The sequence below is a fragment of the Xenopus tropicalis genome, chromosome 6 (genome assembly GCF_000004195.4).
Source record: "Xenopus tropicalis strain Nigerian chromosome 6, UCB_Xtro_10.0, whole genome shotgun sequence".
Classification (NCBI taxonomy): domain Eukaryota; kingdom Metazoa; phylum Chordata; class Amphibia; order Anura; family Pipidae; genus Xenopus; species Xenopus tropicalis.
In genome coordinates, this window is record NC_030682.2 from 102,015,831 (window position 1) to 102,160,009 (window position 144,179).

Below are 144,179 nucleotides of genomic sequence, written 5' to 3' on the forward strand. Positions count from 1 at the left end.
TTTATAATCCATCTTCATTTTTCGCAATGAATAAAACGCAATAATAAAGAGGTTGTGTAAATATCAGAGCTTGTTTAGGTAAAGGGAAGTGAGTTCATCTTTATTAGCATTCTGCACCATCATTTTACTAATTTGGCTAAAGGTAATTTTTTATTGGAATCTGACCGATTGCCCAAGGCAGTTTAACATGCTCTAAATTTGTTTCCTATTATGTTTAATGAACGTTGCACGGAGCTATATCATCAACATAAATCATCAATGCATAGTGTGTATTTAGATCATTTATCATCACAGAAAGGAATAAAATCCTTATTGGACTGAGGCAAACTGACAGCAAGTGCTCTGTGGGCAGAGTCTTAACATTGAGTTCTATGAATGAAAAAAAAATAACTTATTTTTGTTTTAGAATTTTGGATTTTTGTGCAATGTAAAAAAATACATTTTTGGCTGGCGTTTAATTTTACTTGTTTCTTGTAACCTGAATTTTTTTCTGTAAAAGCCAAAGGCCACTAAAATAATTTGTCTTTTCTATTATTTATGTTCCCAAACATGCTCTTCAATATTCTTGAATGAAAAATCCAGAAAAGCTGTTATAATTTCAGGGAACATTTGTAAATTGTGTAAATCATCTGTGTATCATGGAAATTTGGAAAAAAGTTTGAAGAAAAAGTGAAAAGCCGTGGTCACATTTCTGCAAATCCATGCACCATATTCATCTATAGAAGATATGGGGCCTCATTTACACATAAAAGTGCACGTCCAATGTGGGTATTTTGCTAAAGCTTAAATTCCATTTACAAAGAACTTGTCCCTCACATTGATTAAATAGGTGCAATTGCACACAAGGTGCAAAATGACCACAGAAGCAAGGAAGCCCTGTATTGAAGAGGTGTTACTTCCAGGTTTCCCTTAATATATTGCACTACCTACACAACTAACCTGCACCTGGTGACTCTACATTGCTGTTGATATGAATTGATTGCAGAAATGTAGTTTTTATGTAAAAACTAATAAAAACTGGCACTGCAATTTGGGTGAGAGCTACCAAAGTGAAAGCTTATTTGGACTGATAAATAGATATATAGTTATGGGTAGAAAACATGGGCATTTGCCCCATTATTTAGTTCTTTGAACTCAACTCTTTAGTGATAAATGAGCTTAATAGTGTTATTTCTGTTGTGTGCATTCCTGCTGCTATTTTCTGAATTTCCTGAATAAATCTGAAGTTTAAAGTCAGTCTGACCTATTAGTGCCTATACCGATTGACCCCAAATGTCTTTGTGAATGCATAGTGCTGGTTCTCACTTTATAACTGATATTTCTTCATTTGATAAAAGTTTATTACACAGAGGTACAGGTATGGGATCGTTTTCCGGAAATCAGTTATCCAGTAAAGCTCCGAATTATGGCAAGGCCATCTTCCATAGACTCCACTTTAATCAAACAATTCACATTTTTAAAAATGATCTCCTTTTTCTCTGTAATAAAACAGTACCTTATACTTGATCCCAACTAAGATATAATTAATCCTTATTGGATACAAAATAATCCCACTGGGTTTAATTAATGTTTAAATGATTTTTAGTAGACATAAGATATGGAGAACCAGATTATGGAAGGATCCCTTATCCTTAGGTCCCAAGCATTCTGGATAATGAGTCCCATACCTGTACCTCTGTTACATATTATTACATTGTTATTACATTATATTTTAATGTATTTAACATGGTGCAACCTTGCTCTACAGGGAAGCACCACACAGACACCTGAGTATTTCCAAAGTCAGGCAAACTGTATAAGTCAACTCAGACTTTGCAACTTGTTTCAACTAGTGCCAGGCATGAATTCGCGGCAGATTTCCACGTTTCGCCATTGGTGGATTTTTTCACAAAACAGGTGCAACAAAAAAAACAACACATTTTTTTTCACCATTTTACGTCAAAGCGAAATGGGACAGATTCACTCATCACTAGTTTCAACACAAAAATGACCTCACCAAATACTGTAAGTGCCAATAAGCCTACAGAAAAGATAAATAAGGTACTGTACGTGAACTGTACTGCTAAGGAGAGGCTATTATTAGCAATGTCTTACTGAAACAGACTGCCTGAACTTTCAGATGCTTCCAAGTGTCATAGACCCATATGAACTAGACTTACATAAAATAAGCATGTAATAAATAAAATGTGCACATTATTTTTAGAGACTTTTATAGAGTGTTTGTTCTTGTATCTTGTTGTCCTTGTTAGGTATTTGGACCTTGAAATTCTGAATAATAAATGTTCTTCTTCTGTACTATTGATATAGAGGCAACTTTAATTACAGCAGTTGTTGCTTTAATAAATTTGGGGGTCTGCATTAATAAATACTATTGCATTAGTATAACAAAAATAGGGATGCACCAAATCCTGGATTCAGTTCGGGATTCAGCTCGAATCCAGCCTTTTTTTGAAGGATTCGGTTTCAGCCAAGTCCACAGGATCCGAGCTGAATCCAAATCCTAATTAGCATACATTAGCATATGCTAATTAGCATCCGGAAGGGTTAAATGGTAGTAGGAAATTTTTTTAACCCTTTCCGGATCCTGTTTGGGATTCGGCAGAATCCGTCAGCGTAGATTCAGCCGAACCCAAAAAAGTGAGTTTGGTGCATCCCTAAACAAAAAGCACTAGCATTTTGTTTGGAAAAGTAAATTGAATTAATTGGAAAGGTACTTTTTTCCTTTAAGAAAAGTAAATTGAATAGACCTTGGAGGGGTTGTCTTCTCTTTCCTCTTAAGTTGTTATAGTTCAACTACACCCTCACAAGGTAATCTTGTTCTTGGAATTTAAATAGATAATTCTGAGTAGGTAAAAACTTTTTCCCAAATCAACAAAACACATCCTCCAAGTTGGATGTGGTTGCATGGGTTAAAATATAATAGAACTGATACAAGAACCTGATGTGTAAACTACATGAAAGGATTGCCATCCGACACGATGCAACTGTCAGAAGGGAAAGCAGCATGCTGCGTCTTCAGCCGACGAAATAAAATCAAATGGTGTCTGACAGACTTCTTTTTCTCCTTGAAATACATTGACTTCAGGATGTAGATGCAGGAACAAAACACACCATCCAGCCTTATCAAATCCACTTCACATTACAGCCTATGGAGATCATTTTGTAGATCCTACAAAGTCTCATGCTGTTGCACGACAAGATCAGATAAAATCTGACCCACAAAATCTGATCAAAATCTCCCATAGAGTTTAGCCCTAACAATATGACAGCTTCTGTGTACAATTCATACTTTTTACCCTGTGCCACAGTATCCATACATGAACCACACACTATACTTGTTTTAGTTAAAACTATGCCATAGCTGCTAGAAATAAAATTGAAAAGTAAAAAAAAAACTTTAATTTGAAAATAATCTATCAACTCATTCTGGAGTCATGAAGATTGAGAGTCATAATCAACAGTGTATGTTACATTATTATCCTCTATGGTGGAGGAAGAGACTGCTCACTGCAAACCTCGGGTTACTAATGCTGTGCAGAAAAAAGATGAATAATTTGAATTCTCAAATCAAATTAACTTTGATCAGTAATATATCTTCCATAACATATTCAAAATTGAAGAGGCCTTATGCAAAGGCAATGCCCTGAAATGAACCTTTTATTAAAAACTATATTACAAATGAAATGTAACTTTTAATAACTTAATGTAGTGACTTAAACCAAGCATGTTAGTAATTGGCCATTCTTATAAGGTGTAAGCTCTGTTTTTATTTAACTTTGTTTAGCATTTAGCATAGTTTACTTTTGGGGGCAGATTTACTAATCCACGAATGGACCTAAAGCGCCCGAATGCGTTTTTTTCGTAACGATCGGTATTTTGCGTTTTTTTTGTTGCCTTTTCGACTTTGTCATCGCCGTCACAGCTTTTTCGCGAATTCTCGTGAATTCTGAGTATGAAAGTTTCGGATTCATTCAAGCTTCAGTATCGTGACTTTCCTTGGGCCAGATTGGAGCTGCAGAGTGCCATTGAGTCCTATGGGAGGCTTCCAAAATCATGCAAAGTCGGAAAGGTTTGCCCGCCGTTTACGAGCGCCCAATACGAAAAAGTCACGACAATATACAAGCAAATCGTAACGGCTATGAAAAAGTTGCGACAATTCACGCAAGTCGTAACAGCTACGAAAAAGTCGCGACAATTTACGAAAAAGTCGTAACGGCTATGAAAAAGTCGAAAAAAAATACGAAAAAGTCACAAAATGTTCGTTTCCAATCCGAATTTTTCCCATTCGAATTCGTGGATTAGTACGTTATGGCTACGAAAAAGTCGCAACGGCGACAAAAAAATGCAAAAAATACGAAAAAGTTGCGACGGCGACGAAAAAAACGCAAAAAATATGAAAAAGTCGCAAAATTTTCGTTTCCAATCCGATTTTTTCCCATTTGGGAATCGGATTCGTGGTTTATTAAATCTGCCCCTTGGAGTGTGGAAGGAAACAGAAGAATGAAAAGAAACCCATGTAATAGAGAAAATACAAACTTTGTGCTATAAATATTGCAATAATCTATCACTGAACGGTTCTCACTGGTCTCTTTATTTATTTAGTATCCTAACAGCACACAAAGTAGTTTAATTAATAATGCTTTTACTGAATAAATCAAATTAAAAAGAAAATAGCAGCAGCAAACAAGCCACATTTAACTCATGAATCCCTTCAAATTTAAATGAGATAAATGTGCTCTAAACCTAGGGAATGCTGGTTAACTGTGTACCTTAACTACATTGAATTGAGAAGTAAACAATTTCAGTTCAAAAACTATTAGAAAAAAAAAGAATCTGAAAATCAATCTGCATAACATGTTTTGGTGTAAATGAAACTGCGGAAAAACTTGCATAATTCGCAAATTACCACGCAGCTTTTTTGATGTGATTGTGTCTTTTTTGATGCAACCATGGCTTTTTTGAATTTTTCACAGTGGTAGAGTGAATTATTTGCAATGTACACAGTGTACCCACCACACCATAAAATCACAACAGAATCCCTTTAAATTGATTTTTAGCAGACTTCTGGATTTGGAGATCCAAAATACAAAATGATCCCATATGTGAAAAAAGAAAAATACCCGGAGATTTCTGAATAATATAGCTTATACCTATATAAAATATTTGGCGCATGAAACCATTTAACACGTTAATCAAATCTGTCTCACATCAATAGATTATATATGTGAATTTCCCCTTGAATTTGATTACATTAAAGGCTGTACTGAAGTAGCTCAAACAGTTATTCCAGACATAATGTGGTCAGCATAGATAAAGTAGCCTTACAAGGAATTAGTTCCAAATAAAAAAAAAAATCCAAAGAACTCATATTACAATGTGGTAGAATATAGTATTATTAGTGAAGATTAACGCACATCTACAGAGTCACAGATTGTAGTCATTATAAAAGCAAGCGCTATACATTAGGGAATACAACATTTTTTAAACTGGATTAATACTGTATGTTTGTTCTCAATGTTTGTTCTATGTGGAACTGCAGTTATACATGTTTAATCACTGAGTTAATTGATGGAAACAAAACTGTCTGGTCATCTTAGTTGCTATTGATATTTTTTTCCATCATGTGTTTAAATAGATGCTTTGTCTATAGTTATTATTTGGTGACATGTGAGGTGAGTAAAATAGGTATACCACATAGTCTAACATTGTGAAAAAGTGGAGGAGGGGCATTTTCTGAATTTTTTTTAACTTGTCAATGATTAATTTACATAAAATGTCATCTTGTTTAAGTAATTGCCAACGCTTCATTAACTTTTTTTTAATGGGATGTTTATCCTTAGGGTATTGCATAATGAAGGGCACAACTCCTGTCCTTTTGTTTGTGCTTACTTTCTATCTATTATGTTGTCCTTTTAAGAAAATGTAGAGCTTATATATACAATATAGAAATAGAAACCATCTAATAATCTGACTGCTGATCAAACACTGTGAGAAGAAATTGGCTATAAATTGTATGCATTCATGGGAAGATACAGTTACCTCCTTGAGACTGAAAAGACTGCATAATGATTGTGTGAACTTTTGTCACCATTTGCTGACCAAAAGGAAAACCTTGGGAAACCTTGCATTAAAACCTAATTCAAAAATGTAATACAAACTGTAAAAGGAAATTTTTTTTTATACATTTCGAACTGTGTAGGAGGAAGAAAGGTAAACTGAATTGGAGGTGGGTGCCAAGTTGTTAGGCAACCCAGTGATTCTAAACACTTACCTGTTACCCTTGTGCTTCTTTTCTTCCTTCAAAAGAAAAAATGCCAGCCTGGGTTACTCCTTGTGGAACTACAAGATTTCATCTTTTCTCTTCCATGTATTCACTTTGGCAATTCTGCAGGGAGCATGGGCACTCAGAAAGCTGTAACCTGAAATGGAGCAGCAGCTTCTTGGGTAACAGGTAAGAGAACACAGTGGGACCTGCTGGCCCAGGACAGCTCCCTGCCTCAAACTTGTGCCACAAGTAAATTACATGATAGGCATGTGCTCATGTGCTGAGAATGGTGCCTGCAAGTGTAACAAGTGTAAGAAATGGGGTGCATGACTGGGGCCCTTGGGATGGCAGCCATGGTGGGCCCCGGAAAGCCCAAGTTCAACCCTCATGCCTGCCACCAACCATTAATTATACGTTTAATATATCCTCTATTGTTCATAGTGGATTTGTTTAAGACTTGTTTGAAAATTGCACATTTTATGTTCCTATATGATTGTATCAGTTGAATTTTTATTCCATAAACTGCACACTGGCATAAACTATAAAAAAGCACAATCTTTTTTTGCCACTGTTAGATGACTGGCAAAATACACTTCTGGTTTTACATTTCCACTTATGTGACCCAAAAAGAATTTTGTAGGGTTAAACGTAATTCAGGAAATGCACTTTGCCCGTAGCTTAATCTTAAACCAGGAAACTTATGTGCTACATGATTGCCAGGCTGTTACTTTGCTTGCCAACAATGTACCAGATATATTGTTGACAGGCAAAGGGTAAAGTGATGAGTGGTCAGCACCCCAGTGGGCACCCAGCTAGCACAGAGCAACAGTAAAAGGTCTGGCAGGGCCCTTCAGTGTTTGCCAACTTGCGCTGAATTACGTACCAGCCATGTTGCAGTGGGTTTTCACACAATGGAAAAATGGCAACAGTTTTTTTAAAAATGATGTACTCAGGTCAGAATGTAAACAAAATGTGTCACATACATTTTTTGTGCACATCACATTTTGCTGTGAGTGGTGTCCCCAAAATTTGTGGGTGTTAGCATGAGCCTACAGTTTAGGGGAAACATTGTTCCCAATGTTTCATGTAGATATGTGTCTATTCATTAGACATATGTTTTATTCAAAGCAGGGTTTTTCCACAGCATAGGGCATAATACAGACAACACTACTATTAACATTTTACTGTTATTACTGTTGACACCAGTTCTGATTAAAACCAGCCCCTTTTACACTTTCCATTCTGCTGTGTCTCATAGAGTATTCTGGGAGAGGCACATCTTCCTTCTAGAGTTTTCCATATCACTGTGCCACACCACCAAAGAGAGACCTCTAGATTAATTAGCACTCATTATGATCTGTCTATATTAAGACAATGACTTACTTTGCATTTAAACTTTATTCTGCTGAGATTCCACTCAACCAAGGAATGAAAGAGAATACATGTAATGGATCTCTTATTGGAAAACCGTATATACAGAAAGCTCCAAATTGTGGCCAGCCATTTACCAAAGCTCATTTTAAGCAAATTATTCTGTTTTTTAATGATTTCCCTATTTCCATGCATGGCAAATTCTACACCGGTATTAACTTTGAATGAATAAAAATACAGCACTTTACAAGAAGCTTAAATACAATTAAGGGTGGCTGCCCAACACTGTATAAAATATTCACATTGATGGGGAAACATGGCCTTCTCTGCTGGTTTCATGCATAAGTGGCACTAGGAAACACTATTCTCCTTCTTCAATTCAGTGTTCCTCAGGAAGAAAAATAATATTTTTGGCTCTGTTAGGACATTCTGAAAAGCTTTGTGTAGATCAAACAATATTACAAAAGAAAAAAATGAAAGGATATCAATCACCAAAAAACTTAGCTATTCTACGCTACTGGCAAAGTCAAGAACATATAATTATAATTCTTTAAGTCCTAATTAACACAAAACCATATCAGTAAAAAAAATATTCCATTGCAAGTATAAATTAATGAGCTGAAATCTAACCCTAGTTCTAAATATTGTAGGTGTTTTATCTGCATTTTGGATTCAGACAACTTTGTTACTATGTAAGAGAAACATCTGTTTTAATAAGATTTCTGCTAAAAAACACATGAACTATATATGTTCAAATGTCAATGTGTATAATCAAGTTAAAGTAGATTAACCTTCACTTTCTTATATTATGACAGGGAAGGTTTTACATTTGGGTGGTGGAGTTTTTTGGAACAGTATAGCCAAAGCCTAGAACCAATGACCAACTTTCAAAAAAATTCCAAAAACTGAAATTGAAAGTATTTGAGATTGCATTTTTTCCCCACAATTCAAGAAAAAACACAGCAAAAAAACATGAACATTCATATACTCGAGAATAAAAACTTGAATAGTCATGATTTAGCATGATTAAGCAACTCCCACAGTTGAATAAAATAGTTGAGAATTCACTATGAGTTCCACATACTAGCTAATATACAGTAGATATCACTATGGTTCAGATTTATCATTATTGAAGAAAAATATGGGGCAGATTTATCAATATTCAAGATTTTGTTTTTTGCAACAATTTGAGAAAAATTTCAGCACAGGAAAATATACTCAAGAATGAAAGCTTGAATAGTCACAATTTATTAAAGAAACAACATGTAAATAGTGATGAGCAAATCTGTCCTGTTTCGCTTCTGTGAAAAATTTGCAAAACATCGGAAAAATTCGAGAAAAAGCAAAAATCTTTTTTTGATGCGCCCATGCCTAATCTGATGGGACCATGCCCATTTTGACTGCGCCTATTTTTACGTGACCACGCCCGATTTGAAGCCACCGTGCCTATTTTGACGTGACCACAATTTTTTTTTGATGCGTGCCAAATTTTTTCATGCCAAATTTTCACTGAAGTTTTGCAAAACAATCTGGCCAAGGTCAATATGCAGAAATTCGCTGGGAATCCATGCCTGGCGAAAAAAAAATGCTCATCACTACATGTGAAAATACATATTTAACAAAACTAAGCAAGTAAAAGCAGCCACGTTTTTATGAAACTCAATGGTAATTGTCTCTGAAAATTTTAAGGTAATTTCTCCCTCAATTAATTAAAGTACAAGTATTGGACCTATTATCCAGAATGCTCGGGGCCTGGGGCTTTCCAGATAAAGGATCTTTTAGTAATTTGGATCTCCATACCTTAAGTCTGCTAAAAAATCATTTAAAATTTAATTAAACCCAATAGGATTGTTTTGCCCCAATAAGTATTAATTATATCTTAGTTGGGATCAAGTACAAGGTACTGTTTTATTATTACAGAGAAGAAGGAAATAATTTTCAAAAATTAGAATTATTTGCCTATAATGGAATCTATGAGAGACAGTCTTTCCGTAATTTGGAACTTTCTGGATAATGGATCCCATACCTGTACTCATTATTATCATTTATCTATATAGCGCCAGCAAATTACACAGCACTTTACTATAAATGTAAACAAACAGGGATCTTCAAAAAAAAAAAAAAAAAGTCGAGATTTCCAGCCTTATATAAAATGGAACAATGTGATTTTTTGTTTGTGTGCGTCAGACTGGGTAACTATTCTGTCTGAGGTTTCTCTTAAATATGCTAGTGCTTCTAGTAAGTTTTATGGCAATTTTTTCTACACTCATGTTTATATTCTCAAATTGGAAAATGAATACATCTGCCTCTGTTTATGGTGCATCTTTATCAATATTTTAACTACATTAGCTAGTATTTAGAACTTTCCGGTTTCCCATTCTTTGTTTCCATTATTGAATACTTCATTGTACTTTGAATGAAGTAGGAAATATTTCCATCTGCCATTCTAATCTGATTTTATTGTCAGAGATAAAAATTTATTGTGAAGATGTGGTCTATTTACTCAACTCTGACTTCAGTACAAACATTGTGTTTCCGATTTAGCGTAGGGTTAAGAGGAATTTCAAACATCCATGCAAGTTGCTATTATGTAAAACATTGTTATAGAAATAATCCACTTCTCTGGTGATTGCTGTCATGTCAGAATGTAGCTTTAATCAGAATATTCTGTTCTACCTTGTTTAAAGTTTATTGTACTCAAAAATGTTATATGGAAAATATTCCTTTCAAGGTGAGTAATTTGTTCAGCTGCAAGCTTTTGTAGTTACGGCTGAATTCATTTAAAATATTTTTTTTTATTTTTGTGTTTCATTTTAATTTACAAAATCTCCAGGAAAATCAAATACTAATGTAGCCACATTTGCACCAACTTATGGGTTGGGTTAGTCAAGTAATAATAATCATCCATTTGCATAAATGCAGTGTAGGCAAACTGGTATTTTTAGTTTTCATACAGTTTTGATGCAGCTGAAATGTAAAATTAGAGATGGAAATAATACTTTATTAGCAATGTGGATATGTAGACAGTTAACAACATCATACATCTAAGACAAGGCCCCAAGTAGGAACTGAGCACACCAAGGTTTTCACCGAATGTTTAAAAAATTTAAAAAATAATTGGAGACTGTTGCTTAAAATAGAAAGAAAGGTAAAAATTACTGGGGGGTACCACATGTTAGGCACCCCCAGTGATTGTAATCGCTTACCTTTTATCACTGGCTAGTGCTCCTGTTAGGAGAAAACTGCACCAGCCCAGGGTAGCTGCAAGCGAGCAATCCAGTAAAGTGAAAGGTCGAACTTTTACAAGAAAGTCGGCATGTTCACACTACTGTGAATGCCCCAGCCCTGGGATTCAGAATAATGAAGAGAGATGGAAGAGCAGTGTCGGACTGGCCCACAGGGATACCAGGAAAATTCCCGGTGGGCCCAGGTGTCAGTGGGACCTCCTGCTTCTAGCCATTTAGCCTAATTCATGGTCATTACTTATTTTTCTATGGGAACAAAGCAAATATATAGAAGGAATAAATAAATATATAGAAGGATAGATTACAGTATGTAAAGATAAAAAACTAGGAAAATATATAGTAAGAAGGGGATGAAAAATAGTTTGGAGAGTGGGTCCATGGTCTAAGGTTCTACATGTGCCTGCACCCGAGCGTATCTCATTAATTTGGTTGCAGGCACAAGTAGCAGGCCCTACGCCACGTCTGGCATCTGCCAAACAGTGATCTAGCTAGTGAGCAGCAGGCTCCATTAATTAGGCTCACCAGATACCATTAAACCTTTGCACATGTGCATTTGCAGTAAGGTGAAGAGTTCAGATTTTTCTATTTTACTCCACTAAGTCTGAGATATTGAATAACATATTAAATACTTAAATCGACTAACAATAATCCTTTCTTTAACTTGCTGCTGTCTTAGTCCTACTTAACAATCATGATCACTTCTGTTCTGTTTCCCAATCTTGCTGCAGGCATCTTGGATGTTTGAACTGTATTGAGTTTGATGTTTCCATAGCGCTGTGATTGACTTTGAGTGGTGTTAACTAGTATCTTCTGCACCCGTTGCCCCTTAGTGTGACTGGTGATTATTAGATTCCTAACTAATTGACCTTGTTTCTGGCGAGCTGTCTTTGTGCTGTCCCATTTGACTTTTATGACAGCTGTCTTGCTCCTGGCTGTAGAGCCTGATTATTTTTCTCTCCTGATTCTGTTCAGGCTAAAGCAGAAATGTCTCAAAGTATGGAATGCTATGATTTACAAAGTTGTCTTGTCCAAGAAGCACACATACAAACCAATTAAGAAAGAAAAAAATTACATGCATGAACTAAAATATTATCAAGTTTATTATGTAACAGAGGTATGGCATTTTTATGTATGGGTTTTTTCTTCTTTTTGTTTCTCTGTTATTTTCTAAGACACAAATTTGTAGAGATGAGTATACAAAGTATACAGCTTAGAACGTGAAGCTGTCACAGTCACTAGACAAGCAAACAGTCTGAGTTCTGTGACAGTGTTATGGACTAACTGTACTGCAGCTTTTAGAACAACTTTGGCTGTTTCTTTGGCATATTACAACATAGCACAATTTATATGAGGCACTGCACAATTCAAAACTTTGAAATGTAGATCAGTATTGGCATATGCAAATAATATTCACAGAAGATGGCATGTGAGGGGCAGGCTTATTCACCAGGTGCATGAACTTTTGCAAATTCTTTTTTTGTGCTGATGTAGGTCTGCATAAACAAGCTGCAGGTTTATGCACCTTTTATCTTTTATTCCGACCTTTGGGATTAAGCAATATGAATAAAATAAATTTGAATGAAATAAATTTTTAGCCAGGTCATTATTTCTGATTTTCCTTGGTAGAAATGAACTGGAGCATAGCTAATACAAATGTTTAAAAGCATTTGCGTTTTCAGCCTGACAACTATTTGTCATCATTCTAGCTCAGATTGTGCATCATGACATCGCTACATCATAACTAGGCCTTCTCAGTGCCAAATTCTAAATAAGATCTTAGTTTATAGCAGGTCTAAGTTCCTTGGTATAAAGTGCTTATATTCAGGTTTCAGAGTTCTAGGTTGTCCATGACTATTTTGATTGCTGCCTTATTTGCCCGTGCCACATACTCAGACTCTAGTTCAGTTTTAAGTACTTCCTATTAATGTTCTGCCTGTTTTACAGTGCTAACATCCTAATTACTCCCTACTGTCTGGTCCAGTAGTGAGTAAGTAGGCCTCGCAGCCCTGGCACTATAGGCCTATAATTCTCAAGGCATGGATTCTCAGTGAAATTCTGCAGTCCGCTATTAGTAAATTTTTTTGCAAAACCGTCACAAAAATTTGGTGCGACAAAAATTCGGCGAGTGAGGAAAAAAGTTGCGGTTGTGTCAAAAAACTTGCAGTTGCATCAACAAAAAGTTTTGCACATCAAAAAGTAGCCACATTTCTTCCAAGACTGCAGAGACTTATTCCCTCCCTTCCAACCTTAATCCCCAATGTAACCACATGATACCAGAAAACACGCTGACACCGTTTTGTGGGTGGAGTTCTGCCACAGCTTTATTAGAGAATCCAAAATCAGAAATAGTCCTCGCCATGTATTTCAAACTTTACCAAACATCACAACAAACTTTTTAGCTGTTTATAATGAATGCCGGATACTGCGAATGCAGTGGGCATGTGGAAACCATCAAACAACACCAGAGATTAAATGGCCAAGGACTATCACCCTCCATTTGCTGTGACAGACCAAGTATGTACAAATATATAAATCTTTAAAATATTTTTTTTTTTTATTTGTTATGTAACAGAGCCTGGAAATAAAACATAAAACATGTTAATTAAGCGAAATTGCAGGCCTATAGTTCCATAGCTAAATGCGCTTAAACAGGGAGGGGGGGAGGGAGATGCCGCTCCATGTTGCAGGGTGAGACGTTGCTGGGAGAGAGCTGACAGGCAAAAAGGGAGGGGGTGAGTAATGAGTCTTTTCTTTCCAGCCCAAAAGCTATGCAAGTTAACGCCTCACATGCCGGAGGGAATTGAGCCCCTGTTGGCTCCACAGTCCCTCAGCGCTTTCATGATGTATTTCAGCGATCTCTATTTTCAGCAGTTTGCACAATTTTTCAGCAAAGCAAAAACGGGACAGGTTTGCACATCACTACCTATGAATTTAACATATGCAGTAGAATAGTTATTTAAAAGTTTGTAATATTCTTGAGAATGACATTATAAATAGTTAACACCATGTTGCCATGAAGGGGACACCGGCAAACATAACTGCTTTCTTATTATGATGTTAAAAGTCAGATTTCTAGTATTTAGCATTTTTCTTGGTGTTCTGTGAGCAAAAGTAACATTTTCCACTATTTGTCATTCTTTCCTAGTATTTTTCTGAGTGAAAAGATGTAAATAGATGTAAAAGTATTTTACTGAGATGTAGGACTTTCCCATAAACTTGCATTGTTATAAAAAAGAAAAACCTTTTGAGATATTTTTTGCATAAGTCGGCTTATGTGGTGCTAACTTAGCCAACAGAACAAAAGCACTGGCAATTAGAACTATTTCTTAGACAAAAATACCTTGTAGAATACACTTTGCAGTTCTGTTTACATTTTTTTTTAAAACAAGAAATAGAAAAGTAGCAAAATGGAGCCCAATGACCCGAGTAAAACAAAAGGGAAGAAGGGCATGACTAAGTAAGGAGGACAACCCCCTTCCCTCCTCCCAGGCAGATCCCAGTTGGCTACTAGACGCTCAGGGCAGAGGATAAAAGCAGGACCACCCGGATGTGAGCTCACCAGATGTTTTCGGCAGGCAGGAGGAGCAGGAAACAACAGCATCCCTCCTTTGCTAACAGGTGGGATTCGATAGTCGCAGGGGGTGGGGTTGACTTTGAACCCCAGAGGTAATAAAAAAGGTGCAGTTGGTAGGGTGAGTGGGTAACTGGTTAGGCCTGGGGTCCTCAGGGAGATGGATAATCCTAGAATGGAACTTGGATAGTAGACATGACACAGTCTGCAGGCCTGGGCTCAAGATTGGACCTCTTTGCATTAGTCATGGTACATGAAATCACACGACCCAGACATGATATAGGACTTCCAGGAGAACAGAAATCCCACATTTTAAGTATGCTGTTTTGGCAAAACCATTCTTGTTTAATTAAATTTGAGACTTACTGTATATAGCCAAACAAGTTCTCTATACGTTTTTTAGAATTTGTATGTCCAAAGCTTCTGTTTAAATGTGATTTTAGATTTCATAAGAAACCTGAGCTTTAGTATCATAAACAAATTAGTAATAGAAGAACCAAAATAATTAGTGGAATTGCATAGTATTGTTTGCACTGTTTCTATTTTACAGGCTAGGAAAAGAACTGTTCTGGTTTTTAGAATGAATTACTGTGTTCAATATTTGCTATCTTTCAGTAATGTTTCCATTTTGACTTGACATTTGCAACCCCCAGCAGACTTTGTCCTGGTAGAAAGTAATTTATCTGAGAGTGCTGAATGTATAGCTTCTGTGAAAATAAAAAACAGCAAATTAATCACTATAAGTCAGAAAAGCAATTAATTCAAGATCAAGCACCTTTCCTAACATGCATTCATCCTATACTTTTAAAGGACCAGTAACACCAAAGTAAAGGTATTTGTATGCATTTTATATATAACTATTGTATGATGGCCCGTATCATAAGCTCTATAATAGGCTATACAAAGAGTAGCCTTGGGACTGTTTAAAGTTCAGTAGGGCTTTGCTTTATAGATAACAGGTGACTTGTTGTTTAGAAAACAACAGGTTTTAAAACATGTTTACCTTTTGCAAAGTTACACAGGTGTGGTAGGACTTAGGACAAAAGAAGAACTTTACCCATTGCAATCAACATTAAAAGTTGCATTCTTTATGATATACACATCTTTTAAATTGTCACTTACTGGATCCTCAAAGATGCGGCCTCCCATGGATAGAGGGGGGTCACTGATCCCCTTATACACATAAGTATGAAGAGAACCATCATTCTGCACATACACCACACTGTCATCCACAGAGGAAAGAATATTGATCACGCATGTGCAGTTACATGTTTCTCTGCTCCCTCACTGACTGATGCACTTTCTCGCACTTTCTCTACATCAGCGTTAAACCCAAATTGGGTTGGCGATTTATTCTCATTCGTAATGTGTGAAGTTGTTTTGCAAAGTCTTACCACTCTGTTGGAACTTTGTAAATGATGAACATCACATTTAATACTGAAATCAAGATAAACAAGAGTCAAATACCACCCATGACTACAAATTTAAAACTTATATTGTATAAAGCAGGAGTACTGCTGCCCAGAAATAGTTTATTTGCATATGCTGAAACAACATATATATTTTAAGAAAAAAGGGGTGTAAAATAAAAGCAAATCTGCATTTTTTCTGTCCAATTGCCACTCTCAGGTGCAACTCTTTGTGCCTTCTATGTATGCAACTGCTTGCACTGCATACACAAGGAGAGTCACATGGGCAGGATATGTGTGTTCCCCGGCATGGCTCTTCCTTATATGGGATAAATAACTCACATATGTGATTTGACAAAAGCACTAAACCAGTTAAAAACCATGTGACGAGAGACATGAGAGTAAAACACCAAAAATATAGTAGTTGTTAGTTACTCTATGGTAACACTCAGGGGCAAATTTACAAATCCACGAATCCGAATCCCGAAAGGGAAAAAATCGCATTGGAAACGAAAATTTAGCAACTTTTTCGTCGCCGTCGTGATTTTTCGCATTTGTTGCGACTTTTTCGTCACCGTCGTGGCTTTATCGTATTTTACGAAACTATTTCGTCGCCGTCACTTTTTTTCCGTATTGAACGATAGTAAACGGCGGAAAAACCAATCCGATTTTTTCGCAACGGCAACGAAAAAGTCGGGGTAAATATACAAAAAAGTCGTGACGGCGACGAAAAAGTCGCGGGACATACGAAAAAGTCGCAACAGCGACAAAAAAGTCGCAAAAATACCGATCATTACGAAAAAACGCATTCGGACGCCTTCGGACCTTTTGTGGATTAGTAAATCTCCCCCTTAGAATAAAGACCAAGCAAGAGGAAAGAACATTAGTGAAGTAAATTTACTACAGATTGGTAAAGTGAAAGTAAAAATATTTTTTATTAGACAGTAAAGTTTAAAAATGGCAAACAATTCCCCAAAAACCAGACAGACGTACCAGTATGATCCCCCTGGTAAGAACATAGCTACTTGAATTGAGCATCATAGTTTAAAAATGATAATAGCAAGATAACACCATTCCCCAATACTCATTAGCATCTATGCAGTAAGACGGCATTCATATTCCTTACGCTACACACATGGCACTACCTTAAAACTGAAAATGTGAGGCTCTAAACCTTATAGGGGGAGACATGCAAATGACTCGTTAACATCTCTTTGACCAACTATACATCCAGAATTGCTGGTTTAACAGGACAGATTCAGTCTAATTCAGAACCATATATCCATACTTGTAGACAGAAGGGCTCACATATGTCCACAAGTGCAGATTGTTCCGCAGTACTTGGGTACTTGTGCCCAATGCACTCATTGCACTTCCCTATAGTTGTGTTTAGCGCTGTTCAGTCCTTCCTGCCTCCCATTCCAAATTGAGCACTGCTGAGCCTGTTGACACAGGGTATTCCTTAGCACCCTGTGTAATTGCTGCGGTTCATTTGCGTCCAAAGCATCATTCGTTTGGGAAAAACATGGCATTGTGGGGAAAAACATGGCAATTGTGCTCAAAATTGCAATTTGATCACTGCACCGGTGGACTTTTTTTTTGAGGCAGTGATTTGTGTGTGAATACCTCCTGTTTTAAGATGGCTCTAGCCGCATGTCTTAATTTTGAGAAGGGCTCTTTTTAGTTCTGCTCAGCCCTACCATCATGGTTCATTACCATCTAATGACAAGTGGCATTAAAGATATTTTTTTTATTCAGGAATAGAACATTTACAAAGCAACAGAATAAAAATATTGTTCATCACTCACTTATCACATTACAAATTTGAATTGTGCTTAACACATTTTTAATGCCTGCTTGAATGTGGATTTTTTTGTTGCTGTTAAATGACTTTTAAAGTATGTTTTTTTGTACAAAGAATAATGGAGCAACTATATTTTTGCTGTGTAACTGAATGCTAGTGGTGAATGTGACTGAATGCAAGTTCTTAAAACTTAATATTAATTATGCTGCAAAAATTATTCTCGCTCAGGAAAAAATGTTTGCAATGCATGTATTTGTTTTGTTACATTTCCCCATTAGAATTCTGAAACTTGCCAAATCATTCTCCCCAATCTCTGCTTACCAGTCTCAAAACAGCAGTTCCACTGTGTTGAGACAGCATTTGCCTTAGTGCTAGTAGCTAAAGTGCTGCCAAATTACTGTAGAAAAGCTGTACTTATATTCTTAGAAAAACATTGCTCACAGCAGTGAGCATTATTTGCAAATGTTAAAACACAGTTGTTGGACTTTTATACAAAACTCCTACTATTTCAATATATGATGCTGCCAGGGGTCTTGACCTTTTTGTACCTATACCACCATAAAGGTCATAAAGGTATAACAAAGAATATTTATTCATGTTCTGCAATGTGCTGCAAGACAAATCTAAGTGTGTTGGCCCTTTAACTCTTTAGTACAGTTGCTCAAACATAGACTGAATGTAGAGCAGGGATCCCCAACCTTTCTTACTCATGAGCCACAGTCAAATGTAACAATACTTAGAGAGCAACATAAGCATTATACAAGGTCATGGAGGTGCCAAATAAGGGCTAAGATTGGCTATTAGGTAGCCCTAAAGGGCAATGACACACTAGGAGATGAGTTGCTTGTGATATATATATTCTACCAAGGTGCAGGGCATTGAGCAAAGTGCAAAAAAACATGGTGGGTTGCACTTGTTTTGTGCAATTAGCACCCTGTCCTTATTAAAAGACCTCTTATAAATTCTCAAGGCAGATGTTAGTTACAGAGCTGCTTTTATAAAAATACAAAGTGTCCTAATTGAGGTGATCAAGTATTTATGTTACTTTTTTCGAAAGTCATAACAACTGTAAAGAGCTTCCAGCAGACATTACACTTAATATTAAGAAGCAACTGTACCCAGTAGACCATCTTGAAGGCCTCTGCAGAGACCTGTCTACACTGGGAGACATTGAAAGCGGGCAGTAGAAGGTAACTTCTAAAGTAATGGGTCCTGAAAAACAAATGTGACACCAAAGATGCAATAACCTGTACAATCTTAAATGCAAATTGATAATCTTATTGTATCATACCTTATTGTATCATACCCTATTAAACATACTTTACATTTATCTCTTCTGTCTGTGTATGCATTGGTGTTTTGTGCGCAAAACTGTGTTTACTTGTGTTAAATTCTTCAAAAACCATACTTTCAAAGAAGTATAATTTTGTGAGCTGGGTTATTTGCACAGTAGGGATCATTTACAGTCTAAAGCTGGCCATACACGCACCGATACTAACGTACGAAACCTCGTTTCGTACGATATTCGGTGCGTGTATGGCATGTCGGCGAGTCGACCGATATCGCAGGAAGCTGCTGATATCGATCGACTCGCCGATCAGACCGGTTAAAAGATTTTTATCGGGCGCCATAGAAGGCGCCTGACCAAAATCTGCCATCAGGACTGAATCAGCAGAAGGAGGTAGAAATCCTATTGTTTCTACCTCCTTATCTGCTGTTTCAGCCCTGACGGTGTGTGGAGGATCTGACGATGTTTCGTGCGACCGACGGTCGCACGAAACATCGTCAGATCGCCACGTGTGTGGCCACCTTAAGTGCTAGAGCACAAAAAGGCACAAGCGCGCAAGTTAGGGGATAGTTAGGGGATGGTTAGGAGATGGTTAGGGGATGGTTAGGGGATGGTTAGGGGATGGTTAGGGGATGGTTAGGGGATGGTTAGGGGGGTGGGAGGTGGGAAGCCCATGTATACAATGTAAATGAACCCCAGTGTGTTTAATTTGCAGATATAATATACTGTATATATATATATATAGGTAGTGTACAAAATATCAGTTGCTGGGCATATTTTGGAATAAACCAACGGTTTAAGAAAGTGAACCATGGTTAATATGTACCCTAGTAAACTTTAGGGAAGATGTGTTACAAACCCATGGCAAATACTTTAAACAAATCATGGTAATAAAGTCAAACAATAACATTTTTAACAGCACCAGGTATATTCATATCTGTAGAAGCAAAAAAAAATACACAGAAATAAAATGGCATAAAAGAATAACCCGATACATTTGGTGGAAAGGAACTTCCATGCTAAGAGCTTCATTCTGCAGGGAATTAATACTCAGCTACAAGAAACCTGCTGATTTGATTCCTGTCAATATAGTGTAATGAGGATTGAATTTTATGCAGATGTAACTCTCATGACACTGCTAAGAGGAATCTCTCAGTTCAGGCATTGGTGGGAATGTAATAGAGTATACATAGATTCAGTATTAAACATCTATCCAGCTTTTGTCCCATAAGCATTGAAATTTAGGGCTGGTAGCAGTGTAATGCAAAACCCCAGTGATTATTCCAATTTCCATGACTGGAAATGTGTTGTTAGCAAATGGAAATGCATTGCCCTTACAGAGTTCCCAGTGGGGAATTCAGCCCCAGACACATAATGCCAATTATTTAGCATTGTGTTTTGGGGTGTCCTTCCTGTTCTTCTGCCGAACATTTATAAAGTATTTATAATACCTTTGAAATCAGCGAGTAGAATTATTTTACCACTATTATAATGATTACTGTTTACCAGTTTGGCATAAATAGCTCATTTAAATTCATATTCAGGACAGTAGCAAGCTCCATATAGCTATGTGGTGCATAGTAAATCAATGCTTGTTTGTACAAAGACCTTTTTGTCTCCTGTAGAAGGTTTTATCTTGTTAGCCTGAGGGACCATTCCCAAGGGATGCTGTTAACTGTTAACAAGTATTTTAAATTGTATAAGACTTTGTGAACACATGTACTGCTGTGTGCATGGCCCTGTTGCTAGAGACAGAACAGTGACGCTGTGATAATTATTGAATGGGGTATTTTTGCTTGCTATTATCAAGATACTAATCGAGGCAAAACATAATGATGAAACATAACCATACCCTAATAAAATAGACTTAGGACTCTTCTTAACCAAAGAAGGCTATTACATTTATGCTTCTTAGTGCAATATAGCATGTAACTTCATTCAATGGTTATATATAACTGAAAGGATTCAAAGCTAATTTAAAAATATTATTTGGTTGGATATATATATATATATATATATACTGTATATATATTTAGCAGTTGCAAAATTTTGTTATATTTCTTGTCGGACAAGAGCATTTTCATTAAGTGTCAATACTTATAATAAATATGTGTGTGTATGTAAATATATATATATCTTGTCTGAAGCCTGTCACTGTGTTTTGTCCTCATATTCTCTATGCACCATTTAATGTTAAATTTAATTTTCAATCTTTTCCCAGGGGCTAGGAAAGCATTACAGTACCCAACAGCTGTTATACAATTTCAGCGCTTCACCGATTTTTCTTATTTGAAGAACTAAATTTAAAAGTGCAATTTCTGTAGAATTTCCCTGGGCCTTGAGAAAGCAGCAATGCAAACATCCATTACAAAAACAATGTCCTGCAAGGGTACATACCTTGTGGCTTATGAGCACAACTGTGCATACACAGTAAATATGATGGAGTCTTGTTTGGAAAACAACCCTTTTGAACAACCAATGACTTTATTCACAAAAGCAATGAAAAAAGCTTGTCAGTTATGTAATTATTAAGCTCGGAATTGGAGGTCTGTATGATTTCTTCATCATACTGTCACTTATAGAATAAGGTTTTTTGTTGAAAGATATTTTTTAAGTAAATTCATTTAGTGAGATTGCATTGTATACCCATTAAGGAAAGGATAAAGAGACAAACTGATTAAATAATGTCTAGTTCTGCCAAGGTTCGCATTTGGCTAACATAAAAAGAAGTGGATGGCCTAAACTGGTTATTTTAAATAACAGGCTTTCTGCTAAACCTATTTACACTCTGTCACGCTTTTTAGCACACACAGCAACACAGTGTGAAGGCCCTTTGTTTGGTGAGTTTGGATCAGCATATACACATAGGACAAAAAAACATATCTATTTAGCTTTCTATGGCTGTTGCATCAAAAAACTTCCAATAGTCAAAGAAGGGTGTTTTGATGTATTAAAGTACCACACGTTTGGATAACTTGCATTTGCCCCAAATCATTCCATATGCCATTGGCCTAATATGGCCATTTGGTCAAGTTGCCAACTAATCTTTGGCAAAAGCAATTTTGCATCTCCCAATATATATTTGATGTTTATTAAATCAGTAAAACCGTGGGGTTATGTAATAAAAGGCAATAAGTTTACCCAGAAACCCATAGCAACTAATTAGCAGGCAGAATTTACTGGTCATCTGCTTAAAAGCACACATCTTATTGGTTGTTATGGGTTATTGCTACTGGTAAAACTAGTGCCTTTTATTACATATAGGGGCATGTGTCCGTCTATGGGAAATAGCTGAATTATTTTTAAATCACAGGCATCTCCAAGAATTAGTGTAGTAAATTGTAATGGTAATTTCTCATAATGGGTATTTTACTTTGATTTTGTCTTGAGGGACACTGATTTTGAAAGCATATTTACACTGCCTGCTATAAAGCAAGACAGTACTGCTGTTGTTTACCAAAAAGGCAATCATTATTCCCGCATAAGTATAAGGAAATTTGTTCCCCCATGCATGTATAAAAATGACAAAGTAAAACATATACTATTAAAATATTTATTCAAACTACCTACTGCTATTTAATGTGTAAATAAAATATGTAGCCACATTATTCTCGATGTGATGTGCATTACATATTTTATTCTTCAGTTGTTGTGGACATTATTGTTGAAATACGCATGAACCTGATTTACAGCAGTATAGGTCAAGGAATAATATATGTGCATATATATGTATGCCACGTCAGTGTATCACTTCTCTTCTAATAGTTTCCTCATAATAGGGCATTATGCTGACTGATTCATCTTATTAGAAGAGTCCTTGTGGAAAACCATCCAGCCTATATTACATTTCTTTGGTGTTTTTTTCTCTTTACTGACCTTATCAAAGCTACTGCCACTTTTTGGATAGTTTGTATGTCAATTATTAATTTACCTCATGATAAAATTATGTAAATAAATTATCTAAATATAGTCGTAGCTGCCATAGACATTCAAAAATGTCCTAGACATGATAGAAAAAAGTTTCAAGTATTTTGTTTAAATGTTCCATCATCAGAAAGTCAAATTAGTATTCGGCACTAAAAAGGCTATGACCTGGACCTCCAAGAAGGTCTCCTTATGAATGTGTAGGTTTCATCTTGGAACTCAGGTTTCTGCCCATATTCAAAACACATACAGGCAAGATAATAGGCTGCTAATATAATGGACCGCAGCGTGTGTGTTTGTGTGTGATAACAACCTTGTTATAAGCTAGAGGGCACTCTGACCAAATCGTTGATATCAAAGAGTAGTTTGCTACTACACACAAAACACTCAAAAACACATATACATTAAGGGGAAATGCCTCTTTGCAAATTAGACCTGGCAATATGCTATTTAGACACTTTTATACTGTTTTCAGTAACATTCAACAAGCAGATAAAAAGATGCAGCACAGACAGAGATGAGTGAACCACTTTAGGCTTATTTTTTCCAAAAAAGAAAATAAAACAGCATAACTTTATTGCTGCATTGTATACTGCTATGCCAAGTTTAGATAAATAAAAATATTGCTAGCATCTATTAGTGCAGCTGCTTTTATGTGAGAGTTAAGGTACCCATATCACAATTTTGGAACATACGTTGCCCTTTCATGACCTAATTTGCTGCCCCTCAGCATGTGTATGAGGCCAAAATGTCTCCTGCCCCCACCCATATCTGTTTGTCTTATTTAGGTGTCTGAAGAACAATGGCTATTGTGTGCAGTCCAGCAGAATGATGCAAGACCAGCATGAGAGTCAATGGTTTGGATCATCCACGTTTGGCCCAACATGTAGGTGTCCAAATCAACATATATTTACTTATAAGATGTCGCTAATGATATAGGTTGTTTCTTCAAATATCCTTAAAAAAAATCAGACAGACCAAAGTAGGGGATGTTGCAGTATTTTTATGTTAGGTAAGGAGGAATTGGTTTCCACATCTCTGCAAGCTAATTCAATTGTACTAGATTTAGGGTTTCTTAAGGCAGAGTCATGTAGATTCAAAGACCTTCAGCAAGTTTGGAGGCTAAGACACCCTTGTTTCCTGTCAAGTTATCTGTGATAGAGGCCTTACTGAGAACAATATACTGTACATTTAATACTGTGAACTTTAGCATTCCTACAGTCAGTAATTGAGCCTCAGTTTAATGGCTATAAATACTCAAATTTTGCCAACAGTTACTCTGGTCATAAGATGTCAAATGGCTTCTGTATGCATTAAACCACCAACAAAATCATGTGTTGTAATTAAGATTTGCCTTTGGTTTTGAATGCATTAAAATATTCTTTGTTCAGACTAACTCTACCCTCTCCAAAATACTTTACTGAAAGGTCATATTTCTAACTACCATTGTTTGCACTAAGAAGATTGCATGACTAATATAGTTTAAGAACATATATATATATATATCGAACCAAGGGTGGTACACCGCTTCAATCCTTGTCCCAGGTGCACGGTAAAAGAGTTTAAATATTGAAAAAAAGACCAGCAACACCGGATCTATGCAAACAATCAATTATATATTGAAAAATACATGAACAGCCAACGTTACGTTTCGGTCCCCGTCGGGACCTTTCTCAATGCCATGATGAAAACCATGGCAATGTCTAATTGGATGGGGCAGAACATTCCAGAGGATGGGTGCAGCATGTGAGAAGTCCTGGATGTGAAAGTGAAAGGAGGTAATGAGTGAGGAGGAGAGAAGCAGGTCATGGGCAGAGCAAAGGTTACGTTTGGGGATGTACTTAGGGATTAGGGTGGTTATATAGAGGGGTGCGTCTGGTGGCACTGTTCATGATGGATTGGAGTGAGGTCAGTTTAGACAGGGGGAGCCCACATTGTTCTTCGTCTTATGAGGAAAGGTTGAAAGCAAGTGATGTTTTTGAGGTGAAACCAACAGGATTTAGAAAGTGTTTGAATGTGGGGAATGAATGAGAGAACAGAATCTAATGTGACTCCTAGACAGCGAACTTGTGCAATTGGGGTTATATTATTATTTTTCATTCAGACAGTGATGTCAGGCAGGGGAACAAAGTTGGAAGATGACCAGCTCAGTTTTGTCCATGTTGATTTTTAGGCAACAAGAAGACATGAATGAAAGAGATGAGCGAATCTGTCTCGTGTCACGCAACATTTTTTTCTGTGGGGAATTTCTTCAGACAGGGACGGATTTTGAGAATGGGGTGCCGCGAGGTCACTCCCTTTTGCTGCCCACCCACCTCACGCTGGACCCCCCTCCCATGCGCATGTGCGCAGCTTCGGTCGCATACGGAGCAGTGGGAAGAGGATGCGCTAAAGTTTCTGCACGTCCGGTCCCCATTGCTCCGTATGAGCAACATCACATTGTGGCTGGGCGGCATGCCACCCCTACATTTCTGCCGCCCTAGTCCCGGGCCTTCGTGGCCTCACCAAAAATCCAGGCCTGTCTCCAGATGTTCCGCGTGAAAATTCCACCAATGCCAAAACATGGAAATTCTCTGCGAATCTATGCCTGACAAAAAATTTTGCTCATCACTACATAATATAGATTTTTGTCACTCCTAATTCTATGTGTTTCAAGTCTTTAAACTAACTTAAAGTCTTTCCTTAAGTTAGTCTGTAGTCCCTGATTGCAAGGTAAAATATATATATTCTCTAAGGCAGGAACCGCACACACAGGACTTATAAACAATAAAGAGTATTTTATTGAACCAGAGAAACTGACGTTTCTCATTGACATTCTTACTTTGAGAAAGGCTGGTGTAATAGCCGATACAGTTTTTCTGTTTCAATAAAATAATCTTTATTGTTCCTGTGTGAGCGGTTTCTGCCATGGAGAATGTCTGTCGGATTAACTTGAGGACTGAACCCAGGCATATGTACTACATGGTGTCATAAGTGCCGGCATTCTGCTGTATATATGTATATATATATATATACACGCATACACACACATATATATATATATATATATATATATATATAAAGAACCTAACAGGAAAGTTTCCAAATATAAGTGGAAATGTGTTGTGCAACATACAAATGGAACAAGAAAATATTCTTTTCCAGCTCATCCTAATTATTTGATGATGTAATGTACTTTTTCACAACAGTGATCCCAGTGTTCTGGTTATTTGCAGTAATTTAATTGCTGCTACACAAAACAGGTCAAATAGTTTTGTGACAAGAGTTACACAGAGGGCAACTTCATTTCTCCAGAGAATGTAACTTCCACAGCATGCATATTATACCAATGAGCGCTTTCCTCTCCTTATACTTTGCTGGAGCTTGATGCATTTTAATCTAGTGGGCTGAATGAAAGGCCTCAATGAAGCCTTATTATATTATACACAAATGATCCTGTGTTCGGTGTTTACCACCCAATGTACCCAAAATAGCATGCAGCGGAATACTATGAGTTTTGTAAAACTGAATGCATTATGCTGTGTTCCTTTAAAGAAATCACAGTGTGTCAAGCATTCCCAGGGATTTTATGCTCTCTGAACTAAAGGATATGTTTTTTTCAGATATTTAAAACGTACGCATATAAGGGAACCTCAAAGACTGTAAGTACATGACAAATACTTGTGTATATTGTGTAAATTTGCTGTTGTACTTTTAAAAAATCCATAATTTTGTACAAAACTGCTGCAATTTGATTTACCGGATTTAAAGGTTTTAAGATGCATGCTGTAAGATTAACACAGCTGTACTTTAGCTTTACATAGAAAGCTTGCCAACAAACAGCAGTTTATAAAATATTGTTGATCTTCATGTGTAAATCTGTGTTTAATGATTTTTTTTTATATGGAAAATGGCTTATTTTATAGGAGTTCAAATTTAAAAATGGGATAAAGTGAAAATGTATAGATCAGTTACTGATAGAGTAGCAAATAAAAACATTCCCGTAAATTGTATAATTACTTTATACTTTTAGCATTTGTTTATACTTTATATCACAAGTAGCAGTATGGTTATTATTATTATTATCTGATCACTTGCTTTGCCATGCAACTATTACTTTTCTCATTAGAATTTATATGGATTTAATAGTAAAAGAATAATACATCATTTTGTTACATTTTGTTTTATTTTTTTTTTCCAGGATAGTTTTTTGTTTTTATTGATAGTGTGGTGATCAGGTAGCAAACGGTTTAAATGCAAAGTATTTAGAGGCTAGTATAAGAACTGAAGAACGCCTCAGTCATCCCTTCATGTGGGCCATTGAGGCTGTATGTGATCAGGTGTGTAGTGCAAGCCATACTAATGCACATAAATCTATGTTTTTACACTGATAAGAGTGGAATGTTTGAGTTTTACCAGAAGCTTTTTCAGTCGTTGTCTCTCACATGGTTGTCATTGTTGGCAAGTAGCAACTGTTTAGGCTTTTTTCTCTCACAAAGTTGCTGGTTTTACCCTGGCCCAGCAGACCCACTGAATCACTTATTACCTTTTGTGTATGTGTGTTGAAAAGGGCCATTTTTTGACTCACAGTCTCCTTCAAATATTTAATCATTTGGGAAGTAATATGGAAAATACCTTTCTAAGCAAACCAAATACAACAAGGGTAGCCAATAATTACCAAATGGATAAAAAGTATAACTAGGCCTTATATGTAGGTAATGGCCAGCACAAGGCTTGGAGCATTGCTGTTGCCCTTCATATCCAAATCTAGGCTTTTATTTTAAAGGAGAACTACACCCCCCCAGGTCAAAAAGCCCCTTTAACTGACCTGCAGAGACCCCCCTAACCTCTCCCTTCTCGTATAGTGTATAACTAATTTCTGACTGACAGAGGTCGGTGCTATTTTGAGGTAAGATAAAAAAAGATGACTTACACTTGATTGAGCCCAAAAAAGGCTTTAAAAACTGGCCCTATCGAAAAACCCAACCTAAAAAAGCAGAGCAGTGCAGCAGCGTACCTGGGTGCCATCTTCCATTCATTCAGATATGCTTTGGGTCTTACCGCCAGCATGGACCAGTAGCTTCAACTGCTTTTTTAGGTTGGGTTTTTCCCAACCCAAGCTTCTGTAACCTTCACTAGACCTAAGGGTGAACTCAGTATGTAGAAATGTGGAATATAGCACTGTGCTTGGATAGATGCACCACCTGAGTAAAGGAGATGCACTCAGTACAAAATTAGTTTACTTGCAAGATCACTGTCTCTCAAAAAATCTAATAGACTGCAAAAACACTGAATAAAGGAGATGCATAATATCAGGAACATAATTTTGTGGCATTATTATAGGGGAACAAACAGGGGAATCACACACCCATACTCATTTATTACCCCCAGATGCAAATCACAGATGAGAGGATTTGGAAAAGTATTTTCCACTCTGAAATGACTCGTTCCATTTAGGAAAATAAATGGTTAAACATGTGTCTGTTTATTATTATTGCACCTTTTCACTGCTTATAAAAAGATAAAAAAGTGACGTGTTCAATTTAGCCAGCCTTTTGAATTTACATGAGATCGATCATGTCAGTTGCTTCAAGAGTATAAATATCTGCAATTTACATCTGTGTTTAATATTAGCACAGCACAAAGAGTTTATGTATTGCAACTATTTATAATATAAATTGAAATGAAGTTACATATAATGAGAAACTTTGATATTGCATGTGAGCTTACTTATTTTGTGGTACACAAATATATATACTGATTATTAAAACTTGCATGCGATAAAATATTGATGTACATCATTTTCAAAGATTCACTAATTTTTCAGCAAAACGGGACAGATTCTCTTATCACTGGCCATTTGAAATATAAATTTGTGAAACCAATGAAAAATTTGTGAAATGCCATTTTTTCAGCATATTCAGGATGTTTTTTCTTGCATTGGAGCCAGTGTGTGTTTTTACTCCTGTTTTTTTCAGCGAAACAAAATGCTGAAATGTCTAGTGTAAAACAATTATATTTATAGGAATGAGCAAATTTTTATTTAAAGGGATGAGTAAATTTTTATTTATAGGGCTGAGCATATTTTTATTTATAGGGATGAGTAAATTATTATTTATAGGGATGAGCACATTTTTTCACCTGGCATGGATTCACTGTGACTTCACTCTTTGGCCTATGGAAGGTTGGTGTATGATAAGGGGCTAAGAGTGGGCTGAACACTACTGTGGTTTTGGTAACTGAAAAGTAATTTGAGTGCTTTTCAAAAATGTGTTCTTTTGGGGGGGGTGTGTGGCTTGTAGTATAGGACTGGGCCAAGCAACGGGCAATCTACAACCAAGTTAACAGCTTTATTTTTTTTTTTCCTTTGCCCCATAATTTCCAAACTTAAGATGCGCAATGTTTAAAAGAAGTCGCACAAAAGAGAATTTGGACTCAAACAGCCTACATAAAATTAGAAAGACCAATGTTTTAAACCACTTTAGCATCTTGCCCCTCCATTTTTTTACAACAGAGCACTGAAGAAGCAGTATCGTTATGTTTCAGGCTATTACGCCAGGATATTTTTATATGCACTCACAGTTCCCATGATGTAAACTGTGTGCTCTGTAGAACTCTTGTTCCTTAGACTTTCATTAGACCTATCTTATTACCATGGGGCCACTGCAGCACCCTATAGTGGCATGAAGTTATGATGATGGAGTCCTACTGCCCTACAGACAGTAGCTGTATTCTGTGCAGGTTCTTATCCAAACCTTTTGACTGATGGATGGGGAGGTAAAATACTAAACAGTTTAACGAAACCGGTTAAAAATAAACAAATGAAAAACACAAATTTAACCAGGGTCATATACCACTGTCAATTTCAATGCAATTATGGCATCCAAATGCAAGAATCTGAGCCATTTGTCTTGTCCTCTGAAGCAAATCTTTACTTTCCATATTAGTGCTGATCGTTGAGTGAAGGCATTTGATATTTGGAAAAAACACACATACCCACATACAAAAAGAAACCAAACTGGAGATTATTTTAGAACATCACAGGCTGCAGAATTGTAAGCTATACATACATTGCTGTACTAAAAAGAAGTTATAACAGGCACTAGGTTGGCCTAGGAGCAGTAACCCATAGCAACCAATCAGCAGGTAGCATTTACTGGCTGACCTGTTTAAAAGCAGAAATCTTATTGGTTGCGTCGGTGTACTGCTCCTGGGCAAATTTAGTGCCTTTTATCACATATGGGGGATGGTGACTTTTAGCCTATAACTAGTGTTACACAAAAAAAAAATCCACAATACAGTGACTTTTATTTTGTAGGATATATGCAACATTTTATGTATGTTTGTTAATTGTGGCCATGAAATCTGTTCTTCAGAGAAGTGTTTTGTAATTATAGTTACACCAAAACACATGTCCCTTTTTCATTCCAGCTTTATTCACAGAATCATATATGTTCTCATAAAATATTAAACACAGCTCTTATCTCCAACACAGCTTACCCAAGATGGCAAAGTTAGATAAAGTGGCCTTATGTTTAATAAGTTGCTTGTGGATTTGGACTTTTTAGAAGGTCAGAAAGGTCAGACTTTAATATATATTGTAACAGCATATTTAATGGAATATATACTGATAGAAGTGTATATATCAGACTTGCATCTATGTGTGCAAAGAGAATAAAGCAGTAAGATGATAAGAATGGCCCAAGAGGGAATAGAATTTCAGAATCCTTATTAAGTCATCATAAAGGTACACAGCTGTTTACACAGATAATGTACTCGGTAAACATTTGTGGCTGAAACAATGATATTGGGAATTAAAATAAAGTTTTTCTGGTTCTGATGTGTTTCGTGAGTATACTTTATACGCTCTGCACTATCAATATTAAAATAAAATCAGTGGCATTTAGGCTTTTTTGTTGAGGGCAATGCTAATTTTACTGATAGGAATAAGTAATGGATTGCTGGTAGTAGAATAGAATGCAGCTATTATGCAGTGCAATTTAACAATGTCCTATAAAAATGGGAAGCGGTGGATTTTTCTCTGCAGAGTATTTTAGACCAATGCAATAAAAATATATTTAGACAATTACCATATTTAACTCTTTCAACACATGTTTTTTGCTCTGCTGGCCTTGAAAATATAATTATTGTGTACAGGGGGTTGCAGTAGATGTAATCTATTTGGGTTTTGCGTTATACAGTGCCCCACTAATGATTGCTTTCTAAGAAAAGGTCTGTTGTTTGCACATGGATAGGAAATTGGCTACAGGATCCAGTACAGAGGGTGGTTGTTAATGGTACATTCTCTACTTGTAGTAAGGTTCTCTGTGGGGTCCTTCAGGGTTCTGTACTGGGGCCACTATTATTTAACTTATTTATTCATGACTAAGAGGAGGGTATTATAAGTAATGTATCAGTATTTGCAGATGACACAAAACTCTGCAGGCCAATTAATTCCATCCAGGATGTGATATCCTTGAACCAGGACAGCCAGCAGAACTGGCAATCTGGGCAGCTAAGTGGCAGATGAGATTCAATATTGATAAATGTAAGGTCATGCACCTGGGAAGTAAAAATATGCAAGCCCCGTATACCCTTAATGGGACTGCACTAGGCAAATCCATAAGGGAGAAGGACATTGGAGTCCTTGTAGATAATAAACTTGGCTGTAGCAAGCAATGTCAGTGAGCTGCTGCAGGGGTTTGAGCTGTATTAAAAGGGTCATAGATTAGTTTGAGGAGGGGGTTATTTTTCTACTTTACAGAGCACTGGTAAGGCCCCATCTAGAAGCTCAAATGGGATAGTATTGAATTAGAAAGGGTCCAAAGAAGGGCAACTAAGTTGGTAAAGGGCATGTAAAGTTGCAGTTATGAGGAAAGACTGCCCAGGTTGGGGTTGTTTATGCAGAAGAAGAGACACTTAAAGGAGAAGGCAAGACAACACTAAGTAAGGTTTATCAGAAAGGTCTATGTAAATACGACCATAAGCACTCACAGAAAAGCTGCACTGAGTCCTCTATCAAAAACACACAGGATTTCTTGTCTCCTTTTTTGTAAACATGTTGTTCAGGTATCTAACTTCCTCTCAGAAAAATCCTTCATTCCTGGGGCCAGAGCTCTCTCCCCTCTCCTGCTCCCTCCTCCCACAAGATTGCTAAGAAGCCCCTCGCCCCTCCGTTAGGAATGTGTGATCTCAGCAATAATGGCTAGAGCTGCAGCAGGAAGCTACTTAAAATGGCAGCTGTTTTTTAAGAAAATGAGAAAGTTTCTAGAGCTATTTACTCCGGTATGATAATGCTTTCTGCATAATAAATATATTGTTCTAGGTGGCATTAATGTGGCGAATCTATTGGCAGTAAAATGCCAAAATGACTTTCCTTCTCCTTTAACTATGTATAAATATATAAAGCGTATAATACTACCATATTGTATAATAATCTTTAAGGAGAACTAAACCTTACTAAAGAGATAGGGCAGAAATCTTATTCATTATGTTTTAGGCTTCTGTACCAGCCCAAATCGACCATAACCCCTTAGCAGGGAATGTCTTTGCCTCCAAAGATGCCCCTAGTAGCTCACCATCTTCTTTTCTGCTGATTAACTCCATATTCTCTACGCTGCTGTCAGTTTCCGAGCTTAGGGGCCAGTGCTGTGTGGGCCTTCCTCAACTAGCAGTTAGTCAGGTTTTATATAGACTTAAAGTTAAACTTGATGGTCATGTGTCCTTTTTCAACCAAACTTGCTGTGTTATTATGCTACTATGCACAGTATGTCATATACACATGCAATACATAAATATATGCTATGTTTGTGATTGACTTGGTTAGAATATTTTTTAGACCTGACTTTTCTAATGGTTGGAGAATTCATGGCATACTGGTATTCAAGGATATATGTGACAATCATTTCTTTGGTCAAACTCAACTGAGATCAAATTAATTGCACTTGTTGCAGATCGTATCCTGGCTAAGTCTAATCTAGGGCACCAGTGATGTCAAGCAGCATTAAACAAATGTCATGTTGCAACTAGTGTAACAGAGTATAAACTATTTGTAATTGGAAGACATTTATTCAGCTTGTTTTTTTTAGTAATATTTTTTAGCAAATAAAGTAATTTGTTATTCATGTTGTTTTTTTAATAGAGAAAGAACACACACAACAGAAAGCATTACTGAATGTGGAGATACTATCCCAGCTTGCAATATGATGAGATGGTCTACCTTAATGTTACTTATAGGAGAAATTTCCTTCATGTCGCTGCATGTGTTTTGTAAGGATGTCATAAACTGTACTTTTCAAAAGGACCAAACTTCATACCATCGGAGAGCTAAAAGAGGTTGGTTATGGAACCCATTTTATGTTTTGGAGGAACAGGAAATTACTGAGCCCTTATACATTGGTCAGGTAAAGTATACTGCTTTGAATATCAATATTTACATTAAAATAAGGTTTCCTAAAATAATAATGTTACCTAGCAACCTTCATATTTACCATGAAGTAGTAGATGACATGGAAGTAGTAGAAACATGGAAACATGGAAATTAGTTTAAAAATACTGGAAAAAGCAATACAGTTTCCCCCACACAAAAACTGCTCACCGATCAAATCCTCTTGTGCAACCTGCCCCGGACCCTGCTCTCAGGTGAAAAAACCCACAGCCAGGGAGAACACAGTTCCAAACAAGAAAGCATTATTCTTACCAAATGGTCCTGTTGCTCCAGGTTCTCCTGCCCCGAGTCCGTAGCCAGGGGACAAATTTCGTCACAAAACTTCACACATTAGCAGTGCACTTCAGTTCAGCATAAAAAGCAGCAACAGTTAGGGGCACATTTACTAAACCACGAATCCGAATCCGAATTGGAAAAATTCCGATTGGAAAACGAACATTTTGCGACTTTTTCGTATTTTTTGCGATTTTTTCGACGCCTTTACGACTTTTCGGAAATTGTCGTGACTTTTTCGTTACGAATACGATTTGAGTTTTTCGTAGCCATTACAATGCGCTCGTATCTTGTCGCGACTTTTTTGTATTGAGCGCTCGTAAGCGGCGGGCGAAACTTTCAGATTTAGCATGATTTTGGAAGCCTCCCATAGGACTCAATGGCACCGTGCAGCTCCAACCTGGCCCAAGAAAAGTCACCATACTGAAGCTTGAATGAATCCGAATCTTTCGTACTCAGTGCGAAGGCTACGAAAAAGTTGTGACTTTTCGCGCAAATAGTAACGCTACGAAAAAACGCCAAATTTTGCGCAACATTCGGAATGGCAATGAAAAAGTTGTGACAATTTTCCGAAAAATCGCCAAATACGATCATTACGAAAAAAACGCAATCGGACGCATTCGGCCCGTTCGTGGGTAAGTAAATGTGCCCCTTAGTATTAATATCGATCAACCTTTATTTGATTATCTAAAAAACACAGCTTGAGGTATTACTTGTGTCGCGACAACGCACATCCTTAGACGTCTGATATATATGTATATATAAACTAAAAAATGAAAAATAAAGAAAAAATATAATAATATAATGTAAATGCAAAATTCTTTATTAATCAGTGATTATATGTAACATTTAATTGCACATATGTTAGTATTTAAGAACTGCTATGAGGTGTTAATAGTTAACACCATCAAAGAGACATAATAAGATAATTATTTAATACAAAATTAGACTTGCCATTATTTTGGTTGTGTTGTGCTTGTGTTTACAAAAATGCTGAAAGGGGGAACTGCTATTATACTGCCCAGTTTACGAGTCTTGAATTAACTAGGGTTACATTTTATTAAGTGGAACAGTTAATGGAACCCATAGGGTATAGTTCTAACAATTAATTAACTGATGTTTTAAGATCTGTATTAAAGAGACAATGACTGTGTTGTTTCTCTTCATATACATTTAGACTGCAATTGCTTCAGGTATCAGATCTCCTTTTCAGTATATACTTGGACATTTCAGAAGTGGCTTAGTATCCCATGATTGTATTGTACACTGTATTACAGTTGAACATAATACAGGATCAGGTGTCAGTGACATAAAAATACATTGCATTACTGCAATGTGTAATGGCAGTTAACTGCTGTAATAGCAATATATATATATATACTGTATGTATATATATATATACAGTATATATATACAGTATATACAGTACTTAAAAGAATGGTGAAAAAGAAATAAAGTTTATTTGTTATTCCAATGTTTCAGCCTCCCTTTAGACCTTTGTAACAACAGAGTGAAAACCACCAAACCTTATACCCGTCCCCCAGAAAATGGTGCCAAAAAGTGTGTAATTAGTTGCTAAGAAACCATATGTGAGCAAGTGATCAGCTTGCTGTTATTAGCATATCTGGAAACTGACGGCATAATAATGTGAAAATATAGATATTTCTATAGAAAAATGTTGCATAAAATGTGATAGTCACAGTTAAAAACACAGCATAGATAAAAAAAAGCAATATGCAAGATTTGTAAGAGATACAACACAAAAGGAAAAATGAAAGGCTCAGTGTCTATTAAGATAAAAAAAAACCCTAAAGTACATTAAAGGAACCAAACTAGATGTATCAAAATACCATAGCAAGGGCATGTTTGCACTTGTTTGTTCTCCATGTAACGTATTACATAGTGATGAGCAAATTTTTTCGCCAGGCGTGGATTTGCAGCGAATTTCCGCATTTCACCATTGGCGAATTGTTTCGCAAAACTTCCAGAAAAATTTGTGCTGATTTTTTTTTGTCACTCGTCAAATTGAACGCAGTCGCATCAAAATTGAGCACGGTTGCGGCAAAAAAGAGCAGCTGACAAAAATATAGAAGTAGGTGACAAAAAAGATGCGGACGATGAAAAAATCGTGCGACAAATGCAAATTTTTCACCATTTTGTGAATTTTCTTGCTGTTTTGCAAATTTTATGGCGAAACGAAACGGGACAGATTCGCTCATCACTAGTATTACACACTTAGGTCCCACCATCCATCCAAGTTTAGTCAAACCTCAAAACCAAGCAAAACATTAAGATGTATAAGAGAAGTTTTAATTTAACGTGTACACTAGGTTTAAGCGTGTACACTAGGTTACTATAAGACTGCAAGGCTAAACCCTTCTTTGTGCCCAAGTTTGTGCAGATATATATATATATATAATAAAAAGGGTAATTTTTATTAAAAGTATCATCTAAATTAAGGCTAACTTTTTTTAATTATGCAATTTTATTGTACGACTTTTACAACTTTGTCTCGAAAAAGAAAAGAAAAACATAAAAGTAATTAGTTACATAGTTTATTTAGATTGATAAAAGAGTCCACCAAGCTCAACCCTTCCAAATGAACCCAGCACATATACTGTATAATAGAATATAGCATTCAAAAACAGTGTGGAGGATGAAAAGCACATTTTAGAATGTACTATAAGCAGTGACTACATGCTTAGTGCATACAATGCTTATGCTCCATCAACATTCTTATAAAATGTGCTTCCAATTATGGTGCCTGAATGTTGTCAAACTGAAAATTTCCCAAAACTAGGGTTTATGTCATGAGTGAAATGATTGAAATACATTGTGTATTTCACTTGGCAAACATTTTGCTATACAATTTCATACCACTAATCCAAGCCTAGCTGCCAGTTCACCTAATGAAAACTATATTTTAATTTAACATGTGTGTCAAAAAGCATCTGTGTTTGTTTTTTAATCTTCAATTGTTTTGTGCCATATGTGTCATAAGCAACTATATAGAGGGATGAAAAATAGCAAATCATTTAAAAACATTTAGGAGAGAAAAGGTAAACCAACCACGTATTATCTGCATCATGGGGGGCATCCTTAAAATATGGTATATGGTACTCTTTTACATTTGTGCCTGCTTACACTCAGGGGCCCATTTATTAAAGTAGGATTTTTGTACCTTTAAAAAGTGTGATACAAAAAAATTGCATTAAATACAAAAAATTTGTATCTTGAAATATGAAAAAATCGTATCTTATCGCATAATGTCCGAAAAGTACGATTTTTTCGTATCTGAAAGATCGTAAACTGCAGGAAAACTGACTTTGATCCTTCGGTGCATGATTTTTTTGTATTCAGACCTGTACTTTGATGAATGTACCCAAAAGAATATGTTTTTTAGCAGATTATCTGTTGCCCAGCCACTCAATTGTGCAAACTGACCACTGAGATCCTCTATAATTTCCAGTTGGCTTTTACCATGGATTCTGTTTTGTTAAGTACTGTGCTCTATGCTACTTACACAGACAAGTTAAGAGCATAAAAATATTGTATGCACATTTATACATTTCTCACCCATTGCTCTGTGTCAGTGGTGGGCCAAGCCGACCGTGCACCCTAGGCAACCCGGTCAGCCACCTCGCCCCTCCTCCCGTAATGACAACCGGCAGGGGCAATGACAAGGGAGCCTGGTTGGCTTGGCCCATCCCTGGTGGCAACACTATTTGTCAGACTGTCCCAGGCTGCTAACAGCTGAGATGTGTATCCTGGGAGATGCAGGTACAGTAATAAACATATCCGAAGGTGAAGTGGCAGAATACTAAGAAAGTACCTTCCTAGGAGTAGGCAGGAGAGGTTCCTACCTGGTGCCCCCCAATCGTTGTGCCCTAGGCAGGTGCCTCGTCTGCCTACCCCTATTTCTGGCCCTGCTCTATGTACAGTTTTAAAAAATGATTTAAAGGAAACTATAACCCCCAGATTGAATACTTAAGCAACAGAGAGCTTATATTACTTTAAGTAAGCTATTGAAGAATCTCAACAAATTGTAATATATATATTGAGCCACCATTTTGTGATGGGCTATGTGCTCCCTCAGAGATCACATGACCAAAAGTAATGCAGCTCTAACTGTAACAGTAAGTATTGTGGCAGCAAAAGACAGGGGGCCTAGCATGTATGTGTGCCTTGGCTTGTTTGTGTGCACTGTGAATCCTATGATCCCAGGAGGCGGCCCTTAATTCGTAAAATGACAATTTTCTATTTAGGATTACCCAATGGCCCATAGTACTAAAAAAGTATATTTTTATAAAAATGATTCATTTGTTTTCCTTTAAGAAAGACAGAAGACATTAGATGGAATGTTACATTTGTTTTCTACCAATACTATTAAACTTTGCATTAAACATATCATTCTCTTTGCAGAACTTTAGTGCACTTAAAACCTAGTTTCAGTCCCTAAAGGATTAAAGAATAATTCATACCCAAGGCCAAAAGCAACTGGCACAGGAATTGCTGCTTTTAATACCTGAGTTTTATTATTTTCCCAAACACTAACACACAGACATGTATCCCATAAAAGACATTTTTTGTTTGTTTGTTTTAGAGAGATTTTAGCTTCTGAAACACAACAGAGAAAAATGAAGTGGCAAATGATAAGCTACTTTTGATGCTGTGATCTTTTTATTAATGTTTTTCTTTGCTTTCTCAACAGCTTAAATCTGATTTGGACAAGCAAGATGGATCTTTTAAGTACATTTTATTAGGAGATGGAGCAAAAACTATTTTCACTATAGATGAAAGAACAGGAAAAATTTATCTTCTAAAAAAACTTGACCGAGAAGAAAAATCATCATATACTCTAAGAGCTCAGGCTATAAACACTGTGACTGGTGTTCCTGTTGAAGCAGAATCTGAGTTTATTGTCAAAGTTCAAGATATTAATGACAACGAACCAAAGTTTATCAATGAACCTTATTTTGCTACTGTTCCTGAAATGTCCCCTGAGGGTATGTAAAACCAATGTTTATGTTTTTTCCTTTGTTTGTTGTGACAGAATATTGTAATTGATTTCTAAATAGCACAAATCTGCTGCTTGGTTCTATAACAGGTAACACGATGTTCTCTGCACCTTGACCTAATAATAATTATATCAAATAAATGTTCTTGCGTTGACAAATTTCAAATACCGTAGCAACTATATTGATTCCTGAGTTCAAGCAACAGCGTCTTGCACGTGAGCAATAAAATCACAACAATGAACAGTACCCATACATTGATAAATGTTAAAATAATCTGCATGGTTTCAATTTGCAAAGGGTAAAGCTGTCATGCTGTGCAAACCAGGATAAATGAGCATCACAATTATTAGTAATATATGTCAGAATATGATGAGAGAAATAGAGAAGAAAAGAATGTTATAGTTACCTACAATCCACAGTTACATGGAAGAGGAGTCCAGAGATGAGCAGTATAAAGGTACAGGTATGGGACCTGTTTCCCAGAATGCTCGGGACCTGTCTCTATGAAATGGGGACAGATGGGCACCTTGCCTTAGTCTCCCAAGCTTTGTATTGGGGGCTTATCCAGGCTCACATCCACCACTGATACCAGGTGGAGACCAAAGAGTAAGACCATGTGGTCTCTCTTTTTATATGACCTATGGACAGGAACTAGACACAAGATGCCTGACCAGCTGGGTAAATATCTCTCCACAGCTAGGACTTCTGAGCTTTAAGGTGAATTAATACTTTGGATCCCCTACCTACTGTTAATTTTGTTATGCAGTTAAGTTTTGACCATGCCATGACTATCTAAGCTTCCATTGGCTGATTTAAGGTGCGCTTACAAGTACAAAAGCACATTGTAATTGTACCCAGAGCTTATGCTTTACAGAAAATGTTTTACATGTACAGTGTAGTTTATTTAATTGAATGGAATATTGGATTTTTTGTGTGTTTTTAGTTTAGAAAGAAATGTTAAGATTTTTGAATAGTGGGAATAAATTGTACTAATACATGGATTATTAGTTAGAAAGGGGTGGAAAACAGATCCAAGGTAAACATATGCTAAAAAAAATAGAACCTGTTCACAACCTTCAGAAGAGACTAATTCTAAAGCAGCATATAAATGTACAATAGTGGAAGTAGACAGTGTACAACAAGACTAAACGTATTTCAACTTTCTCCAGTGATTAAAAGGTTTTCTTGTGAGACCCCAAAATCCCCCAAAACCTTGTTTTTTCTCATATATATAAGATTGTATACATTTTAAAAATGTACATTTATTTGCATATAGTCTACAGTTGAAGCATCATTTGAAGTTCTTATTGCAACTTTTATAGATAATTAGGCAGATAACTCCCCAGGCAGAAGTCTAGTGAATGCAAATAAATGTAAATAAGCTTGTCAAATTAATGGTAATTGACTCTGCTTTGTGTCTTCTGAAAATACTGCTTTGATTCCAAGACTACACAAGGAAATATGCTGTTAAAAAAAATCTGAAACCCCCTCTGCCACCTCCCATTGAAGTTAAAGGAAACCACCTGTCACAGCTGAAATGAAATCAAGGCCATAATAGCACCCTAGAATATAGAGTAGGCACTATTACATAGCCTACCCAAGACCCAATACTCACCCACTCACTCATCAGCCATCTTCATAACATAAAATTGCGAATAAAAAGTTATTAATTTTAAGGTATAGTTACATTGGTTTTATGAAGATTTGACTTGGACATCTTCCTTTCTGCTATTCAGTGGTTTTTTTATGACTGAAATAATAGTTGGAGTGCTGGGCCTTATCAAAAGCTTGTGATACAATATACTAGAAATAACCATTAAAATACAGGGGCAGTCTCAAGGTACATTGTTAGTGAGGGGAGGGAATCATTGCCTCCACTGCGTAATGACAACCGGCAGGGGCAAGAGAAGGGAGTGTCTTAATGTAACTTTCATAAAAACCTCAGACAAAATTCTAAATGTATTCAAAAGGGTGCAAACAAATGCCCTGCATATACAGTGACACAACTAATACTATATCCTGCAAAATCTATAAATTTGCTTTAAAATGTAATAACTAATCTAGCGCAGCGTTTGTTGATAAGCTAAAATTTCCTTAAATGCACCAACTTTTTTTAATTAAAAAGAAGTCACCTTAATGATCGTAGATTCTAAAATAAACTTATTTACTATTAAATGTAACAACCCAATATACATATTAAACCTTTGTGCCCTTTATAGCTTCTGTGCCAGAGGAATCCCAAATATCCTATTGCTTATTACTATGGAAATTCTATGTAAAAGATTTCAGTTAGTATTATAAATGGAAATGTGTTTTAATGTTTTAGCATTCTTTCCTACTGTGTGCTATTGTTTCGGGGGCAAGACAGAAAAACTGTTCTCATCTCCAGTCCTTATATTATGTTCTCAGCTTATTAAGGTCTTTTTTCGATGTCATATTTAATGCGCTTCAAGATTTCTTTGTGGTTTTAGCAAAATAAAACTAGTAATACTGTTTTCTCAGGGAAGGTCACAAAGGCCATATTGTTTTTTAAGCCAGGGGATTTTTTTATTCAACACCCCAAATCTTCAAATATTAGTTTCCATACCATGAGTTCAAGGTCATTCATGCTTTGTGAGAAAAGGCACATAAAAATTCAGTCATCATAGTACAAGCACGTTAGTAATTTCTTTTCTGTGTACCTGTGTTCCTATATCTATCTGGTGTAAACCTAGAAGATAGCACAATCATGAAATCTTACATTTCTGTTTTGCTTTCTAGCAGAGGTCATCGTATTTTATGTAGCTAAATAGAGAGGCCAGCAGTTAGATAACCTAATCCTCCAATAAGTACCTAATTTAGCAACTAAACATTCTGCAGACCAGATAATCTTTTGGAATGATTTCAGTATTTGTAAACCTTCTTTGTCATATAAGTATTGAATCACTAAATATTCTGTAGGTTACATTTCCACTTAGTATGATTATGCTTTTGTTTTTCTACAAATAAACTCATTAAGTAGCATGGAAAAAATAATCTATAAGATATACAATTCATTCAAGCGCATTCACTAAACCTGACAGAAATTAAACAGATTTGATAATAGTATTCACTCGCTTAATGTATATACATATTAAGGAGGTTTTCATGTGATGCCCATTCACCTTCACAAGATTAATGGTAGAATTACTCATTTAGAAGAGTATTATACAGCAAAATATGTTGCAGCATGTGTTGCAGGATGAAACATCCCACTGGTGGTGTTACAGGGTATAATCTTAACCTTTTTTGTGGCTTTTTAACCTTCAAAAATGATTGGTGTCTCCTCTTTTCTCATACCGGATACTGCTAAAACTGGAAACATGTATGAATATTTTTAATTCAATCTGGTAAGTTAGTCAATTCTAGAGGGCTTATTTTTCAAGTTTACAAGCTCTAGAATCTTGAAAAACTTGAAAAGTTTGAGTATGAGAACATGGTTTCTCTTTTCTCATGACAACGTTAATATATACTAGACATTCGAGTTGTCGAACCATATATTGAATTTGAGTTTTTTAGTTAAAAAAAGCTCAAATCGAGAGAAAAATCAAACTTGGCCGTTGATAAATCACCCCCTAGATGTACAGTACTAGCTCTCCCATAAGTGCTTTTTGTGAACTATAGTAGCATAGTGTAGTGTATCCGTAACACAGCAGGCCACCTTAACATCCACTATAATACCTTGATTTTCTACTGCCTTCTTTGTTGTATGTTATACAGATAACCTGACATTTGAATGTGGCTAATAGCACAAAATGCTTCAAGAAAACTGAATATATTGTTAGAAAAAGGTAATTTATTCATTTGTTCTTTGAGGTCAGATTTTTATTTCACTCTTTTTTCATATAAGTACAGTTTGTACTAGTTAGGAAAACAATTACATTGAACTTCAACCATAGAGATGTATGTATTTCAATGACAAAAATAACTATTGTGGTAGAACGCTAGGCATAACATGAAATACTGTATATACAATACCAAACAACCACATATATCACAGTATTGCAATTTTTTTGGCAAATTTTAACACAACGCATTTTGTCGCCTGTTTCACAAAATAATTCGCCAATGGCAAAACATGGAAATTCGCTGCAAATCCATGCTTGGCGAATTATTATATGTATTTTTCAACTCTTTAAAATCCTAGACAAGACCCTCTTAAATAATAGTTGCTAAATAACCAATACATTTTAAAAAATCCTTACATTTCCAGAATTGTTCTGATGATGTATGGAGCCATTTTCACCTGTACAGAAATTCCACAATGTAATATATGCACGGGATCTATTATCCAGAATGCTCAAGTTTTCAGGATCACACAACTTTTTAGAATGTAGAGCACCTACTTAATTGCTACCAAAGGGAACCTTAAATATTAGGAAACCATAATACAAATATTTTACCATCGGTAAAAATGAATGATCATAATATACATTAATTAACAGAGAAAATGCAAATCAGTTAAACATGAAAAATGTTTTGTTTAAAAAAGGTTGTATTAAAATGTAATTGATGAATTTCTGAGCTCTTTGGATAGCAACTGATGTTTAAAATACAGTAACATGAAATTTTATTGTAAGGACCCATAGGATTAATGTAACCCTATGGCTTTAAATCCCTACACTTCCTTATTCTCTAGTTGCTGGTAAGATGCCCATGTATCTAGTTATCGAATTTCCATATCTGTATCATTGGCCCTTAGGCTAATAACCATTTCCAGCCACACATTTATATACTGTCTGGGGTGGTCCTTCCTTTGGCCTGCATCTGTTTAACCAGGTGGATGTTCCACTGAGCCTGGAACCAACAAGGCCCCAGTAAGGCTGTGCTACCCTAGAGGGACAACCCCTCTAGTGAAGTTGGTGAACAGGAACCCCCTGAATGAGGCTTTAGTCAGTGAAAGGTTAATTATTAAGATAGATATAACTGGCTAGTAAGAGCAGCAGGCTCCAGGTAGGAAAGATATGAAGCAGTATCCCTTCCTTAGGCTTAGATTGCCTAAGTGAAGGGACCACTGTACTGAAGAAGGATTCAGGTATAGTCTTCTCTCTGATCCATTTCTGCTGTATGGGATTCAGAACAAATAAAGTGTGTAACCATAGGAGGGGACACAGAGTTATCTCCAACTTTTGTCACATTGAGCTATTTTCATATTAACTGTATTGACATTGATCAACATCATTTATTGCTACACTGCCTCATCTGTCCATGGGTATACAGTATTTAACCCCGTGGACAATAAATTCTGTTCTGTTGCTGCATAAGTACCTCTGGTGTCTTTTATTACTTTTGACAGTGGCGAGGTATAGTTGCCCAACACTCTCACTTTCCAAAGGCCATTCTGTGTTCTTTTTAACCTAGCCGAAGAAGGACTTTTTTTAGCCAAGTTAGGGTTACATCATTTTTGTATAAGTTAACATTCCAGTGTGTTTGGATGGATATCTAAAATCCATTCTACTGATCTTTATTTATTGTACAGGTTTCCGCATAATAGATACTAGACTAGTACAATAAATAAAGATCAGTAGAATGGACTTTAGATTGCCATCCAAACAAACCTGAATGTTAACTGCCCAAATCCAATTTCATGTTACTGTATATAAAACATCAGTTGCTGACTATGTTAGCCCTTTGCCAACTTAAAACATTGGGATATTACTTTGCTAGAAAATAAATTCAGAATCTATCGTTTTATATAATGAAATTGGTGAAATCCAATTTTTCTCGTTCACTTCTTTCCCAAGAGGTTGATATGAGATTCTTCTCTTCCCATACAATTCCCTGTTACTGCTTTGGGTGACCTGCAATATAACAAGCTGTTTAATAAGAGTCCCATTCTTGAATTAAAATAAAATAACATCTGAACTGCTTTGTAATGAGAAGGCATTGGTCACAGACTTAGATACAATCAATATTCTCAGAAAAAGTATTTTCATATTCCTGTTCTTAAAGAAAACTCTGAAGCTCAGTTACTTGGAAGAAAACCGGTGGAATTAGAATATGACACATACAGAAATACATTATGGGGGGCATTTACTAATGCTCGATCTTTGCAGCTCAGGTTTTTGTCGCCAAAACACAATTTTGTTGCGGAAAACAAAACAATTTTCCGCAATTCATTACATGCAAAAACATGCCATCTGTCGACAGGGGCAGGCCAAGCCGACCGGGCGCCCTAGGCAACCCGGTCGGCCAACTCCACCCACCTCCCCGCCACCCCCGAATGGCGCATGCGCGCCAAAGCACAGGAGGCGGTGCAGGGGGGGCGGGGCAATTAGATCGGCCATTGCCTCCGCCGCTAATGACAAGCGGTGGTGGCAATGACAAAGTAGCACTAGGGGTAGGCAGGAGAGGCTCCTGCCTGGCGCCCCTCAATCGTTGCACCCTAGGCAGCTGCCTCTTCTGCCTACCCCTAGTTCTGGCCCTGTCTGTCGAGATCATGTAGAAACCAATGGCAGATGTCCCTTTTACAACTGGAAGATCTTTCTGTGCTTTGTGGGTTTAGAGGTTTTCATGTTGCTGGTTTTTATACAACAATATGGAAAAGTTGTGGTTTATGACAATACGAAAAATGATGTGTTTTTTTAATTTTTTCTGCAACTTTTTTCATTTTTGTGTTTTTTCAATTCAGATCTTTTGATAAATGACTGACATTTGTGAAAATTAGTTTAGTCATATATTAAAAAAAACTATGGGGCACATTTATGAAAACACAAGTTTGAATCCTGAATGGGATAAATTTGGATTGGATACGATAATTTCTTAAGATCGCAAATATCACGAATATGTTTACAAAAAAAATCGTATTAGTCACAATCCGAAAGTCATGGAATTTTTGGACCGAATGATCGTAAAATTCAGGAAAACCTTTCCTTCTGTGCCTGATTTTGGAAGCTTCCCATAGGAATCAATGGCACTCTGCAGCTCCAACCTGGCCCAAGGAAAGTCACAATACCGAAGCTTGAATAATTCGGAAACTTTTGTACTCGGCGCGACAATACGATTTTGTCGCACAAAATTTGTCGCAAAATACGGAAAAATTGCATAACATACGAAAAAGTTGCGCAATTTACGAAAAAGTCACCGAAAATACGCTCGGAGTGTTTCTGGATTAGTAAATGTCCCCCTATGTAACCACAAAATTCCGAATTTTAATAAATCCCCTCAAGTTGATTAACACTGAGAGATATAGCTATGTTATTATAATGTAAAGACTTATAAAATAATGTTGTATTTATTACTTAATACTAATGAAAGAAATGCACCCAGTTTAAAGAGTATATATAGTGACTACATTCATAATCTTCTTGCACAACCTTCTTGGATATCCCACCAATGCAGCCCCATCTTGGATTCATCAAGTGCTAGAAAGGGGTTTTCATAAATATTTGCTGAAACTGTACATGACCAGTAAAAGCTGATTGCTACATTTCTGCGTTAGAATACTATAAACTCCTATGGAACCCGATAATTGTCATTAGCAAAAGCAGTAACCACTAGGAGCATATAGGGACTCAAGGATCTCCACCAGGGTTATGAACTTTAAAAGTAAAAAAAACTTTATTCAAAGTTACATTAAAACATGAAGCATCTTCATAAACCCTATGGGGCACATTTATCAAAGTACGACAGGTCCGAATATAAAAAAAAAACATATTTTTTTTAAAGGGTACAACTTTTTTGTATTTTCTGCAACTTTTTTGTACATTTGCGCAACTTTTTCGTACTTTGCAACAAAAAGCGCCACAAAATCGTATTGTCGTGCTGAGTACGAAAGTTTCGAAATTATTCAAGCATTGGGCCAAGTTGGAGCTGCAGAGTGCCATTGAGTCCAATGGGAGGCTTCCAAAATCATGCACTGAAGGATCAAAGTCAGAAAGGTTTTCCTGCATCGTTCCGATACGAAAAAATCATGCTTTTCGGCCATTATATGATCAGATACAATTTTTTGTATTTTCAAATACGAATTTTTCGTATTTTAAAAAGCACAATGCAAAAAAATCGTATTTGATATGATTTTTTTGTATCATGCTTCTTAAACATATGAAAATCGTACTTTGGTAAATCTGCCCCTATGTGTTAATAGTGAAGTAGTGGCTCATATCACCAGGCCTTTTTGCCAAGGTGGTCGAATATTCCCTATAGTGCCATAATGGTTGTTTGGACTTTTACTAGAGAATTGTAACTTTTTCAGTAATACATATTTTATTTATATTATATATTCAAAGTTCACATAACATGTGAGTCTAATAGAGTTAAAGAGAGTTCATTATGTGAGTTCATTATGAATTATTTAAAAATTGCCTTTCTGCTTTATGGGATGACAAAGCTAAATTATCTTGACTAATGATTATTATTTTTTTTTTGCTTATATTAGCCAAAATATGGTATTTAATTTACAGTGGCTAAATTTGTGCTAGTGCAGTAACCCATGACTAAATTTTTTGTCTTTAATTATTCTTCCTGCCGCTAGTTATTGGTTATTGGTTATTGGTTGCTTTGTATGTATTCCTGTATTGCCGTTGTATAAACCCACTTATTAAACAGCGCTGCTGAATATGTCGGTGCTTTATAAATAAATGTTAATAATAATATTAATAGCCACTGACTGGTTGCTGTGGGCCGAGGTGAAAATATGCCTGGCGTTAGTAGCTGAGCCTTTTTCTAAATGCAATCGGTTTTATAAGATCAGACTACCAGAATAGTAGGTATAATGATACAAGGTTATCATTTAATTCAGTTTGCACCTTCATGCACAACACAACTTGCACCTACAAATGCTATGGTTAAAAGAGCTGCCTGTATATGCCCTAAGCCCTTGCACATAAAGAATTGGTAAATGAGTCCTTACGTCTTCATCTGGTTGTGTGCTATACCTTCAGAAACTAAGCCATATTAAGCATGTGATCTTTTTGGATAAGATGTCAGTGGTATATGTTTAGATATGTGTGTATAAAGCCCATCAAAATTACTAATCATAACTATTTTACTGGAGAGGGTTGAAACAGAAGGTAGTGATTATTTCCTTAGTTAAAAGCTGCTGTACTCTACTCTTTATCTAAAAATGTTTTAGTCAAAAGAGATGAGTTAAATGACTAGGAATTATTTTTACTGTCAATATTTTGTGAAATACACAGCTGTGAGGCTTTATCAAATAATAGCAGCACATACTACTTCCACTATGTACCATTTAGTAGTCAAAGACAGAGGAATTTTCTGCCAAGTCAGATTGGTTAATGGGGCGGAAGCAAGGGAGAGAGACTAGGAAAAGTGTTGGAAGGGTAACTCTGTCAGATTTTTAGTTCACCTATAGAATAATAATCAGTAACACTACATAAGTGCAGAATACAACTGCTAAAAGATTGTTATAGCTTATGCAAGACTACAATTGTATGTATAACTTTATTTCTAAAGCGCTACTAAAATACACAGCTCTGCTTGTAAGCTAAGGGTGAGGTCACATGAAGTGTATATCCACATCTCTCAACCCTGTGTTTTTCAGACAGGCTAAGAGAAGCGGATCCGTTTGCCTATGCTCCTCTGTGTACCTGCTTTAAAAACTATGGCTACCGATTGAGTGTGGGCATGCAGAGTGGATCAGAGGTCGACCTAAAAAACACAAAAGTGGACTTTTTTCAGGCAGATTTCTCTTCCGCTCCACCCTCGGGTGGTTGCCATAGTTTTTAATGCAGGCACACAAAGAAGCATAGGCAAGCGGATCCGCTTCTCTCAGCCTAGCCGAAAAACACAGGGCTGAGAGAAGCGGATATACGCTTCATGTGACCTTGCCCTAAGTCAGGAACAGCAACATAGTTGTCTTTTCTGAAATGTTCAATTGCAAACAATTGGAAAGATACAGTTGAAAAGGTTACAGAAGAAATTGTAATCAAAATCTTTTAGATGTCAAACAAAATGTTGCCAGGTTGTTTTAGCTGATTTAGCAGCAGACTAATTATGAAGCTCTAATCTAGTTTCCATCTAGAGACAAATTATTTTTTAGTACTTTGGGTGATTCGGTATTATTTTGGCAAATCATGGGTCTGATTAAATACACAATAAGGATGACCTTGTAATAGTAGCATTACTCTTCTTCCCCTACCCAACACCACATTTACATTTTGCTTTGATTGTGATGTTGTCTTAATATTTGGTCCAAGACAGAAGACATTCTTATGATATAAACAACATATGTGTGCACAATGCTTTCCTGAGTATGTCCAATATGGCCACATGAGTGACTGTAGCCCCAGCTTAAACATCTGTATACCTGTAAATAAACCATATTACTTTTATTTTTAAACTGCAGTCAGATACTTTTAATTATACAGTTATTTTAAACTATTGGATTTGCATCTAATGGCACATCAGATTTGTGTTTGTTTAGAGAGTGAATGTAAAGGTCTGACAAACACTGTTTCCAATACCTTTAATTGTACAAGCAATAATTGGCACGTTGCTCCCATTGGTGTCAGTGGATGTCACCCACAGTGAGTAGGGGGTTTTGATCATGTCTGCAAGTGATAATGATCACAACATCCCATGTGATATTGTTCTTGGGGCTTAAAAGTGAAAACATTAGTTAATCCATGTAATCTGTGTGATATTTGTTATGTATAGAATCCATCTAACTGTAAAACAGGCATAATTACACATAATCAAAGAGCTTTACTACATACTAGGAAGTGCATTTAGTGGTTGCAAATCAGTTTTCTAGGAAAGAAACCTTTTTTTATGTTATTCATTACTTTTAAAATACTATGAATGGCAACTTTAATATGGTCATCTTCAGTGGTCAGCTCTGATTATCCCCTTGTTCTGACTAGGCTGCACTTTGTTGGTAGATCAAAGCTGTGTGTAAACAAGGTTTGAGCTTTACTCACAGTATTCCAGTGTTAATTCAGATTCAGGGCAGCAATATAAGTGACAGGCGTGGGAGGATTCAAGTCTTAGTTCTACACATGCATGTAGTTGAAAGTAAGCATGTCAAGGCAAGCATGTCAGATGCAGAGGTCAAAATAATACAGTATATACCTACAGAAGCAAACACTGCAATGTTTAGACAGACATATAAAACAATGATAATACTGTGAAAAACACTAGTCAGTGCCTAAATTCTCAAAAAGAAGTTTGATTTATGTGAGTTGAAAATGACAACTTAAACCCCCATATGTCCAGGAGCAGTAATCCTAAGTAACCAATAATATGTTTGCTTTTAATCATGGGACCAGTAAACACTGCCTGCAGATTGGTTTCTTTAGGTGATAAAACCTGTAGCAAAATCTCCAACTTTTATTCCATGACAGTAAAAGTTCTTTAATTACTGCTTAAGTGGGGCCTGTCACCCAGACATAAAAAGCTGTATAGTAAAAGTCCTTTTCAAACTCACATCTTTTTTTTCTATAAAAACACCCATACCTATTATAAAGTATTTCAAAATCTGAGCTGTCAATATTCCCTGAGGGGCAGGGCAGGCAGTTACTTTCACTTTCCATTCAGCACTTCCTAGATGCTACTATTACAAATCCTAGATGCTGCAACTACACTATGCTCACTACACTTGTCTCTTACCCCCTCCCTCCTCAAGATCTATAACTGTGTAAGCAAGAAAAAGGTTTGGAACCATTTCTTAGAGTGACTGGTCCCCTTTAAATTTTGACCAAACTCCACAGCAGTTGCAATATTATATCATAAGGAGATATATATTTAATTAGTTAATTTAGGTTTAGACAAAATGAGGGTGAAGTATTTTCCTATACCACCATATTTCCTTGTGATTATCTTCATATCTTAGGTTTTAAAATGTCTATAAAGGGAAACCCCCCACAAAAAGACAAGTTGGTATCTATTAATATTGCTGTACTAGTGATTCATTTATTAAATTGTAAAGCTATGTAACGCATAAGGCAAATGTTGTCGTAAATGAAAGGTATGCTGAATGCGTAACACATTACAAAGCTTATTAAGATGCCATTTTATTAGTCATATGCCTAATAGGAAACTTATTTTGGTTTCATTGTAGCACTGGTCCTTGGACAACCAACTAAACTAAACTTAACTAAATAAGCAGCAGCGCAATTGCGAGCTGACTTGCAAACTATATATTAATGGGCAATGTGTTCTGCAGCAATAACTGAAATGCAATCTGGAAGTTGCAAATGATCAAAGACATTTTTATAGAACAACATCCTAGAATGTAATCACATTTCCCACTACCATGGGGATTCATGAACATGTTTATAGCGTGACCATTATGGACCCTCTTGGAAGGTAATTACTATCCTGAAATGCTAAAGTAACTGCTAGAAATAAGGGCTGCATTTTTCTGCCAGCTAATTAGAAAAGAAAAAAAAAAGGCTTTGGCAACTTGAACTCCCCAGAGCCGAGGCAAATTTGACTGATTCAGTTCCAAGAGAGATGCTAAAAGACTACGCTCATGCTATTGTCTTTAAAACAATTACCATTCTCAGCATTGCTAAATGCTAAACTAACCGTTTTCTGATATGGTGGAAACCGCTGCTATCCATGTGATCGATGTTCTGACACACTGCTTTTCACTATTCTGTTTCCACTAAACTGTTAAAATAATATTCTTGCAACTGTATCGAGCCTAATTACAGTGCTGCTCTGTCTTTCTTAGATGTTATAAGACTCTCATCTTCATATCACTTATTCAATCTGCATCTCTGCCCCAAAATTTGAATTATTATTCTTTATTTAACTCTTAAAATATTTGCATTATGTGCTGAATGTTTGCTTTCTTATTAATATTTCATTTATGAATGCTTAAGTTTTGTTGAAGGGAATAAAGCATTGATGGTAGATTGTGTAGCCATAGGCAGTTATTATGGATGCACTGAAAATCATTGACAGGAATATATAAATTCTAAAATGCTATCCTTGCAATTATAATTTTTATATCAATGTTACACACAAATGAAAAACACTGTAGGTGCAGCATATCTCCCTGAACAGCGTGAAGACTTCAGGGGGCTTAAAAGTGGAAACCAAAACTTTACACATTAAATCCTATATTGATGTGTTTTAAGAAGAGCCATAAAGGTGCTGTGTTGAAAAAAACTGATATCTCTGACACTATATATATATATATATATATATATATATATATATATATATATATATATATATATATATATATATATATATAAATATTTGGCTAACAGTGGGTTTTAATTAACACATATATGTTTAGTATTATTTTAAAGGGGGCCTGTCACTTTAAGAAATAATGCCAAATCCCTCTCTATAATGTTAGTTAAGCAAATTAAACAAACAGGTAGGTGCCATTTTGTGGGCAATCTTATCAAAGCAAGTTTTGTATCACCACAAAATCTTGTTTATGCACCAGAATGGGGACCTGCACAGGATACACAATTATAGACCATGAGGAGCGAGGGTGAATAAAAGAAATGCAGTGAAATCTAGGAAGTGCAGAGTGGAAAGTGAAAGTAATTGAGTGCCATGCTTTTATGCCTGAGGCATAGAGGGGGGGGGGGGGGCATAGAGGCAGGCCGAGCAATATATGATTGAAAGCTCAAATTTTGAACACATTTGTAACTGGTATGGGTGTTTTAATTTAAAAAAATCTAATTTGAGTTTCATGTTTAAATTTAAATTAATTTTTAAGTTTCATTTGCAAAATATGTTTATTATACAGTTTTTTTTTTATATGTGAGTGACATGTCCCATTTAAACAATATGTGTTTTATATCTCTAAGCAGATATGAGAAGATATACGAATATATAAGACATCAGTAATTGTTTTTTCCCTTTTACCTAGTTATTGTTTCTTTCTGACAGAAAAAATAAATACACGCTTGAGCTCTGCATATGTCAAATGTTATGGTTAATGAGCACTTCCCATGCTCCAGTCACTGGGACTGCTTCTAACACTTGTATGAAAGATTAACAGGCCTTCCCTTTAGAGAAGATGTTTGGGAAAAATACCCTAGGCATCAATTTTAATGCAGCTTTTCGTTTTATTCATAAAATTAATGTTTAAAGGGTAAGGTTGGCAAAACTACTTGACAGGGGTTGCTGCAATTACTGCAGGTTATCAGTGTCATTGGTCTATGATTTATGTAGAACCACAGGAATTGCAGACCAATGATATCAATCTCTTGGCGTTTCACTAATCATACCCCTGTGGAGAATAAATGAATTAAGCGAAGAAAGGCAATGTCAGAAAGCCCATGATGCATGTTTTTTTAATACGAATAGACAATTATAACATCACAGGCTTAATTCTGAATTATTTTTGTACACAGAGCTGGAAATGGGACCAGATAGAAATCTGGAGAAAAACATAATGTAGAACATTCTGTCCAGGGAAATGAAACGAGCAACTAAGAATTTAAGCAAAACCTTTTTCTTACTAGATCCTCACATAAATTGACTGTAGTTCTGAAAATCGTCTAAGGTGCTAACCCTGCTACTGTCCTGAAACTGGAGTTTCTACCTGCCCTGTTACTCTTAACTACAAAGGAGTTTGGTGTTGTAGGGATGTTACACACCATTCTGTATCTTTACCTGTGGAAATGTTGCTAAAAGGGTTTAATTAGATCTTTATACAGAAATATGCCATTGCTAATTTATTGCAAGTTTATATACATTAATAGTTGTAAAATTTCATTAAATTAAAGGTCTCATTTACTGAGAGTGGGGCAGGGTGAAAAGTGGAAAAGGCAGGTGAAAGCCACAAAGTTATTTACCCTTTTCTCCCTACTCCCACTCCCATTAGCAAATGTGGGCACAGAGCCCTGTACTTACAACCTGGAGGGCTGCTTTGCAACAACTGGTGCTGCACTGTTAGCATCAGTATTTCTGGTATGAGGCAGAGTGTACATTTTACTTAAATAAGGGCTTGCACTCAAATAATCACAGGCACAGTGGTAGTATTAAAAAGTAACTATATTTTATATAGTATACAAAAGGATTAGCAAAAGACTTATGTTAAGAATTACCCCAATGTTTCGGGACAGAATCCTTTCTCAAGGGGAATCCTAATCAGGAAACGTTATTCTCATCTTTAGTGTAATTCTCATCTTTGGCAAGTGTATCCACTTACCTGTGTGTCCATTTTCCTTACCTGTGCACATTTTTGTGGTATGTATTATCTTATAGAATTATGTGAAATTGACTGTATTGTATTGATTAAAATGATTAGTGTATTCTTTTGTTAATCCTTTTGTATACTATATAAAAGATAATTACTTTTTAATACTACCACTGTATAAAAGAAGTGCAGTGAAATCTAGGAAGTGCAGAGTGGAAAGTGAAAGTAATTGAGTGCCATGCTTTTATGCCTGAGGCATAGAGGGGGGCATAGAGGTAGGGCGACTTTGGGTTAAAGCTTTCTTGTATCCCTTATACTTACCTCATGATTATTGTTAGGGTAAAAGAGGATTTTCATGCACATGGTCATTGAAGAACAGTGTTAATATGCAGCTTCAAGAGGGGTTAGGTCTGAGTGTTTTATTTAGTAAGCAAAAGGGATGTTGCTATATTAACTAAGTAGAAGGAGTATTACAGGTGTTGAAAATAGTTTATTTAATATAAATAGTGTTTTTTACAGTTCAGCCACCAGGTGCTGTGAAATTATGGGAAACCTCCAGGTGAAGAAGGGAGAGGGCAGGGGGCCACTAGCCTGGGGAGAATTACCAACGACAGTAATAAGTTAGGTTAGCTAGCAATAGGTTAGATTCATGAAGCGCACTGTAAGTGGAGAAAGTTAGTGATAGGCCGGTTAGTTGAGGCTCCAACAAGCGAAAGAAAGAGGGGCCAGTGCCTTGGCGATACCATGCCCAGACAGGGTCCCCAAGGACCACTTTTAAGCAAAGCAATTTTTGCAAGGACCGGAGGGGGGTGGACAAGCATTTCAGGTGAATAATAAAACACAATAAACTATTCAGTGCATAGTATATACAGTAATTATTACACATATAAAGTAAATGTTTTTATTTTATTTTAAACGCTTTATTTTTATTATTATTACATAGTAATACAACATACTATAATGCAGAATCAGTGGGAGACCTGAGCTTGTTTCCCTGCAACTAGGCGGTCCCATCTTGGGGTGATGGGAGACATTGCAACCAAAGCTAGAATAAGCCACCAGAATGCTCTTATGAGCCCCATTATCATTTCCTACTTCACAATCTCAGCCTTTAAGCTTGGCAGTAGCCATTCTGCCATGCCAGGGAGCAGTAAGTCTCACAGAATTCCCCTTGTTCTCTGCACAGTGGGGAGGAATCTGCAGAAACTCTTTTTTTCAATGGAAATGAGCAGAATCTGTACAGTAGACAGTTAGAGAATCTGTAGTGGCACAGTAGCTAGAGCATCCGATGCAGCGCACACAACATTATACCAGGCAAGCATATGACATCGCATTCGCGGCACCATGAGTGCCCTGCATTTGCTTCATTTTGCACGCACCGCAACATTCGTGTCGTTTGGCGCGCCCTGCAGCATTCATGGCATTACGCGCACAATGCATATGAAGGTAACTGTAACCACAGCCGGGATCAGAGGCGGCCCGGTACAAAACAGGCCACAGCCTGCCACTGGTCCATGGCCTGGTGGTTGGGGACCCCTGATTTAGTATCTTGAACACAAGGCTAGCCCGTTTGCTAAACGTCTATAGAGTACAGTGTCACTGATCTGAACGAAGTGACAGGAAAGTAGGTAGCAGACTGGGGCCCAGCTGCCTTGGATACCTACATATATATTCAAAAATCTCAATCCCAACACGTATCTTTATATTGACTTTTTGTTTTATAACACGTGCAAATATAATGGATTTCTGCTCACATTACCCTTTATATGTGTACAACATCTACTGCCGGATGATCTGTCACCAAGTTTTTAATTTTATTTCCTTCTTCTATTTTTTTAGATATTGTGAAGAGTAGAACTGAATAAATGAATTACTCTTTTCCTACATAAGACATTGTTTAATAGCCCATGGAACCTAATTTGACAGATTGCGGTTCAATATATTTTGCCATCATTCAGAAATCCTATGCATTCAGTATGATTAGCATTAATATCTACTATGCATGGGCTCCCATGTCCAACAGCCCTTGCACTTAGTTTGTCTATGTATGCTGCTTTATTTAATGTAATTTTTATTTGATGTGTCATCATTGTACAATTCAGAGTACAAAGCACTTTAGTTTCATCGTGTAGTGTTTTAAATGGGGGCATTTACCATAACCCAGCAGTAATATAAGGTTTTCAAACAAAGAACATAACATTATTAGAAGTGACTAGCTTCATAATTGTTTTCAAAGAGTGATGTTCATATTTTACTTGCCCAGTATTCAAGATGTTGACCTTAGCAAAAACCATTTGCACTAAAACAGCCTCTGTTTGACACAGGGACATTTGTCACACAAGTGACAGCTACAGACATGGATGATCCAAATTATGGAAACAGCGCTAGACTGGTATACAGCATTCTACAGGGTCAGCCACATTTTTCCATAGAACCAAAATCAGGTAATGTTGCTATTTGTTATTGTTATTTTTAATTTTCAAAGTATGTTTTACATTGCAAAAGATACATAATACATACCATGATATGGTCTTGGTAAACAAGGTATTTCAGTGCTATATCAATTGTTCATTTTATCTGTTGTCAGAAAAAAAGACTCTTACAAACAAAATAGATTGTATTTTCAATGCAAAATAGATAGATAATTGGAGATGAGACAATTGGGTGATGGGAGGTCAGCATCAGGGGAGTAACTACAGAGTAAGCAGACCCTGTTGTTGCAGGGCGGCCCAGTAAGGCCTTAATTGATGAGCAATTTCAATATATCTTAGAAGAATAGGTCAACTTACCAATGTTTTGAGGCCCTAAATTAAATTTGCTATGGGGCCTAGTAACATGTAGTTACTCTACTGGTCAACATGGTGATTTCTGTATATGCACCATAGTTCATGTTGATCTTGGAGAGTAAAAAGTGGGGGGATTAAATAGCCAGAATCCAGACCTTGCATCTCCCATAAGGACCAAGACTTCAGGTAGTGATTAGTTTTGTTATGGATAGCCGCTATTCCCGATTTAGCATTGACCATTTTAGTCATTTCAGCTAAGGCTTGGGCTTCTGGGGGTTTCAATTTTTTTGCGATTACCAGGTGGGTGGCAGATGGAATGTGTCTATTTAAAGCTTGACCACTTTTTAGTTTTGGCAGAGGTTTGCCTAATAATAAAGTGGGGAGACCTGTGGGGACCTGGTGGGAAAGGAGTTGGTCATGGACAGCAGTTACTTTTATCCAGATGGCCTGAATAATGGGGCATTTCCAGAAGATGTGGGGGAGAGTGCTCTGTGCTCCACTAGGCAGGGTAGTTAGGAAAAAGTTTATGGAGTTTATCTGATATATGTTACTAGAACATTAAAATATTGTACATGTGTTCCTCTTGTCTGATGCATGTGACCATCCTTCTAGTACTGACCCAGATGTTTGTCCGGTCTGTAGTAGATAATTGTTGTAGAAGGATTCCTTCCATTTATCCATATATTTGCGCCTCACTAGGGAATCATCTGGAGGTGTGGTGAGAATGTTGTTAATATTGGAGTTAAGTCCCTTTTGTGAAAGAACACTGATAAAAAAAATTGTGGCTACAAGAAGTGACAGAGAGGTATTCAGATAGTCTAAGGGTGAAGTCACGAGGCGATTAGTTGTGGCAACTTGTACAGTCTATTAACCTATGGCAGCTAAATGGCTGTGATCACCCGCCGCAACCAACAAATTGTCCCAACTGTCTTTACCCTAATATTGATCTGTGTCCTGTAAAGCTCTGAATGGGGTTAAGTGTATATATCAGGGGTTCAAACAGATCTCGAATGGTAAAAAGTATGGGCTGAAAATAGGGATTATTCAGGGGTCATTAAGAGACCAAACCATGTTTATGTTTAAAATTAATCTTAATCTAGAGAGTGAGCCAAGTAGCAACATTCTTTGCCGAGGAGCCTCGCAATCTGGTGGACAATATGGACCATATTAGAGAGTTCAAATGAAAGTCATTGACCATCATTTTTCTGTCTGACCCCAGGTAATATACTGTATGGCAGGGGTCCCCAGCCTTTCTTACTTGTGAGCAACAGTCAAATGTAAAAAGACTTGGAGAGCAACACAAGCACCATAAAAGTTCATGGAGGTTCCAAATAAGGGCTAAGATTGGCTATTAGGGGCCTCTGTGTACACTATCAGCTTACAGGGGGCTTTATTTGGTAGGAAATCTTGTTTTTATTCAACCAAAACTTGCCCCCAAACCAGGAATTCAAAAATAACTACCTGGTTTGGGGGCACTGAGAGCAACATCCAGGGGGTTTATGAGCAACATGTTGCCACCGAGCCACTGGTTGGGGATCACTGCTGTATGGTGTCCAGTGGGACCAGGCCAAGAGCATTCCAAACGGTGCAGTTTCATAGTATTTTTGTAGCTTGGGGATCGCAAGACTTCCATTCCTTACTGTTATCATCATGAATAGTTGTGTTTTAATAACCAACTTCCTGATGTCCATGTCATTTCTCATCATATCACAGCTAGGTTACTAGCATGGGTGGCAAATTTGAAAAGTGCAGTTACCAATAACAAACTATTGTCTTTAGTTTTGATCATCTACAAGTTATAAAATTAACATTTAGGAAGTAAAGTTAAAAAGTAAACATTTGAATGTGATATCCGAAGTTGTGTTTCTTTCATGTGTTTAAAACTATAAAATTAACCTTTTAAAAAAAAAAAAATTTGAATGATTTCTACGGGTTACTGTTTTCCATAACATTATATAAGACATAATTTTACCTGGTAAAGGAATTCAAAATGAAAATATGAATATAGCCTTGAACTTGCAAATTATACATCACTCTATTAGCACAAAGTAATGGCCATACACCAATATTAGAATTTAGAACTAAGATGCTAATCCTATATAATGACAGCTCTTTGTTACTTGCACTTTTGTTATTATTGTTGGAATGTGTCATGTGATGTCACTTAAATGCTGATGAGATTTCATGGACATAGGTACCTGGATGTAAGCCAAGTTTTACAAGCAAGGGTGGAAGTGGCAGCTGAACCTCTTGCTCAAACTAACTAGAATATATATATACCCAGTACTGAGAACTAGGAAAAGGGATAAGATAACACTTTATCCACTTTATCCAGGGGTAGCAGGTTGGGGGAAGGGAAGAAAGGGAAGGCTACAATGTTAATTGAGTGAAAATGAACTAGGAGATCATACCTTTTATTGGTCAATTTAGTAGATTATAATTCACAAGCTTTCTTGGGTGAGTGATTGAGGTGAGTATAAAACAGAAAACTGGAAAATGATGACTTTTATACATACTAAAACGAATTGTTGAAGAAGTGACATGTATGTGTAAACCAATGCCTGTACTTATATGTATGTATGTATGTATGTATGTATGTATGTATAACTTTATTTATAAAGCGCCACAAGGGTACGCAGCGCTGTACAGTCTTACAGAATACAAAATTACACACAGGGAGGACGAGTGATATAATAAATATATACAATAAATACATATATGTATATATATATATAAGTGCCATGTGGTATGAGACACAGTAGGAAGGAGGTCCCTGCCCCGTAGAGCTTACAATCTGAGTGGTTGGGTAACATACAGGCACAAACTGGAAGGTAAGAGTGCATCAGGTATGGGCATTTGCCCTTAAGCGCAGGACTGGGCAAAATAATGTCTTAGTGCTCCAGAAGGTAACAGCTGAGTTTTTTCTTAAAGAGAGTTAGTGAGTGTTCCCTACGGAGGGATTCAGGGATAGAGTTCCAGAGGTAAGGAGCAGCGAGATAGAAAGGTTTAAGATGAGAGAGCGCAGTGGGTGTGGATGGTGTAAAGAGACCGAGGCTAAGAGACCGAGGCTCTGAGAGGAGCGGAGGAGACGACCAGGAACATGTAGGGAGACCAGTGAAGAAATGTAGTGAGGAGCAGAGGAGTGAAGGGCTTTGAATGTCAGCAGAAGGATTTTGGAAGCTATCCTTTGCTTGACAGGCAGCCATGTTAGTGAGCTTAATTGAGGCTGAGCAGGATCCCTCTTAGGAGAGAGCAGGAGGATCCTGGCAGCAGAGTTTAAAATTGATTGCAGGGGAGAGAGGTGGGAGTCTGGGAGGCCGGTTAGTAGGAGATTGCAGTAATCTAAGCGGGAAAGGATAAGGGCATAGATTAGTGTTTTAGCTGTTGCTTGTGAAAGAAAGGGGCGTATCTTGGCAATATTGCGGAGGAAAAAGCGGCAGGTGTTGGCAGTGTTATTAATATGGTTAGAGAAGGAGAGTGACTGGTCAAAGATAACCCCAAGGCAGCGTGCAGAATTTACAGGGTTGATGGTCATGCCATCAATAGTAATGGTGAAAGGAGGAGGAGGGCCAGGTTTGGGCGGGAAGACCATGAGCTCTGTTTTAGCTAGGTTAAGTTTGAGCTGGCGTCGGTTCATTCAGGAGGAGATAGCCAGGAGGCAGTTACCAATCTGGGTTTGAACATCAGTGGTTAGTGCAGGGGTGTCTAAATATATCTGGATGTCATCTGCATATAGGTGGTATTTAAGACCAAAAGAAGAAATAAGGTCTCCTAGAGAGAGAGTGTACAGGGAGAACAGCAGGGGACCAAGCACAGAGCCCTGAGGCACCCCCACACTAAGCAGAACCGGGGTAGAGGATTTGTTAGTAAGAGCGACAGAGAAGGAGCGGTTAGAGAAATAGGAAGAGAACCAGGATGCAGCCTGATCACGGATACCCAGAGAATAGAGAATTTGCATAAGAATAGAATGGTTAACAGTATCAAAAGCAGAGGAAAGGTCTAGGAGAATGAGGACTGAGTAGCACCCCTTGGCCTTGGCAGTCTGGAGATCATTTGCCACTCTACATAAGGCCGTCTCAGTGGAGTGCGCAGGCCGAAAACCAGACTGCAGAGGGTCCAGCAGATTATGGGTGCAGAGGAAGTTAGTTACACGAGAAAAGACAAGACTTTCCAGGAGTTTAGAGGCTAGGGGCAGGAGAGAGACGGGACGGTAGTTAGAAAGGCAGGATGGGTCCAGTGTAGCCTTTTTAAGAATGGGTTTGACACATGCTTGTTTGAAGAGAGAGGGAAAAGTACCAGAAGCCAGAGAGGAATTGAATATGTGGGTAAGGGCTGGAGTAAGGGCAGGGGCACACTGTTTTAGTAGGGATGAGGGCATAGGATCCAGCGAGCAGGTAGTAGGCGGAGAGGATCGGAGAAGCTGAGAAACTTCAGACTCTGTTACGAGACTGAAGGAGCTGAATACGGAGAGAGGAGATTTAGGAAGGTTGAGATTACCGGTATCTGAAGGTTGGGAAAATTGTTTGCGGATAGAATCGACTTTGCTTTTAAAGTCAGCAAAGTCCTGGGGGGTGTGTTCAGATATGATTGATTCATTAGGTGAAGGATGAAGTAGCGCGTTAAATATGGAGAAGAAGCGCCGCGGGTTTGATTTATTATTATTTATAAGTGTATTATAGTAAGCTTGCTTGGCCTGGGATAGGGCAGTATTGAAGCACACCATAAGAAATTTATAGTGGAAGAAGTCAGCTTTAACGCGTGATTTCCTCCAAATGCGCTCAGCAGATCGTGCACAGGAGCGCAGAAATCGCGTCTGAGGGTTAAGCCAGGGACGGGGATTGCGTGCACGACTGCGTTGGGGCTGCAGGGGGGCATAGGGGTTAATTGCAGATGATAAAATTGAGTTGTAGGTATTTACCAGTAACTCAGGATCAGAGGAAGCACAGGAGGAGGAGAGGCTAGAACTAAGAGAGTTCGCGAGAGCAGTTATATCAACCATTCGCGTGTTGCGAATCAGGGTTTTAGGCTGAGAGTTAGAGGGAGAATGAGACATGTGCGAGATAGAAAAGGAGATAAGATGATGATCTGAAAGAGGAAAAGGCTCACTGTTAAATGTAGATAGAAAAGACCAGATCTAGAAAATGACCATCCTTATGGGTAGCTGTATTAGTCCATTGCCGGAGATCAAAGGAGGAGGTTAGATGGAGAAATCGAGATGGCCAGGGCTGAGAGGGGTCATCTATATGGCAATTGAAGTCGCCTAAAATGATTGCAGGGGTGTCAAAACATAGAAAAAAAGAGAGCCAGGATTCAAAGTCAGAGAGAAAAGTAGCCAAGGATTTTGAAGAAGGAGGTCTGTAAACAACTGCCACCCGCACAGAGAGCGGGTGGAACAGCTGAACCGTATGCACCTCAAAAGAAGGAAACCTGAAAGTAGGGGGTATAGGGATTAGTTTAAACCAGCAATGAGGGGAGAGCAGAACCCTACCCCTCCCCCACGGCCAGTAATGCGGGGAGTGTGAGAGAATTAAAGGCCGCCATAAGAGAGAGCTGCCTCAATAGCATTATCATTCTGAGAGAGCCAGGTCTCTGTTATGGCAAAAAGGTGAAAAGACTTGGAGCAAAACAGATCATGGATAAAAGCGGCTTTGTTAGTTACAGAGCGGGTATTGAGAAGGGCACAAGAGAAGGGGAGATAGGAAGAGGAGAGAGTGGGAATGTGAATAATGTTAGACGGGTTAGCGGTTTGTGAGGGTTTTACCAGAAGAGAAGCATTGCGTGGGCGATAGGAAATGGGTACATGGCAGGGACCAGGATTGGGAGAGATATCACCTGCGGCCAGTAGTAGCAGTAAGGAGAGGGAGGGGAGGTGTGAGAATGATTTAAAATCGTTATGCTTTTGTGAGGTATTGGTTGGAGGTGCTAGATTTTTCAAAAATGTATAAAGATTGTAAGAGCAGCAGTGTGTAGAATGGAGGAGAGAGGGAGATATTGTTATGGAGTAGGGACAGTCAGCTGGGGGGTTAAAGGAAGAAGTTACCTTTGGAACCACAAACATGAAAGATAAAACTAATAAGAGCAATGACATTATGCAAGTAAACTGGGTCTTCATTCAAATGGACTGAGGCTGGCCGGTCTTCTGCTGTTGCTTCCCTAGTTGTTCCTCCTGTTGCACTCCTTGTTAAACTCCTTGTTAAACTCCTTGTTAAACTCCTTGTTAAACTCCTTGTTAAACTCCTTTTCCAGTTCACTTGTGAATGATTCACTTTGGAAGGATTCACTTGTGCGCTGCTACCCCAAATGAGGTTCTTAAGATATAGGGAGAGCAAGCTGGGTCACTCCTGAACACAGGACTGGGGAATCAGGACTGATTGCAGCTAGTTAAATTACAAATTAAATCAATCAGCTGAGTCCCAGGATGAGAGAAGTGCACAAGTGAAGATCAGCCCAAAGATATGCTGAACTACAAAGTTTGTTTAGAGGAGTTTACGATGGGGGTCATAAAATCAACAAATTGCTGGAGCACAGGAATAGGGGGCATGCAATATTGGGAATTGAGAATGGAAATAGAACTAGCTAAATTACCCAATAAACTAGCAAAAATGCAGTATTCAGGGCCACAGTGATCAGTCTGCCTAAGGTAAGCTTACTCTGTAGAGAATTATACAAATAACACCTAGTTGCTAGTTACTAATTTAACCAATGAAGAGTATCACTCTACATTTTCCTGTTTTTATCAATGGTAAGCACAGCGCAACACTCTGCTACTACATAATTGGGGGAACATTAACACAATAAAAACACATTAACTGGGACAGGACTTATTAATTGAAAAGGGAAAAGAAATGAGAACAAGGAGGGGGTGGAACAGTGCCTGTCTCAGTGTGTGTTTTATAATCAATACTATTTGGACTCGTAAGCAAATTTGAAACAAACCTTTATCCAACCCTTAGGCCTGGAGCTCACCAGGGAGAAAGAAGGTAAGACTGCTGACTTCTGCTTAGTGTTCTTAACGCACTGACAGGCCACAAAGCCGATTTTGGCAAGAAAACGCATTATTTCACAAAATATCCCAAAGAATCGGTGATTGAGCCATTTCATTAGATTAATATCCCAAGATCTACTATTTTCACCCGACTTCATTTGATTAAATGCATTTTTTTATATACCATCTGGATGAATCCTAAGACTGGTGATTCCATTTGAAATAATTTTTTACAATAACATATCACCAGTAAAATTATTCATTTTACACTACTGTCCACTGGGTGACTATATGAATTCATTAGATCTATTCGAAACTTGTGTCTAGCGCCCTCTTGTGTGCTATACAATTGTTGATGCGTTCCATATTGTTACAAATGCATGCGAGCACAAACATGCCACATATAAATTTCTTATCATCTGAATGAACTTTTAATTAACCAAGCTGAAAGCATCTGGGAAACTGTTCGGCTTCACAGCCCTAAATTATGTGTTAAACAGCTTCTTACTTTCTAACAACTACAGAATGTTCATTAACATTAATATGAAATTGCATTAAAATGAGCAGTCTAAATGATATTTGGAACAGAAAAACATGCCTTTTTGGACATGTCATGGCCTTGTAGCATATTTTTGATTCACTGTATAAATTATATGTTTTTGCTCTTAGCAGATTAATTTCTTTTGGAAAAATCAGAAGATTAAAGCTGCAATGTCCCTTTACATCAATAAACATTTATGCTTTTCTGAATGTCATGATCCTGCATGTTTAACTTATTTATTAATAATTCTGTAATATACATGCACGCATAGGGACACATTCATCAAAGTATGAGTTCGAAAATGGGAAAAATTCAGATTAGACACAATAATTTCTGATGATTGCAAATATCACAAAAATGCTTACGAAAAAATTGGAATAGTCACGTTAATATCGTATTGGCGATCCGAAAGTCACAAAATTTTTGTATCAATCGATCCTAAACGGCGGGAAAACCTTTCTGACTTTGATCCTTCTGCCCATGATTTTGGAAGCCTCCCATAGGACTCAATGGCACTCTGCAACTCCAACCTGGCCACAGGAAAGTCAATGTACGATTGAGTCCGAATAAAAAAAAAATTGTATTATTTCTAAGTTTTAGAACTGTGCGTATTTTCTACGATATTTTTGTTAATTCCCGCAACTTTTTCGTACTTTGTGCGACAATTTGTGTGCCAAAATCATATGCAGTTTGTATATAAGCTATGTAAAGAAAAGCCGGCACTTTGTGTGCCTGGGTGCAGTAAATAGATAAGTATTTACAGAACAAAGAAGAAATGCCGCACTCACAGGTCTTAGTGCAAAAATAAAGAAAATTTATTCAGGCAGACTAACGTTTCGGCTGGCTCCCCAGTTAGTCTGCCTGAATAAATTTTCTTTATTTTTGCACTAAGACCTGTGAGTGCGGCATTTCTTCTTTGTTCTGTATATATATATATATATATATAAAATTGTTTTACTTCCCTCAACCTCAAAATCTGCTAAGCAAGTACAGGTACATGAATGACAATAGACAAACCTCAGCACTTAGTTATTAAATAGAACTGGAGTTGCAATGCAATATGCCCATTACTCAAATGTCAAAAAAATGTTGATGGTTATGCAATGGTTACATAAAAAAGGGGAAAAAAAAGCTGTGTAAAATATTTTTCCATACTTATTCATATGTCAAGTGATGATTGATATGTTCAATTTGGGATTTTGCTTGAATAGCAGCAAATGCTGTTTTTGATCCTATGGAAGAAAAAAAAAATCTTCATATGAATGAAAACCTGGCATGCATTCATCAGCTATGCTGTTCCCTAAAATGCTTCATGTAGTGGGATTCAGCTATTGAGATAGACCATGTTCAGATTTCATACACGTACAAATAATACAACCAAGCACAATGTAGCAGAAAAAACAAGCTAACATCTGGGCTCAATGACTAAACTCTTATAAGAAATTGTTTCTTTAACAATAAAAAACTAAAAAGTATGTTTTTCCCTAAAGGGTTCATATAGGGACACTGTCATCCCTAACTGAGAAATCACATGGCTGCTTCAGCCTGGAGCAGATGGAACATTGCACCTGAGACTGCATCTGTAGCTGAGTGGTTAGGGTCACGAAGTAAATACTATTGCTAGCCTTCCTGCCTTCTGGGGTTTTTTTCTGTACAAAGCATTAGCCCTCACTGGTATATATTCTGTATAAAATTACTGCCAGCATAACAAAGATATACCAACAAGAATAGCCTATAGATCAGAGCCTCTCTCAGGCTAAAACTAGCCACATGTGGAACAACCACGACTTCCAGTTCAGTCCTGTCCTAACTATGCAGACATCATTATTTGTGTCAGGTTAACATATGCAACGCTACTATAAGTTCATAATTGATAATGGATTTCTTGTGACAAGCAACATAGTATTAGAATGGAGCTGGAAGTTTCTAGTGATCTGGTTGACCAGACTTATAAAAGAAAATAGCTGATGATGGTGAATTGATTATAATAAATAAGCCCACTGAAATTACCATTTCTGTGGGATTATAGATGATAATCAATAATGTAAAGCAAGTGTTGCTTTAAAGTTAAGTTTAATAAAAGATAGCATTTTTTGTGTTGAGCAGCCCTAGCCTGATAAAGCATCTCAGTGTACTTCTTACATAGCCTAGAAGCCTCTGATACACTGTATGTCTGTACCTTTCTGTCACTGTTGTTTTATCACTACAAATACCTGAGCTAGATTTCAGTATGGTCTCATATCATTATTTAACAATATCTAAACAGTTCTTCTACCTTAAATAGGGTGATATTCAAAGTGATAATGTATACTGTTAATAGTTAGAGTATCTCCTTCAGAAAGCTCCAAATTATGGGAAGGCCTCCTCCAATAGACATTTTAAACAAAAAAATAAAATTTTTAAAAATGATTTAATTTCTCTCTGTAATAAAGAAGTAACTGAAATTCAGTAAGAAAAAGCGAACTTGTGGTTTATTATGTGAAAATTTATGGACAAGATTCAATTTAAGGACAAAAAAAAAATTCTACAAATTTAGTTCCAGTTTTTTTTCATGTGATAAACTTTGAGTTTTTCTGAATTGAATTGCATCTCAAATTGATTCTCATCTATGGGGGGATAGCCCTTTTTTGGAGTAAAAGTGGTGGTAAAACTGTTGCAAAACCCATTCTCCATATTCACAAACAGAAATCTGCCTAAATTCTGCCACATTTCAGTTTTTGGTGAAAGAAAGACACTTTTGTAAATTTGGCTTTTATACGACATTTTAATGACTATTTTCCTGCCATTTTTCCCAACATTTTCAAAATGGAGTAAAGCCCAGTGTAACTCTGTCAGATCAACTCTAAGCTCTTCTGTTTTGCTTTGTTTCACACAGCCTCCAACTCACGCCTCTGGTAGGGGCCACATTGGGGAATTATTGACATATTAATGGACATTAACAGCCTATTGTCAGGGTACATGCTTCTGTCTAACCCTAGAACAAAAGGTGGAAAAAGTGTCATTAGCACAATTATAAACAAGTAAACCACTGATTAAACAAAAAGTTTAATTTATACAATATAATATATAATATATATATATAATATATATTATATATATATATAAAGGTTTTACCTCACATTTGCATTGTTATACTAGTCTTAGCTTAATGAATGAGGCAATAATAACATTTTGAATGAATATATTGTATACATTTTTATTTAAAGGAAAAGTAAAGCCTCTTTACTTTTAGCAGAACTTCACTCACACTTGCCCCAACTTATTTGTGCCCCAATAGCATGACCAGAACTACAGAGCTGCTTGACAGCATTGGCCCCCAGCTTTAGCTGTGTCTCTTCTGTTCCTAGCTGCCATCTTGGTAATCAGCAAGCAACACATACACACTGGCACCCAAACTGGGATATTGGGGTATAATGTTGGACTGGCCCCTAGTCCTGTTGGGCCCCTTTTAACTGGGCACGTTGGTGTGTGGGCCGGATTGCTGCTGACCAGTAATCAATGGGGTGATAGAGAAGAGAAGTAGTGTGGTGGCAGAGTAGTGTAGGGGGTGGGCCCTTGATTCACTTTTTCCCATTAAGAAGGCATTTAGAAGCTTAAATCTTGTTACAGAGGTAGAGTACATAGAAATATGGAAAACATTAGAAAGCCCAGCTTGTCCTAAAAAAAAAAATGATGTGTAGCTTTCCTAGGCAAAGTAAAATGTCCCTTCAGGAAATGCCCCTAAAGTGAAATAACAAATTGCATATGAAATGCAAAATCCTGCTGGTAAAATCCTTATTCCAAGGCTCATGTAGCTGTGAGACTGGGTTTGATGGCACTGACAGATTTACTAAGAGTTAAAGACAAATTCATAAGAAATTGTTGCTAAACTGACAAAATCTAAAAACTGTCTGTTTAAAAGACAAATTCACATTAGATAGAGGTTTGTGAATAAGGTGGAAAATCCGACAAATCTATCTCCACTTTTTTGTCTCAATATCACCTCTTTTGTGAATTCCCCCATGAGTTTTCATGTGATCAAACTTTTTCTCACTGAACTGAATCTGGCCCAATGTATGATGATCCAAATTAGGGAAATATGCCTTAACTGTAATACCCCAGGTCCCAAGCATCCTGAATAATAGATCCTATACCTGTACTTGTTAAGCTTAATTAGCTTATTACTAAATAGTCAACAAACCACCAATATTTGCAGAATTTTGGATCTTTCTAAATAGTTTTTGTCACTTTTTAGAGCCAGATTTTATACTCACATTTGTGCTACTGATAGGGAATTAAAGTATGTCCTTTATCTACAATAAAAAGTCTTTTTTTATACTTCCAGATTTCCAAGCTTAGCTCCAAAGTATACCAGTAATTTTATTGAAATTGTGGTAAATATATACTATACAAACATCGCTGAGAGTTGTGGAGACAATTGTTGGCCTATTGCTGCAATGAAACTAATTGCTTGGGAATGGAATTCTTTATCACTGTATTGTTTATGCTAGTAAGAACCATATTATAAAATATGTACATCCCTTGCACTCGTTTTTATTCTTGCTGCGCAGAAATGACAAGGTATATACTGTTATTTACAAATGCCAGAAGCAAAGAAGCCAATATCAGTGTACATTTTACTAAATAGCAGGACGCCGGGTGCTGTGAATTTCCCAAGGGAATTGGCTGATAGTGCATGTTGGCTGAGTTCAGGACAGGAAAAAATCAGAGTAAAAGAGATCCAAGCTTAAACTATATTAGATATTAGATTAGATGTTTCCTTGCATAAAAATATGGCATCTACTTCTGTGCATTTATTTAGCATATATACCTGTCAATTTAATCACAGAAAACAAACTTGTTAAAGTTTTAATAGACAAAATATGAATATTACCACTTAGTCATTAAACTTGAAACTCAATCCTTTTTGCTAATTTTTAAATATATACAATTGAGCTATAATAAAGCACATGAAAATGCATTTACCCCACAACACTGGGGTTTATCCCTGGTAAATAATCAGGTAATACACAGCTTTAACTGGTTCAGTGATGGTAAAATAATAAAACCAAATATCTACTTGCTTGCTAGAAGTACAATTTATTCTTAATATTAAAGGTATACTCTCCTAGTTTATAAGCCTGTCTAGCCTTTATTTACACTTGTAATCCTCATTCTCTAAGTATGACAGTGTTCTTAATTATATTCTTAACTACATTTTGTTAATCTTTATACAGAATGCTTGGGACCTGAGGTATTCTGAATAAAGGATCTTTCTGTAATTTAGATTTTCCCACCTTAAAACTAATATGATTGAATTGCCACCGATTATGACTATTATGCAGGCTCAGTTAGGATCAATACAATGTGCTGGTTTATTTTTACAGAAAAAAGGACATTTTAAAAAAATGATTTGCTTAAAATGGACTCTATGGGAGATGGACTTCCTGTAATTCAGAGTTTTCTGAATAACAGGTTTCCAAATAAGGGATCCCATACATGTGCTGCAATTGAATCCTTTATGGTGGTGGTATTTGCATTGGAATGCTTAACTAGATGGTGTGAGTACATATATGAAGAACTTTATGTAAAACTTTTCCTAAAATGGTCTTTACAAGTGACTCTTGTTGAGTTTAATGGGGAAAAAAGTTTCATCTTCAGTCCAGGAAATGGTTCCAGGGAGGTTGTACTCAACTATGGGACAGCTGACCTGAGTAGAGACAAGCTCCAACTTGCAGAATTGTTTTGTATTTTTCTATTGTAAAAAAGCAGCACAAATATTTCAAACATCCAGAGAAATGGCAAGGAGCATTTGTAGCAAGTAACCTATGTTTTACTGTATTTATTTTAGGAATTATTAGAGTGGTTTCCCAGATGGATAGAGAAGCTAAAGACCTATACTTTGTTGTGATCCAAGCAAAAGACATGGCTGGAAGTGTGGGTGGATTGTCAACAACAACAACTGTAACAGTTAGCTTGTCTGATGTAAATGACAATGCACCAAAGTTTCAGCAAAGTAAGTACAATACTCTTCTGTTCTGTAATGTATTTATTATGGAGGGAAACTAATTCTTGTATAAATAGGAAATAGGAGCCTCTTTATGGCTGATGTGCTTTCATGTTAGACTGTATTTTATCTGTCCCAACATTTTTCTTAAATGCTGGCATAGTTTCTATACTGTAACAATGGTTTTAAAATAATATAATATCATACAAAAATGCTAGTGCCTTTTATCTTAAGCACAGTTTGTATGCATATGAGCACATACTTCAAAGATGGTCGATTCCAGTCAAGTCTATATTTTCCTGCACAAGCAGGAGCTCAGCTAAGAATTGACTCTGCACATGGAATCGGTGTCTGTTCAGACAGAAAATGTATGAAACAATTTGAGCTTCTGGTGTGTTATGCAGGCAGATCAAGTAAATATATAGGCTTCTGTAGGAGAAGGGTAACGCACATCCTTATGTGGGCAATCACTGCACTGATCTGTGTCTATTGGGAGGGCACCTGTATAGACAGAAGGAAATTACAAGGAGCGTGTTCAGATGAGCAGGAGCTTATTTTCTGTATTTACAGCTGGTATCGCTGTATAACAAGAACCCAAACAGACTGTGTGCTGTTGAACTGCTGTAAAATAAAGAAAAGTTAAAGTCCTGTGTTACTGCATTGTCTGTATCCCTTTCTATTTTCTACATAGAAAATGCATGCTTACTGCTGTATCAAGCTAAATCCCCACCATTTGTCAAGCATTGTCCTTATTCTTCTTCAGCGGGTAATTCATGAAATGAAATATAGAAGTTGACAGCATTCTTTTCTTTACCATAGGACAAAATTCATTTCTCTTTAAGAAAATTGCTCTACATACTATATTCAGTTCTGTATTTGTGTGCAACGGATACAAGCTGGAAACTAATTAATTTATTTTTTATTTAATTTAATCATTTTTCATATTGGTGCAGTTTTTACACAGGCCAATAATACTAATTTTTGTATCAGAGTGGCACTGAGAGTATGGGTATATCTCTGTGGGTTTTAGTGTTTTCATATTTGCGGATGCAATGAACCAAGGAAGACTTTTATTATAGCAGACTCCCACAAAAATAACAATGATATGGCCTTGGTAACATAATGAGCCCTCCTCCTATTCCAATACATCTACCCTCACATTCTCTTTAATATCACAAAGACTTCACGTTCAGCTGTAGACTGGTACGATACCAGCAGCATATCATTAACTGCTGAGGGGGGCACCTAAACACTACTGCCCCCCCTACTCCTCTGTACAGCACTACAAAGCCCAAACTTTTCCCCCTGCTTTTTGCAATGCCCGTAGGTTCTCACTAACCAAATCTAAATGCAATTTATCCTAATTGGTGCACAGTCACTTTTGAAGTCCTACCCCACAAACGTATTAATTCTACCTTGGCTTAGCTAACCAAGCTGCTTCTCACCTTTGATGTGAGCTATTAGAAGATCTCATTGTCCCCCAGGTAGCACCTAACAAGGAACAGCTTCCCTGCCTGGACTGGGTTCAAAGGTCTGTTATTTAATGTTTCTTAGGCTAAAGAGGAATTTCCTTTTTCTCCACTCCTCTCTATAGGTTCTCAGGGCTTGGGACCTCCCATCTTTAGAAAGTTCTTGGGGAAATCAGATTAGAGAGGCTTCAGATGGGGTTTTTTGCCTTCCTCTGGATCAACTAGTAGTTAGGCAGGTTATATATAGGCATTATGGTTGAACGTGATGGACATATGTCTTTTTTCAACCCAACTTACTATGTTACTATGTAAATCCCCTGGTCAGTCTTCATATTACATTAGCTATTTATATTCAAAATAAATTTCACCTCCTTATTCACTCATTTAGATGTATATAAATAGTGAATATTCTTGTGTTCATGACCTTATGAAAGAGGTAGTTTCACAAGAAGGTGTAACCATTCCATAGGTACCATGGGCTATAAAGTACACTGCATGTGCCTACAGACTACAGAGCTGGCCTTGCTGTACTATAGCTCTCAAATTCACATTTTTCTTTCTCAAACGAGAGTAACTTTTTATGTTTTGACACACTTTTCTGATTTACCTTTATATCAAGACATCTATAGATATTTTTTGTTCTTTTTTTTTTTACATCTTTCTTTTATGTTCCAGTAGAATCGTTCAACTGACACTTTAAATAATACACAAAATTCTCATGCTGCTATTTTTAAAATTCCTATCTCCTCCTACAATTCTTTCATCTCATTGCAGGCCATTTGGGGATTTGCATATACATTTTGTATTGATCCCAGTGAGCAAGAATTCATTTTCTTCATATTTTTAAAGCAAGACAAATGTTTTTTTCAAACCCGATAACACTTTGCAATAATAAAACTATAGTTCTATGATTTATATTGCTGTGCTTTCTGTGGACATATTTTTTGGACTCTACCAGCAAAAAACAATGAACAGGGAAAGTAAGGGGCTTTTGTAACCAAAATTGCACTAAACATTGGACTCTTACATGGAGAGTAAAAAAAGAGTTAGCAATTAAAGCATTCATGTAGAATAATTGTGTTTTCTGCTGCTTCTTATGCTTTAGGTCATCACACTTGTAACTTTTGTAATACTTTTATATACAGAAGGTTTGAGACCTAAGGCTTTCTGGATAAGGGGTCCTTCTGTACTTTGGATCTCCATACCTTAAGTCTGCTAAAAAAGAAAATATAAACTAATTAACCCAATAGGATTGTTTGCCTCCATTAAGGATCAAGTAGAAGCTACTGTTTTATGTTTACAGAGACAAATGTCTTCTTCTTCTGACCCTTTCCAACCTTCAAATGAAGGTCACTGACCCCAGCAGCCAAAAACTATTGCTCTGTGAGGCTACAATTTTCTTGTTATTGTTATTTTTTATTACTTCATTTTATATTCAGGTTCTCTGCTATTCATATTCCAGTCTTTATATAAAACTACTTCCTGGTAGCTAAGGTAATTTGGACCCTAGCAACCAGATAACAGAAATTACATTACATTAACATTTATTTATAAAGCGCCAACATATTCCGCAGCGCTGTACAATATGTGGGTTACATACATTGGACATACAGAGTAACATATAAAGCAATCAGTAACCGATACAAGAGGTGAAGAGGGCCCTGCCCAAAAGAGCTTACAATCTACTGATGTGCTGCTAAACAAAAAGCAAAACAATTAAAAAACTACAAATAATAAAAAATGAAGACCAATTGCAACTTGTTTCAGAATATTACTCTCTATCATACCAAAAGTTAACGCCAAGTTGAACAACCCCTTTAACTGTCGTGATAAACTCTTAAGGTTAGGGTTGTTGTCTTCAAGTACATTTAAGGACCTTATAAGCAGATAGCTGGAAGATATTTTCTACCATAGAAAAAGATCAGTGCACCACCCCTTTAGACTTGAGGAACTAAACTTTCATTTGAAGCAGCGTAGAAGGTTCTTTATGATGAGGGCAGTGAGGTTGTGAAATGCCCTTCCTAGTGATGTTGTGATAGCAGATTTGCCCTTTAATGTGGCTTGGATGATTTCATGAACAAGCAAAGTATTCAAGACTAATGTGACCATAAGATTGGCATATAGTAATTGTGTATAGATGAGTCTGTATATGTATGTGTATATATATGTATGCACTGAAGTTCATTTGGAGGGGTTAAAGTTGATGGACATTGGTCTTTGGCTTTTTTCAGTCCAATTTAACTATGTAACTAATGTCAGTATGTTGAATTTTTAAGTAGTATGTATAGCCACAGTAGAATTGTGTTTTACTGCATGGTATTTTGTATTCTGCATTTGCCTTTGTAGATGAGCCCTGAGGTTTGTTTTCCATTATACTTGGTATCATAGGCAATCACTATGTTATGAAACAAGATTTGATACTTCACATGGTTAGGATTCTCCAACAGAGATCTTTATAAATTTGAATTCTAGAAAAATAAAAAAAGCATACAAAACATAAATAGAACAAAATCAACCATGCTTTTAAATATGCAGAATACAAAGAATTTTACCTTAATAAAACTTTAATATATAAAAGTTTGTAATAGCAGGCAACCAGATTTTTTTTGCTTGAATTAACAAACATTTAAAATAGGTCCCAAAGTGCATCTGAATTATTCAAATCACATTAAAGGAAAACTATACCCGCAAACAATGTAGGTCTCTATAAAAATATATTGCACAAGCTCATATGTAGAACCCTGCTTCATCTAAATAAACCATTTCAGAAAAATATGCTTTTTTAGTAGTAAGTGCTATTGGGTAATCCTAAATAGAAAACTGCTATTTTTAGAATTAGGGGCCGCCCCCTGGCATCATAGGATTCACAGTGCACACAAACAAGCCAAGGCACACATACATGCTAGGCCACATCAGCCAATTAATGGACAGAGTTTTACCTTTTGCTTCCACACTACTTCCTGTTACAGTTAGAGCTGCATTATTTCCTGTCATGTGATCTCTGAGGGAACACACAGCCCATCACTAAATGGTGGATCAAGGGTAAGGATGTAAAAGGGCAATATTTACTGATACAGTATATATGTTCCAGTTTCGCAAGGTTCTTTAATAGGTCACTTAACATAATATAAACTATCTGTTGGTTATGCATTCATTCTGAGGGTATAGTTTTCCTTTAAAATCTTATTTTAACAAAAACCTAACAATTTTCTTGTTTTTTATGTGCAGAAATATATGATATGTCGATTTTAGAAACATCTTTAGTTGGAGAAATTGTTGGCATGGTTATGGCCGATGATCGTGACATTGGAAAGAATGCAGAAATGACATATAAAATTGAAGAAAAGGGTGATTTCAGCATATTTGATATAATAACTGACAACTTAACTCAAGAAGGTATAATCATATTAAGGAAGGTATGCTTTCTTTGCATTTCAAGAACATGAAATAATTGTATTATCTATGCACTATATATATATATATATATATATATATATATATATATATATATATATATACATATATATATATATATATATTTAAAAAACATAATCATTAGAGATGTAGCGAACTGTTCGCCGGAGAACTAATTCGCACGAAAATCGGGTGTTCGCAAGTTCGCAAGTTCGCGAACTTTTAGCGAAGTTCGCAATTTTGGGTTCGCCTTAGCTGGAGCCAAATTTTGACCTCTCACCCCAGAGCCAGCAGATACATGGCAGCCAATCAGGCAGCTCTCCCTCCTGGACCACCCCCGGGCCACTCCCTTCCATATATAAACCGAAGCCCAGCAGCCATTTTACATTCTGCCTGTGTGTGCTTGATGAGTTAGCATAGGGAGAGAGCTGTGCAGGGGTTTGAGGGACAGTTTAGGTAGCTTTGCTGACTAGTAATCTACTTTCTACTGCTCTGGGGACTGCTGGGGACAGCTGTCCTGCTGATCATCTGCTATAACCCAATAGTCCTTGTAAAAGCAGTTTATTACACAAGTTTAGAAATGTAGTGTGATTTCTGTCCTTTACAGCACAAAATGCAACGCTGTGTCAACAACGTATTTTTCAGAGAAATTTTTGCCCTTGATCCCCCTCCTGCATGCCACTGTCCAGGTCGTGGCACCCTTTAAACAACTTTAAAATCAGTTTTCTGGCCAGAAATGGCTTTTCTAGGTTTTAAAGTTCGCCTTCCCATTGAAGTCTATGGGGTTCGCAAAGTTCGCAAAAGTTCGCACTTTTTGGCAGAAGTTCGCAAACGGGTTCGCGAACTTTTTTTGTGAGGTTCGCTACATCTCTAATAATCATTAGGATAGTTGCTCAGTAATTGAAAACAGACTTCTGGCTTTCTATTTACCTCAGGCTTACAAATACAGTAGTGATTCCTTCTTGAAAAGGGGCGCATCTAGGAAAAGAGAGGTGGGGGATATATCTCCATTTAACAAGAGTTGATGGAATGAAATTCCTACCGTACAGGAGTTTTCTTTTTAAGAATTCCACTACAGTAGAACCCCCAATTTACATCCCCTGATTTTAAGTTTTCCCGCTTTTTACACTGTTTTTTTGTGGTCCCACCAATTTTAATGCATTCCTATGGGCTCTATTCCCGGATTTTACATTTGTATTTCCCGCATTTTACACTGTTTTTATCATGCCTCTCCCTAGCAAATCGCTTAGTTTTAAGGTAAAAATACAGCTTACTTTAGGAATTAAAGTTTCCCCCATGTCTTGCGATCACAGGCACCATCTTAGGAAGGTCAGCATCACCACTATCGCCTCATATTTCATACTGCGCATGCGTACCTATACGGGAGCGTACAAAATACCGCGAGAGTTGCACAAGTATGGGGAACAGCTGTACAAGGTGCAGATTTTTAAAAGAGTACAGATTTTTGTTTCAGTGCTGTACAGTATTCTTTTCCGCATCTTATTAATTTATAGTGATATTCAAACTTTTAGTAAACACATGCATTAAATGCAAAATGTTTTACAGTACTGTAAAAAGTTGTTTCAGTACTTCTGCTAAAACCTGTGAAATAACTCAGTAAAGGAACTGTGTTGCAAATAAAAAAATATTCCTGTACTTATTTCCTTTAAATCATTGACATTTATGTGTCCTTAACACATTTCCCTGATTTTACATTTTCCCTGATTTTACATCTTTTTTTCATGGTCCCCTGAAAAACGTAAAATGGGGGTTCTACTGTATTTTATTAACAACAAATAGTGAATCCTTCAAAAAGCTGCCTCCCTTATGTGGTCTACCCTTAAACATTCACTAGTGTTTTTAGTATTTTCTTTTTGACACCTTCAGACCTCACTTAGTACTGGATGACTAAAAACCTTTTTTGATTCTGCTGTTCTACTGTATTCATATTGCACTGTAACATGGAATTAGTAATTTCTTAATGGATACTAATATTGTGTATGGTCTGTACTTATATAGATAGGGCCATGCCATGTCTAGGTTGGCAGGGGGAGGCTCAAAAGTACTTACACAGAAAAAAAATTCCCCTCTTTTTAATCTCTCCAATCATTCTCCAAAATCTACTAAAGGAAATAGAGGGAGAGAGTAACCCTGACTCCTATCTGATAGGGACATGTGCATTGTAAAAGGCAGCACCATATATTAATAATATGCTGATAGTAGTATAAAAGTTCCTCTTTCTTACTGTAAGCTAATTGTATATAGTGCAACAACTTTCCTCTTACCATTGTTCTAGATATAATGGCTTTATCCGTTTATATAAAATCCAAGAACCATGTTTTGTTTTGTTTTTTAAACTTCTATGACCAGTCCAAGGATTGAGCATAATTGTAAAATCTATTCTTGCTGTTTATAATAACTTATAAGATCACCTTAAAGTAATATTAAACTATATTATATAATGGATATACTCGATCACTAAATGGTTCTTTTCTGTCATTCTAGTTGCTGTTTCTATCTTCTTTTTGTCTTATGCCTAAGATCACTAGAAAAAAAATATATAATGGAGTCAATTTTATTAGATTCAAGCTGCTGAGATGCGCCTATTGCAAAATAATTGCATTTAAATTAAATCTAAATTTTCTAGTCCCCAAATTTTTTGGGAATCATTCTGTAACCATGCAGAATATCTTTCATACTGAATTTGGTTTTCAGCGTATGTATATATACAGTATATATATCAGCACACTTTCTAAAATCATAATATTTATAATGCTATTTCTCTAGGTATAGAATAGAGCTAACATAACAATATCCATTTGCATTAATAGGAATGGCCAAGAAACTATTCTATTTATACATTTCTATTGAAAGAATGTGCTGCATTCTTGTTGAAAAAAGGTCTTAAACACCAAAAGGAATAACTGTTTATTGTATAGGATTTCAGTTTTGTTCGTTCCATAACAGTGCATGTCCTTCAATACTTCTTTTTTTTCTACCTAAATGCTATCCATAAATAAGTTTCATCAACAATAAAGCAAAGGAACTTTTTAGCATCACTAACTTTATGGGTTTCAGAATCTACTGCATCTCTAAATTCAGAGATATAATCAAGTCTTCTTTTAAAATTATTTAGACTCTTGATTATGAAAGTAAAAAGAGGTACAGCATACGAGTGAAAGCTATAAATAAACATATTGATGAAAGGTTTCTGAAACATGGCTTATTTGAAGATACTACAACAGTTAAGATCCATGTTGAAGACATTGATGAGCCTGCAGTCTTTGGTCTCAAGGAATATTTTATGGAAATTCTTGAAAATGCTCCAACTGGTTCATATGTTGGATCTGTGACTGCAAAAGACCCTGATAACATCAACACTCCAGTCAGGTATAGTATTGGTTCTATTCTTTAGTAATGAAGAATCTTGTTTATAGCTACTGTATATAAAGGAAGGATGTACTGATGTATTGTGGTCAAAGGTGCAAACATAAACATAAAGTTTTATAATGCCTGAACTGCACCCAATCATGACAAGCATAAATCAGCTCTACTGATGCCTCTAATGCTAGCAACGCTTATTATTATTATTATTATTTAAAAAGTGCAAGCATGTTCCACAGTGCTGTATAACAAATGGGTCAGCTCATTATAGCTTCCAGGTAAGACAGACAGATCTTGAACATACCCAAGATAGTGCCTCCTGCATTTGTGCAGCATCGTCCACAACACAAGCAAAACTTCGAACAAAGCTGAAGACAGGTCAAAAATCAAACTCTAACACAAACTGGAAGTCTCTTGATAATGGAGAGTGTTATATCATGGCTTTAAAGTTTTAATGGCTGAAATATATTCAAACATTAAAGCAGCAGTGACAAATCTAAAAGCTAAATTTCAGCAGCTTGGAGACAACACCAGCAATATTGAATAGAGAACTAACTCACTGGTGATTGTATATAATAGTCTATAGGATGTAATCTCATAACACAATTATACTGTAGTTATATATATAAACCTTAAAGGAGAAGGAAAGGAAAAGTCACTTGGGGGTGGCAAAATGTTAGGCACCCCCAAGTGACTAAAATCGCTTACCTTTTACGCTTCAGCACTTCCTGCTTCGCTCGCGTGCACATGCACAGTAGAGTGAAAAAGCCGAACTTTAACAGAAAAGTCGGCTTTTCACTCTAATGCGCATGTGCCGGTCCCGGGAATTTGCTGGCAAAATGAAGCAGGAAGGAGGAAGCACTTGCTACAGGTACCCTGGGCTGGTGCTGTTTTCTCCTTACAGGGGCACCAGCCCGGGGTACAAGGTAAGCGATTAAAGTCACTTGGGGGCCTTTCCTTCTCCTTTAAAATTCACAATAGGTGAATTAAAATAAAAATGAGATGAATTGCAGAGATGATCTACCCAGGCTGGCTAAAGAAATATGCATATGAATTAATCCTGGCCATACTAACAGAGATTCCAACTGATCACCTTGTCATAGACTATATCAACTGCCCAGACCAAATAGTAGGAGGTGCCACATAATGTGATTCTTCTCATCCATTTCCTTCATATACAATAAGATATTATTAGAGCTTCAATGGACACATTGCCTGAACCATACAAGGCATTTATCTAGGATTCTAGGTAGACATCTGTCTTGCTATGCTATTGAAAAGAAGAGAACGTCCCCCCATAACTTCAATGATGCAAGCATTACCAATGGTGGACTTCCCAGCAAGAGGTAAAGCTACTAGCTGTTATAGCACAGGTACAACCATCATTTTGAAACAGACCAGATCCTCGAATGACAGGTGGAAAATAGGAGCAAATGGTAACTGAAAAGAAAATTAATTTCCCATTTCATTCCTTTTATTGTTATTCTTACAAATGATAGATTATGTCTTTGTCTCCATCTAGACCCTGTAAAAGGATAAATTATACAAATTTGATAACATGGTCAGATCACACAAGTCTATATTACACTAGATACTAATTTAATTTCCAACTACCTTGGTGACTCAGTATTTACAAAATAAAGAAAAACGTAAATGACAATAATTTAAACATACTCAACTTACGGTGCACACTGTGTTCTACTTACAGGCCAGCTAATAGACATCACAATAGTGACTGTATAAAAAGGACAAAAATACCGGCACAACAGGACTTGATTTAAGCGGGATAAACCCTGCTGATTTTTAATAGTAGCAAACCATATAACGTTTCGGGGGCACGCCCCTTCATCAGGGATTAGTATAAAAAGAGGACAATGCTAGCAACCTTCCCATTGAACTGAAAACTATAGGCCTGTTAGTCTGATATCAGTAGTAGGAAAGCTTTTGGAAGGGGTAATAAGGGATAGGATAATTGCATACATTATGAATCACAATACTATAAGTTTATATAAGTATAGTTTTAGGTGTACCAGATTTTGCCAGACTAATTTAGTTGCCTTTTATGAGGAGGTGAGCAGGAACCTGGATGTCATCTACTCAAGGATTTGATACAGTACTGCGCAGAAAGTTAATAATAAAATTGAGGAATATTGGTCTGGAACATAATATTTGTAATTGGATAGAGAACTGGCTGAAGGATAGATTACAAAGAGTGGTGGTAAATGGAACATTTTATAATTGGACCAGTGTTGTTAATGGAGTACCAAAGGGGTCAGTCCATGGTCCTATGCCTTTTAACTTGTTTATTAATGACCTGGATGTGGGCATAAAACTTACTGTTTCTATTTTTGCTGCAAAAAAAGTTCCATGCAGGATGCGTCCACTTTGCAGAACGATTTGACAAAATTGGAAAGTGAAAAGTTATGCAATTTGGTAGAAATAATATAAATGCAAGTTATACACTAAATGGTAGTGTGTTGGGGGTTTCCTTAATGGAGAAGGATCTAGGGGGTTTTTGTAGATAACAAGTTGTCTAATTCCAGGCAGTGTCATTCTGTGGCTACTAAAGCAAATAAGGTGCTGTCTTGTATAAAAAAGGGCATTGACTCAAGGGATGAAAACATAATTTTGCCCCTTTATAGGTCCCTGGTAAGGCCTCACCTTGAGTATGCAGTGCAGTTTTGCACTCCAGTGTAGTGTATAATTCTAGTGCAAGTCAAGATACAAATGTACTGCTGTTACATATGAATGAATTTGGTTATGTTTTGGTAACATAAAAACACTTATCTAAGTCACATAAGTGCATGTTTGTAAAGTAACTACACCCCAGCAATGTATTGTTTTTATGTTTGGTCAAATAGCAAAAAAGTTATTTGACTTATAATGTATTGGTTTATGTTTTTTTTAATATATATAAACTACCAGGTATGGTCTTCATCAAAGTAAGCATGTTGGACTGTTTTATATCGATTTGCACCTTGGAGCAATCACCACAACTAAGCCTTTGGACAGAGAAGAGGCACTTTGGTATAATGTAACAGTTACAGCAACAGAGGCAAGTGAGTAAGGATCTCTAATTATTTCAGTTAAAAATACAGATACATACAATAAAAATAAGATAATCAGGGACTAATCTTGATCATAATTTCTCAGTTAACTTATCAATATCAGTTTCAGAGTATTCCTAAACCCAAATAATGTAATGTTGGTATTTTTCTTTCCATTGTCTCCATAGCAAATTCAGCTCATGTATCTGAAGTTCCAGTTTACATTCGCATTATTGATGTTAATGACAATGCTCCACAGTTGTCAGAGGAATATCGTATTTATGTCTGTGAACAGTCCAAACCAAGAGAGGTAAGAATTAGTCACTTTTTTAAAGAGAAAATATATTCTCTCTTTATTAACAACATGACATTGTACTGAAAAAGTGTCTGTAGTACATTTACTTACTTGTGATTGAAATTGTAGATTTTAATAGTTAATTGTCTTAACTAAATAAATACTGAACTGTATTGGAATTAATCGGTTTTTGTTTTTCAAAATGTATTAAGGTAAAGACCATAATGATCTATTAGGGCCTCGTTTTTTTTGCCCTATAATTAGTAGAATGGTAAAATACTGAGATAGAATAAAACTCTGTGTATGCAGGTTCCCCAAGACAGCCCCCTAACTTGGATGGATTCTGTTCTCCTTGGTCGCTGCTACCCTGGCCTTGGAGGCAGAGACACCTGTTTGTCTTTAAAGACAGCTTTTTGTTTTTCTGTTCTGTGGAGAGATATCGATATGCTTTCCCACCAGTAACTACTTTTACTTTTACTAAGGTTATAAAACCATGTGATTCCTTTGTTCTGACTCTTAAGAGTGCAGATTCCAAGGAGAGTGTGTCTAATAAATGTTGCCATTCACCCCTGGTATGAATTTGCCTAACCATACTTATAAGGGCCCATAGAGATGCCTTAAAACATTATGTGCAGAAGGGCAATAGAGCCAGGGGAAGTTCTCCAGAATTTCCACTCTGCAACTTGCAACTCTGCAACTGCAATCCCCTATGCAGCAGATGTCCCCAGGTGTTCTTAGCTCTCTGATCGGGAGTCACATTCCTCAGTACAGAGGAATAAAGGGGGCAGTTACTCTGCTACTTTCACTTTAATTTTCTTGTCCTATTTAATGTAATCCTGCCAGTGTACTCCACCCCTTCTTTTACCTAGGGATAAAGCACCACTTACTTATTGCCTTCAAAATTTTAATAGGCATCGGTAGGTATGGGATCCATTATCTGGAAACCCTAAATTACAGAAAGCCCATCTCCCCTAGACTCCATTTTAATCAAATAATTCAAAGGTTTTATTTTTTCCCTTTTCTCTTTAACGATAAAACAGTACCTTGAACTTGACCTTAACTACAATATAATAAATCCTTACTGGAGGTAAGACAATCCCATTGGTTTTATTTTATGCTTAAATATTTTTTTAATAGGCTTAAAGTGTGGAGATCTAAATTATGGAAAGACCATATACAAAAAAAAAATTTCATTCTGGATAACAGGTCCCATATCAATTATAGTGGCACAGCAGTCAAAGGGATCTAAGTCATGGTACTTCCATGCCAAACCCTATTCATTTGTAATCTTCAGAATATGTTTTTTTATATATCTTTAAACTTTATTGTTTTAATTGTTATTGTTTTGTAAAATGCAATCAAGTAGTTTAATTATTATTATTAGTACTGGAATTATTAACAGTAATAGTTGTTATTATTATTGGACTACTCTTTTATGACATTCCAGTAGAGGTTTGGAGAAAACTGTATAGTTGGTTCAGGATCCTCTATATATTGGAGCATTCTCCCCAGAATCTATGGAAAAGGACAAGCATTACATTGTGGGCTTACAAGCACCTCCATAACAAATTGAACACTTCTCTTACAGTTTCTAACAATTATTTGCTCATTTAAAGGGGACCTGTCACCCAGACATAAAAAAAGAGGCAGGCCAGACAATTAATTTCACTTTCCATTCAGTGCTTCCTAGATGTCGCTGCCCTTCCTACATTCCCCCTCCCACCTCACCATCTAATTGCCAGTTCATGGTCATCAGGTCCCCCATTCTGGCTCATAAACAATATTTTGGCATGATGAAAAGCTTATCGTAATAACAGGGTCAACAAAATGGCACCTGCCTGCTTGCCGTCATTGTGTACAAGATTAAAGGAAACAACATTTAAATAATTTATACCGTGTAAGTGAAGTTTATTTTTCTTGACAAACACAATAGAAAAGCATTTGGAATTGTTTCTTAGGGTAACAGCTTATAAAATATGCAGTTATAGAGAATTTAAATAAAAGGAATTCAATCTGTTGAATTCCTGTGCTGGTATACGATCCATTATCTGGAAACCTGTTGTCCAGAAAGCTCCGAATTACTGGAAGGGCCTATCCCATAAACTCCATTTTAATTAAATAATTCCGATTTTTAACATTATTTTCTTTTTCTAAATTTTATTCAAAGCATTCTAATTTTTGAAAATCATTACCTTTTTCTCTGTAATAATAAAGCAGAACCTTGTACCAGCGCCTGATTTAAGTTTGGGGCGCCTGGGCCCCCCCCAACCCTGATTGCGCGCATGCGCATCCCCTTTTCACTCACATATGGAGCACTGGGGACATGGCAGAAGCATCGCTGGTACTTACCCTGCCCTCTTACCAACCAATCTCGCCCCCCTCCCATTCCTCCAATCCCCAAAAACACACAGACACCAGTTTTGGATGAAAAGGCAGCAGAACATTTATTATAAAATGAAGTTTTAATTTAAAATGTACCATAAAGAACAAATGGCATATCATAAGCATATCAAAAACATAGCCTAACATAACATGAATATTTGTATAACAAACAATTAACTCTTGAACATCCATGTACAGTAACAACCCTATAACTGGGCAACGCAACTAGTGCTGCCAGCTGCCATTCTAGCCTGGAACCACCTACTTCCCAACAAAATCCACTTCCTGGTATGCTTTCTTACCCCTGAGGTGCCAGACGTGCCAGCCACCAATTAACTGTGCAACTCCATTCCTAACATAACCATTGCTTCCCAGATTTAACCACCCCACCACCAACAATTCAGCACCAACACACTCGTACAGGGAGGGAGTTTTCCTGTACTGCCTAAGATGGAAAAGGAAGTGGAAAATCATAGCTCACTCTTTATACCCCTAGTGACATTCCTGCCCTTGCGACTTCCGAAACCACCAATCCCCCACCAACTGGGAGTGGCTTCACAACCCCCACGGCTCTGTCATGGCCCTACTTCCGTTCACTATGTTACAGGTCATTGGTTACGGAACACGAAGTTTTTGAATGTTAAAATGATTATTTTAGTACTGTGATCCAAATTACAGAAATTATCCAGAAAATCCCAGGACCTAAGCATTCTGGATAACAGGTCTCATACCTGCATAACAATATTTTTGTGAAAAAAATTGTGAACATAATAATTATGTATGATTGATTGCTTATGGTTTGTACCTTATGTTAAGTAGGTCTTAACAGGATAACATTAAAGTTTCTATTTGCCTCAGTGTCAAGCAATTTTCTCCAGGACAGAGAACAACACCATCCAACTTAATAAAGTAATGAGAAAAAATGCGTTATAGCTGAAACAGTGAACTTGTATATTTTAAATTAAAGCCAACTTAAGCTCAATAGAATGCATGATAAAATGCGATTAGAAATTATGCCTGCTAAAGAACTCACATTAATGCAAGTAAATAGAAGGCTTAAGGACATTCAAATGCTTTATTCAGTAATTTAAGCAAAGCGCACGCTAATGGAAGACCTCTCTGTTTTTTTTCTTAACCAAATGAAAACGTATTCTGCTTTACTTTTAAAAGACTTACTTTATTTTGTTGTCTGTTTCTCGGAAAGACGTTGATTTTTAAATTTTCTTTTCAAAGCTTCCAATTTAATGAGTCCTGAAATGACACAATTCATGGCAATTAGTTTGTGATCCAATCAATAACACAGCTGCAGAAATCTTCTAAAAGCCCAACCAGACCTTGTTATCCTTTTAACATCAAACATATTAACATCTAAAAGCATCAAGAGTAGGACAGTTATATTATTTTTATATAGATTTAAAAATGTATCTTGTATGTATAAAGAAGTTGTTCACAAACTGTAGGACTATTGCTGAGGGGTCTACCTGAAGGTCAGCAAGAGTGAACTTTGGGCAGAATGCGTATTTGGTCTCCTTGTTACACATAAAGTCACGTTTGAAGGTGAATTAGGGTACAAATGAGCAACATTTATTGGCTGTCCTAGATACTTTTGGAATGTCAGATACAGGAATGATACAAAATTTACATATACCTACAGTGTAGCTCTGTTTAAGGGGGGGGGGGTGCTCTGGTCAAATGATGGACTTGCAGGGACATGAACCAAAATAGTCTGAAAACCACTGATATAAAGTCATCTATAAATACAAACGTATAACATATTGTAATGTTTAATGCTTTCAAATACCCATCTGGCATATTGGTGTATTCAACTGCTCTGGGGAAATATGTTTTGGAGTTGAAATTAATTAAAGATAAGGTTTGATTATTTTTAAAAGCCACTCTCAGTAAGGTCATTAGTACTTTAATAAAACAAGTTATTTTCATAAAGTTTCTTGGAGAAGCTTCCAGCTTCTTCTAATGAGGCAAACATGTATTTTCATTGGCTCCAAAGGGTCTAATGATCCTGCCAAGAAATTGTATAGGCTTTAAATTCAGAAAATATCGGAACAGGGTATAGGTTTAAGTAAAGTTTAATAAACTGTTCCTATGGGAACAACACCCTCCACCCATATGTGTCTCTAGCATAAAAATACAGTGCAGAAAGTAAGAAATATTATGATCAGTAGATATGACAAAACTATTTATTAAGGTTTACTATATACTGTTACTATAATATGTTAAAGATGTGTGGTTCAGAAAAAAAATGTGATGTTTTCCAGTATCTCAAAATAGTACTGAAATGAAGAAATGTTTGGTTGAATTGTTTTTCCTCATAAAATGCTGTTTTTTCCACTGGCCTAATATTTTGAAATGAAAAAATAAATAATTTTCCTGATTCTGAAACTCATTTGAAAGCATTTCCTATTCCCTTCCACCTGGCAGAGTTGAGCTCTGATTTTGCATCATGTTTGGGACAAGGCAAAGAGGGGGCTCTAAGGGTCAAGGGTTGGATGAAGTATATGAAGTTCAACCCTTCCAAGTAAACCCAGCACGCACAAACCTATACTGACCTATCTATACACTCACATACATAAACTATATATACTGTACGAACATCAATACTAACTTTAAATATTAGTATCACAATAGCCTTGGATACTATGCTTGTTCAAGAATTCATCCAGGCCCCTCTTAAAGGCATTAACAGAATCTGCCATTACAACATCACTCGGATGGGCATTTCCACACCTCACTGCCCTCACCGTGAAAAACCACCTACACTGCTTCAAATGGAAGCTCTGTTCCTCTAATCTAAAGGGGTGACCTCTGGTTTGCTGTTGTTTTTATAGGAAAAAAGAACACCTCCTATCTGCCTATAATCCCCTCTAATGTACTTGTACAGAGTAATCATGTCCCCTTGCAAGAGCCTTTTTTCCAGATAAAACCCCAACCTTGACAGTCTCACCTCATAGTTTAAATCTTCCATCCCCTTTACCAGTTTAGTTGCATGTCTCTGCACTCTCTCCAGCTCATTAATATCCCTCTTAAGGACTGGAGCCCAAAACTGCACTGCATACTCAAGGTGAGGCCTTACCAGGGACCTATAAAGGGGCAAAATTATGTTTTCATCCCTTGAGTCAATGCCCTTTTTTATACAAGACAGCACTTTATTTGCTTTAGTAGCCACAGAATGACACTGCCTGGAATTAGACAACTTATTATCTACAAAAAACCCCAGATCCTACTCTATTAAGGATACCCCCAACACACTACCATTTAGTAGATAACTCGCGTTTATATTATTTCTGCCTAAGTGCATAACTTTGCACTTGTCAACATTGAACCTAATTTTCCATTTTGCTGCCCAGTTTTACAGTTTTGTAAAATCACTCTGCAAAGTGGAAGCATCCTGCATGGAACTTATAGTTTTGCACAATGTCCTCAACAAAATAGAAACAGTACTCTATATGCCCACCTCCAGGTCATTGATAAACAAGTTAAAAAGCAAAGGACCAAGGACTGACCCCTGCGGTACTCCACTAACCACACTGGTCCAATTAGAAAATGTTCCATTTACCACCACTCTTTGTAATCTATCCTTCAGCCAGTTCTCTATCCAATTACAAATATTATGTTCCAGGCCAATATTCCTTAATTTGATCATTAACTTTCTGTGAGGTACAGTATCAAACGCTTTAGCAAAGTCTAAGTAGATGACATCCACTGCTATTCCAGCATTGAGGTTCCTGCTCACCTCCTCATAAAAGGCAACTAAATTAGTCTGGCAAGATCTGTTATGCATAAAACCATGCTGGTACAAATTTATAGGGGCACATTCATTAAAGTACAGGTCCGATTACAATTTTTTAAAATCTTTTCTAAAGTTTATGTATTGTTTGCGTATTTTCTACAATATTTTGGTTAATTTTTGAAACTTTTTCATACTTTGCGACAATTTGCGTGACAATTTGTACAACGAAATCGTGTTTGTTGCAATGAGTATGAAAGTTTTGGATTCATTCAAGCTTCGGTATCGTGACTTTCCTATGGCCAGGTTGGAGCTGCAGAGTGCCATTGAGCCCTATGGGAGACTTTCCTTGGGCCGGGTTGGAGCTGCAGAGTGCCATTGAGCCCTATGGGAGACTTTCCTTGGGCCGGGTTGGAGCTGCAGAGTGCCATTGAGCCCTATGGGAGACTTTCCTTGGGCCAGGTTGGAGCTGCAGAGTGCCATTGAGCCCTATGGGAGACTTTCCTTGGGCCGGGTTGGAGCTGCAGAGTGCCATTGAGCCCTATGGGAGACTTTCCTTGGGCCAGGTTGGAGCTGCAGAGTGCCATTGAGCCCTATGGGAGACTTTCCTTGGGCCGGGTTGGAGCTGCAGAGTGCCATTGAGTCCTATGGGAGGCTTCCAAAATCATGCACAGAAGGTTTAAAGTCAGAAAGGTTTTCCCGGCGTTTACGATCGTTCAGATACGATCATTTCATGACTTTCGGATTGCCAATAGTAAACGATTGTTTCAATATTGAAACGATTGATTCAATATGGAACTTTCTAGATAATGGGCTTCTAGATAAATAATCCCATATCAGTATTGTTATTTAATACCAGTATATGAATGTAAAATAAATAACAATTTTTCCTTTGACAGGAAGTTACAAAAGGGTGGGCCCATGCCCTATGGGAGGGACATGGTTTCTCAATGGTTCAGGGATTTTACAGGCTTTCCTTTTAACTCACTGATATGAAGGAGAGGGATTGTTATTTGCTACTCTCTTCTTTTGATGTGTTTATCTTATTGAACTTAATGGTAGTAAGTATGTTGTTTTTGAATTATTGACTAAGATATAACATGATCAGCTGTATAAATACATTGAAGGAATCATAGTGTTGTTCTGAGTTGGATATTTAATAAACTACCTGTTACTATTTAAGAACCACTGGCATCCAATCTCTTCCGTATTAGTGCTGGTGTTGCATATGAGAGTTGCAGTTCTACTACAACAGCCTTCCTCCACCACTTTAGTAAAGGCTCTTATAAATGCAAGACTAGCATGTAACCCTAGCTTTGCTGGGAGTTGCTGAGTAGCATGAAAAGGTAAAATGGCAGTGTGCTAGGTCATGGTAAAATAACATTACACTAACTAGTACTAAGCTAATGATCGGCAAATCCTACCAATCAATGCTTAGCTGTGTCTTGCATTAATGTGCTTAAAACCTATTGTGTTTAATCATTTAACTGCTCTGTTGCGATTAATTGGGATAAAGAAAAAATGCAATGAATTTTCACATAGTGGTCATTTACTTTACCCAGAGGTGCAAATCTTAGAACACTTAGAGGTTTTATTGTGCCCCCTTTAGTCCTCCCCCCCCCCCCCCCCCGTGTAAGTTGCTCTTCTCCAATCTTTCATTCAGTTCAAGGAACAGAACATAGGTACAGCTAGCTGGTCCTAACTACCTGCCTTAGGGCAGTCGTCTATGTGCCTCCCATACTCCTTACCAATGTAGAGATAAGTCAGTACTGTATTTGTGTTGGAAGCCACATGTCTTTCTGTTTAAATTCAAAATTTGGGGTAGCTTTAATATGCCTCATTATTTAGGGATTTAGAGAAAAAATCTTTATTGCATACTCCTCTCAACGTGACATTTTTTTTTAAAAAAAATATGCTCTAAGCCAACATATAAAAAGTCAACCCCCAGCAACATTAACAAACTTGTATAGAACAAACTATACATTATTAATAGAACACAATAAAAGGATAATAAACCTGATACAGTTTATGCAGTAAACAGTGGGCATATGCCTTAAACAATGTTTGGGATGGAGAATGTACCAGGACCAGGAGGTAGTCTTATCCAATACTTCCACGTGCATACTTTATAGCAAGGATCCCCAACCTTTTTTTTTGTGAGACACACTCAAATGTAAAAAGTGATGGTGAGCAACTCAAGCATAAAAAATGTTCTTTGGGGTACCAAATAAGGGCTGTGATTGGCAGGAACAAGGGGACTGCTGGCTGGCAGGAGGCTCTGCTTGGCGTAATAATGTGTCTCTGGGCTTCCAAAACCTGCTTCCAGGCCAGAAATTTAAAAATGGCACCTACTTTGAGGACACTGAGAGCAACATTAAAGGGGAGTGAAGAGCAACGTGTTGCTCACGTGCCACTGGTTGGGGATCACTGAAAGTTTATAGAATATACTATCCATTGGTTTCTTCTCCATAATTTTATAATTTTATTATAATATATATTATATATAGGATGCATAGCTAGATTTTACAAAAATACTCTCATCTGTGATCTATATGATAATTTCAGGATTAGAATTCATATGTAATTTTTATACAATTAACATTAAATATACTACATATGATGCCCTTTTGGAGAACACATTTCTACGTTTTCATATACTGTACAATTATAAGTAAGAAATTCAAAATATTTTTTTTTATTGAAAAAGACTTATTTTCAAGAATGTTTTTCAAAGATTTGTCTATTTCCAAGCACTATAATTTTAAACCAGCAGCATTTCTAGCAACATATTTTAGGTCAGTACTTTCAGCTGTAATCTAAATAAAATAGAGAATTTCTAATACATATGGTAATTGCCTGTAATTTTAATAACCACAGAAATTCTATACATATTTTTGCAAAATAAATTAACAATTTGAATGAAAGTCCTACTATTAGTGGAGTACAAGGCAGCCTGGAAAAGAATACAGGTATTGGACTCCTTATCCGGAAACCCATTATCCAGAAAGTTCTGAATTACAGAACGGCCATCTCCCATAGACTCCATTGTAATAAAATATAATTCACATTTTTAAAAATGATTCCCTTTTCTCTGTAATAATAAGACAGCACCTTGTACTTGATCCCAACTACGATATAATTAACCCTTACTGAAACCAAAACAAGCCTATTGGGTTTAATTACTGTTTAAATAATTTTTTTAGTAGACTTAAGATAGGAGATCTGAATTACAGAAAGACCCCTTATCCGGAAAACCCCAGGTCCCGAGCATTCTGGATAACTAGTCCCATACCTGTACTAAGCAACTGGCAGGTTGGAAACATAACAATATACTGAAACTCCCATACGTAATGAAAGGCATTACTTTTTCCCAGGAGCAGTATACATAGCAACCAATAAAAAGTTTGCTTTTGTTTTTTTTGTAACATATATTTATTGTTGAATTCACAAGAACAATTGACAGTCAGATTCTAAACGTTATACCTTACAGACATTTAATAACTTTTAAGGTCTTAATCTTAGGTGACATTATGTGAATGACAAGTGTGGTTCTGGGTCGTTAAAGAACTTTGCTGCTGGTCTCATTCATTAAAGGAACAGTAACACTAAAAATGAAAGAGCTTTAAAGTAATAAAAATATAATGCACTGTTGCCCTGCACTGGTAAAACTGGTGTGTTTGCTACAGTAACACTACTATAATTTATATAATAAGCTGCTGTGTAGCCACGGGGGCAGCCATTCAAGCTGGAAAAAAGGAGAAAAGGCACAGGTTACATAGCAGATAACAGATAAGCTCTGTAGAATACAATAGTGTTTTATCTGTTATCTGCTATGTGCCTGTGCCTTTTTTCCTTTGAATGGCTGCCTCCATGGCTACATAGCAGCTTATTTATATAAATTATAGTAGACTTTCTGAAGTAATCACACAACTTTTACCAATGCAGGGCAACAGCACATTATATTTTAGTTACTTTTATACACTTTCATGTTTTGGTGTTACTGTTCCTTTAAAGCAGTAACCCATAGAAACCAATCAGCAGGTCAAATTTGCTGGTCACCTGCTTACAGTTTGCTTTTAAGTAGATGACCAGCAAATTTGACCTGCTGATTGGTTTCTATGGGTTACTGCTTCTGGGCAAACGTAGTGCCTTTTATTATGTAACCTCCTAGGACTCTATAGGCTTTATTGCCTTAAAGCAGAGTTTATAAAGTCTGAGACAGATAGCAGTAATTGCAAGTGACCAACATGTTTGCAGGATGGATTTTGAGTACACACTTACTGGTCTTCAAAACGAGTCCCCATATATAAAAATGTGGCAGATCACTAAGATACCTGACCAGGACAATTAAATTGACTTACTAGATGCAATTTGTTATTTTATATGGAACAGAAAAATATATATAATTTATAACATAGGAGTAGCACAACAAACACACATGCATTAAAAAAACACACAGACACAGGGCTCTTAATTAGGGATGTACCTCAAAAAAAAAGTTCACGAACGCATTCGCGAACTTACGCCAAAAAGCGCAAATATTTGCGAACTTTGCGAACCCCATAGACTTCAATGGGAAGGCGAACTTTAAAACCTAGAAAAGCCATTTCTGGCCAGAAAACTGATTTTAAAGTTGTTTAAAGGGTGCCACGACCTGGACAGTGGCATGCAGGAGGGGGAGCAAGGGCAAAAATTTCTCTGAAAAATACTTTGTTGACACAGCGTTGCGTAAAACCGCAAAGGCAGCTGGCAGACCTAGCGGAAATACGCGGCGTTTTTTGCTATTTCGCACTATTAGCACCATGGAAACGGGATTTGCTTACACCAGTACTAGGCTGAAAAACGCCATGTGTGGCTTGTGCGGCGTTTTTAGGCCGAGAAAAAATGCAGCGGAAAAAGACGTGGCGAACCCAAATTGCAAACATACGTGGAAAGTTCGCGAACTTCCGAACTTGCGAACATCCGATGTTCGCGCGAATTAGTTCGCCGGCGAACAGTTCGCTACATCTCTACTCTTAATGCAAAAAGGTGATTGGTGCATAGAACCTATCATGTAAATATACCTAATGTGTTGTCTCATGTACCCACAAGCATAATATCGATATAATGACAGAAACCTTAAATAACCTTTGCAGGACATAATAGAGAAAACTGTATATAGTAAATAGTAGCAATCCATTAAGCATATCAATGAAGTCATTTTATGTTGAAATACTATATTAAATATGTTATATCAATAGCTATTGATATTTTTGTAAAAAATATTTAAAGGAACAGTTTAGTGTAAAAATTAAACTGGATACTATATTTTATAAGTAAGTGCATAATACTAGACACCATGCAACTTGTTTTTTTTCAATGTAATTATAAGGTTTACTTGGAGGACAACAAAAATGTTTGCTTCTTAAACAGATTGTGTTTTTGTTGGATAAGATGCAATCAGCTAGTTTTCTCCATGCAAAGACAGGCTATAAATATGTTCAGTATGTTCACATCATATTTACAGGGTATCAAACACAGGAGAATATTTATCAGAAGATAAAATAAAGCTCACCGCTGGTAGCCGGAGGGGGATTTTGCTGCTCCGTATGCACTTGTATAGCATTTGAAGGGACATTTTTTTAAAGGTTGAAAGTGAGAGTTCACCCTTTGATAAAAATGCCCCTAAAAAATGTCACACTAATGAATAAAGAAAGGGGAAATTTCCCTCTGGCAATATGTGGTGGGATCTATTTCACCTTTTGATAAATATGCCCCAACATGTGAGTTAAGCAGCTGCAGTATGTGATAATCATGTTTAAACCATTTCATTTTGTGTTTTCAATGTTCAGAAAGCTTTGCCTTTATTATATCAAGCCTTGATGAATGCACAAGTGCTAAGCAGCTGGACAAGGCAGTTAAACATAGAAATGTTTAACAAAAACAAGGGGAAAAAAGCAAGCAGCAAAATCCTGATCATTATTTCCAACCACTGTTACTGTAGGCAGAGTATAGAATCTAAATCTAATGCCATGGAATGAATGGCTGCAATCTGAAATTTCAAATCAGGTAGATCTTACAGTCAATTGTTGGTTTCCATTTCGTCTACATATTCATAGATATTTTTACACTTTACTGGATATATTTGATGATATATTTAAATGCCAATGGTTTTATTTAAAGACTCATCTGATCATGCACCATAATAACATAGTCAAAATGTTACCATGTAGGCAGAGGTTTTTAGACTTGTTTTTAGCTGTTCCCCCGCCTATGATAAGGTTACTGATGCATAAAAAATGGATAGTAACAGTTACCCTGATGGACCCTTTGTTCACTTCAAGAGTGGCCCATTCAGCCAGTGTCATAGCCACAGATTCAGGACCATTGATATAGGGTAATAAAGTGGCCCACAATGAGAGCAATATGTAATAATGCATCTGGTACAAACAGTGCACTTGGCATGACATTTATTTCAGTGAAAAATGTATGTGGTTTTGTTTGCTTTGTGTCTCAATTGAGCCTTCTTTATCTGTAATAAATACTATTAGATGTATGTATTATTTTTCTGCTAATGGAGAACACAGATTGCTATAAAAGTCAAAATAATAAAAATAAAAAAAAAACATATTTGATTATTTTTGCTTTAAATTATAGATATATAATTATATCTGGTTTCATTTCTTATGCTATTATAATTTTTCCTGTCAATAAATGCATAAACCCAGTTCTATCTTTTTTTGGCATTCTGTTGCAGTGTCCATGGTCACTATCTCTATATTTTAAGTCAGGGGCCCCAACCTTTGCCCGTGAGCCACAGTCAAATGTAAAAAGACTTGGGGTGCAACACAAGCATCATAAAAGATCATGGAGGTTCCAAATAAGGGCTGTGATTAGCTATTTGGTTGACTCTATGCATAATCTCAGTTTACAGGAGGGTTTGTTTGGTGGTACATCATGTTTTTATGCAACCAAAACTTGCCTCCAAGCCAGGAATTAAAAAATAACTACCTGCTTTGGGGAGATTGGGAGCAACATCCAAGGAATTGGTGAGCAACATGTTGATACTGAGCCAGTTGGGGATCACTGTATTAAGGAATAGCTTGTCTTGCTATTTAGAATACATCTGCTTAAATAATGTTGTGTTGTGCCATGTCATATGTAATATACAGTATTTGCAAAGCATTTATATCTGTTTCTGTTGATTTTAGCCAATACAGATAATAAGTGCAGTGGATAGAGATGAGGCAACAGCTGGACAACAGTTTTCCTTTACTTTGTTACCCGAAGCATCAAACAATACAAACTTCACTGTCAGAGATAACAAAGGTGAAGGCCTTAATAGTGATGAGTTAATCTGTCTTCATGAAACAGCAAAAAATTACAAGTCAATGGGCGCTTTTTCTCATTCCAAAAGCTTAAAGTCAATAAGTGTTTTTTTCAAGTTTTTTCCAAATCCAAATTCTCTAAAGGTACAGGAACACCAAATATATATATATTTATAAAGTAAATAAAATATAATGTACCATTGACCTGCACTGATCTGTTTTCTTCAGGAACACTATTATAGTTAATTCAAATAAGCTGCTGTGTAGCTTTCAGGGCAGTCATTTAAGCTGGAAAAAAAAGATAAAAGGCACAAGTTATATAGCAGATAACAGATAAAACACCATTGTATTCTACAGAGTTTATCTGTTATCTGCAATGTTACCTTTTGCCTTTTATCCTTTCCAGCTGAAATAACTGCCCCCGTGGCTAACCGAGCAGGGTATTTATAGAAACTATAGCAGTCTTTCTGAAGCAAACACACAGCTTTTAGGGCTCTGGCACATGGGGAAATGGCACACGGCGAAAATGTAAGTCGCCTGTGGGATGGCACACGCGGCGGCGCGATGTGCCATCCCACCAGTGTCTTACATTTTCGCCGGTGGGATGGCAGGGGAAGGTAACTCAGGGAGATTAGTCACCCGTGAACAGGGAGTTTTGTCGCAGGCGACTAATCTCCCCGTGTGCCAGAGCCCTTACCAGTGCAGAGCAACAGTACATTATACTCTAATTACTTTGATACATTTTCATTTTGGTGTTACTGTTCCTTTAAAGTCAATGGACATTTTCTTCTTATTCCTACTATGCAACTTTTTTTTACGTGGGTAACTTTTTTAAATGCACAACTTTTTAAATATACTTCCAACTAATATTCCAATATTCATTCCATTATATGTAAATGTGATTGTTATACATAAATGTAATTGTTATTAAAAGCACTGTCTGTGTGGATGTATATATTCTCTCAGCTGCCTAGAGGAAAGCGGACTTTTGCTACATTGTTTTAAGGGTCAAAACCAGGAAACATAAGGGGATACATATAAACCACTTTAAAGAGGAGTTTAGATTTTTTTTTAATTAAAGAGTTACTGAGATTTACATTTCTGCATATTTTTTGAGTGGACTTTTCCCTTTAATGAAAATGATTGTTTTTGCTGAAGTCTTTCTTTTTTATTATTATAATTGAGTTATAGAGTTGAGACATGTTTTTTTTTGTCTTTGCGAAAATGTAATATAATTATTGAACTGATGAATTCTGAAGGATTCACAGCAGTCAATATTTTCCCATTTATCAACAATTTCCTGACAATCCAAAGAATGTTAATTTGTCAGAATATGTTTGACTGCTTTGAGCAACCAAACAATGTTTTATTTTAGTTCAGTTCTGAGTTCAGTTTTAGGTATTTAAAGGACAACTCAACCCAGAATATAATTGTTTGCCTCATAAAAAGAAAACAAATTCTAAGCAACTTGGCAATATACATTCATAACATAATTTGTAATGGTTTTTGAGTTATTTGTATAGCTAACTGCTATTAAAGGAGAAAGAAAAGGTAAAAACTAAGTCTATATAAATAAGCACTCACAGAAAATAGTCCTCTATCAAAAGAAACACATGAATTCTTGTCTCCTTTTTTGTAAACAGGTTCTTTGTTGTCTGACTTCCTCTCTCAGAAAAATCCTTCATTCCCTGGACCTGAGTCTGCTCAGTTCTCTCCCTCTCCCCTTCTCCTGCTCCCCCCTCCCATAAGAATACATAAGCATTTACTCCCCCTCCAATCAGAATGTGTGATCTATGCTAACAATTGCTAGAGCTGCAGCAGAAAGCTAAGGTGACCAAGCTAAAATGGCAGCTGCAATCTTAAATAAACAGAGGGAGCTTCTAGGGCTCAAGTACGGTAAAGCTTTCTGCAGAATAAATATAGTGTTCTAGGTGGCACTTATGTGGCGAATCTATTGGCAGTAAAATGCCAAAATGACTTTCCTTCTCCTTTAAAAGCAGTGTTTGTCTGTCCTTATTCATTCTCTGCCCTGGTGGCTCTGGCGTTTAAAACATTGCTGGAGGAGACTGGCCTTTGCAACATTGTTTAAAAAGAAACAACCAGGAGTTCTGCAAATGCTGCTTTCGATAGCAATTACATTTAAAATAACTTTTAAAGCACTGAAAATGTTTAATAAATTCATATTGAAAATTTGCATAGAATTACATTTTTTTAATTAGGCAAAAAACTTATTTTTGGGGGTGACATGTCCTTTAATATACTGTGAATATTTAAGACACTATTACATCTGAATATTTGTTTATTTTACAAAACAGGTAAATAGTCACAGATGCTGTTAGCCAAATGATCTACTATTTTTTTCTTTGAGAACCACATTTTGATAAAAGGAATTCAGACTCCAAAGAAAATACTATGTGAGGCATTCCACATTAATGAAATACTAGGCCAGTATGCATTCAAGTCATTCGCCATTCCACCTGTACAAAGGTAGTGGAAGCTGCGTCCCCATAGTAAAGATATTTCAACTTGAAAATGTTTAGTAACTTGTTTTTAAAATTGTATTGTGTTTATTTCCCTACAGATAACACAGCTACCATTTATGCATTAAGAGATGAATTTAATCTGCATGAAACCCCACATTTTTATTTTGAAATTGTAATAAATGACAATGGGATCCCACCTCTCAGCAGCACAAACACTCTGACCATCCATGTTTGTGACTGTGGCGTGGATGGCAATACAGAATTCTGTAAAGATAATGGAATGTTCCTATATCTGGGACTTAACTTTGGAGCCTTAATTGCAATAGGAGTCTGTTCATTTTTAATTTTAGGTAAGAGGCCTAAATACTATTTTACCAGGATGCATTGTGATATAAATGGTCTATATTAGTATGCTATGTAAAGAAAATGTAAGCTATAACAAGCACTAGGTTACTTTACCCTTTCATGTTACACACATCTTCCAAGACTGTAAAAGTAAGAACTGTGAAACTTTTGGCTTACCTAAGGTAGCTTCAGTATGTTGCAAATCAGCAAGCTATAGCTTCACACTGTAAAATACTTTCTTAAACCTGAAACACTTAATGTGTAATAAAAATCAAAGGAGATGTGTAAAATTGAATTTTTTTCAAATGTTTAGCGCTGTTCACAATGAAATACTGTTCACTAAACAGTTATTACATTGCAAATATTAAACATGTGCTTGAAGATGGTGCAAATATTAGTGCAAAAATAATGTATTTTTCATTAAAGGGGAACTACACCCCCCCAGGTAAAAAAAAGCCCAGGTATGCTGCTGCCTTGCTCTTTTAGGTTGGGTTTTTCTATAGGGTTAGCTTTTAAAGTTATAGGGAAGGGAGGAGGGTAGGGATGTAGCGAACCTAAAAAAAAAAGTTCGCGAACACGTTCGTGAACTTACGCCAAAAAGCGCGAATATTCGCAAACTTTGCGAACCCCATAGACTTCAATGGGAAGGCGAACTTTAAAACCTAGAAAAGCCATTTCTGGCCAGAAAACTGATTTTAAATTTGTTTAAAGGGAGGGGGATCAAGGGCAAAAATTTCTCTAAAAAATACTTTGTTGAAAAAGCGTTGCGTAAAAACAGGCAGACCTAGCGGAAATACGCGGTGTTTTTTGCTATTTCGCGCTATTGGTACCATGGAAACGGGATTTGCTAATACCAGTACTAGGCTAAAAAACGCCATGTGTGGTTGTGCGGCGTTTTTTAGGCTGAGAAAAAACGCAGAGAAAAAACGCAGCGTAAAAACCGCGGCGAACCCAAATTGCGAACATACTCGGAAAGTTCGCAAACTTGCGCGTTCGCGAACACCCGATGTTCGCGCGAATTAGTTCGCTACATCTCTAGAGGAGGGGGGTATATGTAGGTCAGTTAAGGAGGCTTTTATACCTGGGGAGGGTGTAATTCTCCTTTAAGAAGTTTTATTACATACACTGTGCACTAGCGCAAGCTAAGATATTCATAGCCATCTTACTGATGCATGAAAGGCAAAGGGTTCACAAAAGATATTTTACAGTCACACAAAGGCAAAATTATTCACAATGCTACTTTGTAGTCCCATTGTGACCATTTTTTTTATTAGTGACCTATATTACATTTCATTACAATATATTCCCCAAGCCTACTGTAGCCATCTAGTCTGCCAAACCTGAATTAAGCAGGTGCACTGTTTTGCAAAGTACTAGTATAAAAACATCCAACTTACCTTATGGGACAGGAATAGTGATAAGCTATTTTTGATAGAGGACTTAGTGCAGCGTTTCTGTGAGTGCTTATGGCTGTATTTACATAGACCTTTCTGATAAAGCTTACTTAGTTTTTACCTTTCCTTCTCCTTTATGCCTTGAATAGTAAGTTCTACTTTTTTTATTACAGTGCTGGGTTTCATTTTACTTGTGAAACTGAAGAAGAAGCATACTACACTTTCAGAAAAATCAGAAGATTTTAGAGAAAATATTGTCAAGTATGATGACGAGGGAGGTGGAGAAGAAGACACTGAAGCATTTGACATAGGGCACCTTACAAACCAAGCCATACTGAGAAAGCAGAAACCTAGAAACAGGAGATTCAGAACAGATATCCAAAGTTTTTATAGGATGTCTTTAAAGCTTGGCCCCGATATTGCTGTATTTAAAGAATTCCTCTTGGAAAAATTAGAGGAAGCTAATGAAGACATTGAAAGTCTTCCACTTGACTCTCTAAAGACGTATGCATTTGAAGGCACCGGCTCTTTAGCTGGATCACTGAGTTCTATAGAATCAGCATTCTCAGATATTGATCCAAACATTCAGAATATTTGTGACTGGAAACTGCAGATTCAAAGTTTTCCTGAAACCCACAGGGAAGATGATGTTCTTAACCAAATATAAAGTACATCTTTTTTTTTTTTTTCAAATATTTGTAACATCTGCTTTTCATGGAATCCTGTGAAACGTATCTTCTAAAATGAATATTTTTCCATGAATTACTATCATGACAAAGTTAATTAATAAAATTAGCTTATATGCATATCGAACATTGTACCAAAGATTTCAGATGAAGCTTGTATACAGTAAAAGGAATTGTTCAGTGATTTTGTACTGAAATATTTATATGTAAAAATGCTTTAATGTTAGCAAAACAGAAAAATATCATATTGGTGAGATATAAATGCAATTATACCTGCTGTTTTCCTATCCAAAATAGCACTACACCTAAATAGTAAAACAGGGTTTTCAGCATAGTATAAAAAAACAATACCATATACTTTACAAATGGGATTTAATATACTAAGAGGTGAACATATTCTTTATTTTTATTTGAGCTTGTTTATGCTGTAAAGCAGTTTTTGCACTTATTTGTAGTTTTAGCATATGTTTAAGGAAGGCAAATGTGATATAGCTAAATGTAATCTACACAAAAGAACAATCAAAGATACTTTGATTGTGATATAATGTAGTTCAGATTCTTAAAAAAGTTACTTCAGTCTTAGCTATAACATTTTAGAATGGTAAAATAGTATTATTAAAATCTTGCACTCCAAGAAATTATATTATAATAAATATAAGCTGTAAAGGAAATTGACACATTCTTCAAAAAGCTTTTTGTGTCATGATTTCTTCTGAGAAATTGTAAGCCGTGGACTCATTATAGATAGCAAAACGAATGGTGGTATTTAGGGATCTTATGACCTCTCTATATGTTGAAAGCAGTGATCAAAGTGACCAGCCCAACTCAGCAGTAAAGCAAGTTTAATTAGAAAGGCAAAAATATACATTAATCAAAATAAAAATATTTGTACTTTATATAGGTTCATACCATCCTTATTGTGCCAGTGGGCAGAAACTAAGGAAAAAATAAGGAAAGCGTCATAATTAGTGATGAGCGAATCTGTCCCTTTTCGTTTCAGCCAAAAATTTGCGAATCTTGCGAAACATTTGAAAAACGTCGAAAATGTTGTGTGTTATAAAAAATTGTTGCTCATGCCAATTATTTTTTATGTGTACAGCAATTTATTGACGTGGGCGACAGTCTTTTGATGCGGGCGACAATTTTTTGACACGCTGCAAATTTTGCCGCCCGTTTCACAATGACCAATGACGAAACGTGGAAATTAGCCGTGAATCCATGCCTGCCACATTATTTTGCCCATTACTAGTCACTACTCTGCCCCAGCTCTCCCTGTAGTTCACAATCATTTACTATGATTTTGTACATATTTGTGAAAACTGACAAATGAATAAACCACATATTCATAGTAATTTCCCAAGTTAATAAATCATATATGCTGCACATTTTCAAAACCAAATTACATTTTCAAGTTATTTGAATGCTAAAGACTGACTTTCCACTGATTCCTAAGAAAGCTCAACATGTTTTAGCTGGGGTAATTGTAACTTTTTATTTGTCACTATTGTTTTTAAATAGATTGGGCAAGTTGCAAAAAATGGTGAATTATGACTTGCTGTGATTTGCAGCAAAACAGGGTTTAAGTTTGACTGTGATTAATTACAGTAAAATCAGCCCCTTATTCAGTAATTAACACCCAAGATCAAATTCAAAATAGATTTGGCTGTGAATCAAAAATTAAAAAAATTAAAACTGTGTCTTTATATCAAACTACAAAATGTCAATATTGGGGGGAGATTTATTTTAAAAAATCATGAAAAGTAATAGTTACTCCATAAGATGTCATAAAAGGCAATGAAAAGTGTATCTTTAGCATTTAAGCAAATTAACAATTTATACACTTCCTTGAAAATAACAGGAAAAGTCATTGTGTTTTTCATTGTGGTCTTACATGATTGTGAATTAATCATTTATGATTTTTCATAAATATGTACAAAATCACAAACAAATATATGGTAAATATGTAATGAAAATCTGAATAAGCAACCTGAATAAACTAGTATAAAGTAGTGCTATAAAATACTTTTGACTGTTATTAAAAAAAACGGCAAACAGGAAACCTGTAAAACTCATATCTCTATTACAGTACATGTATGGGACCTGTTATCCAGAATGATATGGATCTGGGGTCTTCTGGATAATAATTCTTTCCGTAATTTGGATCTCCATACTTTAAACATTAAATAAATCCAATAGGATTGTTTTACCTCCAATAATGATTAATTATATCTTAGTTGGGATCAAGTACAAGGTGTTATTTTATTAATACAGAAAAAAAATCAATCAGTTAAAATAAATGTAATTATTTGATAAAAAGGGAAGATGGCCATCCCATAAATCTGAGCTTTCCGGGTAATGCGTATTCGTATTACAGATCACATACCTGTAATGTCCATTTTAACTCAAAAATGTCTATGATAAAAATAAAATATAGTAATATTTATTTTGGCCATAAATGTAATTCTTGTTTTGACTTAGTATCTTGTTTAACATATCAAACAAAGTACTGTTGAATGCAGTATGGATATAATGAGGTGAACATGTTATATTTACTACTAATATTACATATGTGCTTATTATATTTAGACCCCATAAAGCTCCCAAAGTGGGATTTGTAATAAAAGGTGCAAACTTTTCTACCAGTCTAGAAAACTATAGAAACCAATCAGTAGGTTGCATTTACTGGTCAAGAAAATATTTTACTGGTTGCTATGGGTTATTGCATGTGGGTAAATTTTGTGCAATTTATTATGTTCTGCAGTTCAATGGTACTATTGAAGTTACTTTTTGCCATACCTATTTAAACCATTATATTGGTTACCATATTACCTCCTTACCAACGAATAATCCACCATAACTGTCTGGGATTTCTAAATTTCTAAATTTATAGGGGTAAGAATGTATAATACAGGAGGTAACAAAATGGTATGCACCTTAATATCTTAGGGTAGTTATTTCTACATTGTAACCTGTTAACCCACTATTTAGTGTTGTACCATAATGGGCTGTATTCTCAGTTTGCTTAAGAAAAATATTGTTGAAGACTCATTAAGATATATACATTGTTGTGACAGGGCTTTCCAAAATATGTTATGAAAAGTTTAAATAGACTTAATTTCTTACAGTTATTACGTATAAGGCCCGGTCAAATGTTTAAATAATTTTATAAAACCTGTTGTTATTTTTTTGTTATTATTATTTTAATCCCCCTCTCTCTTTCTCTCAGTGCTTGGCAACAGTTATTAAAGAATCAAAACAAACTAAAGTGTGCAGTTTTGATGGGGGTGCTTAATTAATATTTGGAAAGGTTCTGCTGCTGTTTACAATCTTTCGGTATGAAAATTTTGTGACTTTCGGACCGCTAATACGATATTATCGTGACTAATAGGATTTTTTCGTAAGCATTTTCGTGATATTTATGATCTTCAAAAATTATTGTATCCAATCCGAATTTGTCCCATTCGGGATTCGAACTCGTGTTTTAATGAATCGGCCCCCTACTTCCATACTTTAAACGTTTTTGGATAATGATTTTCTCAATAGGAGATCCCTTGCCTGCAAAAATAAATGATGATAATCATGATCACTCTATGTAGGCAAACATACAGGGTTCTTCCTATAGCAAAGGTTTATGTATAATTTCTTTCTCATCTGTTTTTGGCTGAACATTCTCTCAGATTATTCACCCTTAGCCACAGGGGTTGATGACATTACAAGATACCTACAGTATGAGAAGAGATAAGGAAGATTAGAACCATGCAGCTAGTGAGTTAGAAGCTTGAGCATAAGTGAGATTTTTTTTTTATAGAAAAGCCTCAGATCTTTTTCATCTTTCTATAGTAATTATGCAAACACGTAATACTAAGAAGATAAAGTGTTTGCTGGAGTATTTGTGAATGTTTGTTTTACTACTGTCTTCAAAATATGTCGCACTGTGTTAATGAAGATGATGATAACTGGTAATGCTTTGTGTAATTCAATAATTATAGCTTAATTCATTAGAATACTGTTTTCCTTCTTTTACCAGTTGTTTTTCTTTATGCTATGGAATAGAAACTGTGATATCAGTTGTACATAACATTTTACAGCAGTATTCATGTATACTGCACATATTTAGAATTGCCAATACTTGCAACTAAATAGTGGAGGACTTGGAACACACAGGGCTAGATACACATCAAAACTTACAGATCCAAAAACCTTTATACAGATATGTTGCAATGGAGTGTCACCGACCTCTGCCTGCTGAAAAATAGTGTTCAGCAAAACTTTTAATATTGTCAATATTTTAATATTTTCTATAAAAAGACACAAAACTTAACTCATGTGTTTTCCAGGGTTTCCTTTCTGCCCTACCATATTTCTTTTCCTTTAGATATCTGTTTTGTTTTAAAGGTTCTGAGGTTTCACCTGGAACGGAAATATCAGACTGAGGGACATTTGTCAGTACACCTAAATTCTGGGAATGAATTCCAAACTCTTAAAAAAATCCCATTTACATGGGTTTATCCTATAGGCTACAGCTCACCCACTGGGTTTGAAGCTGAAGCCAAGATAATAGCTGATCAGATTCCCAACTACAGACCCGTTTCGCCTTTCTTGAGGCTCATCAGTGTAGTGCAGGGTTTTTTTGATCAGCTTAGGTAGAGTCACCATGTGGTTCTACAAACAAATAAATATTGTGTCTCCTCAACCTTATTTATTTGTCAGTACACCTGAGAAACACTATTTTAAAAATGTGCAAAGCTGCCTTAATATAACAAATCCTGCCAGGCAGAGCTACAATGGTATATGCAGTTATACCATGCACCCCTCCCAGACATTGGTTAATTAGTAATTCACATGTATTATAATGTGTTTTTTTATACCCTAGTATATTCTGATTTATCACAGAGGATGGATATGTTACAAGCACTGCACGAGGCATTAAGAAGGATTAACATGTAAAGAATTAAGTAGCATTAATACTGTATATTAAGCATGTACAGTAAACATGACACCATAGCTTTATAATTATAGACTATATGCATTCAAAAAAATCAAATAATATTTTGCATAAAGTAATTCTGTAATGTATTTGTACACTAGGTACTGCATATATAATTCAGCTCTTAAAGTTAGGGAGCCCAGTGCTTTTCAGTAAGCCCTTGTACTCTTTTTACTAAAATTCAGTGCCCTTAGGTGAATTTATCTTTTGCTACACTGGGTTTTCCTTTATGATGAAAAACTCCTTGTTAACCCAAATACTAGCTAGGACAAGAACTAGCACTATTAACCAAACTGGTACATTTCTATGACAATGTTAGCTTTTTTCCCAATTACTTTCCCTTCTTATCGATATAATTGCTTAACTTTTAATTATAAGAATGCCTCTGCTGCTGACTTGAAATACATATTCTTAAGGTAGAGTATAACATCAGTATTATGACCTCTTTTCTCTAAAGAGGTGTTTGTCCTAAAGTCAGTAAGTTGCGTGCAGTTGGCCACAATTGATCAGAGAAGGGTAAAATGTTAAAATAGAATGTTGATAACCCACATTTGTAAATGAGATATAACCTTACATTCCACTGGGGCAGAAGCTGATGGGAATAAATAATGTATAATCTCGCTAAAACATGGCATATTATGGTAGAGCAATATAAATAACAATAATAATAATAATACTGATATTGTGCTGTTCTATGGATACCGAATTTTCTACAAGTCATTCTACAATTAGCTGAAATTCATTTGTTTGGCCTTTTACCTTTTGACGACAATTGGTTTATCATGTAGCCTTGTAGTTCAGAGTAGGGGTTACAGGTTAGAATTTGCAATTATATCTATATAAATATTCTATTTAGTCATCTCTATCAGTGTCTACCTTCTATTGCCAGTGTGTATGGAAAGGAATGATGTTTTTAGATTACACTTTGTCAACAAGTGTAATATTAAAAAGGACATTTTTTGTTGGGATTATGATACAGGTTAGTGATGTAGGTTTCAGTGTTCACTTGTTCAGTGCCATAGCTCTACAATTTATATGCTGCTTATCTGACCAAAGACAAATACAAATCACACAAAAATAATTTCATTCTTAACACAATGCAGTGCCAATACCGTGCCTATGCAAAACCAAGCTACCATGATGCAACCCTTTCCTCTATACATTTTAATTAAAAACAACATGCAACATAAAAATATCTAAGTCTATAGAAATTAGCAATATTCAAATACAGAGAACATTTGAATCTGTTTAAAGCTAAATTTGTATTAGCAACTGAAAACAAAGGAAATGTCCCTAACTGAATAAATACTGCGCAAATATATGTAATATAATACAATATATTTTAATATAATGAAGTATGTATGCATGGTCATGTTAAGAATTGCTTGGAAAGAAGTAAATGAATATCCCTTACAAAGTAATGCTAGACAAGTCCCAACTTCTCCAATCAAAATAGTTTAAGAAGTAATTAGTGACGCTCAGCAGTTTTGTGTAAGTTTCTTGTATTTTTGACCACCATACACAAGTGAGTTGTTACTGAACAGTTGTTTCAGCATCTCTAACAATGCTCAGATGCTTTCTACTTGACTCCAGGCAAGCACACCACTGAGATGTCACTTCTGAAAGGTATTTGAAAAATAATTCTGCTGAATTAGGTTTCTCTGTCTGAATTTTACTTCTTCCACACTATCAGTAATGTTATTGTAGAGTTCAGCAGTTAAGCACCCCATACATTTTATGTTTCAGTAGCTACAGATAACAAGAACAAAATAAAAGTTACATATAATGCCTGTGTAATGTCTGGTTTGGGGGGGTTGTGTCCTATTAGTGGAATAATATTGACTATTATTGATGAGCAAATCTGTCCCGTTTCGCTTCGTTGAAAAATTTGCGAATCTTTCAAAAAATGCTTGAAACAGTGAAAAATTCGCGAAATTGGGAAAATGTTGCGCATCAGAAAATTGTTTTGATGAGAGAGACAATTCTTTTGATGCTCAACAATACATTTGATGTGCGTCAATTACTTTGACGAGTGAGAATATTCTTTTTTTGGACGTGCGGGGAATTTTTCTGTGACAACAATGGAAAAACGCAAAAATTCGCCGCAAATCCATGCCTGCCGAATTTTCATCCATCACTACTACAGATATACCTGTATTCATTTCTTGAGAGGGGGGGGCTGACCAGCGTTCATAGAGTAACCTATATCAACCAGATATAGGTTCAGATCAGCTACCTTGTGGATTGGTTTGTATAGGTTACTAGACAAGTAGCAAACTCAAAGGAACCACCCTGTTTGTCATTAATAGGGATGTAGCGAACCTCAAAAAAAAAAGTTCGCGAATGCGTTCGCGAACTTACGCCATAAAGCGTGAATATTCGCGAACTTTGCGAACCCCATAGACTTCAATGGGAAGGTGAACTTTAAAACCTAGAAAAGCCATTTCTCGCCAGAAAACTGATTTTAAAGTTGTTTAAAGGGTGCCACGACCTGGACAGTGGCATGCAGGAGGGGGATCAAGGGCAAAAATTTCTCTGAAAAATACTTTGTTGACACAGCGTTGCGTAAAACCGCAAAGGCAGTTGGCAGACCTAGCGGAAATACGCGGCGTTTTTTGCTATTTCGCACTATTAGCACCATGGAAACGGGATTTGCTTACACCAGTACGAAGCTGAAAAACGCCATGTGTGGCTTGTGCGGCGTTTTTAGGCCGAGAAAAAACGCAGAGAAAAAACGCAGCGGAAAAAAAAACGCGGCGAACCCAAATTGCGAACATACGCGAAAAGTTTGCGAACTTCCGAACTTGCGAACACCCAATGTTCGCACGAATTAGTTCGCCGGCGAACACTTCGCTACATCTCTAGTCATTAACTCATTTAGTTGAACTTATATAAATAAGACAAAAACACAATCTGAGCTCTAAAAATTAATTTTCCACTTGATTCCACAGACTGAAAAAAACCTAAAAGAGTGATCCAACTATCCACTGTTCAATTATGAAATGATCAATTCTAGATTTCCAGAAGAAACCATGCATCATCCAGTATTCAAAAAGCAAAGTCCCAAAAGGTCAGAGGGGTTGCGAGGGGGACTGGGAAATAGTTCTTACAGGTATCATGGCTTCAATCTTGGAGTCCAACAGAATGAGCTCATATTAAAAAGAGGGGTATATATTACCTTATCATTATCATTACCTTACCCCACAGCCACTAAACTGCAAGAACATTGGTACAGGTATAGGATCCATTATCCAGAAAGTTCCTAATTACGGAAAGGCCATCTCCCATAGACTCCATTTTAAACAAATTATTCTAATTTTTAAAAATAATTTCCTTTTTCTCTGTAGTATTAAAACAATACCTTGTACTTGATCCAAACTAAGATATAATTAATCCTTATTGGATGTAAAACAATCCTATTGGGTTTATTAATGTTAAAATATTTTTTTAGTAAACTTAAAGCTTATCCGGAAGACCCCAGGTCCCGAGCATTCTGGATAACAGATCCCATACCTGTAATATTATTCAATTGTGCATGTGTAGTGTCAATACATAAAGCACCACTGAGGATAAGCAGAAGATGGCAATATGGCATGAGAGGCGCATCGTTGGGATTTGCTCCACCTCTTGGCAACCTACCACACCACCCCTCCCATCCCTCCAATCCCAGAAGAATTACACGTACACCAGATTTGGATGAAAAGGGCCGCAGAACATTTATTAACAACTAAAGTTTAATTTAAAACATACCATAAACAAATAGCATAACATGAACATATGATAAACATATCATAAATATATGATAGCTTGAACGTTTGTATAACAAACAACCGTAACATTCCAATAACTGCGCAACACCACTAGCACTGCCACCTTCCATGCTAGCCCAGGACTCACAAACTCACTTCCTGATATACCTCCTTACCCCTGAGGTGCCAGGCGTGCCAACCACCAATAACCATGCAACCATTGGTTCCTGGACTCAACCACCCCGCCAGCCAAACTTTAATACCGACTCACCTGTTTGGGAAGGGATGGTGGGTATTTTCCTGTACTGCCTAAAATGGAGCTGGAAGCGGGAAAGCACAGAGCCACCTTTTATACCCCTTTCTTGCAGCCATTTGAACCCACCAATCCCAAATTAGCTGGGAGTGGCTTACAACCCCTACGGCACTGTCATGTCCCTGCCTCCCTACGCCCTGCTATGGGTCACTGGTCACTTTCCTAGGCACATACCCAGGACCAGTGCAGTTTCTACCAAAGAGGAACACTGGGATCAAAGGTTAGCTTTGTTTGTCAGTTTACATGTCCCTTGACTACATCTTACTGTCAAGTATTCCCAAGTATTCCCCATAATCATCTGCCTGACAGCCTGACAGCATTTGTGTATGCAACAGGCACAATATTCATCTCTCATAAGAGCAGCAGCTGCAGGGGCACATTGAGATAGCCAGTGTACCACAAGCATTTTATTATAAAATATAAGGACATGAAATTTAACCTTAGACTGTAAATCACACATTCATATAAAAAATGATATTATGAACAATTCAACCCATTTTATTTCACTGTGTACAAGTTAAGAAGGGGTTAATTAAAAATCACTAAGAGGATATCAAATTCCTATCTGCTAGATCCACATAGGTAAGTGTTTTTTGTAATTAAGGAAAGCTGCTTTCATACAAATCTTTTTATTGCTTTAATCTTTAAAGCCATTATTTGGCTATATGGAGTCCTAATGCCTATAATTACAGGAACAATAAAAGTTATATAAAAATTGAAATATACTGTACAAGGAAATAGCTGACATTTGACTTTGGGAATAATTGTTACTTGCTCAATAGTACTTTTCGGCCCTCTCCCTTTATAGGTTAGTCTCCTTTTCTTCAATAAAAAAAAAGTAACTGATCTTTAGGTTATATAACTGGAGGAAAACCTTTTTTGTTACTCCACAGAGGCTTGTTAAGACAACATGAAAACCTATGTCATCAGCATTACTTCAGCTGTGGTCTGATCATAAAGTTCAAAGCTCTTCAAGTAATTTTAAGTAGAGACATTGATGGAAATATTGAAGACTCTGGCCTGAATACTGATTTGCCATAAAAAATACATTATAACTTTAGGAATTAATTGAACAAAGGCAATATGTATTTTCAGTAGACTTAATAAAATTATGCTCTCCTTCATCACTTGCACTGAAAAATTTGATTGCCTTCAGTATGTACTTGTGTAATGTGTTACCAGACTGATATGAGGGTATAAAACATTATTTAACCCATTAAAGAAGGATCAAGATCCCTCCTCCCTCTCTCCCTCTCTCTCTCTCTCTCTCTCTCTCTCTATATATATATATATATATCTTTTATGAGTATCAAAATACAGACTTTAGATAAATTATTGTTTTATTACTTTATGCAGTTAGAAGTACATTGTGTTTCTTGTTACACTATAAAATAATGACCACTAGTGATGAGCGAATCTGTCCCGTTTTGCTTCACCATAAAATTTGCGAAACGCATTTGCTGTGCGATTTATTTGTCGCCTGTGTCTTTTTTGTCGGCGGCATCGATTTTTTTTTGTTGCCCGCGGCTATTTTTTGTCTTGTAGATTGTAAGCTCTTTTGGGCAGGGCCCTCTTCACCTCTTGTATCGGTTACTGATTGCTTTATATGTTACTCTGTATGTCCAATGTATGTAACCCACTTATTGTACAGCGCTGCGGAATATGTTGGCACTTTATAAATAAATGTTAATGTAATGTCACACGCGCTTTTTTGATGTGCCTTGTTTTGATGCCATTGCGCCTTTTTGGCCTCAACCATGCCCTTTTTTTGCGCAACCGATTTACCGCACGCCGAAAAACAATTCGCCAATGGCTTTGCTGTGAATCCATGCCTACCGAAAAAAATACGCTTATCACTAATGACCACCCTGTCATCTAGTAGAAGGAGCCAGAGAAACTGAGAATGCAGTGCCTTTGGTGTATATCTGCTCTGAGAGGAAACTGAAGGAGGGATCAAAAAGAGTCGGAGAATTTAGAAGGTAAGGCCAAGGTGAACAGCACCCTGAAGGAAACCAGAATAAGAAATCATTCAGATCTCAGAAGGATTGAGAAATTGGCAAGGTCGCCAAACGAATAGATTTTTCCCAAATTTGCCCACCTTGAGATGGGTTCTAAAGGCTGAATCACTAGCTGAAATTACATAGTTTTTTGTCACCTGGTATGTAATATCCCTATCACCCTTGCTAACTGTTACCCTGAAAAAGCTAATCGTGCTTTTAAAAATTTGTTGTTGTTTTTTGCATTATTTTTGTCCTTTTTGTTCATTTATACTTAGTTACAGTGGACCCTTTATTAGTGATGAGTGAAAAATTTGCAGAAAACAAAAAATTTTCGTGCATAAAAAAAAAAAAGCGCATGTCACATTTTGCTAATTTTGCACAGTTTCACAAAATTTTCAGCAAAACGGGACAGATTTGCTTATCACTAGCCCTCATGAGACTGCATAGCTGGGAAACAAACCAATGTTGTGTATCAGTGCCAGTGTTACAGTGCGAAAAATTTACTTTAACCTGCACTTTTTTAAAATGATATTGAATCATTACTGTTCTCAATTCATTCCATTAATGAGAAAAAGTAGAAGTGTTAAGAATCACCCTATGTGGCTTAACTCTGAGATAAAGAAGTTAATAGGGAGAAAAAGGAAAGCTTTTAAGAAATATAAGTCAGAGGGGACAGTAGCTGCGTTCAATGAATATAAACACTATAACAAGTGATGTAAAACAGCAATCCGGAACGCAAAGATAGAAAATGAGGAGCGCATCGCGGCCGAGGCCAAGACTAACCCCAAAAAGTTTTTTAAGTATATTAATAGTAAAAAGATGCAGGTTGAGGGTGTGGCCCCATTGAGTTATAATAACAATATGGTTACAGCGGATACAGAAAAGGCAGATGTGCTTAACCAGTTCTTTTCTTCTGTGTATACAGTAGAGGAGCCAGAGGGCCAAGTCCCACCCAATAGCTGCACTGTTGCCTCAGCTCCAACTACACAGTGGTTGGCACAGGATATGGTGCTTAAAGGGTTACACAAGATAAATGTAAACAAGGCTCCTGGGCCAGATGGAATACACCCTCGGGTACTGAGAGAGCTAGGGGCAGAATTACAGTGGCCCTTGTTTCTGATATTCTCAGACTCTCTTTCATCAGGTATGGTACCTAGGGATTGGAAGAAGGCGAATGTCATTCCTATATTTAAAAAGGGAGTAAGATCTCAGCCTGGCAATTATAGGCCTGTAAGTTTGACATCCGTGGTGGGCAAGTTCTTTGAAGGCTTGTTAAGGGATCACATTCAAAATTATGTAGTGGAGAATGCCATTATGAGCAGTAATCAGCATGGCTTTATGAAGGACAGGTCATGTCAGACCAATTTAATTGCTTTTTATGATGAGGTAAGTAAGAAGCTGGACAGTAGGGATGCAGTAGATATAATCTATTTGGATTTTGCCAAAGCGTTTGATACCGTTCCCCACAAACGACTGCTTTCTAAGCTAAGGTCTATTGGTCTTAGTGAAGTCGTTTGCACATGGATAGAAAACTGGCTACAGGATCGGGTACAGAGGGTGGTTGTTAATGGTACATTCTCTACTTGGAGTAAGGTTCTCAGTGGGGTCCCTCAGGGTTCTGTACTGGGTCCACTTTTGTTTAATTTGTTCATAAATGACTTAGGGGAGGGTATTATGAGTAATGTATCAGTGTTTGCAGATGACACAAAACTCTGCAGATCAGTCAATTCTATCCAGGATGTGACATCCCTGCAGCAGGATCTTGACCAACTGGCAATCTGGGCAGCTAAGTGGCAGATGAGATTTAATGTGGATAAATGTAAGGTCATGCACCTGGGATGTAAAAATATGCAAGCCCCGTATACCCTTAATGGGACTGCACTAGGCAAATCCATAATGGAGAAGGACCTTGGAGTCCTTGTAGATAATAAACTTGGCTGTAGCAAGCAATGCCAGGCAGCAGCTGCAAGGGCAAACAAGGTTTTGAGCTGTATTAAAAGGGGTATAGATTCACGGGAGGAGGGGGTTATTCTTTCCCTTTACAGAGCGCTGGTAAGGCCCCATCTAGAATATGCTGTTCAGTTTTGGTCTCCAGTGCTCAAACGGGACATTATTGAGTTAGAGAGGGTCCAGAGAAGGGCAACTAAGCTGGTAAAGGGTATGGAAAGTTTCAGTTATGAAGAAAGACTGGCCAAGTTGGGTCTGTTTACACTGGAGAAGAGGCGCTTAAGAGGTGACATGATAACTATGTATAAATATATAAGGGGATCATATAATAACCTTTCTAATGTTTTATTTACCAGTAGGTCCTTCCAACGGACACGAGGGCACCCACTTCGTTTAGAAGAAGGGAGGTTCCATTTCAATATTCAGAAAGGATTTTTTACAGTGAGAGCTGTGAAGTTCTGGAATTCCCTCCCCGAGTCGTGCTGGCTGATACATTATATAACTTTAAGAAGGGGCTGGATGGATTCTTAGCAAGTGAGGGAATACAGGGTTATGGGAGATAGCTCTTAGTACTAGTTGATCCAGGGACTGGTCCGATTGCCATCTTGGAGTCAGGAAGGAATTTTTTCCCCTCTGTGGCAAATTAGAGAGGCTTCAGATGGGGTTTTTTTCCTTCCTCTGGATCAACTAGTAGTTAGGCAGGTTAAATATAGGCACTATGGTTGAACTTGATGGACGTATGTCTTTTTTCAACCCAACTTACTATGTTACTATGTTACTTTTCCTCTGTATCCATGAAAGTCAGTGGGAACCGCAGAAGGTAGTTGCGAGGTTTTTTTTTTTACGCAGCAGCGAATCCACTAAGTCTCACATTAGCTTTAGGTCAGTCATGTATGCCCCATCTTCAGCCAAAGCAAAAAAGGCACCCTCCTCCAATAAACTGGTGACTTTGTCCATCAGCAGCTTTTAATGGCTGTGAATGGCCACCTTTAGGCTCATGTGCAGTGTTTGCATGACTTTATAACACTTACATGGAGCAAACTTCTATCTAGAGCTCTGGCTCATTCATTATGAATAGGTCAAGTGCAAGTGTGCCATGTGTGTCTTGTGAGCTGTGTGATAGAGATGTAGCAAACTGTTCGCCGGCGAACTAATTCGCATGAAAATCGGATGTTCGCAAGTTCGCAAACTTTTAGCGATGTTCGCAATTTTGGGTTCGCATTAGCTGGAGCCAAATTTTGACCTCTCACCCCAGAGCCAGCAGATACATGGCAGCCAATCAGGCAGCTCTCCCTCCTGGACCACCCCCGGACCACTCCCTTCCATATATAAACTGAAGCCCAGCAGCCATTTTACATTCTGTCTGTGTGTGCTTGATGAGTTAGCATAGGGAGAGAGCTGTGCAGGGATTTGAGGGACAGTTTAGGTAGCTTTGCTGACTAGTAATCTACTTTCTACTGCTCTGTATGTAGCTGCTGGGGACAGCTGTCCTGCTGATTAGAGATGCCGGCGAACAAATTCGCGCGAACATCGGGTGTTCACGAACGCGTATGTTCGCAAACTTTCAGCGTATGTTCGCAGTTTGGGTTCGCGCCGCGTTTTCCGCTGCGTTTTTTATCGTCGCAAAAGTATTGTACAATACGCCGCACAAGTCACACATGGCGTTTTTTCGCAAAACCCGTTTTCATGGTGTTTAGCGCGACATAGCAAAAAAGGCGCGTATTTTCGCTAGAATAGCTTGCGTTTTTTGTGCAACGCTGTGCCAACAAAGTATTTTTCAGAGAAGTTTTTGCCCTTGATCCCCCTCCTGCATGTCACTGTCCAGGTCGTGGCATCCCTTTAAACAACTTTAAAATCAGTTTTCTGGCCAGAAATGGCTTTTCTAGGTTTTAATGTTCGCCTTCCCATTGAAGTCTATGGGGTTCGCAAAGTTCGCGAATATTCGCGGGTTTTGGCGTAAGTTCGCGAACATGTTCGCAAACTTTTTTTTTTAGGTTCGCTACATCCCTACTGCTGATCTCATCTGCTGTAACCCAATAGTCCTTTTTATTTGCTTTTATTTTCTGATTACTGATTACAACAACGTATTTTTCAGAGAAATGTTTGATCCTTGATCCCCCTCTGGCATTCCTTGATCCCCCTCTAGCATGCCACTGTCCAGGTCGTGGCACCCTTTAAACAACTTTAAAATCAGTTTTCTGGCCATAAATGGCTTTTCTAGGTTTCAAAGTTCACCTTCTCATTGAAGTCTATGGGGTTCGCAAGGTTCGCAAAAGTTCGCACTTTTTGGCAGAAGTTCGCAAACGGGTTCGCGAATTTTTTTTGTGAGGTTCGCTACATCTCTACTGTGCGATGTCAAGCTGTAAAGCATCTGCAAAGTCTATATACAGGTATGGGATCTGTTTTCTGGAAGCCAGTTATCTAGAAAGCTCTGAATTACGGAAAGGTCATCTCCAATAAACTCCATTTTAATCAAATAATTCAAAATAAATCAAACATATTTCCTTTTTCTCTGTAGTAATAAAACAGTACCTTGTACTTGATCCCAACTAAGATATAATTAATACTTGTAAAACTTTAAATTTGTGAAAACTAGCATTAAATACGAAAATTATAAACGGCACGAAAACCTTTCTGACTTTGAACCTTCTGTGCATAATTTTGGAAGCCTCCCATAGGACTCAATGGCACTCTGCAGCTCCAACCTGGCCCAAGAAAAGTCTCCCATAGGGCTCAATGGCACTCTGCAGCTCCAACCTGTCCCAAGGAAAGTCTCCCATAGGGCTCAATGGCACTCTGCAGCTCCAACCTGGCCCAAGGAAAGTCTCCCATAGGGCTCAATGGCACTCTGCAGCCCCAACCCGGCCCAAGGAAAGTCTCCCATAGGGCTCAATGGCACTCTGCAGCTCCAACCCGGCCCAAGGAAAGTCTCCCATAGGGCTCAATGGCACTCTGCAGCCCCAACCCGGCCCAAGGAAAGTCTCCCATAGGGCTCAATGGCACTCTGCAGCTCCAACCTGTCCCAAGGAAAGTCTCCCATAGGGCTCAATGGCACTCTGCAGCTCCAACCTGGCCCAAGGAAAGTCTCCCATAGGGCTCAATGGCACTCTGCAGCTCCAACCTGTCCCAAGGAAAGTCTCCCATAGGGCTCAATGGCACTCTGCAGCTCCAACCTGGCCCAAGGAAAGTCTCCCATAGGACTCAATGGCACTCTGCAGCTCCAACCTGGCCCAAGGAAAGTCTCCCATAGGACTCAATGGCACTCTGCAGCTCCAACCTGGCCCAAGGAAAGTCACGATACTGAAGCTTGAATGAATCCGAAACTTTTGTACTCGTTGCGACAAATATGATTTTGTTGCACAAATTGTCACAAAGTACGAAAAAGTCACGCAAATTAACGAAAATATCGCAGACAATACGCAAAAGTTGTAGACTTTAGAAAAAATGCCATTTTTTTGTAATCGGACCTGTCGTACTTTAATGAAGGTGCCCCTTAAAGAATCAAGATGCAAATTATGGAAAGATCCCTTATCTGGAAAACCCCAGGTTCTAAGCATTCTGAATAACAGGTCCCATACTTGTACTAAACTATGACTGCTTAATAGATTCTGATACATGTATTAGATGCAGCCATGCCTGATGCATATGCTAGCAATCATGATGAGATTAGGTGCCTTTAATGTATAGTGTGTAGGTTCTGTGGCATAACAAGGCAAACAGGCCAAATTCTTAAATTGAATTCATTCTTAAGGAAAATAAACAGATGTTGTTATTAAAATAAGAACAAACATAACAAATGCATAGCTAAACAAAATAATCTACATTTAACACTGGGTTGAAAATGGCTCTCTGCCACTTCTATAAATGCTGACAGATCAAGCACAGCATCTTTTCATGGTGCATTTTGAAGTGTTCTATTTTCTGCCCTTCAGTAATGAAGTTATCTTTTTATTTCATGCACAATTTATTTCTCTGTGTCAAACTACAATATATTGACACCGCATCAATGTTATTTCTACAGATGCCTGAAAAAAAAGCTTACTTATTTTACATTAGTAAACATAGTGATGATATGAATCTCATTGTCCTTTTCTTGTATACCATGATATAAAGCATTGATAAGATGCTACTAGACCCACAGTACAAAAACTTAACATGAAGGCAACCCCCAACATGCACGTGTGTCATATTATAAGAATCTGGGGCTAGCAGCCATGTTGAAAAAGTACATTTGGGCTGTTTGTTAAGCATGCAATGGTGTGCATAATTATTGCAAATAACTAGCTGTGTTGAGAAATACTGCACAGAGGGATAGCTTGTGGTACATGAGCAATATTTATGGAGGTATGATTATTGATGAGGGGAATTAAAAGCACCCAATAAACCAGTGTATCACCTAGACATATTTGATGGGATACCTGATAAAAGCACTGAAAGACTATTGGTCCTGAAACGACAATAAATCCTGACCTAATGAAAAACTGTAGCTCACATTATATATTCCACATCAAAAACTGTAACTATCATTGCCCCAGACATGATCTGTAAGATTTCTTAGCACCATAACAGAATATTAAATTACATTGGATCTCATCTTAGAATTAATGCCATATAAAACTCAAACCATACTCACAGTGGCTTCTTAGATCAAATGGAATGGAATAAAAAATGTTTATTTTCCACACTATAAGGCAAATGCATCAGAACGCATTTAAGTATAAAATGACTCTTTTCCCAAAGCATACATAATTTTTTCCCTGTATGAAAAGTCAAGTTGCTTATGTTTGCAATAATCAGGTTTCCCTATGGGTGAATGTTTATCTGTTATAAACATTCACAGACACAGTTACAAAGTGCTGTTACAGAAATTATACATAATTAGCATCAGATCCTGCCCCAACAACTCTGAGGTCACAAAAATTGGCTTGTCCCTTGCCTTGTTCTTGTGATCCAGTCCCCATCCTTTGCCATTTTTTCCTGTGAATCTCCTTGCTTTGGCCTCTAGTCTGTTTCCTGGACTCTGCTTGCCTACTGCCTTCCCAGATCTCAGCTTGTCATCCGCCAGCCCTGTTACTGGACTATGCCTTGCTTGCCACTAGCCTCAACCACTGGCATGTGTTTGGTGTTATTATACCTCATGCCAATTATTTTATTTTTCCTTTTTGTTAACACAGTGCATTATGGTCTCACCCAACCAGGTTTGCTGATGGACATTGTTTGTAGAATTGAGAGCCTCTCTGGACTCTGCTTGTAATTATAGCTTAGTTGGGATCAAATACAAGGTACTGTTATATTATTACAGAGAAAAAGGAAATCATTTTCAAAAATGTGAATTATTTTATTAAAATGGAGTCTATGGGAGATGGCCTTTCTGTAATTCGGAACTTTCTGGATAATGGGTTTCCGGATAAGGGGTCTGATACCTTTATAATAAAAGTCCTTTCTAATTTTTTTGTTTTATAATAAAACATCCATACCTTTTCACAAGATATATAAAAATCTGAGCTGTCAATTATATATTGCCTGCCTGCCTTTATTCCTCAGGCATAGAGGCTGGGCAGGCTGTTACTTTCCCTCTCCATTCAGGACTTTCTAGATGTCACTGCACTTCTTTAATTCCCCCTCCCTTCTCCCTCTACATAATTATGTAGCTAGTGCCTGGGCATCAGGCTCCCATTCTGGTACATAAACGAGATTTTGGGATCATGATGCAAAGTCCTCCTTAATAACAGTGCCCAGAAAATGGCTCCCTCCAGCTGGTATTGATTGTGAACTCCAAGAGTGAAGAAAAAATGTATAAAGAGTAAGTACATTTTATACATTTTATAGAAAAAGATTGATGACAGGTCCCCTTTAACAGTTTTAAGGACAATGAAAGTCTATTTTTACTAGGTGTACCAAAATATTCTGGAGCAACCCCCAGTGAAACAAATGCTAGATTTTTTTCCCGGGTCCATGGGAAAATTGACTAAGCACAAAACCTGCAGTGTTCCAGGAGTCCCCAGTGCAGATTTACATTCCCACATGTGCCATATGCCCACGCAAGGGCAAATAGAAGGTAAAGATATGCCGGCACAGCACTTAGATAGTTTTAACTTGGGCTGGTGGAAAGGATCATTGGCCCAGGGAAAATAGTTAAACTGTATATGTTAAATTATGCCAAATAATAATTATACTTGTGAAATGGAGACTGCTTTATTAAAAAGATTAATTTAATTTAATAGTTTAATCACTTTTAAAAGCTAACATTATTGTATTAAAATATAAATAAATAGATCTAAATTAACTGATGCAAAAGTTATCTTGCTTAATCAAGCTTCCTCTCCGTGACATTATGTCACAACCTCTACATCTTCATACAGAAACTTTGAAATAAACACAAACAATGTGTGTCAATAAACCATGGCAAATTGTAATCCTGTTTCTATGACAACGCCATTCGGCATGACAAGGAAGACACACATCAAAGTGATTACAAGGTAGACACGAAAAAATGTCAAGGGCAAAGCTTTTCAGACTGTGAAATGTAGTTCTCAGAATGTTATTGTTATTTCTTTATTTATTTATTTAAGGTAAGCTAGAACATTTTTTGATTTATTTTTTTTTTGGTGACTGAAATGTAAATTGTGAAATTTGAAAGTTATTATCAAAAATCCACAAGTGACAAAATAATTTCTTTTAGAAATGGTGTAAATGTTTCTTTCAGTAAATGCAAGATTTAAGAAATATTGTACAAAAGATGGAGTCTGCTATAAGTGCATTTTGCAGATTTACAAAATAAAGAGAACCTAGAGGGATTTCTATTTGGTTTAATGGTTTCCTGGGGTTATGTAATATAAGGTGCAAAGTGTGCTACAGTTCTTATCACCTATAGCAACCAATTAGTAGGTAACATTTTCTGGTCACCTGTTTAAAAGCAAACATCTTATTGGCTGCTATGGGTTAATGCAGGGATCCCCAACCAGTGGCTCATGAGCAACATGTTGCTTACCAACCCCTTGGATGTTGCTCTCAGTGCCCCCAAACCAGGTAGTTATTTTTGAATTCCTGACTTCGAGGCAAGTTTTGGTTGAATAAAAACAAGATTTACTACCAAATAAAGTCTCCTGTAAGCTGATAGTGTGCATAGAGGCTGCCTAATAGCCAATCTTAGCCCTTATTTGGCACCTCCATGAACTTTTATGATGCTTGTTTTGCTCTCCAAGTATTTTTATATTTGACAGTGGCTCACGAGTAAGAAAGGTTGGGGACCCCTGGGTTAGTGCAAATGGGCAAACTTTGTGCTTTTTATTACATATGGGGGTGAAATAAATGCTGCAACATTAAACTCCAGCACAATATACATTAGTTCAAGTTAATACTGTACGCGACAGTTAGTTGGGAGATCTAGCTTACTGCTGCTCAGAGTGTATAGATGCTGGTTCCCATTTTCTTACAGCAATCTCTACCCATTACTAGTTTAAGACTCTATACTGCTTGGTTCCCTCAGCTGGCCATCATTTAGCTCAGCTGGTTTAAGTACTAAGGTGACTTAGCTCCTTACTAACTCCATCTCATTAAAGTGTCTGGGCAGACTTTATTACATGTTTGGTTCTCACCTAACCTTCTGACTGAAAGTTGCTGCTCCTGTCTACCTCCAGTGTTTCTGCCAGCTCCCTAACTTTTAGCCATCAGTGCATATGTGGAACCCTTGCTAACCTCACCTAGAATTCTTATCTGTTATTTTTTTAGAAGCTTTTAATAGACTCCATTTCAATTAAAGGAGAAGGAAAGTCTAAGTCACTTGGGGGTGCCAAAATGTTAGGCACCCCCAAGTGACTTTAATCGCTTACCTTTTACCCCGGGCTGGTGCCCCTGTTAGGAGAAAAAAGCACCAGCACAGGGTACTTGTAGTGAGCGCTTCCTCCTTCCTTTTTCTTTTGCCGGTGAAATCCGTGGGCCGGCGCATGCGCTGTAGAGTGAAACGCCAAATTTCTTGTTTAAGTTCGGCTTTTCACTCTACTGCGCATGCGCGCGCAAGTGAATAGGAAGTAGGAAGCTCTCTCTGCTACCCCGGGCTGGTACTGTTCTCTCCGTACAGGGGCACCAGCCCGGGGTTAAAGGTAAGCGATCTAAGTCACTTGGGGTACCTAACATTTTGGCACCCCCCAAGTGACTTAGCCTTTCCTTCTCCTTTAAATAATTTGTATTTTTAAAAATGATTTCCCTTTTCCTGTAGTAACACTACATTATATTTGATCCCAACTAAGATATAATTAATCCTTTTTGGATTAAAACATTCCTATCGGTATAAATTGATGTTTAAATGATTTGTGTGAAAAGAATTTTGCCATCTGAACATTAGATTTTATTTCGTTATTTACATAGAATCTGTGTAAGAAAAAAAAATGTCATTTGTGTGGCGAATTTTGTCTCTGTTTTTTACACAGCATAATAAATATGCCCCAAAAGTTTATGACAATATGGTGTTTATTTCCTCTCTTGATGCTCCTTGATGCTTCAAGCCATGTTTAAGCCTGTACTTACCTGCTGAACACGCATTACCTTGGTTGTTCATGTTGTCACTTGTAGAGATGTAGCGAACTGTTCGCCGGCGAACTAATTCGCGCGAACATCGGGTGTTCGCAAGTCCACAAATTTGCGAACTTTTGGCGATGGTCGCCATTTTGGGTTCGCCAGGTTTTTTTTTGCGCCGCGTTTTTTTGCCTCCGTTTTTTTCCGCCGCGTTTTTTCGCTTCGGTTTTTCGCCTTTGCGTATACATAGGAATAGCTTACGGTTTTTTTTTGGCCTTATTTTTTTGGCGTTTTTTTTTTGCGTTTTTTTTGCCGTTTTTTTTACAAAGTATTTTTCAGAGAAATTTTTGCCCTTGATCCCCCTCCTGCATGCCACTGTCCAGGTCGTGGCACCCTTTAAACAACTTTAAAATCAGTTTTCTGACCAGAAATGGCTTTTCTAGGTTTTAAAGTTCGCCTTCCCATTGAAGTCTATGGGGTTCGCAAAGTTCGCGAGTTTTGGCGAAAGTCCGCCAACATTTTTGGCGATGTTCGCTACATCCCTAGTCACTTGGTATCTCTTCTAAATTATCAACTCAGCTTTTATAAAAAGCAACATTTATTTATTATTTAAACACACAATTCCAAAGCAAGATTTTTGTTGTTGCTGTTGTCAATGAAGAATGTCTGAGATCCTAGTTTAAATTATAAGGTAGCATTTAAATAACAATATGGTAGAGAAGAGGGAAGGGTGCAGGGTAAATTAGGAGTGAGATCTAGAGATAAATCCTCAAGATCTCAATTCTCAAGGTACTTCATGGATGATGTAAACCCAAGTTGAACTATATTTGTATTTTACATGTATTATTCATTTCTGTGCAGATAAGATTCATTACCATGAATGTAATGATGGTACTTTAATACTGGTAATAACTAATGTTCTTCTTCCAGTTTAATTAAGACTATATTCAAAATACATATGCATGTGTGATCATGTACCCTCTTTCATATAATTATGCTTAAAGCTAAAACAAATAATAATAGACTGATAGAGTTAATTTATTTCTGCATACAGCTTATGAAATGCAAAAAAAACTGGTAGACTGTTGCTTTTGAAATTGTTATGCGAATAGCAATTTAGCATTGCTTCTCAATAACTATATTATACCAACATCCTCTGAATCATAAATGACTAATATAAATTATCATTTGTTTTACTCTCCCCTGAGAGATTAATGTAATTGCCATATCTATATCTTGCCTTTTTCAAGTTAATAAGAAGAAGTAAATGGGAATGCAGTGTCAGACAGCTCTTTATAACTTGAAAATGTTTTTTTAACCTTGTCTGAGTAGTTTTTTTTCCCAAGACTATCAAATATAATACTCAGGGGACACCGTTCTGATGGAGTAGGCTAAAAGCAAAATCCTCTCCACAATCAGTATTTCTAAAAGATAATTTATGTCAAGCTGATTTTTTTTTCTTTTATTAGATTGGTTTTGAGATTACATTTATTTGTCTGGATATTTCTTCAGGATTCTGTCAGAAAATTGCTTGGTTTCTTAGTTAGTAATAACGAACAGGGCTTGTGCAGTTTCTCTATGAAATTAATTGAAGTCTTCTCCACCAATTTACTTTTATGTTGACTGGTTTCCCACAGGCAGGCTATTCTGTCACATAATAATCATTCAACTCCTGTTCTGCAATTGACCTGACTGAGGCACTGGGAAGAAAACATACACTCCTGTGCAATCAGCTGGGCATATTGAATGTGAAATAAACCTTGATAAACTAATACAATATCATCTGCTGACACAGGCTATATTCGGGGATGCAAAAACAATGGCAGGAGGCCAAACACTTTTTGACGCAGTGTCTGTGTATAAATTGTTAAGTGTTTGAATGAAGTGAAGTATAAAGATAATGTATTTTATTTTTAAAGAAGGCAAATTATTTTAAAAAGTCCAAATGGTACAAAAATAGATTTTTGGGGGAGCAATTACTGACAGCAATGGTTAGCCTGATGTGGTGAAGAGAAAATGGGAATTATGTTTTATAAATCCTTATTATAGTACTGGGTGCCTTCTGTAGCAGTGGGATTTTATTATGCTGCCTAACATGAATGTACATTTTTAAGTGAAGTATTGCATTTTAACCATACAAAGTTAATTGTTTTTAATATGTGTTTAGTTAATAAATAGATGTATACTTAATACAATGATATACAGTATTAATTTGATCATTATGTGATTTTTAGAATATTTAGTTACATGGAACAGAATAAGGTTAGAAACAGAAAAGTATGTTGGCATCAATGTGATCTGGGAGTGGGTTTCATTCCAGCATCTGTAACCATGACTGCAAACTGATGATTCAGAAGATGAACATATTAACGATGCAGCCAAACAAACCACTTATACTGAACTATAGGCATCTATTGTAAAGAGCACTGGATTGCCTATTTGACCGCACACATGCACATAGTGAACTAAAGGCTGGAAACTGATACTGTTTATCACTATGCGAGCATGCAAGGTATTAAAAGAACATGTTTTTGTAAAAGTTAAAGGAGAACAAAACCCTTCCTGTAATCCTAGCCCCCTTAATCGAATCCTTCCCTGTTCACTCCCCACCCCGCCGCACCCTAGAGTGCAGTTGCTGCCGCTTCAACTGCACATGCCCCTGCTGGCACTTATGGCAACAGCAAATGATGAGCAGCATGAGCAGGGAAGTTACATTTTTTTTTACATTTTTTTTTACTCTTTAAAACACAGGCTGGAAAACTGTGTACACATTTGCCCACAAGCATACCTTAGCTTGTATTTCTTTAATTATATTTTTATTGAATTTTAATTATATAAAGAGAAATACAGAAGCAAAAAAAGGATAGTGCAAAAGAAGAGAAAATAATAGAACATCAAAGAAATGACAAAGGTGATTATTGAAAACAAGTGATGCAATAATCAGAAAATCAGAGGTCACACCATTCTCAGGTCATATTATGTATGGTTCACTTCCCTTAATGTGATCTTAGGCTATCCACATAGTCCCAGTTTGACCAGTTTTTGTTGAAGTTCCCTATGGTATTGTGTTTAAGAGCAGTAAGGTATTCCATTCTACGTCGATATACTGTATCGAATTCTCTCCAGAAAGTCTAATTCTGTAGGGGGTGTATTAGCTTTCCAAGCTTTTGCTATTTCCCCTCTAGCTGCAGTTAGGATACTATTTATTAAACGCTGGGTCGTGTTTTGCACGTTGGGTATCTACCTTAGTTTGTATTTCAGCTGACACCTGGGAAATTTAAGTTACTATGGGGCTTATTGATTTAGCTTTTTAAATTTAGTATAATTGCAAATTGTGAATATTTATGCACTCAAGTTACACAGCAAGTCTGGTGGCAGAAAAAAGATTTACTAAACAGATTTGTCAAAGTTTATATATGACCCCCTATAGGTCAACAAATATTTTAGTTAATATATACAGTATCTTGCATCGTATAATGTATGTACTCATAATGGCAAACATAATCTCAACAGACCTCATTACAATGATCATTTGAAGGAAATCTAGAAGCTCTCTCAAATCAGTTCCCCTAATTACAAACTCTTCATCACTTTAAAATATTAATTTCTGTACTGTATGATCTTACTATAAAGGAATTTTTCCTTGCTGCCTTCTTTTCTGATTTCAAAAGATGACCTTGTATCATTGTGAAGGCCCTTTGGGTGAAATTTTCCCAAGAGATATTCTGACAGTGACCTTGAATACTGTATTTGTCTATATAATAATTATTTCTGTTCTAATTTCTGTTTGGCTAACCTTTCATCATAACAAAAACATACAATTCTCATAGATAATTAGTTTGCTAATATGTAAACCACATCCAATTGTATAAACTCTTAACAAAGAACATTTGTTGCATATAACACACAAGGTCATACCAATGGCTGAAAATGAGAGATACATAATAACATTCTTACAGCACTAGTCACCAAATAACTTTGGGAAGAATTAATAAAATTGATGCAAGAAAATAAATAATGATCATAGATTATACAGAAGGATTATGCTGCTTTCTCTAGAACAAAGAACAATAATGTTCAATATAGAAGGCATTTCAGGTGTAAAAAGCGCCACATCACAAAACTGTAAAAAAAAACTGGCTTTCAAGAAAGAGAATATATTAAAAGTAGCGTTAATATGAACATTTTTTGTCGAGAAAAACCCAAGGACAAGGTAGGATGATAGAAATTGAAAAAAATGTACACAATGTTATCTAAGTGAGACCTTTGATATGAAAAGTAGGAATATAATGGCTAGAGTCAAGTACTTGCTAGGTTAGGTATGTAGTGGTTTAGTGCAGGTGAAAAAAAAAGCAAATATATATATATATATTTTTTTTTTCTTACCTTTGTTTTTATTCTCTCAATAAAGAATATGATCGGTATGCTTTTATTTAAGAATTTAAGTACTGGGGGTGGTTTGGGACGTTTGGTGATCACACACCCATAGTTATGTCAGTTTGACCATAAATTTTTGATCCGTAACTGATTGTTTAACAGATTTTTGTCACGGTAACATTTTGGTATTTGTTTCCGCATACGTAGGGAAAGCAATGGTACACTGAAACCAGGAATCTGTGTGAATTATAACACTTGCTGTTTGCATTTACTGAAGTGGGTGACATTAACTTTAAATGTTCTAGGAACCTTGTATGCTTATGATTGCATTGCTTGAGAAAGAGGTGAGAGCCTTGAAAAGTTGCATCTGTATATGCATGTTTAGCTAAGTAAGGTCTTGTCATTTTTGCAGCATCAAATAAGTCTGGACTTTTTTGCTTTAGTTATAGCAGTGCTGTCCAACTTCTGTGGTGCCGAGGGCTGGAATTTCTCTAGCATACATAGTGGAGGGCCGCTAATGGAAGCCAGTTTTGACCATTCCCTTTTTTTTTAAACTGCACCCACTTCAAATGCAGTGCAGCAAAAACTCAAATGCTTGGTGTTCACTGCAGAGATATCAACCATCATTTATATGTGAAAGAATTATATTATGTCATATTAAGACACACCCTTAAATCTAAATGCCTCCTCCCCTGTGGATAGCACACTAACCACCAGCACATAATTACACACCTTAGGGGCAATTTAATGACTTTTTCCAACTGCCAACACACTCCCAGAATAAACCCCTGCCAGGTTTACCTCCCACAGGTAAGGGAGGCAGAGTATGACACACACAGGCAGCACAGGGCAGGCAGAGTATGGCACACACAGGCAGCACAGGGCAGGCAGAGTATGGCACACACAGGCAGTACACTGCAGGCCCTATGCTGCCTGTGTGTGCCATACTCTGCCTGCCCTGTGCTGCATGTGTGTGCCATACTCTGCCTGCCCTTCCCTGCCTGTTTGTGCCATACTCTGCCTGCCCTATGCTGCATGTCTGTGTATTGCTCTGTCTGCCCTGTGCTGCCTGTGTGTGCCATACTCTGCCTGCCCTGTGCTGCCTGTGTGTGCCATAATCTGCCTGCCCTACCCTGCCTGTTTGTGCCATACTCTGCATGCCCTATGATGCCTGCATCTGTATTGCTCTGGCTGCCTGTGTGTGCCATACTCTGTCTGCTCTGCCCTGCCTGTGTGTGCCATACTCTGCCTGCCCTGTGCTGCATGTGTGTGCCATACTCTGCCTGCCTTACCCTGCCTGTGTGTGCCATACTCTGCCTGCCCTATGCTGGTTGTGTGTGCCATTCTCCATCTGCCCTATGCTGCCTGTGTGTGCACCATACACACAGGCAGCACAGGGCAGGCAGTACATACAGTGATACAATGCTGGCACTGCTCCTACAGGTGAAAAAGGTGTGAAGAGTTGAACAATATGGGGGCTTACAATCTGAGCCAGAGTTGTAAAGAATGCAGGGATTAAAAGGTGCTAACAGTACAAATGGAAGCCAGTTTTGACCATTCCCTTTTTTTTAAACTGCACCCACTTCAAATGCAGTGCAGCAAAAACTCAAATGCTTGGTGTTCACTGCAGAGATATCAACCATCATTTATATGTGAAAGAATGATATTATGTCATATTAAGACACACCCTTAAATCCAAATGCCTCCTCCCCTGTGGATAGCACACTAACAGGGTTACAGCCTTAATCTGAGGTGTGAACCATGTAGGGGGGCAGTTAATCTCAGTACTGATACCATTTAAAGCTTACACAAAGGTAAACCATCAAAGCAGCCAGACAGGTTGGGGGGCCACACAGAGGGGGATTGTGGGCCACCAGTTGACAGCACTAAGTTATAGTATTAAGCACAGCACTCCCAACGATGCTCCAATGTAGTGTTTAATGAGTAGACACCACCATGAAAGACATTATTCAAGTCAGCAGCAATGTTAACATTTTGGAAGTATCCACTCCCTTTATCAAGTCGTAATTATCCGAAAATCCCATCAACACTTTACACTAAACATAAGCTCACATGACATCACCACATGACCAATTGTTAACCATAAATTTACTAAAAAAGTTATAAACCACTGTAGTCTATGGACCAAGTCACACTATAGAAAATCAACCCTAATTAAAAATTAATTCTAGTAATCAAGATATATACTCATAACATCCAAATTAACACATAAATGTATGTTTAAAGATCATCATAAAAGTCATAATCCCTAATAAGTCCCCTTTAACCTATTAATCCAATAGACCTCCCTACCTTTAAGGTTATTAGTTTGGTCAGCCCCTCATTGTGGTCTCATTGCCTGTTCCAATACCATAAACGGAATGTCATTATGACTATAATTACATACAGTATAGTGTCTTGGTTCAGAAAGGGTCACATGTTTACTGGATCCATGTTGTTATATATAATCTCATATTTTTTGCACTGTCTCACCAATATATATATAAAACCACATAGGCATCGTAAAAGACACAAAAATCTGTATTGCAAGTATAATGTCCTTGTATAGCTATATCCATACCATTCACTTCAACATTAGAACCTTGCAGTGCAAATTTACATTGTGTACAAACCCCTTATCTATACATACCCAATTTAGGTGGTCCTAAAAATGTATAATGGACCTGTTTATGTGTGGGACAAACCAACTTCCTAAACATTGCTTCTTATAAGAAATAAGAGGAGGTAATTGAAATTCAGGTATCTGGGGATATGCCTGTCTCTATCAAAGGCCAATGTTTCTTAATAGAACGTGCAATGCTCTTATTGGCATCATTAAAATTAGTCACAAAGGCCACTTGTGGACCCACTCATTTAGCAAAATGCGGGCTTACTTGGCCTTGACGATCACACAGAATCCTTATTTTTTCTGTATTACATAAACTAGATGGATATTCCTGTACCTGTAACCGCATCTGAAGTTCATTACATCTCTCCTTGCATAGTATAGTATCAGTAATAATTCTCCTAATTCGTGTGACTTGGCTGTGGGGAATTGATTTTTTCACATGTTTCGGATGAAAACTAGAAAAAAGGAGTAGTGAATTACAATCAGTCTTTTTTCTATAAATATCAAAATTCTATTCTTGTTTATTACTAAAACATCTAGGAATGGAACTTCACTAAAACTTGCTTGCAAGGTAAATTTGGTTAAAAAAATGTATATATTTTTTTCCATTTCACCATGTCATAATAGAAGAAGGCGAATAGTTCAAAAACTATATGAAATATATAATGAAGACCAATTGAAGTTGCTTAGAATTGGGCATTCTATAACATACTAAAAGTTAACTTAATGGTGAACCACCCCCTTTAACTGACTAGTGGTGCCCAAGCAAGGACCAGAACAGTGTCTGTCGTCTAGTGTATTATTTGGTATGATAAAAGTATAAGAGTCAACAAGGCCAGACTGGCCAGACCAGGGATTACTTTCACATAGTTGGCCAGTTTGCAGTATATTGTAATATATGGATGTAGCCCACTTTTGCAGATTCTGTGGCACTACCTGCTGATTTCTTGTTGCTTGGCGCTACAGGAGTCCTGAGCCCCCGCTTACTATGGGGGTTAACAGGGATCTCTCCCTAAAAGGCATGCCTCCACCCAGGGATGATCTTGTGGAACTTCAATCCACACCCTGGGAAACGAACAGGATATTATACCCCTCAATGGGACCCACTTACTCCTGGCTGATGTACCCCACTCTGGGGTAACTCCTTACCAGCTTAGTAGTGGTCCTCTGGATATAAAGGATATTCAAACACACTGGTATATGTGAAACAGATGCGGTGGTTTATTTGAGCAGAACCTCTCCAGGAGTGGCATATACAATTCATACACAGCAGGGCATTTACTCCTCACTTCTCATTGAGAACCTTTTCCTGTTGGATCACTTACGGTACTCTTGCCAAGTGCTCCCATCTAGGTGATCTCCCCGGTACTCACGCTAGGCATCCTCACCACAGGGACCCACCCCGGTACTCACGCCTAAGCACCCTCAGATCCGGACTCCTGGACTAGAGGTGACCTGATCCACCTACCTAGCCACTTGTGGCCCTGCACTCCAGCAGATGTAATGCTGGGGGGCCTTAACCCCACTACCACTCCTGGAGGGGCAATATCCGCCCATTCTACCTTGGTGTCCTACATAGCACTCCTGGAGTGATCTATTACAGAACTTCTATCTCTAAACTGCGCCAGGGGTGCACCACTACTGGAGCAGTCCCTGGACTAAAATGTCCCATTAACTAGCACCACCCTGTGGCCTGTCCTAGGGGTGTCTATCCTAAGGGCCCATTTGTGGTAAACCCCTACATGGACAATCCCTGTTTTGCATAGTAGCTTAATGCACAGAATGTCTTAATGTCCTATATATACTCATAATGGGTGAGTGCAAATGATCTCTTATTGCTGTCTATATGCATTTTGTGTTCACAGCCTCATTGCACCTCCACCAAATAGTTTCAAATTTAGTGGTGAGCATAACTTCCCTATATATATATTACAGTCACAATGGTTACTATTTTTCTGGTTGGTTCAGTTTACTTTCCATCCTACAGACTAGTATGGTAGGATAAGGTAGCACTACATTTGTTATTCTTTGTTGGTTACCTCTGTGACAACTTTGTTTTTGATATATTATGTAATGTTTAATAATTGTTTTTTTGTAACTTAATAGTTTTGCATCAAAACATTTTTCTCAACAACATGGACTGGGTTAATATGGTAACACAGTAACTCAATGGACTAAACATGGATTTTTTCAACTTGTTGGACTTTTGGGCGTATACCCTGTTGAATTATATGTTTTGTAATTGTTTTAGTGACATCACTACTTGTAAGTTTTAAATTAATTCACTTCTTCACTAATTGGTTTCGTGTGACGAAGGGGAAAACCCCCGAAACGTTGCATACTTTCTGCAATAAATCTGCAAGGGTGGATACCCTGTACAGAAATGCCACATTGTGCCAGTAATTTCTTTGGGAATCAGTTTACTTTCTGCCAAAAAAGTTTTTTTTGTATGTAAGGAAAAGGGGTTTTGCAAACTAACACTAAGCAGGTTTGGTTTTCTTTTGTGACCCCCTAAATTAACTCCTAGTGGCATTGGGCAATTGATATCTCCCTGACCGCCAAACTGCAAATATAACGTGGAAGCTCTATAAAGCAGATACTATACTTTTTATAGCTTTTTATAATGTAAACAATTTAGCAGTGCTATACACAGAGGTGATATTAGTATGATGATTCATATTTTTTTTTCTAATGCATGATCAAAATCAAATAACACTGTACTGATTCAATTTCTTATCTGTTTCTATAACTATACGGCCTTTAATAAAATGTTCTGTAAATGTATGAAAGTATAAAGATACTGTATAGATTTCTCTACAGAGAGAGCCTGAATATCCCCCTCTCTCTTTCTTTTTTATTTGAGTAAAATTACTCCCTCCTGGGATAAAATGAAATATAATTCGTATTCTTGTATTGAACATTACCTTCAGTGGTCTATTCACTGGCATAATGAGCATTCATTTTATAAATAAATCTTTTAGATATGGCTGTATCTATGTATTTCTTAGCAAAAAAAAGCATGCAATGTGTTTATTGTTTTCAAATTACATAACTGGTCAGTATAATGTGGATTTGATTTCCTCAATATGCCCTTAATAAATTCCTGCTGGTATGTGTTAGTTCATTGGCAATGCACTGTCTACCTGTTCAAGGATAGTAAAAACAAATAGAATCAGTACTCAGCTGAAGGGAGTGCACTAAATAGCTTTAGCCACATTTAGAACAACTATCTATGTCCTTAACTTTATTTTAGTCCAAATGCAGTTTTTCCTCCCTAACAAGCTTTGCTGAATGAATCCATTAACTGCCTGGCATCTACTTGGAGCTTAATCAGATACACTCATTTGTGTTCCAAGTATGCCAATTGGCACCCAGAGTGAAATGGCGTCCTTGGACAGAAAAACATGGCTAGACATTGCACCCCAAATGTTATAAGTATTGCCATGCTGATTCCTTCTAACATAAATGTTTTCCAACATGTATTACTGATTACTATTCTTAACAAAACCTTTTCAGTGCACTATTGATTTTATGCTTTCAGATCTGTAATAATCAGCATGATATGTATTTTTTTTAAGGACAACACATTTACTGTAACGGATTTGTATTTGAATGAAAATGTTCCATGCACTTTGCACCCTGCCATTGTTTATTGTATGAGCCCTATAGTCTAGTGAGACTGACTTTCTTTGATGACAAATGACACAACAGAGGGTAACTGGGCTTGCAAATGATTGATATTTGAAGGACTAAATAAGTTGACCAAACAGGTGAATATAATAAACAAATGTAAAACTCCAAAAGCAATCCAGAGCAGCTCAGGTTGAAGACTGGTGACACTTATATTTCCTGTGTTTATGTGAGCCTTATGTTTCTACATTTGATCAGAATATGAGATTTTTTTTTCTTGTTGTTTTGTTTTCATTTTGTTTTTTAGTGCATAAAATTGTTATAAGATTTTGACATTAAGTCATTAAGTTAGTTTCCTAACTTCTGCCCCAAGTATATCATCACATATCTGTTTGATTGTGATTAGGTTAATTAAATACATTATTTAGAACCATGTTATAGATATTTTTAATGGGTTAGGTTAGAACTAAATTTCCAAGGCATTGTGTGTATTGTCTATACATTTATAAAGAGACAAAGAAGTATGTTTATCGGAGAAGTTGTCAAAAACAAACAATAAACCCACCTTCCATCCTTTCTAAGTACTAACCAGCAATTCATTTGCATCAAATAGCAGCACCCACATGGGTATTCTGCCCCCACTAGCTTCAGCATACTTTTTCTGGCATACCTTTGGGGGACAGTGGCAAGCTGGCTTGTTGGTCTATAGAAGAGGAAGTACTATGTTTAACTCTTTATTCCTGGTAAAGGTCTATTCCTGAATCAGTAAGTACACTATAAAGAGTACTGCTTGTTTTCACTGGTACTTTTCTTAGTTTTCCTGGCCTGTGCCTACTGGGGAAGCATTCATAATAACCAGCTTTCTTATGCTTAGGTCCCTAAACTTCTTTTTTGTGCTGTTGGTTTCTCATTTACACACGTCATGTCAAAGAGCTTCTCATAATGCGTTCATAGACCAGACATTTCTGTATTTACAGCAAGACTTTCTATTGATTAAGCAAACTGGCTAATCTTAGCAAAAACTTCCTCATCTCTGGAGGATGCAGATTTTGCTAAAATAGACCAGGTCTATTCTTAAACAGAAGCTGATCTACTGTAGTTGATTTATCATTGTTCAAGCCTTCGGGCTCAAGCTGCCACCCGCAGTACAATCTGCACTACTGAGGGCTACCCAAAATGCCTTGGCTTTGCATAACATTGCAAAAACTTCAAGTAAAAATGATTACTTGCAGTATTAGGCTTAGTCATGGGAAATTGCCTCCCTGCAATTAAAGATTTGTCCTCCCTGGTAGCTCTGATATTGAACATTGAGGCATATAGTTACATAGTTACATAAGGTTGAAAAAAGACCAGAGTTCATCAAGTTCAACCCATCCAAGTAAACCCAGCACACACAACCCACACTTACCAATCTATACACTCACATACATAAACTATGTATACAACCACTAATACTAACTGTAGATATTAGTATCACAATAGCCATGGATATTCTGTTTGTTCAAAAACTTATCCAGGCCCCTCTAAAAGGTATTAACCGAATCTGCCATTACAACATCACTAGGAAGGGCATTCCACCACCTCACTGCCCTCACCATGAAAAATAACCTACGCTGCTTCAAATGGAAGCTCCGTTCCTCTAATCTAAAGGGGTGATCTCTGGTGTGTTGATTGTTTTTATAGGAAAAAAGAACATCCCCCATCTGCCTATAATCCCCTCTAATGTACTTGTACAGAGTAATCATGTCCCCTCGCAAGCGCCTATTTTCCAGAGAAAACAACCCCAACCTCGACAGTCTCACCTCATAGTTTAAATCTTCCATCCCCTTAACCAGTTTAGTTGCAGTCTCTGCACTCTCTCCAGCTCATTAATATCCTTCTTAAGGACTGGAGCCCAAAACTGCACTGCATACTCAAGGTGAGGCCTTACCAGAGACCTATAAAGAGGAAAAATTATGTTCTCATCCCTTGAGTCAATGCCCTTTTTTATACAAGACTTTATTTGCTTTAGTAGCCACAGAATGACACTGCCTTGAATTAGACAACTTGTTATCTACAAAAACCCCTAGATCCTTCTCCATTAAGGATACCCCCAACACACTACCATTCAGTAGATAGTTTGCATTTATATTATTTCTACCAAAGTGCATAGCTTTGCACTTGTCAACATTGAACCTCATTTTCCAGTTAGCTGCCCAGGTTTCCAATTTTGTCAAATCGCTCTGCAAAGCGGCAGCATCCTGCATGGAACTTATAGTTTTGCACAGTTTAGTGTCATCAGCAAAAATAGATACAGCACTGTCTATGCCCACCTCCAGGTCATTAATAAACAAGTTAAAAAGCAAAGGACCAAGGACTGACCCCTGCGGTACTCCACTAACCACACTGGTCAAATTAAAAAATGTTCAATTTACCACCACTCTTTGTAATCTATCCTTCAGCCAGTTCTCTATCCAATTATAAATATTATGTTCTAGGCCAATATTCCTCAATGTTATCATTAACTTTCTGTGAGGTACTGTGTCAAATGCTTTAGCAAAGTCCAAGTAGATGACATCAACTGCCATTCCAGCATCAAGGTTCCTGATCACCTCCTCATAAAAGATCTGGCAAGATCTGTTACGCATAAAACCATGCTGGCACAAACTTATAGTATTGTGAACTGCATGTATTCAAGTACCCTATCCCTTATTACCCCTTCCAAAAGTTTTCCTACTACTGACGTCAGACTAACAGGCCTACAGTTTTCAGGCTGAGAACGGGATCCCTTTTTAAATAACGGCACCACATTAGCAATTCACCAGTCTCTCGGCACCATGCCAGAGCTCAAAGAATCATGAAAAATTAAGTGAAGAGGCTTGGCAATCACAGCGCTCAGCTCATTTAATACCCTGGGATGAATCCCATCTGGTCCTGGACCTTTGTTTACCTTTACATTTTCTTTTCTTTTTTTATTCTTTATTCTGGAAAGAACCAGAAGAAAGACTCATACTACTATTTTCATTAATATAGGAACATAAATGAACTTGGACTTTACCAGCATGGAATGAGATTTGTAAGACTGTACATAAATATAAAAAATCTCCTCTAAAACACAAGAAAACAACTAATCAAATTAGTCAATTGTTAAAGACATGAGGGTTGATTTACTAAGGTGCGTTAAAACGAGCGCTATTTTTAGCATGTGTTTTTTTGTGTTTTTAGCGCGGCTTATTTTTCTCGACTTAACGCACGATTCACTAAAAGGATATTTGCGTTAATTTAGACACATAGCTGTTTGCGTTATTTAAGTTGCAAAGACTATTTTTGTGCGGTATTTGACACAACGCATGCTAATTAACACATGTGCCCTACTTATCACGCGCACGCCATATTAGCCATACACAGCATTACGTTCGTAAAACTACTTTTTTTGAAAATGACCATTTCCCTGCAAACTGGAGGCTGCATCACTCTAGGGCCAACACATAAATCCCACTGCAAAGTTCATATTGTGTTGACAAAAGCTCATGAACTGTACTTTTCTATAATTACCGCCTGCCCCAAGTAAGTGTTAATTTTCGCATAGACTAATGCGATATTTAGCGCGTCTATGTGTTTGTGAATCATGCGTAAGTGTTATTTATGCGCGAGAATTAACACAATGTGGTAAAATTAATGCATGCGGTTGCGCGCTATTTAACACACGCGATATGCGACTTAACGCATGCAATAGTACTTTAGCGAATTGCGTGTTTTTTTCGCGTCAATTTTATCGCAAAAAAGCATGTGATAACGCTAATCGCACTTTAGTGAATCAACCCTATGGTCCCTAACTTTGGCAAGATTAAATCAAAAGTCCTTTTTAGACAAAAGCTGGAGGTGTAATGTAGAAATAGACTTTAATAACCATACAGTATATTTGATGTCATGTTGTAAGGCATTCTAGACAACGTTTTCCCATGTACCATATATTGGGAACATGTCTCCAGTTTAGTTCCTTGTCTAAGATTTTTTGACTCTATTATCTTCTTCCAGCCCTGACACACAGATCTCCATTGCTGACCTACAATTTCTCTTGAAAAGCCTGTGACCTTGCCCTCCATTTCACTTAACCCCTCTGTCCCTTTTAAAAGGCTTACTAGTGGGGACCTCTGGGTGCTCTTCACTAACATCCTGGTTCTGTGTGGCTGCTGTGCATTTGAAGAGGTTCTAATACCACCCATCATTTTTCAATGATAATACACAAAAGTAACTAAAGACAAAAGACAGAAATCCAAAGATTACCAAATAAGTTTTCTAAATGGAGGACAGCAGAAAAGGAGATATCAGCATTTTGGCACTGTGATGCAATAGGATCTTTAAAAGAAAGCCTTAAGGAGATAGATTGAGGCACTTATGTCCTAAAAATGACTTTGCTTTACTTACTGTACCTTAAACTGTTCCTACAGTATATAATTAATGTATGGAAAAAAACTTAGCTAGACGTACACATACACATAGTAGCCCGTGGGCACAGAGTGACATAAGAGACCTATTGATTCACACTCACAATAATTACACTAATTGGACATATCTAACACTGTTTATAACGCCCTGGCAAGTTTACGTAAAATTTCTGTTAAAACTTGATGAAAGATGATTGCTATATTTTACTGTACTGCCTTTCTTCCATTCCACATCCCCTTCTGTCACTTTAATTTGAAAATCAATAGAGAAAGAACGAAAAAAAAGGATACTGGGTAACAAATGTAACTGCTTTCATCAATTGCTATCTTTACAGCTGGTGATTAAGTAGATAAAACATATATAGTTACTACCAGGTAAGAGCAAAAATAATCAACAGAGCAAAGACATTATATTCAGAGGAGCTGTAAAATAATCAATACCCTGACTTGGGAAATGACAGCTACACATTCCTGACCTTTTTATACTGGCAATTTACAGAGTGCAGAAGCACCTGCCTTATAATTAATGTGCTAATCAAGGCAGCGGGGATCAGAAGTTGCTATACACCACATTTTCTCCTCTAATGCAAACCCGTATTTCTAGCTCAATTAGTAGCTTTATTTTACACAGCTTGTCATTACTGAGTAAAATTGGTTTCACTTTCTGAACTCATCAAACCAATATTGAATTCTGAGAAGCAGATTAAAATATGGCATAAGCAGATATTGCTATTCCATGAATCATGATGGTTTAACTGCTAGGTATCCGGGCTTTAATATACCGACATCTTCTTGTAATAACACAAAAATGACTGAAATTGGTCCGTCTGTTAATTGCATTGAATGTAAACAAGAAAAGCAGGGCGCTATGTAGGACAAATGCAGGCGCTGTTTTCTTTATGCCCGTAATAGCCAGTACCAGTAAATACTGTAGGGTTATTATATGCACACAAATACCAAGAACATTTTGAAAAGTGTAATGATGTGGTTACTATAGAAACGCTGTTTCTTGGAATGATGATGACTGTTATACACACATCCAGCTGTCTAGTTTCCAGCAGTAAGTAAACCCCATAATGGTTCCATCGTACTATAAATGGCTAATCCTCCGACAGTCATTCATTTACCACAAATCACTTCACCTGTATCGTTGGTTTTGCTGTGTAATTAAAATTTGATGTGTATAAATATACATTAGGGTTTCTGGGGAGTATTTCATTCAATGATAATTAATTTTAGGAAGGGAAGATGTTATTAATATATGAAATAAGATTTTAGTTAATGAATCTTTTAATCTATGAAGTTATAGAAATATACGTTGCATAAACAGTCCAATGTAAAAGTAGGACTTCTGTTCAAACAAAAAAATGGTTCACATTCAAGTTAAATTGTAGTATGTTATATAATGGCCAGTTCTAAGCAACGTTTAATTTGGTCTCCGTTATTTATTTGCTGTCGTTTTCCTCTTTTAACTCTTTGTACATTTTAAATGGGGGTCTCTGGCCCTATCAGCAAAAAAAAAAAAAAGCTATTGCTCTGTGAGGCTGCAGTTTTGTTGTTATTGTCACTTTTTGTAACTTTCTTTTATACTCAGCCCCTCTCTTATTCATATACCTGTCTCTTATCCAAATCACTACCTGGTTGCTAAGGTAACTTGGACCCAAGCATCCATATAGCTGCTGAAACTGAAAATAAAATAAGTAAAAACCTGAAAATAATAAAAAAAAATGCAGAATATCACTCTCTGCATTCTACTAAATGTTAACTCAAAGGTGAACAACCCCTTTAATTTAGTAGAGTAGAATTTCAGCTGGTTGTGCAGTCTTTGTCAAAGTGATTACAGAATAAAGCATTAAAACACAGAAAGGAAAAGCAACATAGTGATGTAAATGTGGCATCACTCTTATGATGTGTGAATATTAATTTATTTACTTAAAAGTAATTAACTCAGTGTATGTGTGACAGAACACTGCACTCCCTTAAGAATATTATACAGTGATTATCAGTAATATTGTATGAACTTTCTGTTACATAGAATTGCAAAATATCAAACAAAACAGAACCTATAGTTAAAGGATTAAACTACATAAGTGCTTAGGCAGCAATCACAATCAAATTCCAAGTAGGAATGCCTATTAATATACGGATCATCACACTATACACACGGGACTGCTAAGGAATACTGGTGCATATGCTGTTAGCTTACAATACTGTCTTTCCTGATCACACAAGTGGGATGATATATAACAATGACTCTAATAAATAGGCTTAGGCTATCCCAACTGGCCTATAAAGGCAGGACGATTACTTCACCTTATCAGAGCTCTCAAGAAGGATAATAAATTTATATATTATTTTGCAGTTTAATGAAATATTTTCCAAATGGTCTGACGTCCTGTATATCAACTAATATTCCTACTAAAAATCTGATTGTCATTGCTGCCTAAGTACTTATTTGTAGGGATGTAGCGAACATCGCCAAAAATGTTCGCGAACCCGTTTGCGGACTTTCGCCAAAACTCGCGAATATTCATGAACTTTGCGAACCCCATAGACTTCAATGGGAAGGCGAACTTTAAAACCTAGAAAAGCCATTTCTGGCCAGAAAACTGATTTTAAAGTTGTTTAAAGGGTGCCACGACCTGGAGAGTGGCATGCAGGAGGGGGATCAAGGGCAAACATTTCTCTGAAAAATACTTTGTAAAAAAAACGCAAAAACAAAAACGCAAAAAAATAACGCCAAAAAAACGCAAGCTATTCCTATGTATACGCAAAGGCGAAAAACCGAAGCGAAAAAACGCGGCAGAAAAAACGCGGCACAAAAAATACGCGGCGAACCCAAAATGGCGAACATCGCCAAAAGTTCGCGAATTTGCAGGCTTGAGAACACCCGATGTTCGCACGAATTAGTTCGCCGGCGAACAGTTCGCTACATCTCTACTTATTTGGCATGTCATCAGGTTCTGTTTCATCTTTTTTATTTATTTATTTGTTTATTTTCATTTCAATTTTGTTTGTTTGTTTTTTTGCAACTCTGTCCAGCAATTCGAATTGCTTCTTTGCCAGTTTTGCTGGTAGCAGGGCAAAGACTTCACCAGCCCTTTAATACAATGTATTTACTTTACTGCTTTTTAAAAATGTCTAGCTATGGAGATGTAAAAGCAGAAAAGGTTAATCCCTTTTTATCCCCACAGTACTGTAAATTCATACAGATTACTGCAAATTGGTTATCTGACGGCCCAATTCTAACACATCCTGTGCAGACCTCTGTGTAAATGTGAGGTCACAGACAGACACAGTAAAAAAAAAAGTAGCTACCTTGAGCTAGGTGCAAAAACAGCACTTTTTTTTTGCTTGATTCTTCTCAGGAACTTGGTGTTAGGAGCAGCTAAACATCTATAGGTCATGGGAAATACATATAGCACATACATATATGGGAAATCCTCTGCACTCACCTATTATCAGGATTTCTTATTGTTGTCTATATGTATTTTGTGGTCACAACCTCATTGCACCCCCACCTAATGGTTTAAAATTAATGGTTGAGCACTTTCCCTTTTTTGCTGCAGTTTATACAGGAGAGGTGGCCACCTCCATGTTGTAGCTCCCATCATTCCCAGCTACAATCAGGTGATCCCAGTGGAGGAAATAAAAGGACAACCATTTGGGGGTTTTAACCTAGAAAGCAAGAAAGTTGCAATTCATTATGAATAACATAAGTCAGTGTAGGACTGGCCAGAAGGTATGACTTTGACATAGCTGGTCAGCTTGAAGTATATTGCAATATATGGACAAACAATCCCTGTTTTGCTTAAATGGGAGGGCATTTCTTAGTAGCTTAAAGGAACAGTAACACCAAAAATTAAAGTTTTTTAAATTAATTAAAATATAATGTACTGTTGCCCTGCACTGTTGTGTGTTTGCTACAGTAACGCTACTATAGTTTATATAAATAAGCTGCTGTGTATCCATGGGGCAGCCATTCAAACTGGAAAAATGGAGAAAAGGCACAGGTAACATAGCAGATAACAGATAACCTCTCTAGAATCCAATAGTGTTTTATCTGTTATCTGCTATGTGACTGTGCCTTTTCTCCTTTGAATGGCTGCCCCCGTGGCTACAGAGCAACTTTATTTATATAAGTTTCTGGGGAAAACACCCCAGTTGTACCAGTGCAGGGCAGCAGTACATTATATTCTATTTACTTTTATATACTTTCATTTTTTGGCGTTACTGTTCCTTTAATGCACAGAATTTCTTAATATCCTATATATATTGATAATGAGTGCAGAGGATTTTGTGTTGTCGTCTATATGTATTTTGTGTTCACAACCTCATTACACCCCTGCCTAATGGTTTAAAATTTAGTGGTTGATCACAACTTTCCCTTTTTTACTATATATATATATATATATACATGCCTATCTTTAATGCACAAAAAATAAGTGCAGATGTGCCCAACAAATCATAAGAATTTGGGGGGATCCCAAGTTGCTGCTGTGTTCTCTGCTGTTGTTTCTCCTTTGCCGTTTTCCACTTCATAACAGAGGGAGCATATGGTCTATGCGGGGCAAGTCATTCCACAAAATTATATTTATAAAATTATGTATACTTTCCAGCTGAGCCACACACCAAATTTCTTTTAATGCATTTATTATACAATCATAAAATCAGCATGTAGATCCAATGATATAATGACATAACTTGAATACGTTGTAAAGTATCGGAGCCAGTGCCCCAATGGGCAAAGTAACAGCAATGGTTCTAGTGATGAACAAAATTTTTGTCCAGGTTTTGCTGGAAAAAAACCCATAGACTTCTTGCCTAGAGATGTAGCGAACTGTTCGCCGGCGAACTAATTCGCGCAAACACTTTGGGTTCGCCGCGTTTTTTTTGGCGCCGTGTTTTTTCGCTTCGTTTTATCCCTATGCATATACATAGGAACAGCTTGCGTTTTTTTTTTGGCGTTATTTTTTGGCGTTTTTTTTTTGGCTGTGTCAACAAAGTATTTTTCCCTTGATCCCCCTCCTGCATGCCACTGTCCAGGTCGTGGCACACTTTAAACAACTTTAAAATCAGTTTTCTGGCCAGAAATGGCTTTTCTAGGTTTTAAAGTTCGCCTTCCCATTGAAGTCTATGGGGTTTGCAAAGTTCGCGAATATTCGCGAGTTTTGGCGAAAGTCCGCGAACGGGTTCGCGAACATTTTCGGCGATGTTCGCTACATCACTATTCTTGCCTTTGGAAGTTGCAAGTTTTTTGGCGAAATGGGACAGATTCACTCATCACTATGTCCTTATCCAAAAGGCTCATTAAAATGTACTACTTTGCTACTGAGTATGCCTGTTGCTGAGTTAACCAGGAGAGTGAATGCGTCGTGCTTACAATTTATGTATAAAAATATGAAATCTGAACCACTAATCTAACAGGAAATAACACAGCAGCTTCAAAGCTTGCATAAAAAAAATTAAATTGTATTATAATAAAAAGGGTAATTATGTAATGACAGCGTTCCTTTAAATGCCTGGCAGCTCTTAAACAGTTGAAAAGCCAGGCAGGCTGTATGGAGGCAGCTCTGACTCATTGCAGCCTGATTTTATTAATTGATTTAACCTTGCGAGTTCAAGTAAGCCTTCCTCTGAGATATATAAGTAGATTACTGCCGACACATGACACTGATCTCTGTAATAGCTGACTTAAACAGCCTGCCCGGGTTTGGAACTGTTCAAGTACCTACAGGTGTTATAAAGGCACCAATATGTAATAAGTATGTATGCAATAAATGTGTACTGATGCTGATGCCATATCGCTATATATATATATATATATATATATGTGTGTGTGTGTGTTAGAGATGTAGCGAACTGTTCGCCGGCGAACTAATTCGAGCGAACATCAGGTGTTCGCGAGTTCGCTAATTTTTCGCGTATGTTCGCAATTTGGGTTCACGTGGCGTTTTTCCGCTGCATTTTTTCTCGGCCTAAAAACGCCGCACAAGCCACACATGGCGTTTTTCAGCAAATCCCGTTTCCATGGTGCTAATAGCGCAAAATAGCAAAAAACGCCGCGTATTTCCACTAGGTCTGCCAGCTGCCTTTGCGGTTTTACGCAACGCTGTGTCAACAAAGTATTTTTCAGAGAAATTTTTGCCCTTGATCCCCCTCCTGCATGCCACTGTCCAGGTCGTGGCACCCTTTAAACAACTTTAAAATCAGTTTTCTGGCCAGAAATGGCTTTTCTAGGTTTTAAAGTTCGCCTTCCCATTGAAGTCTATGGGGTTCGCAAAGTTCGCAAACTTTTTTTTTGAGGTTCGCTACATCCCTAGTGTGTGTGTGTAAAAATATATATATACAGGTCCTTTTCAAAAAATTAGCATATTGTGATAAAGTTCATTATTTTCTGTAATGTACTGATAAACATTAGACTTTCATATATTTTAGATTCATTACACACAACTGAAGTAGTTCAAGCCTTTTCTTGTTTTAATATTGATGATTGTGGCATACAGCTCATGAAAACCCAAAATTCCTATCTCAAAAAATTAGCATATTTCATCCGCCCAATAAAAGAAAAGTGTTTTTAATACAAAAAAAGTCAACCTTCAAATAATTATGTTCAGTTATGCACTCACTACTTGGTCGGGAATCCTTTTGCAGAAATGACTGCTTCAATGCGGCGTGGCATGGAGGCAATCAGCCTGTGGCACTGCTCAGGTGTTATGGAGGCCCAGGATGCTTCAATAGCGGCCTTAAGCTCATCCAGAGTGTTGGGTCTTGTGTCTCTCAACTTTCTCTTCACAATATCCCACAGATTCTCTATGGGGTTCAGGTCAGGAGAGTTGGCAGGCCAATTGAGCACAGTAATACCATGGTCAGTAAACCATTTACCAGTGGTTTTGGCACTGTGAGCAGGTGCCAGGTCATGCTGAAAAATGAAATCTTCATCTCCATAAAGCTTTTCAGCAGATGGAAGCATGAAGTGCTCCAAAATCTCCTGATAGCTAGCTGCATTGACCCTGCCCTTGATAAAACACAGTGGACCAACACCAGCAGCTGACATGGCACCCCAGACCATCACTGACTGTGGGTACTTGACACTGGACTTCAGGCATTTTGGCATTTCCCTCTCCCCAGTCTTCCTCCAGACTCTGGCACCTTGATTTCCGAATGACATACTTTGGACCACTGAGCAACAGTCCAGTGCTGCTTCTCTGTAGCCCAGGTCAGGCGCTTCTGCCGCTGTTTCTGGTTCAAAAGTGGCTTGACCTGGGGAATGCAGCACCTGTAGCCCATTTCCTGCACGTGCCTGTACACGGTGGCTCTGGATGTTTCTACTCCAGACTCAGTCCACTGCTTCCGCAGGTCCCCCAAGGTCAGGAATCGGTCCTTCTCCACAATCTTCCTCAGGGCCCAGTCACCTCTTCTCGTTGTGCAGCGTTTTCTGCCACACTTTTTCCTTCCCACAGACTTCCCACTGAGGTGCCTTGATACAGCACTCTGGGAACAGCCTATTTGTTCAGAAATTTCTTTTTGTGTCTTACCCTCTTGCTTGAGGGTGTCAATGATAGCCTTCTGGACAGCAGTCAGGTCGGCAGTCTTACCCATGATTGCGGTTTTGAGTAATGAACCAGGCTGGGAGTTTTTAAAAGCCTCAGGAATCTTTTGCAGGTTTTTA

At 37.0% G+C, this 144,179-nt stretch overlaps 1 protein-coding gene across 1 annotated transcript; it reads left to right on the forward strand.

Moving 5' to 3' along the window:
- The first annotated feature begins 26,240 nt into the window (after window positions 1–26,240).
- On the forward strand, window positions 26,241–102,081 carry cdh19 (cadherin 19, type 2). The gene is made up of 12 exons (XM_031904478.1): window positions 26,241–26,518; window positions 32,998–33,259; window positions 38,288–38,582; window positions 56,010–56,129; window positions 69,828–69,992; window positions 74,681–74,868; window positions 78,003–78,256; window positions 81,176–81,309; window positions 81,486–81,607; window positions 94,910–95,027; window positions 97,608–97,859; window positions 99,422–102,081. Exons 2-12 carry the CDS (start codon window positions 33,059–33,061, stop codon window positions 99,913–99,915), a joined length of 2,343 nt encoding a protein of 780 aa, XP_031760338.1. The 5' UTR covers window positions 26,241–26,518; window positions 32,998–33,058; the 3' UTR covers window positions 99,916–102,081.
- The last annotated feature ends 42,098 nt before the right edge of the window (window positions 102,082–144,179 follow it).

Excerpts from the sequence above, each read along its gene's own strand:
- cdh19 (XM_031904478.1), top strand. The coding sequence starts at position 33,059 with ATGATGAGATGGTCTACCTTAATGTTACTTATAGGAGAAATTTCCTTC. Across the intron at positions 56,130-69,827 it reads TTCCATAGAACCAAAATCAG|GAATTATTAGAGTGGTTTCC; the intron begins GTAATGTTGCTA and ends TATTTATTTTAG. Across the intron at positions 81,310-81,485 it reads AGTTACAGCAACAGAGGCAA|CAAATTCAGCTCATGTATCT; the intron begins GTGAGTAAGGAT and ends TTGTCTCCATAG.